We start from the raw sequence: 143167 nt of genomic DNA, 5'->3' as shown, positions 1-143167 counted from the left end.
AAACTTTCAGGTGCATCTCCATTAACTACCATAAGCTGGTTAACCACACAGTAATCATAAATCCCTCTCATTTGTTACTGGCCAGTGGTTACAGCGGCAGCTGGAGAGGTGGAGGCAAAGGGAGTGGAGAGACATTGATTCCCATCACAGGAAGATGGCAGATCATCAAACAGTCTGCTGGTTGTGTGTGCCTGGGCATGCAGGTCTTTGCACAGATAATGACTGGAGCAAATGTTGATTTGTTCAGACATAGGCTTGAGAGGCTCTTACAGGATGCTCTGCCTTGGGAAATCAATACTGGCACTTGCAGAGAGAAGGGAAAGAAGGGGAATGCCTCTATGTGTGAGAGCGTGGTATGAGTGTTTGTGGTCAGTGGCCCAGGACATGGTGTTTGGAGTCAGTCAGGAGGAGGGCTGGCTCCTGCTGGAGCACAGCCAAGGTCCTAACACATGGTCTTCTAACTCACCTGTGTTTCTCTCTTCTCTAATCTGAGGCATCAAAAAAGATCTATCTGGCAGGGCCAGACATTTCTGCAAAAGGCAGAGATCTGGCTTTTCCAGGCAGGCGACACAGGACATAAGAGTATTGGTAGGCTAAGCGTATGTTCCAAGCTGGGGAGGCCAGCCCTCCCCTGGGCACTGGGTCGCTATCATACCAAGCCAGCAGGTATGCATAAGCACGTGGTGTATCCTCGGTGACACCGGAGTGGAGGCAAGCAATGACTGACACAGGCGGCCATAAGCAGCTACCTTACACTGGAGTTCTTGCTTCTGCAGGAACACAGCCCCTTTACAGCTAGATAAATAACTCCCTTTGGATCATTTTGCTACACCGACTTCATGACCCATGCAAACGTGCTCAAACACAAGAAAGGATCATCATGTTAATTGCAATCCTCTTGTTATGCAAAGTCATCAGCAGACTAATGTCCCATGTTATTACCAGGTACTGCAGACACCTCAATTCAAACAGAAGCCAGGAAGTGTGCACAGACAGACCTGAGACCTACGGCTGGCTGACAAGCTGGCTCCGCTCTGGGGGTACCTTGGGAAGGCAGACAACTCTCTCATGTTATTGCTGGAGTTAGTGACTGTGACAGCAAAGGGGAGCCAGAGTTTATGACTGAAGGAGCACAAAGCACTCTCCTGCAAAAGCCCCTCTGTTGCTCTGCCACACTGTTCCCCATGCCTCAGTTTCCTCCTCTTCCACTGATGGCTGCTAAGCCTGTAAACCACTCATGATCATCATTGCCCTGAGACATTGCCCAGACTGTGCAGTCTCCATCCTTGGAAGTTTTCAGGACCAAACTGGATCAAGTCCTGAGTGACCTGCTCTGATCTCGCAGGTAGCCCTGCTTTGAGCAGGAGGTTGGGCCAGAGAACCCCAGAGTCACTTCCCACCTGAAATCACAGGTACTAAGCTCTTGGCCGATGATCACTCATGGGCGCCGTACCATGGTTGCTAAGGCCTCTGCAGAATAAGAGTTGCAAAAATACACATTTTTGGGTCACTGGTTCTTTTCTGTTGTTTATTTCAAAAGAACTGGAGGATTTATTTGAGTAGAAACATGCTGGTGGGATGAATTACACTTGTCTGTGGTGTTTTCCTGCCCCAGAACTGGTTTCTAGTGGGGGTGGTATTCCCTGGAGGTTTATTTGACTCCTGTAAGCAGCTTTTGATGTACTGTAGCACAGTTCTGGGAGAAGGAAGCTGGAGCCAAAACAGACGCCTGTGATTGCAGGAAGCACACGCTCTGCGCTGTGCTGTTGATCTCATTCATTCTAAGTGAATGTAGTGCTTTTGAAGTGACACTGATATTAAGTAAGCAAAGTGTTCTGCTTAATCACAGACTCTGTGTACTCCTGACAGAAATGGAGCCATCTTCTCTCTCGCACCCAATATGAAACATCCGGAGCAAGACAAGTGTGCTCTGAGTCCCTCTTAGGGAACCTCAGTGCAGCAAATGTTTGTCCAGAGGAGGGACCCCGGAGACACTGAAGGATGCTGCCTGCTTAAATAGGACAAAAGAAACACAGCAAACAGAATGCCCCCTTGAGATGTCACTTAGTATCAGGAGCCTTGGAAAGACTCGGCCACCCATGAAAAAAAAAAAGCTATCTGTGTGCCCGGTGTGAGACAGCTTTACTCAGACTGCTCTGCCTGGTGGCAGGGCAGGGCTGAGCTGGGATCCACCCTCCACAGCAGCTTGTCTGAAGAGGATGAGGGGAGGGCTTTCTCTGAGCAGGCAGGAGAACCACCCTAAGAGACAGGTATTCTTGTTAAGAAAATCTCTTTTTAACACAAAATACCCTCTTCCCAGCCCTTCATCCCTAAGTGATTCAGCTGGGTGGCTGAGCCCTCTACGGTACCTGCTGTCATCTATCATGAGAAACTGCTGCTGGAAGAACACTCTGGGATGCAATAATTCAGATTATTTATATACAGAGATACCCCGCCCTTGCATATCAGACAGAATGATACTTAGAAGAGTCCTCTGAGTTTCAACCAGAAGCTCTGGATAAAATATTGCTTGTGGTATAGCGTTAAGTGTGTCACAGCAGAACTGCTGGAAAGTGGAAGGGTCTTAGCAAGGCCTATATTTCTCTCAGTGCTCTCTTTAGCTCACAGCTCTCCGAAACTGGTGGTCTCCCAGACAGTGGGAGACAGACAGTTACCTTTCTTTCTTGGTCTTCCTCTCCCTGGCCCCCTGCTCACACATGCTGCCACTTTCGCGTGTATTTCTTTGTCCCTTCTTTTCTCTGAACCTCCCTTATCTTTTCTCTGCTGTGGCATGAGTTGGGTTGTGGGAGCCTTCAATTTCCTATTCAATGCATCATGGAGCAGTAATTTTCTGCACTTCCATAATTAGGGGAATTTTAAGCAAACTACCCTGTGGATGATTACAGCCGGATTCAATTTCTGTTGCTTTGATCACCAAAGGATGAAGATGCTGCTTGAATATTTGGTTATGTGCTCTGCCTAAAGAAGAACCTCACACCAGCTGCTGCCTTCCTGTCTTCTCCCTTCACCTCGCTCCTTTCAGCCCCCATCATGCCTCCCTACCAATTCAGAAATTGTCTTTCTGCTGCTTCTTTAGCTCAAGTGGAAGTAAATACCCCTTTCCGAAAGATGAAGCTCTGTTAAAATCAGGATGTTTTCCCAGCTAAGAGGCAGCATGATCTGATTGTTAGAGCAGGGCATAAGGAAAGCATAGTCAGGGGATTTAATTTCCAGGTGTGTGCCTCAGTTTCCTTGTCTATAAATTGATGGGGCTGAGAGATAGGGCATTAATTTGCTGTTCTGCTTTGTACAGCTCCTATATGCAATGTTCCAAGGGCAAAATGAAAGTCTGATTTCTTGGGTCTGCAAGACGGTTTGGGAAACCCTAAGATATCAAGGTGTCTTTGAAGTGATAATTGGTTCTTCCCGGTTTTATCAGCTTTAACACCCAGGAATAAACATGAAACCATTTGCCATCAACTTTTCGCTTTAGCCACGCTTTAGCTATCTCCCTGATCATCTACTTTATGTTCCAGGGCTGGGAATTCATCCATGATACAAAGGTCCATTGCAGCATTTAAAGGTTTCTAGTTCTGGAGAGGGGGGAATGACAGAGCACGGCTGAAGTGGCTGAGGACACCCTGTGGGTTTCCTGAGACCCCACAGATGTCTAGTGAGGCCTGCAGTGAGTGGGAAGGATGTAGGACAGGAGACATAGGGAAATGCATTTCAGGATTTAAGAAGAGGACAGAACAGAGGCAAGGGGCTGGGACAATCAGTAGAAGAGTCAGACTGCAGCAACTTCACTCCAGCTCACATACACAGATTGTGGTGGGAGGTGCACCAGACCTGCCACAGTCCTTCCCAGCACAGGGGAAGGTCAGACCTTACCTTCCAGAGGTAGCTGTTCTCAATAGCAGATCACACGTAAGGAGGTTCTGCCTTCCTGTTCCCAAATGTGAGTGTGATGGGCTGTCAGCTCTGGTATATTAATAGACTATTAATGCTTCCAAGTTTCCTGAGCAGCATGTATGGGTTTTCCATAGGTTAATTAGGCCATATTTCAGGATAATTACAGCTGTATATTTCTACACTAATTAAGTGGCTTTAAAACATACCCACAATGTGTCTCAGTGAATCATAATTAAACTTCCTATGCCTCCTGCTATACGCTATGGAACTAATACCCATAAAAGACCCAAACGCTGCTCCTTGCCAGCAGCAAATTAGAGCTCACAAAAATAATCTTACGGAATGTATCTTTTTTATAGAATCATGTACAAATTAATTCAAAATGAATATTACATGAGTCATCAAAATGCTTCAGCATCCTTCTCTTTATTTATATTTATCCTCCCACGTGACCTGTCACCTGGTGGGGACGGTGGGGAACAAGGGTGAGGGGAGAGTGACTCATTCATGCAACGTTTGCCGACAGCAATGTGCTTTGCTTTTCCATCCCTTCGAGCCGGGGAAGGTTTAAAGTCCATGAGAAAACTGATGGTGAAATCTGTGCTTATTTCTTCCACTTCTGTGAAAGTCTGCATGCCAAAGCAAAGCGCAGGCTGTGGTTAGGTGCTGGTAGGGAAAGGAGACCAGTACTGGCTGCTGGCTGTTACTGCCCCCCTGCTAGACGTCAGTGATCTTGCAGCTCAGCGGGTGAAGCGGGTTGTGTGAAGTGGGGCAGCCAGAGCTTGCACGGCCAGTGTCGGCCTGATGCACACAAGGAGCAATCTGGCACGTCTGGGAAATGAGTGGCCAGGGACGCAGTCATCTCCAGTGGCACTGGCCTATGGCAGGAGCGACCACTTTGGTCTTCTCCATGGGCCGTGACCTTCTCCAGCGTGGAGACAATCTTCAGTTTGGTTATTGTTTGACCTCACGAATACCAGTGGGTTTGGTTCCGCTGATGGCAAAGAACCTCCTTCTTCTTTCTGGCCTAACCGTAGCCACAAATGTTTTTCTCTCTTTGCGCTCTTTTGTTGCTGTATAGCTGGAAGACTGAAGTTCCCTCCTGTTTCCTCTGCTGTTTTTAGACACAGACATCAGATGCCCTTTCAGGCTCCACTTTTGTTAGACAAAAATGCCAGCCAGCCCCTTCTCTTCGAGGTTTGTCATTCCCCAAATGGTCCCGATAATCCCTTCTCTGTACTGGTTTCTTTTCTGCTTCTCAAGATGCGATCTGTCCCTTTCTTTGTGCCTTGTCTCAACGTATTATCACTGCCTCCTGCCTACTGGAAAGCTGCTGTTAAGCCATTCTAGTCTTTTCACTGGCTGCTTGTAGGCACAGTGTCCTGACACTTGGCTGGGGGCTCCCGGACTCTCCTGCAATACAAATAATAATTGTACTCTTCTTCCTTACATCATATTTTGCCATTTCCAGTGGAACTTTGTCACCCCTGAGCAAATTTAAACTATCATTTATTTTTACCCCCCTTATCCCCTGCCATTTTCTGTATTTGTGATTGTTGTTCAATAGTTTAAAAGGGCCTGGAAAACTGGGATTAGATATAGGGAAATGCCTTGGCCAGCAGATTTCCGGCAATATCTGTTTGCATTTTTCAACTGATTTACTCTGGTTGTATGTACATGCCTTTGATGTGAGCTTGCAGCAAACATTCTAGTGGACGAATTTATAATTAGATGGTGCAGTGATGGGTGCTCTAGAAATGAAATTATACAGATAGACAGATAGATAGATCATTCTGACTGAGAGAAGTGTATGTTAAGCAACGTTACAGCACATTAATGGAAATCAAATGTGATATTCTTATTCACCCTGGAAACTCGTTCCAGGTTTGAGTTCAGCTGCTCAGGAGACAGACACAACGCCACGTGAGCAGCATAGCCAATCCGAAACAGCTCTCATTTCGAGTTCTGAATTTTTGCAACTAATTTCTGCTGCAAAGCAAAGCAAATTCAAAACTTCCACTAGGACCAGGGTTTCACACCCAGACTCCCTCTGCCATTTTTATGTATAACCTCACCTAATGAATAGATTCTGGGAGAGACATCTTCATGCAGAGAGCTCACAGACAGGAATGGAAGCCAAATTTGTAGCATTATTGATGAATTATTCAGCCATCTCTGCCTGTAACACTGACATGTGAGTCAGGAGCTTAATGCCCTGAGGCACCACATTCATTGTGGGAGTACGAATCTTGGAGTGCTGGTCTATAATCAACATATTGTATAGATGCCTCTTACTTGTGCAAATCAATTTTCTCTAGGTCTCAGGCCTCAATCTCAAGTTCCTCCTGCTTGGGAACAACAAAGTTAAGTTTTGTGTGGGGCTCATTCCCTATGGCTTATGTCAAAAGTTCATATTCAGCAACGGGGCAGGAAAATTGCTTGGTTCATTACTTATTTATTTGTAATGAATGGGAGAGGAAAAAATGCAACAAGACAATTCAGGTGAGGTATAAGGAAAAGCTTTCTAATTATGAGAGGAGAGAGGCATGGGAACAAGTTATCCAGGAGAGTCGTTGAATCTCCTCCTTCAGAGGCTTATAAAGGTGGGCTTAGGCAGCATCTGGCAAGGATGTTTTGGGTATCTATGATTCTGCTTCAGTGAAAGAGGGAGGGATGCAATGTTCTCCTGAGGTCCCTCCCAGCTGTATGTCTAAGACAGAAAGGAAAAAAATTAAATTACGCGTCAGCTGAGACAGTCCTCAGTTGTGATGAAGATGTTTCAGAAACATCATTGAGTGTGGGACACATTAGCCTTGGCAATATGCAGATTCCCCAGGATAGATGAAAGCTGCCTTAATTCAAGCCACAGACACCTTGTCCTGAAACAATAATCAGTGCTGAATGCGGCCTTCTTTTCAAAAGGCCTGTAAGCAGCAAGGAGGGAAGAGGAGGGAGTTCAGAAGATCTTGGAAGGCTTCTACCTCTCTTCTGCCCTGTCTGCTGGAGCCCAAGTTGCAGGTCCAGCAATAGTGTAAGGGGCTACTTCTCCCCTCAGGCAAATGTAAATCTGCCCCATGCCTTGTCCCAAAGCCTCCGGGAATTACAACAGTGGTGTCTTAAAAAAACTCACTGAAATAGGGTCATTTTTAGACATGCAAGTGAGGATTTTTAAAGCTGTTTGAAAGATTTGGGTGCCCTGTTCCAGTTCAGAGGGAAGGGAGTCAACCTTCCCCTCTGCCTGCCCACCCAGGTTCCTGGACAACACGTGCCATGTGCCATTAACCCAGCTTTCATGTTGCCCTCCCCAGGGGCCTATTCTTCTGTCTCTGGAGGAAACAAGGGGCTTTATTTTGATGCAACCTGCTAAGTGCCCTGCAACACTTAGACTGGAAGGCACTGTATAAAATGTCAACCATTATCATTAATCGCTCCTCTGTGTTGCTGCTGACTTTTATGTGGCAGGCACTGCAGTCTATAACAAGCTACTCTCACTGTAAAAATATTCCTGTGCATTTGTGTCTGAGCTGGAGGGCGTATCAGGAGAAGGGGAATAAGCATTTGCAGCTGCTGAGAGGGGTGCAGGGGGCTGATGCTTTGCAGGGGCTGGCGGCAGTATGGGGAAAAGGCATGGCTGGATGCAGCTTCCTAGGGCTGGGGCTGCACCAGGCAGTGCTTCCAGCAGGAGTTACGGTTTGCTGCAATAACTCCATCCCTGAGTGCAAACAGAGGAGGGTTGGCTCTCTGAATACAAATGGACTTTGTTGCTGTGTGGACAGCCTGAGAAAAATCAGCCACATCTTTTCCTGCAGTTGTACAGCAATAGTATACCTGTGGCGACTTCCAGCAAAATTATGAATTAGGGAGTGTAACCAGATGCTGGGCGCTTGATTTTGAGGACTGAAGGAATGCTGCTACATGGAAGGAGAGAGCAAGGTCGAGGAGGACTCCCATTCTAGGGGACTCGCAGGACAGGAGAGGCCTGTTGGAGCAGAGCAGAGGTGCTGCAGGTGCATTGAGACTGGACTGAAAGAGCTAGAGAAAAGGAGAGTGCAATGGGGGTACTACGCCACTGAAACCCAGCTGCATTCCCGTCTCCTCCCGCTTCTCCTCCTCCTGAAAGGGGGCATGATCCCCCAAATGAGCCACAGCCACTTGCCTTGGTCTTGCCAATAGAGTGGGTAACAGATTAAAGGAGAGAGCAGGGGATTTGTTCTAGAAGAAACGCTATCACCTCAGGCAGTTTTAATAAACCGATAATCAAATAAAGAACAGACTACAATAAATTAACATCTTTTACCAGGAGCCAGGCAAGACTGTCCTTTTAAAGCCATTGTCAGTGTCGTAACCAGTGAAAAGAAGGAGGGAGGGGAGAAGAAGGAGTAGTCGAGGGGAAAAGCAGGGGGGGAAAAAAAGGCATTTAACCCCGCTTGTTAGACATGCGAATCCCGCGTCTAATTTCCGACGGCCTTACACCATGTGTGAGCACTGATAAGGCCCTGTGTGAAATTGACAGCTTGGGCTGAGGCTTCTATCTGCCATAAACCATTTCTTTATTGCACAGATAAAGGAGCAAGGCTGGCTGAGCATGACTCTGCGATTAAACTTTCCATCTGAGGAAGGAGAGGTGAAGAAAGAAACATATTCCTATTAAGGCCGCTATTAGTTAATGAGCAGCATGCGTGTGTGCGATGATAGAGTATTTGCACGCGCACAGACACACCTGGTCCCAGGCTGTGTGTGAGAGCGGAGCAGAAGGGAGCTGGAAAGGCAGGACGGGCAGTGGAGGGAGTAGGGGTGGTGCGAGCATCGTGCAATACAGGTGGGCTTGGAGATGTGTGCAAGAAACTCAGTATGAGAAGCAGGTAAACAGGGAGCCGTCCAGGTGCAAACTGTGTTTTGGCACAGCTGTGTTTGTGAGTACGGGCGTGCGGCGATGCCAGGGGAGTGGACTGTGCAGCAGCTGGGTAACAGCAGCGCTGCTGCTGCCTGACAGAGCGACTGTCTGAGCTCAGCTGTGAGGGTCCTGTGCTTTGGGTACTGAAACTTTGATGGCTTTGCTGGGGGGTGTTACACTGCCTGTCGTGTTTCCTGAGGGTGTTATCCCTGTGCTTTTAATGCTGCTTTACATGCATCTCTATCTCTGCGGCACTCCCCAGCTAAGATCCCTGGTGATCAGTAGGGCGAGTAGAAAGGGGAGAGATGTACAGCCCTCGGGCTCTTCCAGCTATGGATTTCTCCTCTCCTTTCCCCAGTCAGGGAAGGTCCCATCTCAGTGCCTGCAGAGTGGCCTAATGTGGCACTATGTGGCAGAAAGTGGTGTGCCCCCCGCCCTGTCCTCATCACTGGTGGAAGCCAGTGTACTGTGGAGGAGGGAACGAGTGGCCCAGAGGGTGTCAAAACTCTTGGACTGGAGCAAGCCTGTTAAATCAGAGCAGATGGACACATTAGCCCTGCAAAAGAGCAGCAGCTCTCCCTGTTCATCACTGGCCCCCCATCCAGTCTCAGCCTTCCAATTTTCTCTGCAAGCCTTTGACAGCTGCTCCCGGGGAAATTGCACTTGTGTGGTGAGCTGGGGTTAGAGAAACGTAGCCCTCACCTCCTTTTCATTACCAACAAGCACGCAGTCCCTTTGTCTTCTAAAGCAATTTCATAGCCGGTGCACAAACACGGAGCCATCAAAGGAGCCTTTCACTGGGCTGGCACGAGAGACAATGGGAAGCAGATACACCTTCATCAACAAAGAGGCGCATTTCCATTTTGATAACAAATGTCTCCGGCTCCCCGTTGAACACACGCATCTTGTTTTCCCTCTGTTTTCTCTCTCCTTCCCCGAGCCAGAGAGAGGAGTCCGCCAAGCAGAATGGTGCGTACAATAGCATTTCCCCCTTCCCTCCCATTGCCAGTTGTCGTGCTGACAGATCTGATAGGCCTATATGCCACAGTTTGCGTTTCATTCTAAACAGAAGAGAGAGAGAAAAGCAGGCCTTATTTTCCTCCCTTCAGTGTTATCTTCCTCTTTCATGTTCTCATTACAATGCCACCATGGTGATAGAAAAGGAGAGATTCAAGAGCTGCCAAAAGAGCCACCAGGCCTTTTTCTGCCTATGCCCTTTCCCCGGGTGTGTGTATGCTGGACAAAATGCAGCTCCCACGGAACTGGAGCATTCCCGGGCTTGCACCATGTCTGAGTGTGGCTCCTTGGGCTTGTTATTTTAACTGGCTGCCTGGGTGCAAGCAGGGGAAGCACAATAGGGCTGCACACAGGGCTCCCAGCCAACTGACACATGGCAAACCCTGCACAGGCATGTACAGGGCTGCCATCCCATTAGGACTGGTGAACATGGCCCTAACCAAAGACAAGCAGACAGCTGTCATAATTAGAGGACTCCACCCATTTCTAAATTATTTTACTTCCTCTTAAATTGTTTTACTTCCTCCATAAGCTAATTATCTCGAGCAATTGCACAGCAGATCTCAGTCCATGTCGCAGAAGATGAACAACATTGATTCCTCTTGCTTTTGCCAGACTGAAAAAGCAAGGCACTGAGTTTCTGTCCATCTCCTCATCTTGGCCTGATGCTGTCCCATAGTTATGGTGGAGTCCATGCTGCCTGAGCACAACCAGCATCTTGTGACTTGTCTGCATCGGACACAAGAGCCTGGTGTTATTAGGCATTGTGTTACAGGGGGAAATTAGCATAGACAGCCCTCCTGGTTCAGCTGCTGTCTCCCGGGCCTTGCAATATGCATGTCCCCACGGTCAGAGGAAATGTGAGCACGTTCCCCTGTGAGCAGCTCCCAGCTGGAGTCTCCTAACAGAGGAATACATCAGAGAGTGAGTCAAAGCCAATGGGGACAGGGGGAGGCGAACTGAGAGAAATTCAGCTCTGAGCATTCAGACTCCAAAACTGCCTTGATGTCGTCATGGCTGTCAAACATCACAGTTGATCTCAGCCACTGGGGATCCTAGGAAAGGCAGGAGAGAAAATGAAGAGCTCCAGCTCTTTGTCCTTAGGGGTACTCTGTGACCAAGCACTAGCTGAGCACAGCAAAGCTGAGTTTGCTCCCTCCAGACTGCTGGGAGAGGATACTGAAATGTGGTGGGAAAGATGTCATGCACTGTACAGGTTCCTCCCTTTAAGCTATCAAGTGGCGATCCAGAGAAGGGCTCCAGAGCAGGAGCTGGCCAGAATGCTGCTTAGTCTGTCTCCTTTGTCTCAAGTCTCCAGTAACAAAATGCAAACTAACAGTAGCAACTTCCTCTTGTGATGGTGAAGACCACATGCATGCGGTTGCTGCTGGTCCTCAGCAGATGGATAGCTGTACTCCCCAGAGCTTGCTTTTATGCCATTATCTCATCTACCAACACTTCTTGCTCAGGCCAAATTTCCAGCCTCGGCAAAAGAGCAGTTTCCTTATCAGACTCATCCTGAGAGGATGAACAGATGCCTTCTTTCATTGCAGTACCTCTTGGTGACATGACATGTGCAGGGATTGAGAGAGAAGCAGGGCTGGAAGGGGAAGCTGATCTGGAAGAAGGAAAGAGAGAGAAAGAATGGATGAAAGGCAACCTAAGGAGAGGGAGAGTGGAGTGTGAAGAGGGTAAGGAAACACACAGGAGACCTTTGTAAGGGTAGGAGGGAAGGAAAGAGTGGGGAAGTGGTGAAAACAGCAAGTGAAAGAAACATTGCATATGATGGATTGTTCACCAGGAATCCAAGATCAAAACGCCAACTAAATTAGGGTGTTATAGGTCACTGAACAGAAATTGCACAATGTCTGAATCTCTAACAAAGGTTAAAACACGGAACAAAGACAAACAATGACACAATCCAGAGTCAGTGACCATAAACTCCACACAAAAAGGAGGGTGTCGCGGAGATGATGGGAAAGCAGAAGAAATCGTTGCTTTCAATCAGTGTTCAGTGGGTCAGACTGAAAATAAAATGTGCTTTTCAGAGCTAGAATCCTAGATGCAAACAGAGATGCAGGTTTGACAATATCTTTCAATAAAATTAATACACTTAAAACAGTCTATAGGAATGAGAAGCCAACATCAGCTTAGGGACAGACAGAAACATGCTTAAAATGTACAGTATTGTATATGAATGTTAGAATGAAGGAAGTCAACCCTGGTTTCTCCAAGCTGCTGAGTACAGCTTTCTGGGAATTTTTCAGTGAAATCTTTGGTTGGAAAATAGCAATTTAGCTAAATTGAAGCCCTTTGCATCAAAAAGGGCAGTTTTGCTAAACTTCTAGTTTAGTTTTGAAAATATTTACAGAAAAGAATTGAAATGGTTGAAGCATACCAGTTTTAGCCTGGTTTTCTAAGGAAAGGGAGTTTATGAGATCACACCACATATGGTATGCGTGAGAAAAGGCAATTGCTTTTCTGTCCCCTCCTACAGCTCTTGAACCCTTTGACAGGCTTCAACCAAATTTGACAAAGGGGTAGTGGGCCTCGGTTTTATTAAACTCTACACAGGTTTGTGCAAGAGGGGTCTCACACCCACCAGCCTGGGCCCAGAGTCCCAGAAACCCTGAATCCCCCTAATCTTATACATAAACTATCTCTGCTCTCCCAGACAGGCTGTCCTCCAGCTGACTTTTGGGGTTGCTATGGCAGCAAAATTGATAACTCCCATCTAAAAAGGCAATTCAGTGTTGCACAGGAAGATCAACAACATCCATCATGCTTATACCCCATAGGTGCTGGGGTATATGACCACCATATCTCCTTCAGCTGTATTTTTCAGAAGTTGTTGTAGCTGTCTGCTGTTAGTTGGGCCATCCTGTGTAGAGGAAGCTGTAGCCCAGCATGTGGAAAGTGAGTGAAAGACATACAACATTCTTGCTTTGCCACAGATGTTTTACTTCACCTTAGATAAGTCTCAGTAGAGGGTGGCTATGACCATGGCTGCTGCTTGTCAGATGCTCAGCAGTGCACTGCTCTTCGGGGAGATGCTTTGAGTCCAGCAAGCGGTGATAAATGCTCCTTCAGCTTCTTATCTTGTTCTGCTGTGAGTCTAAGATAGCAAAGACTTGCTGGATTTCTTTAGGGTGCTTTCTTTTTAATACCTCAGATCTGCCCGGCAGCCAATGAGGTTTTATAAATAGAAGGAATCTAGGGATGCAAAAGATGGAAAGGCAGGCCATGTGGTCTGTGACATAAACCCAGTCTGTTTATCTCTCTCTCCAGTCCGAGGGCAGATCTGGGAGTCATTCATCCTGCAACCAGTCTTACAGCAGCTGGCTTCAGATCTGAACCTGACAAATCTCCCTGCAGATGCAGGGCCAGAGAGTTTGTCTCCAAGGCGGTTCATTTTCCTTGGCCCTTCGCACAGACACTGGATTTAGCACGGTGCATTCAGGAGGCAAATGTATGACCTCCTTGGTCCCCAGACAGACTAAGAGAGGGGACAGACCCTGTGCACTGGCTCCATGGAGGGCAGCTGCAGCTCACAGTAGCTCAATGGTGCACACAGCACCTATACTGACTGGCAAGAAAACAAAGGGAGTGAGGAGCACAGCTGAAAGCACAGCCTGGGTCTAAAACCTCCTGGCTGCAAGCAAGTCAGGTGACAACAACATATGAAAGATGCCTTCACTTGTCTAGACATTTCTAGGGTCACTGTATCTCACCCTTTTTTGACACAATCGTGTCTCTGCGAAATAATATTAAAAGCAAACACCGGTCCTCTGACCTCCAAAATCCCAGACAAAACGACAATGATGAGATCCAGCTGTTTGTACTACAGCACTTAATAGATGTTGACATTTTTACAGAGAGAACTATCTAAGTATTTTATTGCTGTTAATATGATCTACACGGGATTAACAGGATCACAAAAATTGTTCTCTCACCATGCAAGTAAAGGCATATTTGCTTTTGCCTCTTATTTTGGACCTGATTATAACTCTCCTTCCCTTTGATGCTGAGACGATGGTCCTTTCCATCTGAGAGGATTAGTCCTCTCCAGCTCCCCAGACCTGGGGAGCCACTTTACATCTCCTAGCCCCCTCCCTGGCAGCAGGGGCATGCTGCCCTGCTCTGTTGCCGAAGCAGTCGTTGTGCTGCTCAGCTCTGCTCTCCCTCATTTTCCCTTTTGACCTACCTTATTTTTAGCTGCTTCTTACAGCTCTCCGAGCTGCATATTTCTTCAGCGTTGATTGTAGTGGCTGAGGTAGCAATAGCAAGTGCAATTTTCAAGCTACGTTTCATGGACAGTTTAGAATGAAAAACTCTGCATTAGCCTGAGCAGGCTCCGTAGCATTCATAAAGCAACTGCTTATCACGCACACATACTGCTTTCTGCCCTCTACTTTCTTCCCCTGCTTATAGGACTGACACCATTAGCTGGACTGGTCCAGAGCTACTGTTTGCCACCCACATAGCCTGCAAACAAACCGTTTCCTCACTGGCCCTCCAGACTAAGAAAACAATTCCTTTGTACTTCAGCAACCCTCACCCGTGATGGACATGAAGGCTCCTCTCCTGTCCCAACCAGTAGGTCATCCTCCATCCCACATGGGTACCACACACCAAGACCCTGTCTGCCAGATCCTGTGCTAGCTGCTAGGCTATCCTTCTCCACAGTCAGGGTAGCGTCTGTGACAAGCGTCCAGTCATTCTTGTGGAAGCCTGCAAGAAGGCAGCTGTTGGCTAAATCCAGCTCAGCTCTGCGACCGAGCAGGCTTCCGGGTAGAGTACCTCCAGACGAGGGCATGAGCTCTAAATCGTCCCTTATACCTCTGAGTATTTTCCAGCCTGCACCTCAGCCCTCCCTCCTGCCTCTCTCCATGGTGGAAGAACAAATAATCAATCACGACAAGCTGCAGGATGTTAAAGGCAGGCTCTCATTCCCTCCCAGGACTCATCCATGCAGATGCAGTCACCTTCCTCTCCATTAATCCCATGGAAGCTCTGCAAACTGCTTCTCTACAGCCCCAGCACTGGTAAATCTCTCTTGCTCACAGCTGTTTATTCCCTGTTTGGAGCAGCTGGGATTTGCACTCTATAAAACTCTCTGAGCACCACTGGGGCCCTTAGGCACCCTCATGAATAACACTACTCAGTATGGAAATGATCTGTCTCTGGAGGAGACCAGGCAGAGCCCCTGGGCTGCCATTGTTGTGTCTTGGCTGAGGGGAACTCATCTGTCTGATGTCCCAGCCTAAAGCCTGTCACCTTTATGATGGTTTTGTATGTAAGTTTCACCCGGCACACAGGGATGAAGGAGATTTTCCCCACAGCTGCCTGGCTTCTGTGCGAGCCCTGTCCTTCCCAACTCACTGTGTGTGAAGTCCCCAGCACCATGTACCCAGGCATAAGGGGGTAAATCCATTCCCATAACTTATAGGAAATGTCAACTCGACCTTAGTGCTTTAGGGTCTCCTTGCCAACTGAGGCAATGCTGGGGAGAAGTCTGTAAAGTCTGTATGTGAGACTCAGGAAGCACTGTCAACACCCCTATTTATGACGTGCTCAGGCACAGGGAGCTCATGTAAGCATGCAGATGGAGGAAATAATACAGACCACAGTCCTTCCCCTGACTACCTACCTACAGTCATGTATAATCTTGCTATCTTCTGTTGCCATCCACTGCTAGCCCTGTCTTTCTATCCTGCTGTTCAGTGCACCTCCAGTACAACTCGTGTCATGCTGTTCTTAGTGACTCAGTAAGCAGATACCTAGTAAATACACAAAAAGCTCGTCTCCCCACATTACCCACAGCCTGGGGAAAAGCTCTGGGAGAGCAGGTTCCAGCCCACTTGTTCTGATGCCTCCTCGCCTGGCCAGCCAACGTGCTGGCCACTGCACCGAGCTGAGTTCAGCAACCACATATTCTCAAGTGGGTGAGCAGGGAAGGCTTTAGCCAAGACCCTATCAAAGCTGGAGTCAGAGAAACAGCGAGGTCTGCACCTCATTAAGTGGAGTTAGGAAGTGTGACGATGAGCTACAGGCTGCTGGACATTCATGTTCTGCAGAAGGAAAAGTCTTGAAAATTTTGAAAGCAGAGGGAGGGGGGAAGAGAAGGACGTTGTATTGAGGAGTGGAAACAAAACACAGATAAATGGCAAGGCCAGCTCTATCCAGGGCCTCTAAAGAATCTCTGTGCAATTCACACAACTGGGAGACTTGCAGGCTTTGGTCTTTCTACTCAGGATGGCACCAGCACAAACCTGCTGAAGGTCCTCAGCCACCCGTATGTTTGTACAGCTTGGTCCCAAAGCAGTGTAGCTGTCCCAGAAGACTTAGTAGTGCTGCTGTGTTGATGCATCCTTACTGCTTCTGGTCCCAGTGTCAGAATGGTTTCAGCTTGCTTAGGAACCTCTGCCCCCCTCAGGGACTTGCCTCAGGGTCAAGCTGATGAACCTGCAGAGCAGCTGGCCCCAGGGCAACACCTTTGCCACCTTGGCACCTGAAGCAACAGCTTCTGCCTCAGACACATTGTTCTGCGCAGCTACAGTCCCTGTGACACCAGGGCATGCGTCTTGGCACAGAGCTTGCTGTGTGTGCAAAAGGGAACCTACCAGCTGGCAAGGGTTTTGGGCCAGATGGTGGGCAGGATTAGAGACATTTGATTTTTCAGAATGCATCAGAAACCTAGATGATCTAATATCGCTCCAGATGTGAAATGCCTTAATCCACAGGGAGGAGATCTTTTTGGGGGGGAAGGGACAGTTCCTGCCAACTCCCTTCCTGGAAAGGAATTCTCTTGCCTTGCTGGGGGATAGTGGTCTGGGACTGTGTTAAAGAAATTACAGCATATAGCTGCCTCACCACTCTTCACTGGCAAACCACACAGAGAGCCTTCCCGCACAGCAGCTCCCATACCCCTCCAGACAGTCATTCGGGCTATGAGATTTTAAAAATGCCTTTATTACAGGGATTATTATCATAAGTAGGTTAAACCATCACTGACAATGCCAGCTACCCTGAGGAGAAAAAAATAGTGACTTGGAGACTGGTGATTTCAAGCAGCTGCCCACCTCCCCTCCAAACCCCATTCTGACTAATTCAGACCTCAGGCAGACGCCTCTTGGCTATGATCTGCAATGCACAAAAAAAGCCTTATAAAGAACCACTATTGTTCCAAGATTGCCATCTCTGCCTCTTGCTCCTTTGCCCTCTCCCTAAGGCAGATTCTGAGGCCTCCATTTGTGCTAAAGAGAAGCAGAGGAGGGCTGCTCAAATCTTCCCTTGCTGCTTTACACTCCATTTGCTTTTCTCCTGGTACGCATGCCTTTGCTGCAGCAGAGACACAAAGCTGTGCTCCCCCTGCTTCCGAAGTGCACCTTGTGCAGAAGGCGAGTGGGAGCTCGGTTTTCTGTATCCTCAGCTGCTTCACTCCCGCATAAGAACAGCTACCTGCTCTAATTTATGCATATTGTTTTCACATCTGAGCATCCCTAAGTGAAGAAGTATTTTACCGTTTAGGGAAGCATGTGCCCAAGCAGGGTTCGTAAATAAGGACTGAGAGCCTCAGCTGTGAGGCACTTTGGATGAAGGTTGGAGCAGCTCAGCCCAACTGAACTCCCAGCACCCAGAGGTTTTGCATGAGCCCCCATGGACTGCCTGCATGTGCCCCTGCAGCCCTCAGGAGCTTTGTATCCCCTTGCTAGGCTGTGCAGTGCCTTTGCAGGACAAAGGGTACCTCTGTGTGTGTGTGTGTGTGTGTGTGCAGCGCGAGAACTTGAAACACCAAATCCAGAAGCTGGATATTGAGAGACTAAATGAAAAAACTTGTACCTGAGCAGGGTGACAGCCAAAAGTGTTAGGTAGCAATGTAACGCCATCCAAAGCATGCCCTGAAATCCTTGCTGTCATCAGTCCTGCTCAGGCTGCTGGCGGGCAGTGGCTGCGACTCCAGGGAGCCAGCCATGGGCAGGTTGCAGACTCCTGCTCAAAGCAGCTTGCCTTCTTCTCTGAGGGGAGACCCTGGTTCAGGTGCTGCTTTGAAGACAGCTGAATTGAGACTCAGCTCAGCGTGTATTCATCCATAACGCCCCCTCCCAGATTATTCGACTATGAGAGATTAGGCTGAAGAAACATCCCTGGTTACAGATGGTTCCCTCTCTTAGATAATACACCCAGTCAGCCCCCCTTCCAAATTAACTTCATCCCTTCCGGCCTGAGGGGCTTAACACAGATGGAGAACCCAATTTTCTGCTTCCCCTTGCACCACAGTGGAGAAGGGGGAGGCGTGGAGCGCACAGGCACCCACCGTGTGAAAACAGGCTGGTTTCTCTGTGTACGAGCATGGCACCGGGAGGGCAAAGACATTTCTCCCAGCCTGCTTTCTCTGATGGGGAAACTGCAGAGCCAGGGGGTATTTTCCAAGAAGGATTTCTAGCGAAGGGAAGCAGAGCATTCCCTGGAGCTGGTTTATGGTAGTTTTCACACTTACCAGCTGTTTGCACATGAAATTGTTTCATGTGATTAGGCAGGTAACAGCACCTTTAAGCCCTGTGTCAAATATTATTACGCAATAAAATAAAACCCTGAAGGAAATCGTCTTGACACACACCCTGATTTACACCCTGCACCGTGAAGATAATTACATTTCAGTTTGATATATAAAAGGCAGCATAGGAAGCTTGTGAAGAAGGTGCAGCTTTCTGCAGTACCTGCTAAGTCAGAAGTGTCTTGTTAATCATTGTTTTACAGGAATCAAACAAACATTAGTACAAGGAGGGACTAACAGGCCTGATCTCCAGGGTGGCTGGGAGGAGGGCTGGGAACAAGGCTGACTGGGGAAGACAGCTCTTCCTGAACTGGTAATAGGGAGGGTGAGCAGTATGACCTTTTCCTGCTTCTCCATTTCCTAAATAAGTGTATAAGACTCATTAGCCCCCTGTGCAAAAGTCTCAGTCCCCACCTTCTTTCCCAGTAGAGAAGTTGTGCCCTCAAAGTTCAGCTCTGTGGTCTCTAAGCAGAGCAAGAGTCAAAAGAGGAGTAGTATGTTATGTGGACCATCACTGACTGAAGTGAGCTCTGCAGGATATGGAGCACTTCATTTCTCAGTGGTTCATAACCCTTCAGCCTTGGCAGCCCCTGCAATTTATCACTTAACACAAAGGAATACGTATTAGAAATGACAGGCAGATTACACTCTGGGTAGAGCCAAACCTTCTTCATTTGGGTCTGGAATTGGTTTTAGGCTGCGGGGGACCTTGACAGTGATAAATAGTTAGTGTGGCAGCCACTGCTGCCTGCACTCGCAACTCATTGAGTGGAGTGGGTATTTCATTAACATTATTTTATTAACTTCCCAGTGACGAGAGGCATCAGCCATCATGTTGCATTTTGACTAGAGAGAGCACAAGACAAGCCAGAGACACAGCTGAAGGTTCACAAGGTGGCTCCTCTGGGCTGCATTCGCTGGCACACACCCAGGACATCAAGAGTGGGACTTGACAGAGGCAGTTTGGAGGGGACATCGGTGCTGGGGGAATGAGTGGGGAAGATTAAAGCAAGAGAGTATTTGTTGGGAGGAGAAGCAGAGCAGAAGCTGGACCTGCAGTGGGATTGTCCCGGAGGCTGGGGTTGCACTAGCAGGTCTGAGGACTTTGCAAGTAAAGCCTGGGATGGGGGGCAGATTCAGGATGAGGACAGTGGGACTGAGAGAGCTGCTGAGAGTGGCTGAGGAGAGCTGAGGAGAGCAGACTGAAAGCTCAGATTTACTGGATGTTGCGGCATTGAATTGAGTTCTGTCCCACTCTCACATCTTTGCCTTTTTGCTTATAAGAGCATAGGCGAAATAAGCACTGTGATTAGGAAAAGAAGAGAAGAGAAGAGAAGAGAAAGAAATTAATTACTCATAAAAAACTTTTAAGATCATGGGTTAGACACTGCCTTCTTAAAAGTCTCCAAATCCCCATGAAAAGCCAGGTCCATGCAATGCACTTTACATACTAACAGAGTCTAATTCCCTGTCTGATAAAAGCAGAAGGAAAGATAAAAAAGCCTGAAGGCAAATAGGATTAATTGTGTGTCAGAGGTGCCTAATTAGAAAGAATGATGGACTGGAAGGCAACACACTGGAGGCACGAGCCAGCCCAAGCTGCTCTTAACAGCCTCTTCTGTGTATCCAGGAACATCAGTGATATGAAACATAAATGCTCCAGCATCAACAAGCCCCCTTTTCCTGGTCTGTCCCTTCACTCGGGGAGCTGGGAAGCTCTTCTCTAGTACTCTCATGTGTCAGTGTGGCCCTGGGAAGATTTCATCTGTCCACATGCTTATTTACTCCATCTACCTTTCCCTTGAAAAAATGACGTGTTAAAGAACTCTTGTTCCTTCTTTCCTTTCCCTTTTCATTTCAGTGTCTGTCCTTCCTAGTCTTTTCTCCTGTGAGTATTTTGAGCATCTGGAATTTCTGAGGCCAATTTTTCTGCTCACTCTCCACCGCAGGGGACCCCTGAGTCCCTGGCCTCCTACAAGGACACAGAGTTGGCTTTGTTAGACGTGCCCCATGCTGGTAGGAAAGCCGAGCCACTCAAGGGAACTCATAGTACGTGAGCAGGCAATAGAGATGGGGAAAAGAGCTTTTCACCCCTGGGATTCTTTTAGTGTGGATCAGACCAGTGCTGCTGAAGGCCCTTTTCCTCTTGCTGGCTCCAGGGCCCTACCCATACCAGTCCTGCTAGCCTGAACCAAAGAAGGGAGTCCAGCTGACACAGTCAGCAGAGATATCAATAGCTGGCTGGACCAGAGATACATCCTGGCTGTGTCCCATGGCCCATTAGGAGAGATGCTGCCCAGAGAGGGAGTATGGGTTGCCATAGTAAATGGAAATAAATGGCCAGCAGTGTTGCACTGGAATTTTCCATGAAGGAGAGCAGCTGGAAGGGATCTGGTTATTACATGTGATGGGCAGGTTCCAGTCTCTTCTCTTGCTTGAGGGCTCAGAGAGCGTGAGTGGGACTAATTTCATTTCACCTAAAGCATTCAGTGAATCCTTTTCACCATGTAAAATCCATTGCAGTTTTCTCATTAATCCTCCAAAGTACAGACACTTACTCCAGGCCTAATCCCACTCTGCTATTGTGTTTCTCTACTGCAGCCTTCCCTCATCAGCTTAACAAATTCCCTCTATTTCAATCGAATATCCAAAGCTGAACATGCTGGGCATTAAACTGAAACCATCTCCCAAGGGCTGCTACACCTTCTCCATCGGCAGCCTCATTTCCTGGCCTGGGCAGGGAAGAATCCTTAAAGCAGACAGGAGAGGCGAAGGTCATGAGCTGTGACATTAAAAAATTGCTTCTCTAAGCCTGTGTCAGGTGAGACAAAAAATGTATCATGTCCCAGGAAAATTAGAATTGATCTCAGCTTGGTTTGGGGTTGAGATATTTTTTTTTTCCCTTTGTCTCTCCTCTGGGTCTGATTCTAACTCAGGTGGGGAAATACTTCGAAAGTCCATGCTGATGATAAGGCACTGAATCTAATTAAAGACTTTGTCAAAGGGCTTTGTTTCAGAGGCTCAGCTCTGGCTGCCAACAGACCCTCCATCCATCAATTTTAAGCAGGCCCTTTCTATGCATAGATACTGCAGCCCAAAGTGAGCAATGTGCTGAGGACCTCTTAAACCCCCGTCAACTGGCCCTCAGTCCCCCTGCTCTTGTTAGACTAGCAACAACCTCAGGACAGAGCTGTTCTTGGGAAAGTTCCTCCAAGGACTTTTGTTTCTTCTAACTTGGGTGCCTGGCTTCTTTCTGCTGTGTTCATTTTACTCTCCTTTCCTCTTGCAATGCAGAGGAAAGACTCCAGGTTCCTCCTTTACCGTGGCCATTGATTCAGGGTCAAGCTATTTCTTTCCCTCTGTGCATTAGTTTGTGACCTCTAAAATGGAGAATGCCTACCCTTCCATTTGCTCGGAGATCCTGAAGGAAGGGCTGAAAGACGGCTATGTTAATGTTTTCATCTCCAACTGCTTACGCTTTGTTCACCCATGTAATTTGAACAGCTGTTTCCTTAATTTACACCATGAAATCATGTTTTCTCCTAGTCCAGACCGTAGCTCTCCCTCTCCAGTGTGGCACCTGTGAGTCACAGCAGAGAAGTGTTGCTGTAGCTCTTAGGCAATTCCCCAATTGGGGTGGTTATCACACAAAGGATTTCAAGCGAGGAAGCTAAAAATCTCCCTCACCCAACATCTGTCAAGTTCTAGGCCACGAAGAGCCTTCTCATGACTATTCACCTAAAGATCAACTAAACAAATAACTACGAATACTGATTTGGTTGCAAGCTGCCACTTCCCAACTATTCAGTTACTTACCGACGGCCCATTCACAATTCACTGGGGACCTGCAGTGACCTACACAGCTCAGTTTTCCTATTCTACCTGACCCAGCTTTAGCTCTCAGGAGGCACCTAACACCTAAATAAATTTCAGAGATGTATCTGCCCTCAGACCACTTGTAAATAATAATGGCTAATACCATTTGCTATGTTTCCATTTATAAGGCATGATTCCCATGTAAATGTTTCATTTGCTTCTGAAATTACTTTGATCTCTTCTGAATTTTTTATCTCTTTTTATTACATTCTGGGATCATATGTCCTGGTATCTTTTGGATAGGCCAAATGCTTGCATGCATTTGTTTTTCAGTCTGGCATTTTCACCATGCAATTGCTGCATGAGCACACTTCTGAGGGAAAGATTCACAGTGGAAATTAAGCACAAAAGACTAAATGCTCCTGTTGAGCTATGAGCTGTTGTGTTGTTTTGTTAAAATTTTAAGAGTATTTGGATGGAAACAGTCCCTTTTTTGGTGTAGTTTTTACAAATCTCCTCTGAGGAACCACAGCAGCCTCCTGGAATATGCAGGAAAGACTTGTCTTTTTTAATAAAAGTGAGAAGGAGGAAACAAAATAAACCCAGAAACAGCTATATCCCTGAAAGTAGCAGCGTCACAGGCATCCTAGTAGAATTAACTTGGGAATTACAGTGTGACATGCACAGAAATGGGGGAGAGGCTTTTTATCTCATCAGACATGCTTCAAGGACAATGCTGGGTAGAAAGGTAGTGGTCTTACTCTAGTCAAACACAGCCCCTGGTGTGATCTCTTTTTTAGAGTACAGCTCTATCAACACAGTGCTGAAGTGCTGGATTCATGCAGTGGGGGCAAATGGGCATCATTGGTGTGAGGCTATATCCAAGACAAGACATACAAGGAGCAAAAGGGCTGGAAAGGAAGTGTGGGTGAAAACTAGGCTTGGAGGAGATGAATGGTTTGGTGGCGGACTTGGTAGTTTTAGGTTAATGTCTGGACTCGATGATCTTAAGGGTCTGTGCCAACCTAAATGATTCTATGATTCTATGAGCACAGTGCAGAAGGGAGAGTGCGTATTTGGCATATTGCGCATGGCTGTGCTGTGAGAGAACAAGATCTTGTTTTCCATCTTTACCACGCTCTGATTTGTAAAGCGAGCTCACCCAGCCACGACGATTGCGGTACCGCTGGCTTCTGAAAAAAAGAAAAAACCAAGACCTGTCCATAAAGGACCAACCTGAAATTCCCAACATTAACTTGATAGTGCCTCATGTTTCCATGCAGGATCTCCTGTGTTTTATTTTCTTACGTGAGTGAGCCACTTCTCCTCCCTTAGATTTAGGAGGGGATTTAACCTGCGCATGCATGATTACTTGGTGAAAGGCCAGCTGAGGTGTCTAGTCTGCCCATTACATATGCATATGATCTTGCTGCCTGCCGTGAATGGGTGCTGAATTTATACAGTCAGCCTCTGATCAGAGAGCCCTGAGGCATTACTAAAACATAAAGCACGGGACAGGCCTAGGGAATCCTAAAAGCACAGGCTTGGCATGATCAAACCCAAACCAGTCTGCCCCTGTTACACTTCAATCGTGTATTCCTGCGGATCTTTCAAAACAAAGTACAGCCAACAAGACAATCATGTCCTTAGACAGACAAAGCAGCTGCTGGTGCTATCTGCGAACAAAGCATTTGATGCTGATTGCAACATTTAAAAAGAAATCACTCTTCCCCAGCCCTAGCTCCAGTCCACCAGCTCTCACCACTGGCAGAGGAGGTTCGATGACAGCCCCCTCTTTTCCCTTTACCTCCCTCCCTTTCATTGCAGCAAGTGGAATGTTTCCACTGCGTATTTGTCTGACTTACAGAGTTATGGTTGTTATTAAGTTTGGATATTTTTATAGACTTCTCCACTTACAATATAAAAGTGTGCATACACACACGACCCTTTTGCTTTAATTTAGTTTTCTCCTTCCCTGCACCCCATCAAGTGACTTCTAATAAATGACCAAATAAATGCATTCAGATAGTGCTGTAATGGAGAAAAATTCAGTGTCTAATGAAGAGATTGTTCGTACCCCGAGACTGTAAAGATGAATGATGGTGACTAGAGTTTGAAAACTCCTTTTAGTTTAAAATATTGCTCCTTGGTAAGGAAAAAAGAAAGCACAGAGAGAAAAATCCCAATCCTGTATAGTTTTTACCAGGAAGGAGCTGCATGCACACAGAACAGAACTGTCGCAGCCAAAATTGTTTCATATATCATAGACCAACACACCAGGCAGATAATGGCAAACAAGTTCTGATCAGGGAGTGATTATTGCTCCGTGCTCCAAGCACTGATGTGCACAGAACTGACTTCAGCTTGATTTTCTTTAACTGAGCTGAGCTTTTGAGGTTGAAATTAAGAATGTGATCACACTGGCCGGTAAGATGAGGTGCCAACCTGAAGGAAAATTAATAAAAGAATCCGGTCCTTCCTCTCTCACTCTTACGTTTTCTGTTTGAAATAGGATTGTATCTTTCCACATTGTAGCTATATGTTCTTCTGCTTAAAGGGGAAAAAAAAAGACTCTTGTCTTCCCGACCTCTTACTGACAGATATCAAATTATCTCAAAATCATCTTGCACCTGATGGAAATCTGTGGTCAGATGAGTTATCAGATTTCAGACCCTGGCAGAAATAGGAAGCAGAGCGGAGGGAATTATGATGAGATCATTTAGTTTAGTATCAGTCTGCTTTCCCCCAGCTAATCTGATGTGATACTCAAGCACCCGTCATCTCCCCATCTCCCATGCAGTTGAAGTTTGTGTGTGCTTGTTTTGCCAATGCAGGAGAAGAGTTATTCACACAGAACAAAAGGCAGGCTGCTATGAGTGATTTGGGAGCAGAGGGGCACGCCAGGGGATGCATTTGCAGGCAAAGCACAAGGCCTGTTAGCACTATGTCCACTGGCCATGAACGTGTAAGGAGAGCTCGTCCTTCTGGCCAGTCTTGCTCTGCCGCGTAGGTCCTTCAGAGAGCATATAAACCTCAGCAGATACCAATGGACATCTGCTCAATGCCATCTGCTCTGTTATACCTCTCTGGTCATTAGCTCCATTTCCCTGGGCACCGCTTCGTGCTCTTTGCTTTGTTTTGCCCTGGCTGTACTGCTGGTGCTTATGAACACATTCAGGCTTTTCAGACTCACAAAAGACACTGTGATCAAATGCTCCGGCACTGGAGGTTTAGGCTGGAACAGGGGAGATGCAAAGGCAGGTCCTGTTCCATACCAATACGATGTGACCACATGGGATCATCAATCTGCCCATTTCGTCAGGCTCAAAGCTCTTCCAACATTTTGTCTAGTTAGGCCATATGAGTTTCAGAACAGGGACACATCCTACCTGGTACAGCACCCATCTGGACAGGAACTGCAGAGACTGTCACAGTACAAACAGTGACCAAATGCAACAAATTAATTCAACAGAGCTGTGGGCACACCTCTCCTCTACCACTTGAGCCCAAGGCAATGGGTCGATCTATTCAGTGTCAGGCTAGATTTGCAGTTAATATGAGGCTTTCACTGCAACTTTGTACCTTAAGGCCAACTATTTTATTTTTTTTGGCATGACAGAGCCATAGTCTCAGAAAGCATAGTAAGTTGGATGATCCCCAGACTTGATCAAATTTGGCAATTCCTATGCTCCTATTATTAACATTTCACTACTGGAGAACAAGCTCCCAGCTGGGAAAGGCATCCAGTGGTTAAAGGAGCATTGTGGGGGCACAGCTCATCAGAATGAGACGCGAGCACATTACAAGTACCAGGAGGTCTCCAGAGCAGGGGTAGTCAGTGAAGAGGGAATCTCAGATTTCATCCTTGTCTAGAAGTTTGCGCACTATGTGATATGTCATGTGCGTCAGCCTGCATCTTGGGGAGAAAGCTAAGCTTGACTGCATCTTCCTTCGGTGTAAATGTAAATTTCGAGTCATTCCCCAGAAGCCAATGAGCAAGAGCAAAGAGAGAGTTAGACCCAGGGTATTCGGTGCCAACAGCTTTGAAATGGAGTGCTGGGCTCAGCTTGACTGTGTGCTCCGGTTTGGTACTTCTGCAGTGTCTCAGCCTGTGTAATGGGGAGGTCAAACTGTGCAGCTTTCCCGCCTGGCAGAGGGGAAGGTTTCTGTGAGCAGTAGGACAGGCTGAGCTTTGAGCTGTGGAAGGAGGGAAGCTGCCCGAATCTGCCCTTTCCTCCCCATCCTGATACCAATAGCTTCAGCCTCAGGTGTTAGTCTGCCAGTCAATACTCAAAGGGAAGAAATCAAGTTGACCAGGATTTTTCAAAGGTTCAGGGGTCTATGGCATGTCACTGCACTGGGCTGAACAGTTATTGAGGCCTGAGAGGGGAGTTCAAAGTAGCAAGCAAATAATACAGCGAGAAAAGTCATGCATAGATGCATCCCCTGGCACTAAGACAACAAGAAGTCAAACTTTCACCTTTCATGACTAAGACAGCATATTAAAATTAATTGAATGAGCCACAGTTTTCATGAAATGGATGTTCTATGGCTGTTCATCTGAATCCTTGCTTCCCTCAAAGATGCTTTTGTGTCATTAATCCAAACTTGCACTGCATATACTCTTTCTTGTAAAGCACAATGAGACACACAAGACCCAGGATCTGCCACAGTTTGTTATTGAGCTTGTAATATGCAATTGTGGGAATGATTATAATATCACCAACTGGATTTCATCTGTCCCTGCACATTCAAACATGCAAGCTGAAATGAACAGTGACAGGGAAATGTTCTTGTTTGCACACAAATACTTTAATAACCAGCAATTTCAGAAAGAGAAAATAAAAAAAAAAAAAGTTGAAGGACAAAGAATTTATATACTAAATTCTACAGTGAAGTTAACTCCTAAAAACAAGATCGTTAAGGCTTTCAATGTGTCCTGAAGAGTGGTAAAAGTAACCAAAAGGGTTAATTCTCCCCCTAAATCTCTAATCCAGCGACCACTACTTTGCATGCCTTTTAAGGCAGCCAGGAAATTACATTAATTTCTGTAATGTGCGCAATGCCATAAGTTCTTTTTTTAATTATGATGATCAAAATATTGCTTAAAATTAAAGGCAGCTGCATTTGTTTCTGACGGATATCATAATTGCAATTGTAAATTGGGAAATGTAATGTTTCCTGGTGCTGCTGTGAGTAATGGTTCTGAAATCATTATAGATAGGTAGATATAAATAAACCAGAAGATCTGTGAAAATAGAGCAAAAGCAAGCTAAAAGGGTAATTAGCAGAGCAAATAGGAACAGAAGAATCCAATGCTCAAAAAAAAATCTAAAACTTCTGTGGAGTTCTGTGACTGTGTTTGTAGCATTTTGTAAAAAAATAAAAAGAAAACCACTCTGCAAAAAGTGAGGGGAAAAAAAAAACCCAAACAGAAAAAGGATTAATTTGGACTCTGGATTTACCATGAAGTTTCTTTGCTGTCTTATACACCCTGCAGAGAAATAAATTCCTCCCCACGAGATACTCCAATGCAAATGCCACAGATAGACAGAGTCCTGTTCCTTTTGGTTTGTCCTGCCCTTGGGCTTAACTCGGAGCAATGCTTAGACGTTATGCCGACTGCCCTGCTTTTCCCTGGGGATCAGCAAGTGAAAAGTGAGTGGTCCTGGGGCTCTGTCATTGCTGGCAATGAAAAGACGAGACAGGTCTTTCAAACTCACACAGGGGAGGATCAGCTGCTTCTCTTCACCTACTGCTCCTGAAGAGGGAATGTGAAGCAGGGTCTGGGCCCCTTGCCCTGGGGCTATGCCTAATCGGGGCGGGGGGGGGCGGGGGGGTGGTGTCACCCTCCAAGGGAGGGATGGAGTGCCTTTACACCCAGGAAGCGTTTCTGTTCCATACAGCTATGGAGGAGCTGAAAGTATTCAGAAAAGCCCCGAAACACCCAGCAAGATGCATCTGAGCTCTTTTTGAGTAACTGAATGCCCTCCCAGAACATAATGACCCAATTCAAAATGGGTGTAAATCCAGTGGAATGCAGTATACATCAGTTTAAGCCACAGGGCAGAAAACAAACAGAACAACAGAAACAAATGTAAAAAGCGTGGCTAGTATTTGCCCTAGCCGACACCCATCTATTTAGACTTTAGACTGTAGACTGTAGAGGAAAGAGAGGAAAAGCTAAAACTAATCTTAATTTTAAAGTCTCAGGCTTTTTTTTTTTTTTTTTTTTTTTTTTTAAGGAAAGGGTAAATAAAGGTTTTCTGGTACTGAGGCCCTGACTGGAAAATGGCCAGCTTAACAGCAACATTTATCAGTAAACCCTGAGATATAACAAGCAATCACACTCCAGCTGGTTTATCATCAATAAGCAGGGATGGAATATTAGTAACAATTTCCTAGGTTTTAGAAGGTGAACACTGAAAAAAGAGCAGCTGCAAATTGGAGACCTCAGCCTGGATTTCCTGGTCTGCTAAAGTCACTTGTTCAACAGCTCCAGGTGGTGTTGCCATGTAACTACATGGTGAGAGCTGTACTGGAAACTGCGGACTGAACTGATGACTCATTGAGTACCTAAACAGATGGAAATGGGAAAATAGTCAACAGCTGTACAAGACCCTGGAACATCTCCAGATGGAAAGAAGCTATCACTGGACCAGCTGACCAAAGGGCTGGAATTGTTCATAGCACAGGCAAAATGTGCAGGACGAAGAGATCAAACACTGTTTTGAAGACACTTGCTAGAAATAAAATTAGAGGCATAGGAAACTGCAAAAGCTATGGAGCTCTGGTGCTCTGGGACAGACCAAACTTGGCTTTTATTGTTATACCCACAAAATTTGCAAGCACAAGTAGAGCTGAAATCATTTAACATCTGCTGAAGAAATACATGTTCTTGCATGTGTAAGAAGACACTTTGACCTTAACTGGAGCAAAACCAAGCACCAGAATTTGACTAGCCAGGCAAAATTCCAAGAAAAGCCAGTCTATCCCATAAAGTTGATTACCAAAAAACACTTTCCCTCTACTGGGGGCAGGGGGAGAAGCCTAGAGACTTCTCAGGGTTCATTAGAGAAATGGGCATCATTATTTTCCCTATTCATCTCACAGAATCACCTCCTGAAAGGATCTTTTGGCAGCCAGAAATGAACTTAACAAGGACACTGACCGATTGAAGAGCCTTTGTGGATTCTATAAACAGTATTGATTTTTGCATTCACAAAGAAATGAATTAGACACCAGTTGTATATGAACTGAGCCGTTGTCTCTTGTACACAGTGTGTCTCGCTACCTGTGTGAATAGAAGTAGATCTGCAAAACACTGGGTGCCCTCAAGGGAAAAAACAGTTGAGGAGGGAGGGAGTACAGCTGTGGGATTAAAAAGGTTGTCTTCAGTCTAGTCCTCTGCTATTGTCAGTAAGCGCCTTAGGGAAGGCCATTTCTCAGCTAATCAGTCTGCTGTATAAAACCATAGGGAAACAGATTTAAACTCCATGATCACCATGGTGTTGACTACATGGTTACAGAGTAACCCCCTAGCTAAAGGAGACCAGAAGAGAGAGAAAGTGGTGGAAACCAAGTGAATTATGTGAAACTGGACTCCCCTCTCCTCCTCAGGACTTTTCACTTGCTTGACAAAAGACAAAATGGACATGTAGGCATTGAGCATCACTGTCATCTCTGTGCCAGTCACAATGATCTTTCCTTTCCAGAGATTCAAAACTACTGTTCAGGACAGTCGTCCACCTCTGGGAGATGGAGGGATGCAGAGGTCCCTGGAAATGGATGGGATCCCAGTGCTGTGTCCCCTCCTGTGCTGGCCACATTTGGCAAGGGCAGACCCGAGAGCCACGACAAATGACATGACCCCATGTTGTAAAGCTCTATCTCCTACTCTAATCTTCATCATCACCATCACCAAGAAAAGCTCAGACACTGAAGCTGGGGCTGGTTTAATCTTCTGCAGGTCTGTAATGACTGAACCCTCTGTCTAGCATCGCTCGGCGTGACTGCTTAATTACAGTAATTAAGGAGTGTGGTAGAAACCTGAGCAGTGTGAAGGAGGCACTGCACTCAGGAAATGGATTCTCTGTCACTCGGGTCCATTAGGAGGTCAGCCTGCCTGTCACTTCCATCTCCCATGGCTCCTATGCTCAAGGCTGGGAGCTTGGGAGGCCTGTCTGAAACACACTGGGCTGGATGCGGTGTTCGAGGCAGGGGACGTGCAGCTTCTCATCTTTCTTCCTTCCCTCCCATTGCCAGGACTGCTTTTACTCTCCAAGATCAGGCGCAGTGAAAGACTACTCCTGGCTACTCTTTAGAAGAAGACAAGGACGGTGCTTGTTAGTTAGAGAGATGTCCCTGGGAGAGATGGTGACAGGGAGGGCTTGTCTCTTACCATCACCCTCCATGGAAGTGCTCATCATAGCTTTACCACTGAGTCACAGGGAGTCCATGTAGAGATTATGTGGGACTTTACAGCTGGCTTAGCCCTTCACTCTGAGAAAAGGCATATGGCAAACTGACATGGAGGAGAGACTGCCAGGCTACCATTAGTCTCACCCCAAATGCACAAGCCAGGATGGCTTTTCCAGTCCATGGCATGTTAAAGGTGATTCAAGCTTGCCTTCAAAGCAGGTGTGATGTCTTTCTGGAGAATCGTCTCACTCCTGACAATGTCCAGCCACCTAACCAGCTTGCTTTAGGTCAGGCAGCATAAATCCTCTCTGTCCTGTGCTATGAGTGGCTTCCGCAGGTCCATGGCAACTCTGCCCTGGACTTGAAGCCAGATTTCCCCAGCACTAGTACAAACCTTTCCCCACACCACCAAACAAGTTCTTTTCAGTCCTGATCCACCCTGGCATGTAGCCCACCTGCAAGTATTCCCTTGGCTGCTCTCACTCTGCTAGGCACACCTGATCTTCGCTGAACTGTAACAAAATGCATTTCACACTGGGCCTGCACCAGAGATGTTGACCTTCCCAGTCCTCCCGTGGTTCAGAAACACCTTCCCTGCCTGGTGTGATACCCCTGTATGAGCACACATGACTTTGTTCACACTTCAATAGGTGATGCTGAGTATGGCCAAGGGACATGGATTAGAGCCTGCCCCCAGCCAGGACAGAAATAATCCTGGCCCCACACCACTGCATCGAGGAAGAGCTCTGGCTCTGAGTTAATGAACCATAAATTCCAGCTTAATGAGTTTTATACTGAGGAGAATAATTAATGTAATTAGTACTGATATGAAAATGATGGTACTCGAGCCTGGATTACAAGGGGGAGGGGAGGATCTGGGGGTGGGAGGATGCTTGGAGAAAGCTCATTCCGTCTATGGTACTGTTCACCCAGAGGAACAGGGCTGGATGCATTCCTGGCAGGCTTTAAAACCTCACCTCCCATCCGCCGTAAAGGGAAAGAAAATAGAGCATGACAGTAGAGCAAAAAAGAGATCAGCCATCCCTGTTTGCAGCAGAGACGTGGAATCTTTAATGCAGCTCTTTCCTGTGCTGTCCTTTAATTTGCAGCTCCCCCACTCCACTCCATACTTGCGGTACATTGTCTGCCCTCCACAGTGCCTATTTTTTCCTGATATATTAAAAGTTCTTTATAAAGGTGACTAGCTTCAAGGATAAAACAACAGCTCTTTAGCTATATAAGGATTTTGATAAGTTTTATATATTTAGGGTAATCTAAGAGGCAGTAATACCGATATTTTAGTTTTATACATATAGATTGATACATAAATTTCTATATACACACAAAGTGACCCAGCAGGAGGTACTCTGTTCTGTGAGGCACTGATTATAGTACATTCAGCACTGGAGAAAGAGGCCTCAAAACTCTTCTTAAGTGCTGACCCTGCTTGCACATCTGATAGCTGTGTGGCAATAATAAAAAGCAGGAATGGATGTGTTTCATAGCACCTATGTTTGAGCAGGCATCTCTGCTTCTCTGTGCAATGTCTCTCTGATACTAGCCTTTTCAACTCACATGAGCAAAGCTCTAGCAGTGCATTGGTGGGAGCCTCCGTGCAAATGGCACCACTGTTATAAATTGCCATGCAGGAGTGAATACAGATTCTTTTCCCCTTTCCAGAAGGTAAATACAGTCCTGGGGGCAGAGGCCATGTTCCAGAAATACAGGATAAACTTGTCTGTCTTTGTGCAAAACGAGGATAGCATTGCCAGCAGTCTGCTTTCACCATCCTGTGCTAGTGCTTGGATCTGCACGCTATCCTGGGACACATTGTCCCTGAGGATAAGTTGTGGCTCTCCTTGAACCATTCTGAGAAACCACCAAGAGAAACTCCGGAGTTCTCAGCAATATGTGTCATTGCTTATCTCATGCAATCTAATAAATGCCTACCTGGTAATGACCAGCTTTGGCTGCTGCTAACTGAGGCTGTATTCAACCCACTGACTGCAAGACAGAGATCCTTTTACACTCCCTTCATGATCCCTCCATCCACCCCTCTGCCATTTGCTAGCCTGGATCTGTGGCTAACTTGTTCAAAAAGGTCTTTATCCAGATGCAGAGGCTGTGTATCCTTGTGCAGTGGAGCTTTTTTATTAAAAAATGTCCTGGGGATTTTTCATTCTCAGAGTTAGTGGCTTGTGCTAAAAATTCTCTAATGGTGTATTGATCAAATCTGTCTGATAGGCCACCTCCTAAGTAAGCGCAAGCTTCGTGTTCAGCTGGGCTGGACTGATGCCCTGTTCCCCCGTGAGTGCATGTGTGCTCGCACATGCCATTGTGTCTGTCTGTCTGTATATAGCTCCTCTGTCCCCCGCAGGATGGTGGCACCAGGGCAGGCAGGCATGATCGCAGGGGTCTACCAGTTCAGCCACAGGAGAAGTATTGCCAGGCTGGCATGTAACACCCTGCACAGCCTGCGCGGCCTCCTCATAAACCGAGCAGTGCTGGGAAGGGGGAAAGGCAGGACTCTGGACGGGAAGCCCTGATCCTGCTGCCTCCTGGGCTGCTGGGGCTGTGGAGGTGTGCGTCCAGGCTGGGGCTGTACCGCCAGCACCAGGGTCTCCTGTCCCTGGAGTGCTGCCTGCAGTCATGGGGCTGTGGAGGGAATGCCCCCAGACAGGAGTGCCTTCCCCTCCTTGTCCCCCACCCTCTCACTAGACCGCTTGCTTCTCTCTTTTTTAACCAGAGGACCCCCTTTAAAGACAGGTTTTTATTCTATTGCCTGTTTCTCGTGTGAATTCAGCTATTGCTAATCCCAGATTAACCAGGGAGCGCTTCCCACCAGCTGGTGCAGGGCCTGGTCCTGCCCCTGACCGAGGTACATTTGATGGCCATGTGCTGCTGGTGAGGAAACATCTGGGACACCACGCTTGCCCACTCACTGCACCATGATTCATGGGTGCTAGTGGAGCGTGTAATTAAGCAGGAGCAGAGATGGAGTAGTCTCCTTCCCCTTGCATTATGGATGGGGCAGAGGAGGGGACTCTGTGCTCCCCTGTCCTCTCTGACAGCTCCCAAGCAACGCACCAGAGTGCAGCAGGGGCTGCCTACCAGTCCCTTGCAGCAAAGGCAGCTGCAACGCATTTGTTGTCTTAAAACAACGTTCAGTGTCTACCTGCATATGGAACCAGAAGCACTGCTTGCCTGCAGAAGGAAATGGGGGCACTTGCAAGAGAAGCGTGCTAGAGAGGAGAGGGCCCCGGGGATGACTTCACCTATACCTTCCCTAAATAGCTGCTGGCCCAGAGGACCAGCTGTTGTGACCGAATCTATTCCACCCACTTGCATGGGGAGGCTGGGGGGAGGCTTCCCAAAAAGGTAACAAGTAAAATGAATGAAAGGAATGAGCCATCGCTCGTAGGGCACTAGGGTGTCATAATTATGTTTGTATTGCTCCGAGGGTAGAGCCATAGCAGTAATGTGCACCAGGCATTGCCTTGCAGGTCACCTGAACACTGCTTCTCTGTTTAGCTTTGAGTCCCATGTCCCCGCCAGTGCAGCAGAGAGGGAAGGGTGCAATATGAAAGGCGGGTTAATCTAGTCCTGAGGACAGCCTTCGCGAAGAGGCAGAACTCAGCCAGTAACCCCTGGGGCCCAGTGCGAAGGCAGGATTGCCTGTGCACGTGTGTACGCTTTGGGGTGTGAACGTGCAAGGGGTGATGGATGTAGTGAACAACTCGGGAAAAAGTCAGCACTGGGAGAAAGGAAGAGATCAATCACCTCACACAAGTTTCACAGCTGTGAGAGAAGTTGTTATAACTCTTCACTTTTATTTAAGTTCTGTGATCAGTCTTTTTTCATCTGCCAGAGCTCCTGTGTCAGTGCCACCAACATATGGAACAGAAGTTATGACATTTCACCCCAGTAACAGGAAGAATGTCTCCATGTCTCACACCAGTAAGACACAGAAATAAACTCCCATATACTGCTAGCCCACTGGATGCATGATCACACCACCAGTTTCCTGTTCAACTTGTTCAGCCATCTGCGCCCAACAATGTTACTGGATGGCTCTGTCCCCGGAGAAGGGATCTTTTAAAATCGATTTGCACCATGGCAGGAGGGAAACACCTCTCCTTAGCATTGCTGCAGCAGGTTTTCTGCACCTGTGAGGTCACCACAGACATGGGTAGCCTTATCATGGAGCAAAGCCAGCGTTAAGCCCGTGGCAACAGGTGCAGCAAAGTTTGGAAATAGCCATTAGGCAAACGTTGTGCAACTGTAGGGAAAGGGAGAAAGAGGGCCCTGAATCAGAACCATTTCTAAATGCAGCTTTATAAAACCGAACCAACGGACTTGAATCTCATTATCTCTTTCTTCAGGGTTTTTTTTCAGGGGTTTTCTCTCTTCTCCTAGGGGAGAAAGGAATTTGGTGTGTGGAGACTCTCTTTTGCCATTTTTTTGAGACCAACCCAGTTCTTAAGGAGAAGAGAGAACGTTAAGAGGCATAAAGAACCATGACATTCCTTAGCTTAATATACGTGCTGGCATAAGTCAAACTACTGCTTTGAATTTAGGCTTTTCTTGCTTTTTCCCCTTCTAAGGAGGATTGAAATGCTTTCGCTTTGCTGAAAAGCACAGTAAAACCCTTTGTGGCAGTCTTCTGTGGGCAGCTCAAATTCAAAGCTGCACAAGGAACCAGAGTTTCTCTGTAATGCTGCAGTATCTATCTCTGCCTTCCCCTTCCTCATCAAAGCATCATTCCTCCAGCCAAAGGCAGCAGAGAAAACCACCTGCAACATGTTCTCTGCCTCCTCTGGCAGGCAACCATTTTGTCTAATTTGTTTCCTTATGTATCTGAAGGCCTCACCATATTCCACTTCTCATTTAAACTCTTAGATCTGTCTGAAACTGCATCAGGTGAAGGCTCCCAATCAAATATATTTTAATTGTTGCTGTGCAGGCAGCATCCTGCTATTACAGGCATGCAAATAGGGAAGCGCGTAATGGACTTCTGCTTGCTTTTTCTCTATGGTCAGTGTTGCTGGGTTGATTCCAGGATGTCAGAGACCCCTGGGTTTTCCAGCACCTCATCACCTTTCCAGAGGGACCAAAGGCAGATTTCACAGACTCCAAAGCATGGTTCCCTTGCTGGGATGAATGTGTTGGCTGTGGCTTCAGTTCAGAGCACACCCAATTTCCAGCTCGGTGCTAACCAGAAAGTATCCCAAGGTATGTTGAGAAGAAAACAAGAGAGAGAAAAACATTATCTGAATCAAGACATGTAGCACTGGAGTCCATTGGTGTAAGGAAATGACTGGCTGAATTCTCTGGAGGCTGGCAGAAATGTGAATCCAAATGACTCCACATCCAAAAAGGGTTCCATCAGTCAAGACCAAAAAGATGGTAGTGGAAAAGTTGTGCTTAATGCTCTAAGGCTATGTCTGTGTAGTCCCCTCATCCTTCGGGAATGAGAGCACTCCATGAACTAGCACATATGAAAGCTGCTATGCCCGTTAGAGGTACTGGCCATTTTAGCTTGGCCAAGTAATGCATCAGTGCCCTTTCATCCACACTTCACTCAGCCAAGCGGAGCCAGGTCACCTAGCTGATACAACAACCTGTCAATCCAGTGGGAAACCACCTCCCCATATTGTGCAGTGATTTCCCACGACAGAGACGAAATCTTGTCCTTGTGACAAGCTACCTTGCTGTCTCCACAAAGCACAAAGTGGCAACGTGCACCAGGGAAGCAGGGGAAGAGGGATGGGAAGAGTCGGTTCTCCAAGGGTGTGTTGTTTGCTGTGCAAGGGCCCAGGGGGATACATGCGTGTGGTGTCATCCTCTCACAGTGCTATACTGCCTAACTAACTGAAGTATAAACTTCTCTCTTATATAGAGATCTATTTATTAGCCTGCAGGGAATTCATGAGGTAGTGTGAACACAGATGTGCTTCTCTGTGGAGGAAGAGGGACAGGCAGGATGAGTCTTGAGGCTACTCTAGGTGATGGGAACACAGAAAGTGCATAGAACAACTATAGATGTTTAGATTCAGATATACAAAAATAAAACTGCAGGAGCTGGGCTGGTAGCGTCCAACACAGTATTCACGCCTCCTCTTACGGGGAGGCTTTCATCTTGATGGTAGTTTCACTTCTTATTTGTACAAGTAGCACTGAAACGTTTGGTGTCTGAGCAGCAGGATAATGGTGTGGTCCCCATCTCTCCCTCCCACATGCACTTTGCTCAAACATCCTCATTGTTTCCAGAGTGATGTTAAGTGTGCAATGTCTGAAGAATACCAAATACCCAACCTGAGACAAAGGAAAGTAAATGCCCATTCGCCAAGAAGGCATATCCCCTTGTTCAGAACTGTCCCAGCCATCATCTCTTCTATGCCATACCTGGGTGAAACAGATGAAAGTTATCCTTGAAACCAAGCTCTTAGACAGGATGTTCATTCCTTTTTCTCCTCTTCTTTGCTTTTATATACAATTAAGTGTATATCTATATTTATTTTTTCTCTAATACAAGTGAACACAAATGTGATGTGGAGATAAATTCCCTTCCCTAAAACACTTTGTGGTCACAGGAATGTACACATTTGGATTTACACACCCACACACATTCCAATATCAAAAAATTTGTAGTCCGAAAACTAAGATGCTTTTAAAAAAGTTAAAAGGCCAGATTCCTCTGTTGGCTTTTATCCTTCATTAAGAGCAAGAAGATTACCTGAAGTCATGATTTAGTCTTTATATTCTGCCTGAGTTAATTTTAAAATTCCAATCAACAGATGCAAAGAAGAGAGGGAGGGAAGTTAGTGGGGGGTCACGTTAGGCTTTGAAAAGGAAAATTAGAGAGAATGTTTTCCTTTCTAATTTTTTTTTTCCCTTTGGGTTTCAGGTTGTAAGACGGTTGATTAAAGGATGCTTTCTCCAAATATATTGGCGTCAAAATATGTCCTCATGCTGTCTGGATTTAAAAGAGTCAATCCAAGAGATTGGGAGTGGGAGCAGGAGGGAAAAAGGACAGAAACAAAACCCCTAAACCAAGCCCTTTTCTCCATTCTTGGGTTGGTTTTGAGCATCTTTTCATTATAAGCATCTTATTATTTGGTTCAGCAATCTTGTCTGTTTAGCTCTTCACAACAGGGGGTTCCTATCCCCACTGTCAAAGGGGAAACGAATTTCTCCAAAGGAGGGGAAAAAAATGCTACAGCCTCAGATTTGAGCACTGGCTGTGCTATAAAACTTTACACAAGCTGGAACAAGGGCTGTGAAGAATCCACACCCAGCTACTCTGGTGCAAACAGTGTAGAGATTGACACAAGGGAACCTACGGACATTTAATCACGTTGGGCACACCCCATCCAACACAGGGCAGCTGTCACCCACATACACGTGCACACACATAGCCAGCTTGATACAGGAGGGCCAGGACGAGAAAAGAAAGATGCAAGTACTGAATGAGACGTGGGCAAAGGCAGAGTGTTCCCTTGAGCATTAGCAAGCCAGGCAGATACTTAGCCTAATCATGTCAATTACAATTGCACCAAAATTTAAAAATCAATAAATAAAATAAGCAATGGCAAATGGGGGATCTAAAAGGCCTTGGTTGTTGAGCAACAGGGTCAAGAGAAGTGAAAAACATTAGCTTCTTCATTTTGCTGTGTTGACACTTTAAACATACTGTTCCTTAGGACAGATGTAAGGAGCCCGGGAACCGGGAGGTGGGCAGCAGAAGGAGATGTCAGAATGATGAGGATAAAGATCTTGTGGGAGATCTGACAATGGGGTATAGACATGAGGGATCTTCTCCAGATATCGATCTTCATGTGAGTAACAGCGGGTCAGGTAATCACTCGCATTCGATATCTCTGAGTGACACTTTCCAAAGTTCTGTAAGTAGAGACAAAAGTCAATGGGTGAAAACTCTGGGATCATTGGCCATAAAACATACAACTCTTCAGATCCTTACTGAGACACACATATAACAAGTAGGATGGAAAATCAAATAGTTCTGCTTACTGCTTCAGAAAAATAGAAACCCAGGGGATAAATCCTCACATTTCAAAAGTTTTGTCTCAGTTCCCAAAATATCAATATTGCTGATGAATAGGTTTAGATTTTGCATGATTTGCCCCTTGTCTGTAAATGCTCTGCCTCTCTGGATAAAATAAAGTTGTCCAAGAAAGGACAGTTTATTTTCAATCATCCTAACTCTTCCACACCTGAGTTTTGAAAAAGCAGTGTTTGTATGCGTCATTAATCTAATCCCAGCTCATGCTCTTTTATTTAAAGGGCATGTGTGTCTGACCAGGGACTTTGGAGGCAAAACAGGATATAGTGTCTAGTGTTTACCCAGTAGATAGGAGTGCATGTGCTAAGCTTTACCTGTGTGAGCAGTTCCACTGAAAGCCTTGGGGACAGTTTTCTAAGTCAAATCAACTACAGAGATTATAAAGCACTCGCAAGATCGAGACCGTTCTCTGGTCCCACGATCTTCCCTCTGATGGAACGTATTCTTATGGATGCTTTGCAAAATCTGATTCTTCCTCTTTAAGTGCCAAATGAAATGAAAACCCCTCGGAGTCCAAAGTGTTTTGATTTCTATTGAGATAACTTTGCAGAGGTGTGGCAAGCACTACTGAAGAAACACTGCTTGTTCGAGTGCAAAAATCGCAGAAACCCTTTTTCTCCCAGAAAACTCCATGCAAACAGCAGCAACAGGAAGACAGAGGCCCCCCTGCACTCCTGGTGTGCCCGGGGGACGCCTGTATAAGCTCCCGGGAGCTCAGAGCTTTCCCACAGCCCAGGAATCTGGCTCCCCAGAGGGTGGCAGCAGATGGGAAGCATTCCTCCCTGCTCACAGACCCATTCCTCCGGTTTGAAGCCCTGCAAGATGACCCAAGCAGGAGGGACATCTAGCGAGGACAATGCTTTTAGTCTTTAAAATCAACGCACATTCATGGGCTCTCACCAAGGGCTAATCTCTTCTCTAAGAGAGAGCAAATGCACTGGCAACCACCTTTTATGCCTGTGGTTTGAACTGGGGCTGGTTGAAGCAAGTAACTTGCCCTTGAGTCTTTCCTTGTTCTCTTTCAAAACACCAGATACAGTCAGTTTAGTGGAAAGGACAAGGATTTGACCCTTGGGAGAAAACACCTGAAGAAACAGAACAATCTACTCTGCTCATCTGCTGCCAGTTCCAGGATACTTATTTCACCAGGACGCTTAAAAGATTATATAGAAAACAAAGTGTTGATGATAATTTATTAATGGTTCAGACTGCTAGAAAAGGCAACAAGCAAGTTGAAGGGCTGCACAGTCTTATGGCAATTTCAGAAACCGCCTCACTAAGAGCAATAAAGGCCACTAGAGGACGGAAAGTTTGAGCACCAGGAAAGCAGCAGCAATGCCAAGGTCAATCTGATTTTCACTTCCCTTTTCTTGGCAAAACTGTATACCCTACCACTTAAGCTTTTAAAAGTCTGTGATCTTGACCTGGCCAGGTAGCTCCAGGCCCCTTCTACTTAGAATTGTTGCGTTGGTACCTGAAATTCGGGTGGGCCATTCCCACAGCTACCTCATGAGGTTTTTGTCCACTTCTGGTTTTTAATTGCAAAATGAAAGAGTGGAGACATGCTGTGCAGCATTAGAGCATTTATCTGGAGGAACTCAAGCCAGGGAACATGAGGAAGTTTCAGTAACTCTATCTTAACCCCTACAGTCTCTTCCTACCTGCTTTAGGCAGCCCTGACTTACAGCTCTCCCATTCCCAGATGGGAGCTATATTTACACAGAAAGTTTATGCCTCTACAGAATTCAAGGCTCAGATTTACACTGTACCACACACAACCCTGTGGCTGGAAAACTGGGCAGGCTGTAGCAACACACACTTCAAGTCTGGAGACAGTTATCTTCATACAGATTCTATAGCGTAAACAGAGATCCATACCATAAGGGAGGCGGGGAACAAAGAACAGCTGTTTGCTATTCTTCTGATTGCACCAGCTGATAAAAAGGGATAAAGAGGGGCTAACAGCTAGGGAGAGTTAGTCAGCACAGAATGTTCAAAGGTCTTCTTGCTGTGTAATCTACTCTCAAGAAATCTCAAACACAACAGAACTCCTTTCCGTACCTGCAAAGGGTAAAAAAGTATTAGCCATGCTTGCCTACTGCTTTTTAGAGGTAAGTCATTAACTGATAGCTCAATTTTCTGGATAAAGCTAACCTGAAAGGGAAGTTGGCTCAATGATTGAAATTTAGTAGCAAGCAAGAGGGCCTCTTAGCAAGGCTAGCGATTTATTATCAATTAAATTGGAGTGTAGGTGTTTATGCTTTTTGAGCATGCAACAGAAAAGCATAGGACTTCATACTAATATGTGCACTAGAAAGGCCTAATAGGAAGGAGATTCTCAGTTAACATAAGTAGACATCTTGTGTAAATTGAACTGGTTGTTAGCATCCAATACTGAAAGAAGCAGAAGGGGTCATGAGATACTATTTTATGGGCTGCCTCTTGACAGTATACTGGGTCAGCAAAGTATATTTCTTTCTGTTGATCTATAACTTAATCTGGGCATGAAACAAGCATCCATGAAGTGGGGCTTGAGAAACTAAGTGCAATGTTGTCAGCACTTCCATTTGGCTAGGTGTGTATGAACAAGCTCTTTTCTTTCTGGCTAGTGTTTTGTGCTCACTCTTCGCAGGTGGGAGTGGGGCCAGAGCAGGGCAGCTGGAGAATGGCAGCATCAGGCACAAAGGAAGAGACTTTCCTGTCTCCTTTCACCTTTGTGAAGCCAGGAGTCACATTGCTCTGGCTTTGTTCCCTGATCTTATTTCTAACTAGTGAAAGGGAAGAGAACAAAATCAGCCTGATGTTTTTTAACATATTAAGCAGCCAGTGCCCTTTGACTTCCTTCCCCAGTCCCACTGTGACTTTTCCCAAGTCTAATTTATCTTTAACAAAGTTTGAAATTAAATTAGGGATAATGAACTAATTAAATTGAACTGGCACACAATTCTGCCACCTTCCCCCACCTGACTTCTCCCACTTGCCTGTGTTTCCAGCATGACTCCATACAATTCTTCATTATCTGGGTTACATCCTCCCCTCTCAGTTTTATTTTCAAGAGTTTGATTAAAGGGGATGTCAGCAATCTATCCATTTCAGACAGTCTAGAAGATTACCTTTAAACAGTCTTTACTTGATTGTGTTAGAGAGTTTTCATTTCTGCCATGCCTTACTCTCAACTCTTCTCCATCCCCTATACACCTGTCTCCAGCTTCTCTTCTATTTGCAGATCATCTCTTTGGTAAAACTGGGTGTGCTGCAGACAGCTTTCCCTCTGATCTGACCATGTTCTGCACTTGTAATCATCTTGAAATAATGAGTTCTTACTGGTCTAAAAGTGAAAAACTCCTTTTCAGGGTCCTGAGGATTTCTCTGCTATATTTTCCTCTGGAAAATATGAAGACTCTCTTACATGTGAGAATTGGACTGATACCGCTATAGAGGACTGTGGTTTCTGCTATTGCTCAAAAGCGCAAGAGCCAGTTAATAACCTCTCATGCAGTTTAAACTTGTCTTTAGTCTTGCAGCATGGCTCACAAACAGAAGTAGGCTGGCTTTCTCTGCTTCGCCGAACTCAAGGAAAACACAGTGCACATACATGCATTTATCAGATGTGTTAGCCTGTTGCCTGGCTGGGAAAAGTCCCTGCTGTTCAAAACTGTTCATACTTTGGGCTGCCACTACTCTGACCCTCTCCATCAGTTGGTTTTGAATTTTGGAATGCAGTACAAGCAGATGGACGGAAAGAAGCAGTTTTGTTGAGTGACAGCAACAGAGGACTGTTGTCATCCTGGGGACCAGTCAGTGGAGAGGATGTAGGTGTTGGAAGATAGAAAATATATTGGGAACCAAAAATAAGAATATTTTGTTGTAGTGTTGGGAGCTTCACATTGTCTACTCCCTATTTCTAAACTCCCTGCTCAGCACTTTTGAGCTTCCTAGTATGGGCGCAACTTTAGGTATCTCCTGGCATGCTCCTGCTTCTCTGTTTGACACCTTATCTATGAGGGAGTTCCTGGAATAATCACTGTCCTGAGTAAAGAAGAAACATTAGTGTATCAGGGATGGGTGGGAACCAGTGGTTGTGAGCTTGCTCTTAGGAGTGGTGGATTCTTGTGAGGACAAAACTGAGGGCAGGTGGGACAGAGGGGCTCACCCCTGGGTTCAGAAAAAGAAAAGGTTGAGTGTAAGGAAGGCTGAAATTCCCAAAATACAGTGCAAGGACCTGTGATGAGGGATGCACCCACAGCCACATGCAAGTATTACTTATGCAGAAAACTTGCTTATAAAGTTGCATTCCTTCTTAGAGCATGCTTTTAACTTTTTGTCTTGCTGTCTATAGTACATACCTGTTCTGCGTTCCTATAGCATCTTAGACTATCAATAATCTTAAACATTTCTCTCCTTGCTGTCCTCATTTACAAATGGGAAACTAATAAGGAGCCACCTTAGTTCTTTGCTTTATTTCTCCTGAAAATTGGAAATGGAGCTATTGACCTGGGGGGATATTCAGGCAACCTTGGCGTTGATAGAAGGGAAATGTGGCAACTGGGAACTGAGTCAAGGCTGCTACGTTTGATGGTTCTCCAATATCCCCAGCTCAGTCTGCACCAAATCTGTAACTGGTACAGGTTTAATACTTTTACAGGGACATTCAGAAAGCAGAGCTAGGAATCTGAACCCTGGACACTAGTTTGCTGGGATCTTGGTGCAAGTTTCATGGTTTTGAGCTATTCTTGCTGTAACAGGGAAAAGAAATTCCCAAACAAAACTGAGCAGGAGTGTGGGGAGGTGCAGGGGGAGGAAATAATTAAAAAAGCATAAAAAAACCCCCAAATGCCCTGATCTGTGGTGTGTCTTAGCAGGACGATTTTGTGGCAGTGAGATTACACCTTCAAAGCACCATATGACTGGCTTTATTTTTACTTCAGAGGAACTGGGAGAATTTCCAAACTTGGATTTGGAGGATTACTGTCCTTTGCTGACAATAAAATCCCCCACTCCAGGGAGGACAAGACAAGACCTCCCAAGATGGATTAGGGAGCACTTGCCTTGTTTGTAACAGTGGGAGTGGTCCTCCAGTCCAGCCCAAGAAACTGTTGGGAATTGGAGGTGAAGGCATAAGGGAGCGTGGCTGTTTTCAACCTCATCTTCCTCTGGGATGGCATTTTTATTCCCCCTCTGTGTGTGCAAGAGGCTGGCAGTGCTGCTGCCTTGTTGGTGACGGGCATGCAGGTGCCTGGGAGCTGATCAGCACCTTTCTCCAGTGACAAACAGACCCCACCACCAAATGGAGAAAAGAAAAACCAAACCAATCCAAAACTTACTGTCCACTCTCGCTCGTTACATCTACGAAGACCTTGATCCTCATTCTGGGAGCAGGGGTGGGTGAGACACCGCAAAAGAGAGAGGTTACCGTTCTGGTCCAGGCCAGGTCTGCTGCAGACACTTACCTAGGATGGCTTTTGCTACAGCAAGGGAACTACAGGGCTGCTTCCAACACAGGAACACCAGGGACCACAGGGATAAAGGCAAAGAGAACTAACCCATAGCACACATTGCACCCAGGTGTTTCTGCTCCACCTTCACCCACCTGTTAGCACAGATGTTCCTAGTCTACAAGGAGGCACTAATCAACAGGACTGTCCAGACAGACTTTAAAAATACTGCTTTTTTTCCTGCTTATCCTTCTGCACAGAGCTATTTCCCTCTTTCGCAAGGATCCAACCCCCTTGTCCTTTATCTTCTCCAAAGCACCCCTCTCCATCCTCAATCTACTTTTTCTCTGTGTGCCTCCTGTGATCTACCCTGGGTGACCTGGGAGGGATTCAGTGAGCTGCAAAGCACCTCATCTCTCCCTTCACTTTCTTGTCTCTCCACTCTCCTCTACACCTCTTCACTGAGTATCCCTGTGGGGCTGTAGCCCCATTAAGCCCACAGCCCCTTCCTCCCATTTAAAAGGCAGCAAAATAAAGGGGAAGGAGCAAGGCAGAAGCTGCAGTCACCACAGCTTGGGGAATACGTAAGAGCGAGGGAGAGCCATAGCTGAGGAGGGGGCTGCCAATGGCACTTCCTTGGCCAACAGCTCTTTGCATCACCCTGAAAATCTCCCATGGAGTGGGGAAGGGGAGTTGCCTCCCTTTCAGATAGGAACCTGGTGACTTTAATACCTGATAAAAGGGTTTGATTATAGGGCAAGAGAATGTAAGAAGAGCTGAAGACACCTTTTTCCACTGCAAACACCATTCTGTTTCAAAGGTAGTTAGAGATGGTCCAGAACAACCATTTGTAGGTTTAAATGCAAGCTGAGTCCTAATCCGTCTGCCACAGGACCTGAGCTTGAAGGAGCTTGGTGACACTTAAACTAAGTGGTCAGCTAAACATGAGAACAGGGAAACAGTCAGGTCTCTTCTCTGATTTTGAGAAGGAGAGAACCAAAGAAAATAATCTTTCTCCCTCTCAAACATCCGAACATGCTGTCTGCACCAGTCTCACGCAACACAAGCTCTTTTATTTTTGCATATGCAGTCCCTCTCTGTCTGTCTCTTATTCACTGACTCTTTCAGATGCAGGAACCTTTATGCGTGTTCCCATATTCTCTCACGTACTCTCCCACCTTGTTCTTTCACACATGCACATATGCTCCATTTTATCTATAGTTGCTTCCATGTGTACAAACTCCCTTCCTCCCGCCCCTTTCAGTCAGTCCCCTCTTCTTTCCCTCCCCATCTTGTACCAACTAGCTTGGAAAGGCCCCCTTAACATCTCCACAAGGTTTTTGGCTACAGTTTCCGCACATCCTAATGTTGCGGCTGAGCCTTACAAACCAAATCCCCCACCAAAAGCTGTACCCTTCAAACCCACCTCATTTCTGCCTGTGTCTCCAGCCACACTGACTGCAGGGGGGGCAGACCCCAGCTCCAAAACAAAGCCATTAACCTTCTCCCCCTCCCACATGCCTCGTCTCGCTGTAGAAAGCAAAGGAAAACACTGCAAAGAGCATGCACAGAAGGCAAGACAAGGCAAAGGCATTCCTGTCAGCACCCCCAGAAATAAGGGTAGCAAAGAGAGCAGCCATCGTGGGCAGCATGCAGGAGGTGGAGGGAGTGGGGAGGAGGACAGACTGGATGCATGGGGGCCACTCCATAGGAAAGGGGGGAGATGCAGGGGGGGAGCACTGACTTTGGAGGGGTGCAGTGAGGAAGGCAGAGTGCGATTGTGTACCTTGAGGCCAGAATCTGAGGGGAAAGGGCCTAGAGTGACATGCGCTAGCGTAAGTTGGGCTGGATGGTTGCATACTCGACTAGGTCTCCGCCAGCATGGATGGAGGTCCGAGGACTGGGTGACGAGGCCAGAGCGGAAGTGTCCAGCTCTGCATAGTGGACATCACAGTCCTTGTTGCCAGAGTTCTGGAGAGAAGAGAGCAGCAAGGCGGTGGGGACACAGGAGGAGAGGAATTGGGGTTGAAGTGGGGAGGCGGGGGAGTGAGAACACAGGAACCGTGCAGAAAGTGGGGAGTGAGTGAATGAGACAGGAGAGGGAGTGTGTGAAGGGCGGAGGGAGAAAGAAGAAAAGGGTGAGGGGGGAGGAAGAAAAAACAGTTAAAAAGAGGGAGGTAGGGAGGTAATGAACCATCAGTCAGGTAAAAAAACCCAAATCAAAGCAAAGATCCCCACGGCACTCCTTCCCAAATCTGCCACTGAGCTGAGCAACCCAGCCCAGGTTGGCAGCACTCCCAGCAACTGCCCCATCTGCCCCTTTTACTGGGGCTGCTCCCAGCAGCATCTCGCTGCTCTGATCTTCCCATCTACCCTTCTGGGATCAGCGTTTTCCTTAGTTGGGGGTAGTTCAGTGAATTCAAACCTGATCGGATACCTGAACTGTCAGTTTTGACCCAGGAATTTGAGGTTCATCGCAGCACACTGGAGGCAAATGCAGTGTTGGAGGCATGAGTGAAAATCATGGAGAAGGCTTGAATTTTGGGTGTTGGGAAGGAGGTACTTGGAAGGAGCGGCTTCATAGCCATAGCTCCAAGGGAGGTTTGCAGCAGGGGCATTGCCATAGGGAAATGACACTGCTTAGTCAATACTGTTGTTTTGCCCTAGCATGGGGGCTGGAGAGTTCTGCGTTTTAACACGAGGCTTTACTGCACAGTATGCTATTGCAGATTAACTATGCAGCATGATTTTGTCATTGTAATAATGCCTAATAGATGCTAAAAGCATTTTTCTTTGGCATGAAAACATTTGTAGATATTCCCTTACTAAGCGGGCTTATCAGCAAGAACTGCATGAATGGAATATTATCCAATTTGTCTGATCATTCCTACCCAGACATCTTTCATGCTTTGCAAATAATAATGGTCAGAGAACCCTGGAATGCAGGATGGCCTGGAAACCGCATTGCTCAGTGGGGAAAATGAGTCACCAGGAGGAGCTCTGGTGTCAGTAGCCGAGGTGTGAGGGGGTACCCTGGCTACTTGCCCTGTGGAGTTTCTTTAATACTCGCTTTTGGTCCTGGTTTCTGTGCCAGCATTAGCCAAGCATCTGCTAAGCCTCTCTGAGAGGAGACAGTTGTCTCTTCCAAAAGAAATAGCTTTCCAATTTCTCTATCCCCTTTCCAAAATGGCTGCATCACATGGCAATTATGCAAAAGGTGTTTAATTTGAAAATTCTTCTCTTTGTTTGGAAGTGTCCTCAGCCACGTACCAGCTGTGGCAGAGCCGTTTTCAGAAGTTTATAGCTCTGAAATGAGCTGGTTTAGTGCCTGTTGCTGGAAGGGGTTATTCAGTGAGTGATTATCTCTGACTGCTGTGCTGATCTGTGTCAGGGTTTGGCTCCATGCTGGTGTCCCCCCACCACAGGGATGAGGGGAAAGGGGAACACAGCTGCAGCAGCATTTCCAGTGTCTGGTTCCCTTGTGGTGTTCAGGAAAGCTGGATGCTGGAGGACCAGGATGCTTGAGGTAGCCCTCTGGTCACCTCCCCAAGGGCAGGACAGATGGTAGCGGCAAGCTCTTGGCGTGAAAGCTGTGTATCCTATGGCCTCTCTGCTTTGTGTCTGGACCCAGACTGATGTCTATAAACATTTAAGAAAATTAGTAATGCCAAATGCAGTCTGAACCCAAAACCTATGCCCTGCAGAACTCTTTCCCCCTGAACTTTGTATCTCAGTACCTCCTCTAGTTCTAGAGAAAGGGGGACAAAGTCTTTACCTCCTCATTCCTGTCCTGTCTACTTTGCCTCACTCCTCTAAAATAGTGCTACCTTCCCACTGGAGGTGTTTTCTCCATGGAGTTCCCCTGCTTTCTGCCACTCTTGGGCTTGCTCCTGCTCCCTGCTGCTTGTTTGGAGCAAAATTTATTACAATATCAATAATGTGACTTGTATACAAGGTTGAGCACCACCACATGCAAGCGCTCTGTGTAAATCAACAGCATCAGCACCCTGGTAATTGCCCTATAAACTGAAAGGAGTTATTTTGCCATCTGCAGCAATGAAACTTTCCCCTCTACCTGTGCAAATGGGTATTGCTGACACATACACTAATCATACTTCTGCTCCTACATGCGCTCATACCTCCACCTCTCTTGCTTATATTCCCTCTCACGCAGAAACACACAGCGTCTATGTGACATGTAGGCACTGCCTTGTGCACACAGAGCACACCTCTGCTTTTACCCACACACCTTACTCTGCACACTGACACGCATGGGTACCAGCACTCAGACATCCATAGCCTTTGTAGCTGTTATCTGAAACACACACTCACCTTTCCATCCCATTCACTCCTGCTTAGATAGCCTCACATAAACCAAAGCTTTTGCCTCACAAGAGCTCAGAGACAAATGCTGCAGGCAACCCCATCACGCCCATGCCCACTTTTGTACCCTAAATTGTCCACTGCACTGTCCTCGCGTATTTCCGTGCTGTCAGCTTCATGTTATCTTTCCCACAGTTTGCAACACGTAAACATACATATTAATTTGTAGCCTGACACAGGGCCCACCCCTGCTCTCTTCGGCAGGTATCCTGTTCCTGCAGACCTGTCCCAGCCTCTCCCCTTCACCTGGTCCCCTGCCAGCACACATCCGCACACACATACCTGCACTCCCTCTTTGTGGATTCCTCCTCCACCTGCCTCTTCTATTTTCTCCTGGCACCTCTCCTATTTCCCCCTCCCTTGCTCTTTGCCATCACTAATCATTTTCTGACTCCCATTCTAGTGCTGTGAAATTGTCAACCCCAGGCAGTGGCTTTCATGCTGCCTGGTGATTAATCTAGTTTATCACAAATTATGAGGTTTTGCACAATTCATTTAAAGCTGAATGCACCTGCTCCATTTTCCTGTAGTATCCACTCCCTTCAACTCTCATCATCTTCACTACCCTCCCAAGTCAAATCTGGTGAAGTGCAAGCAGAACAAGAATATCCTGCCTTTCTCTGGTGCCTTCCCCTCTAAAGGATCCCAGAGCCACATCTAGAGCAGAGCAGCTGCCTACTGTGTCTGACCACAGCGGGAGAGGAGCCGTATCACAGTGAGGTTGGCAGAGAGTGAAGCTGAAGGAAATGCGCTTCCCTCTTCGTCCTCCAACTGAGCCATCTCTCAGGTGAAGGACTGTGGAGGTCTAGCTTGCCTTGGTCAGTCCCTTAGCGTGCTGCTGGAGTGTGGTTACTGGGCCTGAGCTGAGCATGCTGGTTTTGGTAACAACTGCTATCCCTGCTGCTGTTCCCTGGAGGTCTCCATGGGAGTGCTATCCCAGTCAGACACTCCTCAGCATCTCCATCTCAGGGAAGTGTTGTGTGCGACATGAACAGGAGGCCCCTGCAATGCTTTAGGGGTGAAAAAAGTAAGTGACACCTCTGTGTGGCCCTGCAGGGAGGAGGGCAAGAGCTGGCTCCTTTGCAAAGCATGGCTGGGCAACGTGATGCACACCTGGTCCTGGCTGTGGCAGCACATACTGCCTGTGTTATCTGGAAAGAATCCAGCAAAACCAGCACTCCTTGGCAGCAAAGTGACACCTTCCTTCCACTTGCCAGTCACAAACTTGAATAGCCTGCTGCATGCCCAAAGGATACAGCGATTTAGCAAGAAATGGGAGCAAGCCTCATCTGGTTCCCGGGGCAAAGAGCCAAAGCATGGTGCGTGTGCGTGATGGGAGAGCCTGATACCATTTACAGGGACTGCCAGCCAAGCTGACCAGAGGACAGGTCCAATTCCCAGCTGTGCTAGACTTGTGCCAAGAGCGGGCAGAGCTGTGGCAGCAGTGGTTGAGTCACCCAGACACCGCATCCCTACTGCAAAGGGAGTTTCTTCATGGGCCAAATGAGGGCTCCACAGTCCATCACCTCTTGGCTAAAACCGCAGGTAAGGAGCAGCAAGTGCCAAGCGTGGGACATAGAAATGCATCTTCTCAGACCAGGATTGAGAGCAGCAAACTCGGTTCCCATGGTTACAGAGCAGCTACCCATCAGGCCTCATCTCACATCACTAACTCTGCCACTTAATTAACTGACTGCTCGTTATTTCCCGAAATGAGCTCCTCCATCCTCCTGCTGCCTGAAATTCGGCTCTCAGATGCTTTCCACAGAGCAGCCCGTCTGGCTCTAGCGTCCTGTGCTTCATTTAAAACTCAGCTACCTCTCAGCAAGGATTTATAAGTGCTGGAGACAAGCCCCAGGACTGAGGGAGGGATCCAAAGGGAAGTTTTTCTTTAGGGACATCAGCCACGTTTAGCTAGGATGAAATAAATAGAATCACATCAACACAGCTCAGCACAAAACTATGTCTTTTTATTTCCAATGCCCTTGGCATCTGTCTCACTGCAAACTTCTGCTAGCTAAAGGTCACTGGGCCCTGTCCTTCTATTATCTGCACAGGGATACACATTAAAGGGTCACACCAGGATGAACTGTAGGGAGGGTTATAATTAGTTATGTTCATAAAATATTAGTCTAGTATGGGCTGATATTTATACTGCTTTCTCAAACAAATGGGTTCACATTGCTGAGATCTAGAAGCACCAGGCTTGGTGTGTAGTGCTCTGCACCACTCCTCGTGGAGGAAGAGTTTAAGAGAGACCTGCGGCATTTACATGGGGATCCTGTGTCTCCCGTGGAAGACTGGGGGGTAGCAGCCCCATGCCATGGGGTGAGGGAGGGAAAGGATATTGTCCAAAGCCTGGGAGGAGGACGGTTTTCTGTTTTCTTGTTAAGAGAGGACTCTAATCCTATCTGTTTTCTTTTTCCTATGCCTTTACCCTTTAAATCTAACATTTCCTTCTTCAGCCTCAGTCCTTGAAAACCAGCCTTTCCCGCATGGCTGCTAACATCTCTCCCTGAGCCTTAATCTCTCTGCTGCTGCTGCCTTGCATTAGCATCTCCCTATCTGAGGCTGAACAAATCCACACAAAAAAAGGGGGTTTAAAGAACTTGTTGTCAATTGAGAGTCAAACACTGGCGTGCTCTGCCCTGCAGATAATTGCTTTGTGAAGCTCTCACTGCGGTGCACGTTGCTTTTCAAGAGCTGCTTCGTCCAGCTGCAAGCTCTAACAGGGGCTCAACTGCAGGAGGTGAAGAGTGACCAGGGTGGGATAGCTGGCTTTTAGGCTTAGCTGCCATATGTAGGTAAAGATGAGACTACCACAGGTTGTGATAGTCCTCTGATGAAGATTTGGAATAATCAGGGCGTGTTACTGAGGAATGACCCATAAAGGCACAGCTCTAGGACCTATGGAAGCCAAGGGCAAAGGAGGCAAGTGCTGAATTAGGGCCAGTGCTATTTGAGAGCTGAGCTGAGATCAGAGTGTGGAGGTTGCCTTCCTCCAGGAGAGGATGCTCCTGGACTGTGAAGGCTGCTTGTTCACCCCTGTGCGTGGTGGTGTCTTTGTTTTTTAGGGTGATAGATCCTGTGTGAAAGGCAGTGAGGCTGGGGGTGAGGATGAGGGCAGGCAGCACTATTAGCCTCCTGATCTCCTTACCAGTTTGTCAGTGTAGGGAGAGGGCTCAGTGGCTGCCATGTCATAGTATGGAGTCTGCAAAGGGAATTTCTGGATTTCCTCCTCATGTTTCATGTTGTCTAAGTGAACAACCTGTAATAGAGGAGAGAGAAGAGGGATGAGGAGAGCAAGTACTATCCTTCTGTTACAGCTTAGGGCAACATTTGCTTCGGGTCACACCACCACAAGGCATCACCATGAAGGGCAGTGCATCTTATCTTCTCCCTTGTTCCTACCATGTTATTTGTCTCCTGTACTCTTTCTTTCATTCTCACACCCCTCGCTACCACTCATGACATTCAAAATGGTGGGGGATGCTCAAAAGTCCTCACACCTAAGAGCCCATTTAAACACCATTTCATCTAGCATTCAATCCCCACTAAAGGGAGTAAGCAGAATCCAAATTACAGTTTTCAATTAGTGCCAATATTTAGGAATTCTTGGCAGACAAGTCCTTACTTGCTGTCTCAAACTTAGGCCATGCACTAGTTCGTTCTTGCAAACCTGGTTTTCCAAAATTTAGGCACTGCAGACGGTGCTTGGAATCAGTTTTCCTTGCCAGAGGAAGGAACTTGCATCTGGGCTGGGCAGGCTTACCTGGATGTCTTCTGCAGTCAGGTGGCTTTTCATCTCCTGTTTCCTCTTTGGTGGAGGGTCAGGTTTGTGGGATGGAGGCAAGTCAATTCTGCAGACAAAGAAGTGGTTGCTGATTAGAGAGCAAGCGAATGGTGTCTGCTTGCTTTGTTGTGCCATAACTAGCCGGATCCTGCATGCATCAAAGATTTGATTGTGTTTGTCACCGAACTGCCAATATAATCATATAGATTATTCTTAGCAAACCCCCCCCCATGCCCTCTTTCTCACCCCAATTAGAATCGTTAATAGAAATAAACTCTCCTCCTAGCATTCTGTTCCTAATTCCAAGAAAATCCCCATGTCAGATTGCAGATCCTGAGGGTGCAGCTGGGATACCTGTCTTGCAGCATTATTTTTGGAATGACTCCAGATCATCCCATGGGAGGTGGCTCATTTTATGGCTGTAGGGTGCCAGAAAGTGTCTGGCAGTGGTCACTGCAAGTCAACAAGGTAATGTCACCCCTAGTTCAGGAGCCTATCTGGAACTGTAGCCCCTGCCACAGCCTTCCCAGTAGGAGTTTGAATCTTCCTCATAGACATGCTGTGCCATGCAGGGACACTTATCCCTGACCCCAGTCAGGGGATCAGCTTTTGCCCTAGAGCATAAGGATTGGCAGCCATAATAATCCCAGCCTAGAGACTGTCTCTGCACATTCTGTTCATATGCACAGATGTGTCTAATCCTTTTACAAAACTTATTAAAACTCTGATCCACTAATTAGCTGGCTCCCCCTCCCTTCTCTCTGTACAAACTTCACCAGGTCTTCTGATAGAGATGGGTGACTTTCCTTGGCAGTCCAATGGATTCCAGCGTGGGACCAGAGTGTACGGGAGAGGTGGAGGGTAAAATGGGTCCCCAGTCCTCTGCAAAGCATTGGCTTTATGGCTCTAAATAAAAGAAATGCTATTTACTTTTGGAGGCTTTGGAGGGTACTCCAAAATAGAGGCAGCACCTCTGCAGACTAGGGTACCATTGTGTTTCTATTCTCAGCTAAAGTGGCTCTTCCCTGTGCCTTCTGGAGGACCATTGTGGGAAGTGGATTGTCTGAATGCATCTCTATCACAGGGCCAGTGGTGTTGATGCAATTTTGCCTTGTGGTGCTATTTTTTTGTTTGTGTGTCTGCCTTTCTGTCTCTCCTCCTGCTTTCCCGGTTCTCTTCCCTCCCTCTCCCGTTATCCTCCAATGCCCTCTCTCAAATGGGATTAAATGGAGCACAAAATGTGGCCAAGATGTAAGACAATTGAGGTGGGGCGTTGTGGAACATAAAAGCAACTTCTAGCCTTTGGGCTTTCCATGCCTCCCCAATGAGGTCGGAAGGAAGGCGGGGGTGCTCTTGAGCAAAGACAGTGACGAGATAGAGCTTTTCAGGAGGAGGCCAGGGTAAATGTTTCTGAAGAGAGCTCTCTTCATGCTGCATACGCTGAGCTCCACACCACCCAGCTCCCTGCCTGGGATCTGTGCTGCACAGTGTAGGGCAGAGCAAAGCAAGTACCTGTCCAAGAGGAGCCTCTGGGGCATCCTTACTCTCATATTGCCAGAGTTTATGTCTTCAGGCTGGCACCATATGTACAAAACTGGAATGCCGAGTGGATGTGAATCCTTTCTGGACTCTTTGGGATACATTCAGAGGTGTTTGGGGTCTATCAAGAGACCGCTCCCTGATGACAGAATGGGATACAGTTTAATTCAGGAGCCTGAAACCATTTCTCTGAAAAAGGAAGAATAAGATCCTCTCCTACCACTGGAGGTGAGAGTGGCACTGAGCAGCTGCACTGTGTCCAAGGATATACTACAGCAAAAGCATCATCTGGGTGAACATCGTTGTGCTTCAGTTTCCACTTAAGGCTTGCGATAAGAGTTCAAAAATAGGAGAGAGCAGGAGAGAAAGCACTAGGGGCCCCCAAGGAAGGGAAGAGAGTCAGAGGAGTGAGCCAGAGGGTGGCAGGCAGGAAGAAATGGCAGGAAAAACAGTTTGCCACCAGGCTTTTCTTGTGTGCAGGTAGTGGAAGGGCCAGTGGTGCTGTCTGTCTGCTGCCCCATCCAATAGCACCTGTACCATCAGTGTGCTGCGCTTCTGTGAGCATGGGGCTACTTACAGGTCATTGTCCGTTTCAGTGCGGTTCTTTTGTTGCCGCCTGTAGACAATAATTACAGTGACAGCCACACCGATGATAAGAGCTGCTGCGATGACTCCTCCCACGATCCCAATAATGCCTCCTGGGGCACCCTGAGGTAGCGGTTTATCTGCAACACACAGGGAAGCACAGGAGAGAGGGTTAGAGCATCAGAGAATGCTGTGCCAGCAGCTTCACAGGGGGAGACAGGTCATACTGAAACATAGTAGTCAGAGCTCAAAAGGAACAGAAATCTTTGGCTAAAATTGCAGCCCACTGTGTCTCCAAGAGCTAACCACTTCCTTACTCTATTCTGCAATTTCAACTTAAATCAGGCAGTTATTCCTGGATCCAATTTTGTGTCATTGTTCTGTCCTCAAAGGAAGAAGGGTTTAGGGAATAAAGGTGAATCCAAGCAGCCATCCCATGTGGTGCAGGTGGACTTATGTACCTTCTACTTGATATTATTTAACGATCCTGAAAGCCTTCTGCAGGCTTTGTCAGTGTCTTCACCAAATTCTTGGCGCTCTTGAAATGAAGGAGAGCTTTGCTATTAATGTAGACCTTAGAAGAGGAACAATGCTCAATTTATTGAGGTGAAGCAGAGGTACGTGCACCCCTAAACCTTACAAAAAGATGTCCTGAATGTAGGGTTTAGGGGCGAGGGGGAAATATATTGTATCTTGCATTACATCTCCTGTTTGCCTCATGGCTGGAGAGCTCTGTGACTTGGGCCAGCTCCTTGGTGACTAACGTGGACCTCATTCAAAGGAAACCTATCCCATGGGCCTGATGGGAAAGCGCTTTGAAATGTACGATAAAAGGATTTAATTTGCTCTACCTTCCAACCTAATTAAACTTGAAAACTAGCTAATTGGTACTTTGTACTTACAGCTCTGGCAGTGATGAAAGAAGGAGATAATTGGAATGGAGGAAGAAGGAGGAGGAAGAGAAGGAAAAGAAATTCAGGGGAGGGGAGCGAGACAGGGATGAGGGAACAAGGTGCGTTGTTGAACTTGTCTGTCACACCTGATTTTTGTACTTTTCTTAATGCACTGGCTGCTCTTAGAGACTAGATTGGACTTTAGACTTAGAGACTAGACTAGACTTGACTATTTGGACCTTACTGTGCAACAGTTATGGCTTTGGGTATCATAGTGCTGGCCAGCATCTCCACTAAACTACCCATTCCCAAGACCTCAAAATTATACCCACTTTACACGTGTGCATGGCTGTAAAATGTACGCATGCATTCCCAAACCGCATACAGCAACTTATACAGGACTTTTAAGGGTGAAAATCTGCCACTTACTCCCACCTCACATCCATGGATTCAGCATTTACTTAGCTTGAAGGCTGGGCTCCCTGAAATCCCACATACCAGGTACAATTGCAAAGCTGACTGCCCTGAATCACTGCCAACAGCCTATTCCCAGATCTCACCTCACAGCCAGCCTTCTTCACCTTTCAGATTTGCTGCTGTCATCTAGGAGTGAACTGAGGTGTGTAAACATTTCCCAGGGAAATCCCCTCTCTGGTCAATACCAACAAATTGCACAGCAGAGAACTGGCATGTTTACTGTATCAGTACAAAACACTTGAACTCTCAGCACCATGCTAAGACATTGCTACCAATGAAGAATTTGCCCTGGGAATTGTCTTGACGCTGATCCCCCATCCTTTTCCTGAAGAATTCCGTGCAAACCATCTTTTCTCTTGCCTCACAAGGACACCCCAGAGCCTCCATCGGTCAACATCCCACACCCCGCCTTCCCCTGTTCCTTAATTAAGAGCTCAGAGCTGCGTGGCTTCGAGTGGCAGAATTCTGCAGTCATCAGAACGTGAGGCTCCGTTCTCCACTGTCGTTGGCAGTGGCAGTTACTTTTCTTTCTCTTCCCTTCTCCATAAGCCATGTTATCTTGTAAATAATATTTCTGCCTTGAGACAGTTCACTTACAGCCATGCTCAGGCAGACAGCTGACATGTTGCAATCCAAACCCCCAGCCAGCATTCGAGATTGTGGCAGGGACAGCGACTCTAAAGAATCTTCCAGTCACTTTGGCTGGGGCATTTCTGTGATGAATTGGCCCCTGACGGCTCTCTGGATCGCAGGTAGCAAGCAGAGAACATCAGCCTCCTGCTACTGCTGTAAATCAGTAGGTGTGTATACATCTGTGTGGGAAGGGGGTGGAAAGAGAAAGAGCGAAAGGGAAATAAACAAATAAAGCAAGCTAAAGTGAATCTCCAGGATCGTGACCAGGGCTATGTAATAGTGGAAAGGGTCCAGGAAAATTTAAAGAGGGGAAAATGTAACCATCAGTTTGCAGAAGAGGAGGGGTACATATAGGGCACTGGGTAAAGATAGTAAGGGGATGAGGAGAGGGAAAGAATGGAGGAGCACAAGGAGAAATGTTTTGCGGTGTCTATCAGAGTACTTCCTTCTTGCCAAGCTCTCAAGACTATGGTATGAACATCCCAGTGTTGGTACCCATCCCAGCTGCCTAAGCCAGGGCTGTGTGGCAATGCAGTGTTTCCACAGAATGGCAAGTACCAAACAATGACAAAATCCTACGGCAAGAAGCCCCGTCCCTCCATGTGCAGGTCTCTTTCTTGAGGACGTGCTGAGCCATCCTGCAAAAGCATTGGTCACATCTTTGCAGGAGTTCAGCTAGGAAGCTGTGAAAGGCAACAGGGGTAATTGCTGACAATAAGAGGAAACACCATGAGACAAGGAAGATAAATGAGAGAGGAAGGTTCTGAGAGAGCAAGAAAGTGCAGAGGAGAGGAGAAGAAAATGGGAAGAGGTAGAGAGAGACCTTCCTTTCTGCTGACTCTTCACTCTTCTCCCCCCCCCTTTTTTTTTTCCTCCTTTTTTTAAACCTTCTTTTGTCTGAGCCCTCAGCTGTTTATTTCCTCAATCTTCCCTTCCTGGGGAAGAGCTATGGCTAGTACTGTTTGCAGGGCTCACCTGCTACCCAACATATTTCCTTCCCTCCTCTGTGTGCATTGCCTCTTTAACAGGTAAAGTCCAAGGCACCAACAGGGCTTTTCTGGAGGGCAGGATGGCTGCAAGAGGAGGTGTTGTAAGTCAAACAGGAGGGCACCGGGAAAGCCTCAGGAGATAAGAACTGGCAGATGAGGATTCAGTTACATTGACAGGGCTTCTGGGCTGCCCTGAGAAGATGTTTGCAAGGCTTGTGAACCAGGATCAGAATAAATTGGCAGGACAGCTCAGGGGCTTCCAGACTGGAGTGGGAAAAGGCTTTGCCAATTAAGAATGCAAAACCCCTTGCTCTGTGTCACGCTTGAATAATTTAAAACTCTCCAAAAAGTTTGTGTGAAGCAGTTGGCAGTGAGGCAGGTACCAGAGAACCCAAAGGGGCTGAACGAACAGCTCGGCCTTATCTGGATGTCTAAGGGCTGCTGGGAACTCTTCATTCCTGCTGGAAATGGAATTAATTCACAGTATTACAATTAAGGAGAAAAGAAGGACACACCACCCCCAGTCTCTTTCAGAGCAGTTTTTTTCATTACATTGTTCTCCCATGGCTCTTCTAGAGATGGAAGCAGACAGAGTCAGAAAAGTGGTTATCTAGCCATAAAGCACCCTTCCCAGTCACCTACTGGCGTGTGTCTCCGGGTTTCCAAAAGTAACCGGTAAGAGATGAAGATCTTTATACCAACTATATCAATTAAAACATTTTGTGAGGTGCTGATACTAGTGCATTCACCAGTCCCAATGCTCAGTTAAATCACATCCAGCAGTCCAATGCTGTCAGTTGTTCGCATCTCCCAAACAAGCGAAGAATGTCCATCCTGGAGAGGTGCATCAGCCACAATCACAGTGCACAACTGATGCATATTTTCGCACCACCGGCTATGAAAAAAACCCTTGTCCAAACAGGCACAGGGCTGATGGCTCCATCTGTAGGGACAGAGCAGTGGTCAGATGTGCTGCAGCCAGCCGTGGGAGCATTTCAAAGTGGAGAGACCAATGGACAGAGCTGTCTGCACGTGCTGTGCCCATGGGCTGAAACAGTGCAGCTGCAGAGTGCAATAGGAAATAATAATAGAGGAACAATGAAGGCTTTGGAGAACCAGCTTGCAGGAGAGCAAGAGAGACGTTCCCAAAGGGATCTTGAAGTGAGGCAAAGATGGATAAACTGGAAAGCCTCCAGAGAAGGGTATGCCAGAGCAGAGGAAATGACTCACTTGCTCTTGGTATGGGAGGAGTGATGTGAAGGACTGAGAAAGGAAAGAAGAGACAGTGTCTGTCACACTTTTGGAATTAGGGTCTCTTCCCTTAAAGCTACTTGTGTGGCTGGGACATTTGCATTATGAAGCAGCCTGGTTATTCTTGTGATCAAGACTTGAGAGCAGGATAAGTTGCATCCCCACCAAGGGTATGTGACTTCCTGGGGTTGACTTTTTATGTAAAACTGTGATCAGCCAGACAATTCTGCCCTTGCTGCAGTATATGCCCAGTGACATCCAGCCTGAGCAGGTGGGGAGCAGCAGGTCTGTGGAATGGGGTCCTGCACAAGTTGCAGAGACGGCTGTGGGGTGGGACAGAGGTGCTGGCAGGCAGGAAGTCTTCATTTGGATGAGAGGGCTGGGTCTCATACCAGTACTGTCTTCTTTTTATCCTGACTGTCTGCCATGTATTCAGCTGCCCTGGGGAGAGCCTGAGCCCCATCTAATTGCTGATGCATCCCCCAGGTAAATCTGGAAGCCGAGTCAGTCTCTGGGCCCAGTTCACTGAAGCTCGGAGCGAAGCTAGTTTGCTCAAAGACAGTTGCACACTCTTCTTCTGTCTTTGCCTTCTAACTTGAACTTGATCCCTCAGTGCTTTGTAGAAAACCAGCATAACAACATACAACACCTCTGATAAGCCATTTGCTCAAAGATCTGCCTTCATCTGTAACCAGTTGGAAAGTAGGGTTCCCTTTCCATTTATCACTTCCCGACACAGAACAAATTCCTGTGTATTTCATGGCTGGCTAGCCAAGGCACTCATCAATGTGCTACCTTGCTGACACATTGCAAATCAATGGGAAGGAATCGTGATTCTTCTCCTTTCCTTACGCTAGGAGCTTTGAAGCTGTTCTAGCTGCCAGCCTTGCTAGAGTTAATGTTAGCTTGGTGCTCAGTTGCATCCCTGCTCACAGGCATATACAGCCTGCGTGTCTAAAGCAGCCTGTCCCGGTAGAGTGCCAGCTCAAAGTAAGCCTGTCTGTGACCTGGATTGCCAACCCTGATCCAGTGGTAGGAGTTAGCACTTGCTGGACTCTTTCTGCCTACTGAACCTTTGAGCAAGACAATGAGATCAGATGATGCATATTTATAATACACCCCACCTGACACATTCCATGGAGCCTGAAACACTGCAAGTTCACAGAGCTAAATTAAACTGAATTGAAAAGCTTGGCAGAACAAATACATCTCCAGTTTGGTTTTAAAGACAAAAGCAGGATTGGCTAATTTGAGATACCCTCCAATAGCATACATGCCTCCCGGCACAAGCTGGTTCAGAGCCTCATGAGGCCTTGTGTTTGCAAAGGGTTAATGAAATGCTGTTCCCAGGAGAGCCAGAGATGTGAGCTGGCAGAGCTGATGGGCCAAAGGGTAGGATAAACACCAGGGCTTGCAAGTCACTGGGGATTTTAAAGGGATCTTAAGTCTGAGGGAGCAGAGGTGGGGTAGGTTTCTCCCGGGGGGAGTTCACTCCACTGTGTATAGTAAGTGAATCCCTTGCAGGGACAGCCAAGCATCCAGAGGATAAAAGGGATTAAGAAGGGAAAGGCACTGCTTGGAAAGCTGGACCAGTGGTGCTGGACCATTAGAGTGTGAGTCTGAAGTGCCATTCTGCCCCCTCAGCTGCAGCATTTTATTCATCTATCAGAGCTAGGTCTGAAACCTTCATGCCCCTTCCTTTTGTCCTGGCCTGGAAAGGCAAGGAGGAGGGGAACACAACATCTCAGTCTCTTCCCACCTAAACCCCACTCAGACAGACCTTGCTCCAGCTCAGATCCTTGCCTGACTGCAGGTGGAGGTGACCAGGCTGCAAGAAACACTTATGAAAGCACTTCACAGTGAGGAGAATCTGTCCCTGTGTGAGCACAAATCAATGTTCAATGGTCAATTTGTGATTTGCAGCACCGCTTAACCTCTGCAGTATCCAGAACCAACTCTGTTATCAAGTGCTGTTCATCTGGTGACACATGGTGAGAGAAAGAGGGAGAGTTAGACTTCAGCATCGGGAAAAGGAGCAATTTGGTTAGCAAAGTGATTTCTGAGGAGAAGGAGTATCTGGGCTTCATTAGGTGACAAAAGCATAGCAAGAGCAGAGCTGATCCAGCAGCCCTCCCCATCCCTGCCTCCCAGAGGGCCCTCCAGCTACAGAAAGAGCCCAGGACCTCTCTTGCTTCTGGTTTTATGTCACCTCAGGAGCTGGAGATGCAGCCAGCCAAACAAAGGTTAAACACCAAAATGAAGGCAGAGCTGCTCTTCTGCCACGCCTCTATGCCCTGATATAAGTCAGAAGGAATTTTAAAAGCCGTCACAGCCTTTCCCACCAGGGCGTTTGTTGATGTAACTCTCATTTACACGATTAGCTGCCACACGTGTGAGTGCCAAGCTGTGGCTGCGAGCCTGACGCTGCCGCCGCGCAGGGCTTCAGCCTCATTCCCCTGGAAATCCTCCGCCGCCCAGGCTGGGTGCGCAGGGCCCCGGCGAGGCGGCGGGCTCGCCTCCCACTCGGGGCTGCTCCGCTTGCTGCTGCACCTCCCTGCGTCTGGTCCAAGCAAACAGGCGCTGGGAGCGTCTTGGTTGTATTTTATGTTTTGAGTGCGGCCAAAAGCCAGTGTCGCCAAGGGTGGTTAAACAAACAAATGCTCCTGACTGCTCTCTGCATTTTCCTTCCTCTCCCTCCCATCAAAGAGAAGCCCTCACGACTGCCAAGCCCCTCTATGAGTGACCTGATATATCCCCTCTCTGATTCCTCTCTGCTGAGGGCCAGATGACTGGGTATCCCCTGGGTCCTGAGTGCATTTGGAGCATGGGTATCCCACTGTCTAGGTGCTAATCATAACATCCCTTTAAGATCCTTGCCCACTTTGCTTTCCTCTGTAATTTTTACCAGCCCAGCTGGCACTTTGCAGACCACTTGCCTGTCTCTGATGAGGTTTTGGGAGAGCCTGGCAGTGTGGTGTGCAGGTCCAGCTGTCCCCGGGGTGCCTGCTTTGAAGAGGATGCCCAACTGCAAGTGGACACATGGATGTGCTTGATATTAGTGGAGATTTCACGCACGTTCCAGCAAAGGCAGTTGCTCTGCCATTCACCAAGGGTGGAGGCATCTCAGCTCTCTCCAGTAATGACCAGCTTTCTCCCTTTGCTCTCCTGCATGGGAAGCAGCAGAGAGTCATCCTTGGTTAAGCAGCATCTGGTTAAGTAGCTGCTGGCTGCAAAAGCATGTCTGGAATGCAGCTTTAACCCCTGGTGACCTTCCCTTGCAATGCTTTCTAGTGGCCACTAACAAGGATGAGGTTTGGATAACAGGAACAGTGTGTTAACCCCATGGGATCCAGCGGAGATGAGGACTGAGTTCTGCAGAGTAGCTGTTGTAGTAGGACCTTCCCTGCAGATACCTTTTGCTGGGCTGGTTTTTCTTCCGCTCCTGGAGTAAAGTGTAGCAGTTGTTACACAGCACCTGGAAACGTGGTTTGACAGCTTAGGAAGGAAGCCTTTTCTCTGTGTGAGGAGACAGAGCTTAGCAAAGTCATTACTGTGCAACAGAAAGAGCCAGTTGTTGAGAGGATACAGCAGCAAGCAGTTGTTTGCAGCAGTGTCCATCCATAGAAATGGTGTCCCTCTGTATGCGCACACACACTACATCCCTGCACTTTACACTCAGCCAAGAAAAGTCTGCGTTAACTCCAGATTCTGGGATGTCCCTGTCTCTCTGTGTCACTCAGTGGCTCTAGCAAAGAGGGGCCAGACATGACCTTGTTGTCTGTAACCCATCTATCCAAATTCAGCACAAACCTCACCCTGCCCTGTCTCCACACCACTTGGCCAACTCCACAGACGCCCCTGCCTTCCCAGAGGCAGGGGCTTCACAGTTCAATGCAGCTGTATGGAGAGTGCCGCAGCCTGTTTTGGGGAGAAGATGGGCCCTGGAGAAGACCGGAAATGTTATCTGATGTTTCCTCTGCCTCCCAGCCCTTAATTTTAGTTCTGCTTCATTTCCTTGCAGCTCAGCAGAGTAATGAACAATCAAATCTCTTTGGTAATTTATTTCTTCTGCTGTACGGTTTCGAGGAGGTGATGACACTTGAAATTGCCTCTCCTGGAGGGCTGAAGGGGCCAGATTCCGAGCCCCATTACACCAGAGTGTGTCTCTCTTGATCTTAGCAGCCTGCTCTAGCTGCCCAGAGCACAGTGTGGTCCCAAATCCATGTTTAGCTAGAGATACAGCCTTGCTCCCTTGATGAGTCCATTAAGGTCATGCTATTACAGGCAGCCACCAGATGAGTTCTGTCAGATAGAAGGTACAGGGAGTGCAGCTCAGACTCTTATCATTTGTGTTAATAGAGTTAATTTGCTCAACAATCTTCGGCAGCACTCGTAGGAATGTCTCGCTCTGCTTGGCCATGTGCCCTGGGCTGTATTTGTCTCCTGTTGCCTCCGGGGTGCTTACAGCACAGGGCAGCTATATCTTGGATGTGCCCAAAGGATGAGATCAGCTCTCTGTTTACATCTATGCAGAGAGACTCCTGCGACTTAGGTGCAGACACAGGGTATGTATGTCAGGGTGAGGAGGAACTGCTCTGTTTCTCTGTCGTCTGGCCAAAAGTGCATGAACGGTTATGCAAATGGAAAGGTGAACAGGGCTATGGTTCTCTTATCTCCCCTGGTAACCTGCACACTGACCTACTCGGGGGCACGCGGCCAGCAGACAGCTGCAGCAGCAAGGAGGGCTCGAGGCTGCTCTGCCTTTTCACATCTCCCCTTCCCTTCTCTCCTCTCCTACAGCTTCCCAAATACCCTGGGGACCCGCTGCAGACCAGACAAAAGAATGACTCTTCAGCCTCCTGGAACACAGAGGGAGCTGCCAGCTGTTATGGAGTGATGTGCGAGAATGAAGCTGTTGGATGCTCATGTGGCTCTGACCTGGACTCTAGTACCGCTGCCTCCTCTCCTGCTTGTCCCACGCATCTTCCTGACAGACAGCACTGAGGGCGAGATCCGCTTCTCCCAAGCCAGGGGGTCACTGTGCCTGCACTGACTTAGTGAAAGCAGCTGCAGCACATCCCCAGCTGCCCCTATTCAGTCCTGCTCTGGGAGAGGGACAATGATGCAGAAGGCAAGACTTTATGCTCCTGACCCTTTTCCTGATTTCTCACAATGAAAGACTCCTAACACACCTTGCCTCCTAACTTCTCTAACATCTTGCAAGCTCTGCAAGACAATCTCTGCCTTAGCATGTAACCAGCAATATTTAACCTGTAACCTTACTCAGCTGGGTGTTTGTTAGCTTGCACACGGGGAGCTTCCCCCATCTCCAATATAGATCAAACGGAAAAGCTGGAAAGAGAAAGATCAGTCAGTATGAAAGAGAAGCTGTGAAGGACAGGTGATTGATACAAAAGCTAGGGTTACCCTGGGGAATACAACAGGAATAAACAAAAGCTCTGCAGTGCTCTATAAGCACTTTAGCAGATGGATATGGTCAAGAGTGCAGTAATGATTCAGAAAAGGCACAAGATTTGAATAACTATTCATGATCTGTCTCTGGAGACCAACAGGCATTTGTTTGTGGCTTCTGAGATGACAAAATGATTTACGTGTGTTTGAGGTTTACAAGACCGAGGAGCTTGCTGGACACCATCTCCTTGGATGCTCCACTTATTATAAGCAAACAGATAGGTTGAAGGACTTAGCTGAGGAGATCCTTAACTCACTGCTGTTAGTTTTTTACTATTTGTTGAAATAGTTAACAGAAAGTTATATTCTAGCAGACTGGAAGAGGACACAGAGAATGACTTGAATACTGTAGGGTGATTTGCTAGCACCAAAGAAAAAGCTAACACAGGTTCCAGTTAATGAAGAATTAAAAGGCAGGAATATAATTGATGCCAGTCTACGTGGTTCGTGGGAAATGGGTCTTGTCAGTCAAACACAGTGTCATTTTTTGCCTACTAAACCAGTCATCTCATCAAAGTAAGTGTAGAGATGGAATAGAAAATAGATTAAGAATGGCTAACAGGTCTCAGAAGGAGTTGTCAAGAGGGAATCACTGTCAGCGGGCACATTTCTACAGAGTCCACAAGGACGGGCGGTGGGCCTGGGTGGGCCTGACGCTACTCAGTGCTTTCATAAGACATGTGGAAGCAATGACCACCTCAGCACCTTAGCAACCCCTGGATGACCCAGAGGTCAGTGGCTTTGTAAAGCAGCCCATTAAGAGACTTAGGCCATTGTAATTCAGCCATTGAAATGCTCTCTATCCCTGCTGAAGCACCTGTATTTTTGAAAGGAAGAGGACCCAGAAGGCAAGAATGCAGAAGATGCCCGAGTATAGCTTTTCGGTAAGTCTATTGAAGCTGGATTTTAAAGGATGTTCCTTAACACCTCCCTGGCAAGAAAGAAATTGGTGCCAACCTGCAGCAGAGGAACAGGGGAACAAGCAAGGGCTGGGAGTTGAACAGAGTCCCAGAGGCTGCCAGAGCTGATCGGTCACGAGGTCATTCTGCAACCCACGGACAAGCCTTCCCCATCTGTACATCTCTTTCTCCCCACCCTAATCCCCTGCCGTCTGTCAGCCTTTTTGGCTCAGCACTCAGCTGAATGCTGAGAGAGAGGAGGTGACCCCCTCTCTGACACAATTAAGGTTGTGGGCATTAAGGAAAGAGCATGCTAGGGAGGGGAAAGGGGTGTCAGAGCCTGTCTGGAGGGTGCAGAGCTGCCTGTGCACATTACTCCATGCGGGGATGGGCTCCACACATCCTCCTCTTCAGCTCCCCATATTCTGTTACTCAGGTAACACTTTCAAGGCAGGTCCTCCAAGCAAATTTTTAGGTCAGTTATAATTGGGAAACCTTGCATGAAGCTATAAAACATCAGTTAATATGCTGGAACTATCTAGTTAAATGCCAATTACGAAACCCCATAAGCTCCTCAACTCAAATATATTAATAACATAATTAAACATTTATAGCTTATGGAAATTAAAAGTTAAGTTAATCGGACATCAATGAAACCCCAGGAAGTGACCATTTAAGTAACTAATTATGATTCCTTCCTATTATAAAGCCCCCATGCCATTATTTCTGGACTGCTCTGCAGTGTTTACTGGAGCCATTCAGACTTGGCATTCCCACTCCGATATCTATTCATAATCCCAGACAGCTGCAGCATTCATCTCAGCAGCCATGGGCCTTGCACAGCTGGCAGCAGCTGGACTGGGTGCCCCTCCTACTTGTTGCTCCTTCTCTTGCCTCTTCCTTGGCTAAGCTACTAGGAAGGACACAGCCAGAATTAAGTCTCCTCCAGCTTCTGCAGGTTCAGGGTGGGCACAGGAAGGGGTGTGCGCCAGACCCACGGAAAGGCACTTGCTGGGGATGGTGACAGCAAGTGTGTTTGTATATATCCCATAGGCATAAATGTGCTCCGATAAGCAAGATAAGGATTTAGCTCTCACAAGTCCACCCCTGAGCCTCCTCCCTGGTTTCCTGCACACCTATGCTGAAGTCATTTCACTTCTCTGCATCACCCCCCCGGTTAAGGGCACTCTTTTGCACAGTGGGGAAACGATGGACCTCGGGGAATGAGTGTTTCACGATGGGATCAGCTCCTTGGGTGAACAAAACTGTGTGCCAGCGGGAAGCTACAGTTCATTATTATTGTAAAGCGGTAATTGAAAGGGCTGGAAGCTGCAGCAGGACAATGAGATGAGTCCAGGAGATGGGAAATGAAGCATTTTTCTCCTTGAGGGATGGAGACATTTTCCCTGGCGAGCAGAGCCTGTGCAGCCAGGGCCATACAGATGGGCTCCCTCCCTCCAAGCGACAGGCAATCAGTTAAACCTGACAGGTGTGAAGATGGCAATTTTCTTTTCAAAACTGTGAGATAAACAGGCTGGCAGGAGTTTGAGAGGAACAGAGCGATAAGGGAGAAATGGAAACATTCAGGTACCCTCTCTCCATGGGGGTAGCGGTGGCTCACCAGCAGATGGATGGAGGAAAGAGTTTGCTTTGCAAAGCCCCAGATATACCAGGAACTCAGGTGCTAGGCTAGAAAAAGGCTTGACAACCAGACACTAATGAGAAAGAGAAACCCCTTCCCCTCACGGCTCCTCAAAGGGTGCTCCCTTTGATCTCTTAAGATCTGATCCATATTCACCTCCTGGGATTTAGCCAGCACTGAACTGTTCCTCCTGAGATCACCAGTGAATTACAGGACAGTGTTTTCTGGAAAGGGGCAGAAAAACCATGTAGTATCTCTTTGCACGCAAACCGTTTTCTTCCCCAAATTCCACACAGTTCAGACAAAACCCTCTGCCTGTTTCCTGTGAGGGTCTGGGTTTGGTTCAGCAGTTGTGAAATGTGCAGGTGAGGGAGTGTCCCTAACTCACCTTGTGCTGGGCTTGGTTAGATGAGGCCACAGCATTCACCTCAACTGCTGAGGCTAAGGGAGGAACTCCAATGGCTGCTATCCATAAATTATTACCTTCCGATAACTGAGCCCCTGGAGGGTGATACAGCATTTGTAACCTACATTTTAATCACATACACATTTATCTTGCTGTGCCCCTGCTTTGTCAGCACAGCCATGCCTGACTTCCCGATTTCTGCTAGCTAGTATGTAAAATTCTAGGAGTGCAACACACATCCGGGGTTTATTTTTTACAGGCTGATCCTTGTTCTGCAAATACTGTATAAGAGAGAGCCTGCATCTAAAGATGTCTGGGAAGGCTGTGAAATGCCTTGTTTGGAGGAGGAGTGAACCAGCCCCCCTCGCCTTCTGGCAGGCACCACTGAGGGCATTTGAGGCTCAACAGCACTTCTCGGTGTCACAGGTCCCCCATCTGGAATACATTTGCATAAAGCAATTTCCTCTAACAAATATATTCATACAAATCAAGTTTGCAAATAATCTGAAACCATGAAAAAAATTAATCAAACATATTTGTTACTACAAGTAATTCACACAGCAGTGTTCTAAACTGGCAAGTTTCTCTCAGTTCAATTTTTCCAGCACTAGCTCTAGGAGACTTAGTGGTATGTGTGACCGTGAGTGCTCTGACTTGAACTTGAGCACAGATTACTTTTACCTTGCAATGAATTTTGGATTGAGAGTCACATATTTCTGCACTGATGCTCTGTGACCTGACCCGTCTCCAGTGTGCCTTGAGCTCCCACCCCTTCATAGTCAGCCTGCCCTGCCTTATTCCTCTGTCTGTTGGAGCCCTTTGGCTCTCGTGCTTCCAGTTTTGAGTCTGCCATGAATGTGGATCCCTGGGACATCCACCTGGTTTTGGGTGTTGTGCAAGGCATTAATCCCAGCATGGGAGGGACATCTCCTTCCCAGGTGCCTGTGCCCAGGGATATCAGGCAGGTTGCCTGGTAATTCCCTGACTACACTGGAGTATATCTCACTCTTGCTCACTGCAAATCCCATCCTTAGGCTGTGTTCATTTGTGGGGGTGGAAATAAGTGTAACTCCATTACAGTCGGAAAAGTTGCATGTGCTCGCACCAACTGGGAACCTGGCTCTGTGTCTTCATCATGGACATTTCAGCCCTGAACTCCACGTACATCTCCCAGTTCCAAGGAGGTAAATCTCATGGCGTTTGCTCTGGTCTAGGCTGGCTCTCTGCTGCTGGACCATGCTCAGCAGTGGGGTACAGCCTAAGAGCAACCATGAGCCTCTTGTTCATCTCCTCCTGCCCTGGTCCAGCTCCTCCTCTGGCTCTCTGCTGGCACCTCTGCTGATCATCAGGACTCTGAAGTTGCTTTTGGGGCCAGCAGCACTCGCCTGCAGAGACGTGGCTTTGAGAAGAGATCCAAGCCACGCTGCCATTTTTCCATGGGCTACATGCATTGCTGGCATTCTCGCCCTCAACGTGTTTCTGTTTTGTTCCAGAGAAACACAATACTTGAGGGCACTGCATGGGAGTCAGCTCCCGCTGTGTTCAGCTCTCTGCAACCTGAGCTGCTGAGAAGAGGCCCCATGTGATGGGTTTTATCCATCATCGCTTAACTGTAAGACATGGCCTGGGAAATCAGCGCAGCATTTCCCAGGGGCTCATCCCAGCAGGACATGGGCAAAGATGTCTTATCCTTCTTTACATCTTAGACCCCCATCCCAGCTCCCCGGTGCTCCCTTTCTTTCTCCCCTTTCTCTCCCCACCCCCAAACTTGGCTGATGTGACTGAGCCAGCTGCTGGGGATCCAGTTCTGTAGGATGCTGCCCCTCCACATCGCTGTCACGGTCTCTTCTAGGGCTACTGGCCTGAACGGCTGAAGCTGAAGCAAAGCTACGCTTCCAACATCTGTCATTACTAAGAGGAGCTGGCAGAAAGGGGAAAATGAGAAGAGTGAAATATATGGACATATAGATACAGCCTGGATAGTGGTCACAGCTCCCTTTGCCATGTTGAAGTCTTGATAACAAAACCGTTACCAGCTTTTCCTCCCTTTACATCTGAGAAAAGCCCCCCTCCAGGCTCTTTAACCCCTTCCAAAGTGAGATGCCCTGCACACTCCTTTTCTTGCAGAATGACTGAGAACTGGCTCCATTAGTGGCTTGTGGTTTGGAGGGAGCCTGTCTGCCAAGCAGCATACAATGCATTGATCATCAAGCCTGGTATCAAAGAGCCTCCCACTGCTCTGGTGCATGCTCCACGCCTGCTTTGCTGCTGACAGGGAATTAACAGTCTGCACCAAACCTCTCCTTTCCAGCCTAATCCTGAACACTTCCCCCTCCATCCAGCTCATGTCCTCACATTGGAGAACAGTTGAAGTTCAGATTTAGGTCAGGACCCCTCTCGCTCTCACTCTGTGATGAGGAGTGCTGGATTTTAGTTCAGATCTCCATCAGATCACCCACATGCTGAAGTTGGGTGCAAAAATCCCTTCCCAGAGAGTATTCCGGTCTCTAGCCCAGAGTCATGGCAAAGTGCCTGTTGATATCAGTGCAAGGAAGAGCATGCACATTTTCTCTGTTCTCTTTCTTGCCCTGTCTCTCCCTCCCTTGCAAAATCAGAGTTGTCTTGATCTTTGGGAACAAGACTTTCTTTGTAGCTGGAGGAAAGGCAAACTGTTCTTCCCAATGCAGAGATCAGTAATGGAGATGCAGGGATGCAGTTTCACTGATCTTGCCTCCCAATGGACCCTTAGCATCCCTACCGCATTTAGAAGTTTTTGATGCACAATCGTCACGGCAGCCAAGCGTTGCACTATAGGAGCATCCTACTGTGTCAAATCAAAGGTTGGCCCAGCCCAGGCTGGCCCTGACAACAGCTAATTACACATGTCTAGAGAAAATATAAGAAGAGAGCAAGCGTGCATTGACTTTTCCAATAGCCTGTCCTATCTGCTATGGCTAACAGCAACTTAAGAACTTCCTGAGCTAGAGACAGTGTCATAATTTTTAATAGCTTTTGATGGATTTTTCTTCCCTAGGTTTTTCTAGCCAGTTTTTTAGCTCAGGTTAACTTTTGGCATCAGCAGCATTCTTTGACAAGGAATTTCACTGTTTACATCGATAAGGAGAAACACTCCCACCTCCTTTTGTCTATCTTGAATCCGCTGTCCAAGAATTTCACACAATACCACCTATGTCAGTGGCAAAACCAGTCATTCCCTGTCCACCTTCTCCAGGCCACTTGCTGTTTTGCAGATCTCTTAACCCTTAGCCTTCAGCCTTCATCTGCAAGCAACTCCATTACAAAATACTGCATATCATGGGAACAGACCTAGGTCATTGGAAAGCACGTGCCATTTCTGCTACTGTGACTCCCCTTACAGCTACCAGTCACAGGCTGCAGAACGACGCAGTCACAGATGCACAAAAAGAGGGAGAATGTCTCTTTTTTTAAAACTCTTTATTTATAAAAAAGTACATTTTTTTTTCCACAGCTGAGCCACTATTGGTTTTTATACAAGTAAAAGGAGGGGTGATGCAACACCCCACCCACACAAATTATAACCATGAAAATGCCCCCCTGGACCCCAAACAAACAAATTACAAAGGATGGAAAACAAAAAACCAAAAAAATCATAAAAGTCCATTACATTATTATTATTTTTATTTTTTATTTTTTACAAAAGCACTTACAACACAGATTACAAAAAAAAAAAAGTGGGGTTGGGGTTGTTTGTCTGTCTGTAGTCTTTATTCCACAATGATTATTACAGCAAGAGGAAGAAGAAAAAGAGAGATAAAATCACTGGAGTTAAGGAATCACGTTTAAAAAAAAGAAAGGCAAAAGAAAAGAAAAACCAGATCCTCAGTGAGAGTACCTCCACCAATACCAATTTATGCCAGCAGAGGATCTGACTCCATATGCTTGGTATGTTTACCCCCAGGTAAATAACATATGGAAAATCACACCGGTCTGAAGTACAAACTCACCCCCTCTCTAAGGCTTGGGTTTGCTTCCTTTGCTGGTGGACTGAATCCTCCCCTTCACCCCGCTGCAGAAGGCAGCACCCCCTGCTCCTCACACCCTCCCCTGCCCCAAGGCTTCCCCTGCCTCCCTCAAGAAGTTGCTCAAATTGGCAGCAAATTGCATCAAGTACGAAGGGGAGGGGAAGAGGGGAGTGAAACTGCAGGCGAGAGGAGGGCAAAGTGCTATTGTAAGCCCCACAGAATAAAGAAGCGGCATCAGTGCACAGGATGCTGGCAGCATCTCTGCTCCCCACCAGGGACCACTGCCCACAGCCCAGCAGAGCTAACACAGACCCGAAAACTTCAGTGCTACGGCAGGAGTGGTTGTGAGCATGGGAACCTTACAGTGAATTTTAACCTGCTGGCAAAGGGCTCCAACCTGCCCCACTGCTATTCCTCTTAGACCAAAATGGGCCTGGGACCCCCAACCCCAATTTCCATGATACGAAAGCTCTGAGCTTTGTGCAGCCTGCAGGTGTGACACATGGCAATGGGGTCTTCCCCTTGCTCATTGAGCATAACGACTGGTGCCTGAAACTCAAAAATCTGTGTGTGTGTGTGTGTGCTTGTGTGTGGGAAAGAAAAACAGCAAAGGAGAGCAGCAGGCCCCATTCTAATTGCATTCCCTTCTCTAATTGCTTGAAGATCAATCTTTTGAATCTCTCTCTCTCTCTCTAACCCTCAGTGATTTCTGCTGAACAGTTGTGTTTCTTTTTTGACTCAACATCAGGAAAATGGCTCCCTTTGTCCCTTATGTCTTTGCAATCAATTTGGTGCTACCATTTCAGTTTGTTTGATTTTTTTTTTTTTACTAAGAAATCTTCAAGATTTTTTAAATTTTTTTCCCCCTGGCTGAATGAAAATGATTTAACAACAGGGGAAAAAAAACTCTGGTAATTAAATAAAGGAAAATAACATCACTAGGGTGAATTGCAATGAATAACCCTAGCGATAAGCCCCAGCAGGAAAACAGCTGGGGTGTCTTTGTACATAAACTACAGGCTCGTTTTGTGTTGTGACACAGATGTGTCTGCTTCAGTACCACTCCCTGAATACACACATGGAAGGAGTTGGGGGCTTGGCCCAAATTCACCTGCATTTTCTTTGCTGTGATGGTGGTGAGACCCAGTCTGATGTACCACAGGGCTCAGATTGACCTCCTTCTCATCTATCTGTTCAGCTTTCCCATCCATCCACCTTAATCTTGAGGTACAAGTTTTGCCTCAAGTTGCCATCCAGGATCAGGGTTTGGGAAGGGAAAAGCACCACGCTGATATGTCTCTTCGCTGGCAAGAACCCAGCAAAGGGATCTGGACAATGATCCCTTCAAATAGAGGTACGGCAACCAGCCATGCCTCTGAGGCACTTTGCTGGCACCCAGTCCCCAGGCAGTGTGATGGCGCTCCCCAGGCAGAAAGCCAACTCGGGCATAACTAACACGACACACCAGTTCAGGTCCAGCGTAAAACAGGGCATTTCCTGGAGAGCAGCAGCTCCCCAGCACCTGAGGGACCAATGCCATGCCCACAGCAGGGGCTGGGAACTGAGAGAGGATGGGGATGTGCTCCCCAATGACCAGAGGGCGACCTTCATTCCCCTGCAGCACCTCCCAGGAAGCCGGATGCACATGGTCTTCAATTTGGCATCTCTACTGAGCTCACCCTCGCATTCGGGTAGCGACAGGTATCACTTTCTTCCTGATGCCGGTGGAAAACCTGATCTAATTACCTTCAAGGGTCCCCTCAGAGCAATTGAACCCACAGAAGGGAATGATGCTATTACTGGATCAAAATGGCTCTCAGATGAAACATCAATCTGATTTACCCACCACCACCACCACCACTTCTCTTTTCTTCTACCTTGCTATGGATTAATGGCTAATCACTTGGCTAATTACCACCCCAAGAGTCTCTTGGCCAATTAGCTGACCTTGCAAGGGACAGCAAGAAGTGAATCACTGCACAGAGGTGTCATTTCTCTATGGCTGTGGGGATTATTGCATCAATGGAGTAACGCTGAAGGGGCCAAGAATGACAGGAATGCACTACTGAACCTTGAACTTGCAGGGTATCTCACTGCTGTGCCAGCCAATACCGTCTAAGGATCTTCCACTCCAGACTTGCCAAGGTTCTGGAGGAAAAATAACCATTTGACCCCTCTTCTGAACCACATTGATGAGCTAAGTGGCTGAGCTCTTTCCTAGACTTGAGCTAGTGCAGTACGGGGGAGCAGAAAGTGTGATGTAGCAGAAAGGGAAGGGTATATAGGCTCTGGCTTGGAAATATCACATTGTTCTGCTGCCTCCTTTTCTTTCTGAGTCCCACTGGTTTTTTTTGAGCCCTGATTCAGCCAACTACATGGACACAGTGTGAATGGGCAATGAATAAGCCAAGGTGGCTACATCTCAAAAAATGACACCTCTAAGCACAAGGCTAATAACTACCAAAGCACATTTCTTAGGTTTCCTTGTTCATATCTCCTGCAAGCCATACCTTAACTCAGGAACACTCGCACTGTCCCATTCTTCCCCAGGCCTATCTGCCCCATCTGCAAGGCTTTGTACCCTTGGTCTTTGGGACACAACTTCACTGTGGGCTAGGGCGACGCAGTGCTGTGGAATCAGTGCAATGTGAATTTGCCGCATCAGATCAGTGGCCTCTGCCTGTGACTGATGCAGAACATGAAAGAATCGCTGCTGGACCCTGCAGATTTTATAAAAGGTTATTTTCTTCCAAATCCATCTCCTCGCAGCATATATCTGTGCTGGGGGAAATTTGCAGAGGAGGGTCTGTGCCACCGATTTCCACTCTGCGCTTGATCGCGGACCACCCAGAGTTTGGTGTTGGAGACGTTGTCACAACCCTCTTTAGAGCCTAGTTGTGAAATTCAGATCTAAAGGGTTATTCACTTGAGAGATGGACTTTGCTGAACTTTATCTCTGAACCACAAACTATGCAGGATGTGCAGCATATCCCATGTTACATTAAAGCAAGCTGTGGCTAAGGTACAGTGCTCAGCAATGCTGCTGTGTCCTGATCCAGATTACAGGGTTCAGACTTTGGGGAATTAAAGCCCTGCCTATGCTGTTATCCCAAGGCACTGGAGGGAAGTCATTCCCTCTGCAGGTTTACAAAATCCTTAATAATCAGCACCTACTAGTAATCAGAGATACAAAGAGATGTTAGAGATTTCATTTTCTTTACTGGGGGGTTGCTTGGTAGCCGGGTGCTCCTGGTGGCAGCGGACGGACACAGGAAAGCTTAGCTGTGTTATTTTAAGGTTCAGGCCGAGAGATCCCGAGGGAATCGGTGTCTGCCCTGTTTCGAGTGGACATAAAGCAGCCTTCCTGTGGCATATGGCTGTTCTGCCAGAAGCCAGGAAGCAGGGAGGGCTGGCAGGAACAGCAGGAAGATTACAGCGTAACAATCACATTTCCCACTCCCCAACACCACTAATGCAGTAAGAGCAAGCTACAAACTGTGGATGGCTCAGGCTGAGCTTCACATTGCCTGGACCAAGCACCACACGCTAAACGAAAGCACTGGAGGCTGCCTGGATCAGAGATCTGACCTTGACTCATCTGCGTGGGTCTGACTCTCCACCTTCCCTTTTGTAGCAGGATAACTGCTGGATGCTATGGAACAAAACCCAGCGGGTAAGGCAGGAGGAGAATTAGTCCTGCTATTTTTAGATGTGCATGATAATACAGCTCAGAAAACTGGGGATTTCTTTTCAAACAAAAGATTTATTTATACATCAAATTAAAAAACAAAAACAAAACCAAAAAACAACCCACAAGAAGAAAAATAAGCCCCAACCCAGTAAATCTAATTTGGATATGGTCAGTGTCAGACAGAAGGCCCTGAAAGTCTGGAATCCCATTCATCCACAGAGCAGAGATAGCAGCAATCCAAGCCTCCCCACCACAACGCAGTGGCTCAAGGGAAGGAGGACGAGATCAATACCCCAGGCTCACTCACTCCTGCCCTGTCTACCAAACCTTTGCTTAGAAGAGGAATGTGAGATTGGAAAAGTGACAATCAATACAGACTAAGCAGTATAGCTAAGTGCTGGGGCTGTTGCTAGGATAGTTAGAAAGAAGTGCCCCCATGCTTTGACCCCCCCAAAAAAAGTGTAAACACGTGACAATTACGTTTTAGTGGTATAATAAAACTTAGGGGCCTAATCTTGTACTGCAGCCCTCAAAGACACTGGATGGGAGATCTGCCCTGCCAGGCTCTGCAGACCAGAGCTGAAGGCAGTGAGTTTGTGGGAGAAGCAAAGCAGTATTGGTTGGTCCCCTTCCCCAGGCAATGGCAGCAAGGTGTGTGCACGATACACTGCGCACAACCGTTGTGCCAGAGTTAACTGCTCTGTGGCTCGTACTAGCAACAACAACAGCTACAAGAACAAAAAGAGCCAGCATTTCTCAGCCATCACAAGGGAAAAAATGTCAGCAATAAATACTCCTTTTCTTTCTTTTAAAAGAACACTCAAACAAAGACAGAAAATGAAAAGCCAGGAAATAATAAATTGTAGGAGGAAAATGGCAGCTCTGTTTCCCTGCCCTGCTATCAGCCCATGCACCTGGGGTTTGTTCTAGGGCTTTTTGTCCCCCCTCTCTCCTCATTTTCCTTTTATTGAGTCATTAAAAACTGGGAGTGGATCTCCCTGGGCGTGCAGTGGGCAATGGGAACGCTATGCTGACCCCACTGAAAAGAAAGCGATTAGGAAAAAAAAATCAGTTCACCTGATAATGGCACCTATGTTTCCACTGCCATAAGCTTTCCTGGCCACCGTCCTAGGACAGCTCGCTTGACCCCCTCCCAAAGTTAAAAATAAAACAAAGAAGACAACATACAAACAAATTCCAGTGTTTCAGGGGTGCGGAAATGGGAGGAGGAACCTCGGGGGAGAAGGGCACTCTGAGACATGAAGACACTAAACAGAGTGTAATATACAGGCTGGGCAACAGTCGTTAAAGCAAATAGTAACACCTAAGCCACCGACCAATACAAACACCACAGAAGGGGACAAAAGTCATCCAGAGAAATTAAAAAGCAAAACCAAAACCAAGAAAATAATTACCCAACCTCCCACCTCCCGTACGCCCCAAAAATGATCTGTAAGCAAAGCTGCCCTCCCTCCCCGCTCGCCCCAGCCCGCCCTTCCTGCCAGTGCTGGAAGCGTCCAAAGTCTCTGCCGAGCGCCCAGGGCTGGCCAGGGGTGTGCGAGCGTGTGCGGGGGGGAGCGTGCGTGCAGTGTGTGTGCGAGCGGCCGCGGCACGCTCGGCTCCACTTGGCTCTGCTCGGCAGGGATGCAGGGGGAGTGGGAGGGCATCACTCGTGTGTTCGTGTTTGTGTGTGTGTGTGTGTGTAGCAATGGGGTGCCGAGCTACACGTACCACTCCTTTTTGGAAATAAAAGATCCGTCGTTCTGTGAGACCATGTTCTCCGCTATGTCGAGCTGCTCGGGGTCATACTGGAAGCCGAGTGTCCTTTCGTCGTAAGGTTCAGGATGCGCCTCCCCCTCGTCTACCGTGAAGTAAGGCCGCTTAGCATCCTCCTCGTATTTGTTGGGGCCACCCAGCTTGCGCTCGCCTCCTGCATCCTCATCCTCATCTTCGTAGGTGCTGCCGCCCAGCGGGCCTGGCTTCTTCTCGTCGTCCGAGTCGTCAGGATACTGGAGGTTCTGGGCCATGGGGGGGTGATGCTGTGGGATGCCGGCCTTGCTGTAGCCATTGCCGTACACGTGCTTCTTTGTGCTGTAGTCACCCTTGAAGGTGTGACGCCGGCGCCGGAGTACCACAAATAGCACCACGGCCACCACCAGGACCAGCGAGACTCCTCCCACTATGCCCCCAATCACCGGTGTGGGGATGTTCGGCTGCACCATGGATTTGCGATCATCAATTGGAGACGGGGTGTAGGGAAATTCTGGGTAGGAAAAGACAGATGGAAGGGGGAACAGTGTCAAACCATGCGGAAACGCGCCCTCCCTCCATGCTTTCATTGCCATTTTTGGGGGGTGGGGGGTGGGAAGATGAGGGTAAGGAACAGGGAAGGGAAAAACTAGGGAAAGGGGAAAAGGGTGCGTCCTCACAGGGGTCAGCGCACAGGAGCTCTGCCTTAGCAAGGGGAATGCAGCGTGCTGTGCCAAGCTCGCCAAGCCTCATGCAGGAGCCCAGCAGGCTGGAAGCAATGTTTCCCTCCCCACCCCACCTGGTTTCTCCAGATGTGCTCAGACCCTACAAGCCCAGTGCCTTGAATCCAGATGCTTTCTTTTACTGGGTGGCATTTCGGGTCCAGTTTACCAGAGCAGACTGACAGCCCCAGGGTGCTTCTGCCAGAGAGCAAGACCCAAACCCCTTCCAACGGTGGGCACCAAGCTGTCGTGACTGCTCCCGTAGATGCCACGCTGGACCCTCCAGCTTTGCATCCCCTCCTCGGCATCCCATCCCAACCAGTCTAGGTCAGGCCAGAAGGCAGTGGCACCTTGTGATGTCCCCTTCCACCCACCCCACAAGTGATCTGCGGCTTCACGGTGCTGCTCGGGATCACTGCTGGCTCCTGAGCCCACTTGCTGACCCGGCCGTGCTCTGCAGCACAGGGACACAGACCTCCCATTGCTTCTTTTTCTTCTGCTGTTACTGTGGCCAGCATAGTGCCACTACTCATGCTAATCTCGTTCCTACAGTTACCCTGATCTATTTAAAAAAATAGGTAACGCAAAAGAGAAAAAGAAAAGAGATGAGAAAGATGCTCTCTTCTCTTTCATGCAGTTCAACACCTACACTTCGGCACAGATAAAGTTTGATCCAGGACTTAAATCAACCTTCCTAACACTCCCAGGGCACAGTTACAGCTCTTGGCCAAACTCGGCTTTCACAAACTGCCTGTAGAGCATCCGTACCCATGAGGCACTAAGCACCACATGGCTGTCTCAGTCCTTCACCTGCCTCTGCATTTAGACAGCAGGCGCCTGGTTAATGCCGCCTGGCAGCCTTGCCCTCGCACACTGTGCTCAGACCCTTTGCACTGCTTTTTCCACCCCCAAGGCCTGTCTGCCAGCCCGGTCTGTAGTTGCAAGCCACGATTGCTGCTCTGAAGCCTCCTGGACCACTCTTTTTACCTTGGCAGACTGACTAGCAATCTCAGCATGGCCTCCCAGAAGAGCAGCCAGGACAGAGCAGTGGGGAAGGAGGGGCTCCCAGGCAGAAAAGGGATATGAGGCAGACTCTGATTCCTGTCCCCTCCTCATGCTGCTGGCAGCCACGTTTCTGGAAGGGGGAAGGAAGGCCTGACCAAGGAGGAGCTGGGCAGGGAGCGGGCTTCCCTGCAGCACAGCTTAGCCCAGCCACTAAGGAAGAAGGGAGAAAAGAGCTTCCCCCGAGCAGAGGCAGTTCCTGAGCAGCTGCAGATTTTGGACAAGGGTACTGAATTCAAGCAATTGCTGGCCTGATCCTCATGGCATAAGCATTTCGCTTGGGCCTAAGAACCGTTTCATTCCTGTTTTTCCTGAGACATCATCCTAACAACAGAATCGTGGTTTCTGCAGTGCTGACTTGCCTTGAGCAAAGCCTCATGAGCCTGAAACCACACACAGAGCAGCACAGTGGGCAGAACGGGCTGGGGGACAGGCAGATGGAGGGGCTCCCTGCTGCAACCAGAATGAGGAGCAAGACGCTGTGCAGGCAGGGGCCAGCATCTCTTTCCAAAGACAGCCTTCAGAGCAGGAGTGAGGGCATGTATTTCAGCATAGGGAGCTGGGGTTGGGTTCTAGAAAGCCAAAACCACATGTTGCATGAACAGAAGGCTTGTCATAGCCATCTGGTTAATGCAAAACCTCTCTGCAGAGACAGCAAGAAATGTCACGTCCATCCCATGGTAGTCCTGGCTGCTGAGGGCTCAGCTTCAACCACACAAGTGCCCACACAGCTCCTGCCACCCCTGCCCATGCCACCTCAGCCCTGCTCCTTGCCATCACAGTCTCTGCAACCATGTGGTGCCCAATTCCCAAAACTGTGCACAAAGCAGGGGTCCACCTGGAGATTAAGCGGGTACAGGGAAAGACCGGCAAGCTGGCTCAGACCCCGGGGGCTCTATCTTTGATTTTCCACCATCTTTGATTTTCCAGCTCTGATCTGAAGCCTCTTCCAACCTTGCTTTTCCCCACAGCAAGGCAGATTTTGTGCGTGGGGCCATGGGTCCCAATCCCACACCCCGAGAAGACCCAGATACAGTGTGCATGTTGGGCACAGGCTCCCTAAAGCCATGCTGATCCCCTCTGCCTCCCAGCTCTGGAAAACAGACAGATCTGAGGGAGGAAGTCTGCACAATTTCAGAAGGAGTTTGGCCCACTTTTCTGCTAAAAGCTTCATTAACAGACCAGGTTGGATATATGAAGTGAAAGGGGGAATGTTTTTCTACCTTTCTCATAGATATTTTTTTTTTTCCTGCCCTTTGTGCTGCCCGCCCCTGAGATAGCACTTGCCCACATGCCACCCCCCTGCCACTGCCAACGCCGTGGACACGAGAACTAACACGCCGCTGTGTTGGATTTCACACGTCGTTCGGGGAAGGAACTATTTTCTGCTCAGATCCCATCCCCATCCTCCTCGCAGCGGCCCAGTTCCCATGCCAGAGAAAACAAAACCAAACTGTGGGAAGAGAGGGAGAAGAAAGATGGGAAGATCGCAAGCCAGCAGCCGAAATCATCCCCTCCCTACCCACACAGCTTCCTCCCCTCCTCGTCCACCCACCGCACTCCCCCGGAGCCTGGAAAGGCGAGGGGCTCTGGGGACGCGGCGGGGGAAGGCGGCTGAGCCGCGGGGGGGCGGGATACGGGTACAAACCGAGGCGTGAGCGGCCCGCGGAGGAGGGGACGGGCTCCGGGAGGGCGCACGCCCGACACCGCCGCTGGAGGGCGGTGCAGACCGGCGGCCCCTCCCCGCGGCCGCGGGGCCGCAAGTCAGCCGCCAGCCCGGGCTCGGCCGGGAAGGGAGGGGGGTCCCCGGCCCGGACAAGGCCCTCCTTGGCAAGGCCAGGTGGTGAGCGGGGAGCTCGTCCCGCCTGCGCCCCAGCGGCCTGGCACGCCTGCAGCACCCTGCCAGCCTGCCTGGCGTCCGACGGCCAGGTTAATGAGTGACCCGCACAGGCCCGGCTCGCCGCGGCTCCGCACGCGCCCGCTGCTGCCAGCCCCACGCGCACAGCGGGGTTTGCCCCTCTGCCCACTGAGGGTCGTGGCCGGGGTGCAAAAGAGAGCAGAACTGCAGCCGGCAGGGAGAGGGGAAAGTGTGGGAAAAGGATCCCCTTTTTGTGTTCGAGGGGCGCGTGAAATTTCTGGAAACTGGTGCGATGCCCGAGCGTGCTGGGGGCCCCGTGTGAAAAATCCATTAGGAAGAGCCTGGAGAGAATTAAAGCCACTGTGAAAAGCGGACTGGAGAAACAGGAGACGGCAGAGTGGAGGGAGGGGGAACAAGCTAGGCTTTAATGCCAGCATAAAAAGCCTCCCCCCCTCCTGCTACCCCCCAGCCCTCATAAAAAGAGGGAGTGCTGTATGAATAGGAATTAAAGCAGCAACGCTATCTGCCCGCTGCCCAGCTCTGCCAGCTGTTGCATTCAGCCCAGCTTCCTGTCCCCGTGCCAGGAGCCAGACCTCTGGGGCAGCAGCTGGGAGCGCAGGGAGGCGGGGGGTCGCCCTGGGCTTCGCTCTGGCACCCGGCTGAGCCCACAGGTTCTCTTTGATCCCTCCATGCAAGACGGAGGGCTCCAAGCATCCCCCTGCTCCGGCTCCTGCCTTCTCCCTGCAGCAATAGCAGTGCTGCCACCGCAGAGACAAACCAGGCCTTCCCCACCACAAGAGTGGCTTCAAAAATACACGGTTTAAAAATCTTATCTTTCTTTTAATGGCCAGTTTCCAATAAAAATGAGATGTATGCAAATCATCCTGCCTGTCCATCAATCCCTTATCTAATGCTTTTTGAACCTGCTGGCCAATTTCAGTGGTATCTGACAGAAGAAGAATGAGTCAAAATTATCCCTATCATAAAGCTCTTGCAGAGATCTGGAGTGGGATCCCTGGCAGAGGTGGGAGCTAAACCTCATTAGACATCAGAGAACCCACAGGGACAAGAGGCTGCTCCCAAGGGCAGGAAGGGCCCAGATCAGAAAAAGCATATTTTTAGACACCAAGTAATTCTTCTGTGATATGCAGATCCACAGGAAACCAGCTTTCAAAAGCCCTTCTGCTCACCACACTGCTTAGATATTTTGAAAGACACTACTCGCTGTGGACACATTTTTTCTTGAAGTCACATTTCCATCCTTTTTCCTTCAATCATAACGGCCAAGGAAAAACCCAGCACCAGCCAAGATTCTCGCTGTAGCCATGGGCATTGAGGAGAATGTCAAACTCCATGAGAAATTACCTTTCGGACATGTGTCAGCCCACGCTGCTCCTTGCATGAAGCTCCTCAAGAGGAAGGCCCTGGATTTCCTTATGCCTTGCAAAATCAAACACCTGCTGCAATGGGAAGCAGGGCGGGGGCTTTGGCTGGTCCAGCCAGGGTGAGCAGCAGCTCCGGGGAGGAGCAGGAAACTTAATTCCAATAGGTTCATGGAGCTTCCCAGTTCCCAGATGGCCTTAGCAAATATAGTGATGATCATGTGGGTATTTTTTAGAAGACCAATTGATGATGGCAAACTTTCTGTGCCAGTACAGTCCATGGCAAATTATCCCAGGACTTTGACCCACTGTCTTAACAGACGTGTACATAAGTGAAGACAGGGAGATACCTCTGGACCTGCCTCAGCCCAGACAGAGCTGCGATTTGAGAAGCCTGAAGCACTCCTGTCCTTTTTCCTTCACAACAGCCCTTGCATTTATGCATGCCCATTTCCGTCTTCAAGGGATCCTGCCTCTCCTCTCCCCACCAGGGATCTCTGCTCTCCTCGAGCGGAGCAGGGCAGAGGTGAGAGGAGGCGGGGGGGGTGGAAAAACCACTGGCAACTAATCCAGAAGTTTAACAGCTGCCACTGGCATTTCAGAGTGTGACAGCTTTCTAGGCCAGATGCCAAATGTGTCTTAGGTTTTAATCTCTCTGTCAGGTCACCTATCGCTTGTCAATCAAGTGCTGCTCCCGCAGGGGCCGTTGGCACAGATGCCATCAGACAGGATGCAGCAGACACTCCTACCCGCCATCCGGAAGATTAGCATCAGACAGACCCCCCAGGCTTGCTCCTCTTCAGCCCCCAGCCCTACATCCTCCCACCTCGCGCAGCCACAAGCACTTGCTGGTGCAGCGGGGCACGGCCCTGGCCGGCAGCGGAGCTTTGGGTGCACCTGCTCCGGGCTTGGGATTTACCGCTTTCTGGAAAGGGCATTCTCTTGTGCTCTGAGCCCATAGTAAAGGCCTGCTGCCGCATGGCACAGGGCTCCAGTGAGCCCCGCGGGCTGTTTGCAGTGACCTTGCTGGGACGAGATCGCTGGTGCTGTGTAAACAACTCCCTGTCACAAGCCAAGCAAACAGGGGGGCCGTCAGCCTTTCCTCCCCCCCACAGCCTGTAGCACATCCAAGGCCAGGGCTGCAAAGCCGCCTGCCCATGGGCTGGCATGGCCCTGGGAACGGCACAGAGCCTCCCTGGAATGGCACGCAGCCTCCCGTCCTTGCAGGCCCTCCCCGGAGCACCTGCACATCATGTCCTGTCTCCTGGAAATCTGGGGGGTGCCAAGGTGGGACTACACCAAGCAAGCAACCAGGGAAGCCTGAGGTATCCTGGAGGAAAAGACCCTCTCCTGGCTTTGGGAAACAGGTGGGAGCCCTGCAGCAGAGAGGCTGGTAGCGGTCACTGCCTCAGCACAGGCTCTGCTCTCTCAGCTTTAGCACTGTGATTCTCCTTCGGGTTTCATGTTTGGCTGGTGCTTGATTGCCTGATGTTTGGTGTTTTAATGACATCTTTCTCCTTGTGCTTCCTCTGGCTGAAGCCAGTACCCAAGTGCATGAATTTCCCTCCACATACACACACAAATGTATATGTACACACATGCAGAAGAGACAGGGTACGCAGATGCACTGCTGCACACAGGCCCATGCAGCCAAGCACATGCTCATAAATACGTGCATATTCACGCATGCCAATGCAATGATGCTCTTGCGTCCTGCACACACACGTGGCTGTGCAGCAGGGCATCCCCATGCAGGCACACAGGTTTGGGAGGCCCATTTGCACGCCAGGATGCAGATCGGGGCCACGCATATGTGCGTATGTGACCAGCTCTCTGTGCAGGACCACCACACGTGTGTGCAGGCATGCAGGGACACGCGTGCAGTCTATAACCACAGCCTTTTATTATGTCACCCAACCGCCTGTAATAAATAGTTACATGTCACACTACATGGCTTGGCTGCGACTGACAAAGGTCCTGCAAGGCAGGAGAAGCTATTATAGGAACAGATTGCAGGAATAAAATATTAAATTTCCACTTATCAATCTCTTTAATGCGCTATAACTCTAATAGTAGCGTTCAGCCTTCTCTCCCTGAACAAATCGCCCCATGCGGGGGCTGAACTAGCCCCGCACGCCTCCTGTCTGGAGCTGGGTCTGGGAGGAAGGATGCTGGGTGGCAGGAGGGGGAAGGTCTGTACCCGGGGAGACAGGAGGGGGAAAAGCCGCTGCAGGGTTTTCTCTGCATCAGCCTTCCATTTTTTTTCTCCCAAGGTTGGCTGCTCACTAGATTGAGCTCCATTTATTACATGCAGCTCTTGAAAGAGGTTTCGTGGTCTACTGACAATCCCTAAATTGCCTGCAAGACCCAAACAAATGTACCTGTAATAGCTGAGCGAGGACGGCTGAGCCCCCACCAGCACTGGCCTAATCGGTCCTTAGGGAGAGCTGGATAAACATATTCAGATCCCATGAATTATTAAGAGCATTTTTTTTTATGTGGTGGAGGCCTGGCCTACCAGGTTGGCTGCTAATCCCTCCTAACGGGGCAGCTGCTGGTGTGTCCCTCCTTCCCTCTCATTTAACCTCAACCCCACAATTCGGACCTTTGGGAATAGATTGAGATTACAGGCAGCCAGGCAGACATCAACCCAAAGTCACTCCCCAGAAATCCTGCCGGTCCCCACTTCCCTTGCCAGCACTGTGCTGATTGAGCGTGAGAACGATGCTCTACCAGTCCCCTGAAAAGCCGCCAGGAAAGAAGACCTTTACCAAAGCCCGCGGGGGGAACCCACAGACCCGAGAGGAGCCCCGAGAGGAGCCCATGCCCGTGCAGGCCGGTTGGTGCAGCCTGCCCAGGCTGCAGTGCTATTGTGGCACCGAGACAGATAAAACGCTGGCAGGTGGCAGCAGGAAATATGAAGAGAGGGCTGGATCTGGTGGTTGGGAACACGCATCTTGACAGCACAAGAGATATGGGCTGGTGGGATAGACAGAATGACAGCAAGCAATGGACGTACAGGCTATACAAAAATGGAAAATGAGACATGGTGAAGAGAGCCTGTTCCTAAGTCTTCTGCAATACCTATCCCACCTCCTTCTCTGTGACTGGGGATTGAGCTGGGGGCTTTTTCCTCTGGTCAGTGTTTCAAATGGGACCCAAGGTGCTGGTTACTGCATGGGATGGTTTGCTATTGCCAACGGGAAGTGAGTCTGCTCAGTTTGTACCAGGCGGTTGCCTGCACCGTCCCAGAAACACGGTGCCTTTGGTGGCGAGTCCCATGAAATGGCCAGCGGCTGAATGGATTTCGGCCGTGACCTTCCCCTGGCTGCGGGTGGTTGGGCAGGGCTGGGCAGGGTGCTGTGCGGCTGTCCTGAACAAAGAGCTTTGTTATTCTGGTGCCTTTCACTGGCAAATGAAAAATCCCCCAGAGAAAAACATGTACCAGAACAACACAGCAGGCAAGGATCCAGGACAGGAGGTGTGAATTAAAGGCCTGCTACAGTGATAATGATCATAAATAAATACTTGGTAATTAGCATCTAATTAGCACATCCCATCCATTGACCTCCAAGCATTTGGATAGAGGAAGATTAGCTTGGTTTACCCATGTTGCAGAAGAGGGGAACTGAGGTGGTGAAGGTGCCAAATACAATGTTATTTCTAATTTGAGGAGGTCAGCTGCCCTGGCATCTTCATGCTCGCTCAGCACTTACCACCATAGACAGTGGGTGGAGGGGGCTGGAGCTCGGCCCCTCTCAGAAGCCCATTCCATCGCTCTCAGGTTAGACAACTCTTCAAGGATTGGGGTGGCTCAGAGAGGTGGCCTGCTATCAGAACAGCAGGCACTCTGCTTTGCTTTGGGCTAGACAGCAGGAAGGGCTAACAATCTCGGGAACCTGTCCTGCATTTCCCATGCCTCGGGGAGGCCCCAGCACCCCTCACTGCCCATCCAGCTCAGAGGCACTTGCGCTGTCTGTGGCACTTGCAGGACACAGGCTGCTCTCCAGCTCACCTGGCTGCAGTCACAGCCCTGCTCTGCAGAAACAATGCCCCTGGTCCCCAATGTGAGCCCAGCTGGAAAAGTGGCCGTGTGCCGCGGTTTGTGCTGCCTGCCCACCTGGCAATGGTCCCAGCTGGGGCGTAGGGAGAGCACGCGAAGGAGACCAGCGCTGAGCCCCAACAGAGCAGAGCCTCACCAAGTCATCCCAGCTGCCGGGCACATCTCCCAGGCCAGCAGTGCTGCTTCATCGGTTGGCCGCTCCCTCCCCTGTCCCCCCAGAACCCGGAGCTCATTGCAGTGTGGCAGTGTTCCAACGCTCTACTGCAAGAGATACTTCCAACTCTCTCTCCTGAGCCCCACAACTGCTGGTCACTGCCTGTCATTAACCCACGGAGAAAACGAATCATTCCTTTTATCCCTTCCCTGCTCTCAAAGCACCATCAGCCACTTTTCCCCTTTGGTGATACCTTGCAGTACCACTTTGTCTCTCTGAAATCAGGCTATTGCCATATGCTATTTCTTCTGTTTAACCTATTTCTTGACAAGGCTTTCTCTCCCTGACAGTACCTAAGCATATCCATGTCTTTTTCTCACTCCCATGGCTACACTGATTTGCAAGTCATCAAATTCCTTCTGTCCCATAAGACATCACATAGCATCATTTCCCATGGTCTGAATCCTGTGATGTTATTCCTTTCTGGAGCCCAGACAGAGCTACTCAAGTACTCACAGCCTCTCGGTAATCTGTGGCAGCCAGGCAAGCAAGTGCACAGACCAACATGGCATTGGAAGGAGCACAAATGACAAACTGTAAGAATTGCCTAACATCAGAAACACCAAACACCATCCTGAACAAATGACTCATCCATCTCATGCTTTACTGCCTCAGTGGCAGTCTGTATCTTCATCCTACTCCTTCTTCTGCCTTCTAACAAGTGTCTCCCTGACACATCTTCACTTTTAACATGTCCAATGATGTCTCTGAATCCAAAGCAGCAGACAACAAGGGGAAAACAAACTGAACGTTTCTTGGTGTAATAAAGGAAAAGACAAGAAGACAAAAGGAGAAAAAATCCAAGCCAAACGAGTGCAAACCAGTACAAAGCAATGAACTTCACTGCTCCCTTTGCATTGTGAAACTCCTCACCCCTAGAAGAAGACACTGGTGATTAAAGCATATATTAAGGAGATGTAACTGACTGGTAGCTGTCAGCTGCTCACACTCTCCTCTCCCCACCTCCTCTTCCTCCTCCTCCATCATTCACAGCACACCAAGTGTTTTCCTACCTGTGACATTGACTTCCACCAAGCCCGACCGTGTACCGATGGCGTTGGAGGCCTCACAGATGTAGGTGCCAGCCACACTGTAGGAGACAGGCCCTTTAAAGTAGATGGTGTTGTTCTGGATTTCCACGCTCCCTGGCAGAGTCCCGTTTGGCCTAGGGGAAACAAAGATCATGGCTGACCCCCAAGATGATAGTCAGTAGGGTCAAGCAGTATTGCAGAGGTGGCACTGACATGCTGGTTCTGCGCTTGCCCTTGGGCAAGTCCAGAACCCGGTGGTGCTGGCTGGAAAATACCCACTAAAGTAGTCAGCCTTGCAACCAAACCCTCAGAGAGCAGCATTACAGGAAAGAGTCAGTAGAGTGTCTCCAGGGGAAATCCATTGTACAATGAGAATCAGGGTTTTTTCCCTTCTCTGTAATTACAAGGGAGATTGGACATCTTTGGGTCACATACAATCCCTTGGATTCGGCTAATGAGATGTGGAGTACTTTTAGTCTATATTCTCCCCTATCCAGAAAACAGACTCAGAGCCTTCATTTTCCAGCATAATCCCTGAGTAGGTCCAGACTCAGGGTAAGACGGCCAGGCCACCCTTCTGTTTTGGGTGACTCATCTCTAGCAGGCTCATCTTCAGAGTGTTTCTCCACCCCTGACTTTCCATTTGATGGAAAATACAGGAATGGGACACTAACCTGACCCAGCTTTATTCCAGTTTCCTGCCCAGGTAACTCTCCCGGGCAGCCGATCAGCCAGTGCTAATTGCAACTCAAGCTCGAGGAAAGCAGTGTTGATTAGAGCCCTGCCATCTATGACCTGCCCATGTCAGAATAGTCAGATAAGTGTGAAACTGGAGTAATGCAAAACTGAGTCTACAGATACACAGAATAAATGAACGAGGCAGATAAAAAATAAAAAAATCCTGTGTGTTAGGAAATGACACACATGGCCTGGTTATTCTTAATTACTGAAGCAAAGTGAAGTAATTACTTCTCTTAGGCAATTAAAAATTGTTCAAGTAATTCTTTCCCCTCCTCCCAACAAAAATGTGCACATATTGTCAGCAATTTGTAAGAAACAAAAGGGAATAATGGGGGCATAATTAGGTTTGTAAAAAAGTGCCTAAATGCACACGCACATATTTTGCATGTCTACATATACATATAGCACATATGTACAGCAAACACTTGAGTCTTTCCCAGCTACATCAAGACAATGATCCCAAAGCTGATGGAAGAATAGAAGAGTGTAACATCGGTCTATGGGTGAATTAGGGCCCTGCATCTACAAAGACAAGGGCACATCTAACAACTGTCCTATGGGATGCTAAAGAAGGCTATTGCTTCCTCTAACAGCTCCCCTGACTGTTGCTCATCACCATCCAAATGAGAGGAGTGGAAAGCATGGCTGGTTTCTACATTCCAGGCAGGAGCAAAACAGCACCAGCAGAAATTGCTTCCTGACCCCAGGAAGAAGTAGCACATATGGATAAACCAAAGCTGCTGGTGGCTATTTCTCTGGCTGCCCAGCCAAAGAAATGAGGAATCATTTTGATATTACCAAAGCGCCACTGTGGAAAGGAAGGGGATGCCCATGGATCTTGCTTACATTCCTTACCTCCCTATACACACACACGTGCTGCATGCCTAGGTGGTTGGCTGCAGTACAATTATTTATCAGGTTTTCATCGCATCTGCTCGGTCTGTCTCTTCCTCGCAGGGCCCTGCGCACAGGCAGCCTGGGGCCAAGAATGGGAGAGCAGGAGTCTGGGCTGAAAGAGCCAGGGGCAACTCTGTGCCCCAACTTTTTCTTCCCCCTACCTTTCCACCTCTGTTTCCCCCAGTCTTACTTGCTCTTTCTCATTTTCTACTTTCCTCTTCTTCTGCCTCTATTCTCCTTACCTTCAGATGCATTCCATCTTTCCTTTCCATCCTCTCTCAGGTCAATAATCGTATACTCAGTCCTAACTGACCCACAAAGCGTGCAAAAAGGGAGAGGCTGAGGAATCAGACTGAAGCGCTAGCGGGCTTAGAAACCTGTATTCTTTAACTTTCTGCTTTCTCTCTCTCCATTTTTCTCCCCGCAGTTCCTTCTCAAAGTAAAGTATTGATGCTCCCAGCCTCTTAGCTGTAAGTCAAGAAACTCTTGCAGGCTAAAGACAGACAAATGGACGTACAAACAGCTCTCAGAGAATCCACAGGAAAACATCTCTTTCACGTGTTTAAAAAAAATAAAATCATCAACCACACAAGCACATGGGGACCAACTCAATGCCTGGCCCAAAGATGTGCTGTTCCCAGGAATCGTTTCTGCCAGAGCTGAATTTATTACCAGCGCAGTGTGTAAACCAGATATGCAAATGACACGTCACATTCAGACTCAGTCATGCAGTGCCATGCTCAGCCCTGACACCTGCATCCCCTGCCGTGTTTGAGCCTAGATGGTAACTAACCCTCTTTCCTGCCCTGGGCTAGAGAAACCTCACCTGGCTGAGAAGTTTGGCAGCTGGTTACCCCGTGCTTCAGCTCTCTCAGCCTGCCTTCAGCATCACTATCACAGAGGAGCAGACTGCCCCAACAGAGACCAGGGGTTGCTTGTGGTGCTGGCTGTGTCTGTACGCAGCGACAGAGCTCCTGCCACCGAGAGCCCGATGCCCAGGAGCTCAGCAAGCGCTCAGCCTCCAGCCCCGCACGTGAGCAATAGCAGAACAAAGGGATGAAATGACTTGCCCAAAAGCAGAGAGAAAACCTGCCTCCTGTCCCCAGCTCCATCTCACAAGGCTCTCTTCAGCTCAATTCGCCAGCCCTGCTACACACAGATAGTCTAAACTGGCATCTCTTCTGCCTTGGGTGCCACAAGGGGTGCCTTTGCCTGTAATGCTTTCCTGGCAATGTTATGAGGAATGCAGAGAGCCCCCTTGGAGTTTAAGTCGAACTGGCAGAACCAACAGAGGGAGAGAGCTGGGGATGAGAACTAGAAAAAAGGCAAGAAAAACAATCCTCTTCAGACTTTCACTGTGAACAGTTTGATCTGGGAAGCGAAATGAGACAGAATATGCCTAGCTCCTTGCAAAGCCATTTTGAGAGCCTCTTTCCTGATGACAAATGCCAGCTGAAAAGAAGAACGGATGCATTTGATCTTTCTTTTTTAAAGCTACAGGAGTACTTATAGAAATGAAAGAGAAGGAGAGAGAACCACCTCAGGTTGCACCAATTCCCATCTGACTCCCCAGACACCTCTCGCTTACTTTTCAGTCCCTTTAGTGTGTTCAGCCAAAAGCTGAAACCCTGGGGGACAAGGAATTCCTTCTGCTTAATGTCAGTCGTGTGGGGATGAGTGCTCCGAAGGGGAGCTCCTGCTTGCAGCTGGATCTGATTCCAGGGAAAGATTTTTTCACATACGGGTAAATTTTGTGCTGTTTGTGCCCCTTTAAGGAAGGGAAATCCTGGGTTCTTTTCCAACTCTCCTTCCAAAGCATTTAGTGGTGCTGGGCAAACTATCCACCTTGGCATATCTCAGCTGCTTCACATGTCACCAGGACAGAATATTATTCCCGTGCCAGGAAAATAGGAGGTTATCCTGGGTATTAAGGCTGCACTGCGCTGGTACACTGCACTGCCTGTCTCAGAGACAGAGCAGGACATATGTGCTGCTGGGAGCAGAAGCACTGTAGGCACTTACAGCTTCCATTCATAGGTGTGAGCTGGGGGGTTGGCATCAGATTTGCATATCAGCTTCACATCCTTCCGGTTGAGAAACCAGTTGCCATCAAAGCCCTCAATAGTGACTTCTGGCTCATCTGCAGGGGGACAAAAAAGACAGAAAAGCAGGATGAAAAAGGAAAGGCAAGAGTTATGGAAAAGAAGGGGGAGAAAATGAAATAGGAAGAGATGAAACAGGGGGCAGGGGTGGGAGGAGGAGAGAGATTGCAAGGCGGGAAAGGTGGTGGGACAAATTATGTGAGAGGGAGTGAAGGAAGGAGAGAGAGAAGGGGAGGAAAAAAGGGACATGCCAGAGGCAGAAAGAGAAAGAAGGTGTGAAAAAGAGAAAGCATATGATTATTCCAAGGGACCACTCTCCAGAAAAAGAGAGCAGCCCCCCACTTCAACCCCTCCACCAGACCAACACCTTCCCTTCAGAAAAATCTTCTTTTGCCAAACTTTATCACCCACCCCAGGGACTGACCATGGAGCATTGCCCTCCAGTCCTGCCCCTGCTCACTTACACTGCACGTTGAGGGTCATGCTGTCGGTGAAGCGGTCCAGCTGGTAATTGACCACGCACATGAGCTGCTGCCGGTGGGCCTCCCGGCTTGGCACCAGCCGGTACCGGCTGATCACTGTGATGGTTCCATTGCTATTCCGGATCTCCTGAAACTCCGCTTCCCCTTTGAGCTTGGTGTCCCAGGTGACAGTGCTGGGGGGCTTCCCATTAGAGGAGGTGCAGGTAGCTACCAAGATCTTTTCTGTCCTGCCAGACTTAGCAATAAGTGGCCGCTTGGTGCCCTCCATCCGATTTGTGGGCTTGGCTGCAAGGAATTGCAAAAAGGAGGAGAAGGAGAAAAAAAGGGGACAAAAGGATGGTTAGAAAAGCAATGCTACCCTCTCTACTACAACCCAAGAGACATCTAGCACCACTGAGCCTATGACAGACCTCATGGTGAATCCAGAGCTGCTGCGAACCCTGGGAAAGAATGGTGGAGGTGCCTTAGATAGATACCCGATGGAAAGTCCATCCTTTCCTGCCATAGGTTTTCAGCCCTACATTAGAATGAGAAACCAAAATTGGAGAGCAAATGAATCATGTGGACCTTGGGTGGGGTCTATTCACTCACAACCCTAAGCTCCATGGACAAGCTCTACTTGTGCTTAGGATCACTCTGTTGTCTTTTCTCTCCATTCACTTGACAGCTCATTAAACCTCACCACTCCCTTAGGGAGCAGGTCACTCTTACTGCACCTGCATTAAGAGGTAGGGGAACTGAGGCCTGGAAAGAGGAAGAGGTGTTCTTGAGATAGCTCCGTGAACCACCTACTCTGGGTTCCCTGCTCTTCACCTCTTTACAGTCAACTTGAAAGATCATTGTAGGTAAAATTTACACCCAAGATTGACCTTTGCTCTGAGTTCCCAGGACATGAGTCTCAGGTTCCTCCAGATCTGTTTAACTGGAGGCAATGGTTCACACTACAAAGCTTGTCCAGTATCTTACCCAGCACAGTGAGGTTCAGCTGACTTTCCCGGTTGCCAGTTGGGAAGGTAGCAAACTCACAGATGTAAACTCCCTCATCCTCCAGCTCTAGCCGAGAGAGCTGAATGGTGCCATCTTTGAAGGAAGGATTCCGGAAAGTCACACGCTCTTTGTAGGGAGAGAGGATGGAGACCCCCATGGCAGGGTTGTAGATGGCCACATTCTGCTTGGAACCGTTGGTGGCTTTCTGCCACGTGACCTGTGTGATCTTCACATTGGGGAGCGGATTGGTGAAGCTGCAGTGCAGGACCACGTCTGTCCCGATAAACCCCGAGACTGTGTCATTGACTAAGACAGTCTGAGCTTGCAGCCCTGCAATAAAATGGAAAAACATGAATATACAGGTACTTGTCAGGCAGACAAGAAGAGCACAGAAGCAGAAGAACAGTCTTGGACACTGGGACCATGAACTCCTTTATTTATTCCACTAGCTTCTTCTTGGCATGGCTGATACAAGAACAGTCTATGGTTACAGGCCCTCAGTACCTTCTGCAACTACCTGCATACACCTGCAGCTCGTGCAGCTTTATCCTGGTTCAAAAACACCCTCCCTCCCACAATTGGTGTTCACATTTCACCACGACGAGCCCCAGTGCTCTGCAGCCAACCTAGGGCTCATGATCACCAAAAGGCGCAAGACTGGATCAATAATACTTCCCTTCCTTTTGTCTTCAACTTTGGATGATACTAAATCAGTTATTGTAAATATATAGAGCATGCGTATCTGGAGGTATATGAAAGCACAGATATTTATCAGCGCAGCACATCCTAACATATGCTAACACACACTCAGACATCCATTTAATCCTATTGGAAATGCATCAGTAATTAAATGAGCTGCAAAGACAGCCCCGATTTCAGAGTAGCAATAGTTTCCATATAAGAACAGATTTACGGCAGTGCTCATACACCTTGCACGATCTGCCTGCATGAACTAGATCATTTCTGTGGCCTTCTTTTAACCCTAGAAGTGGCTGCATTTAGGAACCTTCCATCTTGATTCTGCAGAGTAAAGATGAAAGGTGCTTGGGAAAAGCAGTGGCTGGTGTTCATGACTGCTATTCTGTCTCCGTTGATTCCTCCCCTGACAGCTGGAGAAAAATGTCTCCCACCAGACTGACCCTGAAATTCATCTTTGGCTGCCACTGTGTCTTTCCCTAATCTGTATGTTTAGAGATAATGCTCTGGTAATTATACAGCCAGTATTTATATGATAAATACAATAGAGAAGCAAGGTGGTGAAAACAAGAAAAGCAGGTTCTGCTTACTGCTTCTGGCAGAATCTGAAATTGGATGTATTCTGGGAGACTGAGAGTAAAGGAAAGAAAGGGGTAATAAAAAAAAGAAAGATGTACAGCGACTGAGGAACATGAAAGGGTAATGAAAGAGAGAGAGGCTGGGGAAAGAAAAAAATGCATAGCAAGAGAAACAGGAGCATCTTTTAACTGAGGGGACAAAGCATTTTTGAAATGTCTCCCCTACCCTCTTCTTCCAGGGAACAAACGGGCTCCCTGTGCAAGGCCAAAATGAACTCCTCAGTCTTAGCTCCCCAGACCCCTGGCAGACGTGCCCTGTGACTTCTACACATGAACTTGAGCAAGAGTGCTTCCTTCCTCCTTCTTGCAGTTTCACACACACACACACACACACACACAAGTGCAGACATACAAAAGTCTTCTCACCCACAAATCCCACCTTTACCACCTTCTCAGCACATTCCCGTGTTGCCCCACACTCCATGCCTGCTGTACTCAGCCTAAGACTCTTCTTTCTCCCCTTCTTCCCTCCACACCAAGCCTGTGACCCTGAGGACAAGCCTCAACAATCCGGCCCAGCCATAAGACGCCATCAGCTGACCACAGTCATCAGCAATTAAGACCGAAACTCAGTCTCTAGAGCTTTGTGTGAACTTGCCCCCTTCCCTGAGTCAAACGCTGGTTTGCCCCACACCCTAGCATTGTGGCTGGGTGCTGAGGAATGTTTTTCAGCACTGTTTACGGCCACAGCAAAGCACTGGTGCCCTCATGTGCCTGCATGCATGAAGCCATCGAGTCCTTAGAGGCTGGATGTCTCTAAGAGTCCTTAGAGAAAGATGTCCAGGCAGTAAGACACAGTGAAACACTTTTCTGACACCAGTCTGGCCTGTGCCCTGTGGGACCCCACTGCCCACAACAGCCTTCCTGATGAAATGACAGCACCCAGTGCCAAGCAGGGCTGGGTCTAGATCATGCCATGCTGGGATTTGAGGAAAGAACGGGTGGATGGGGAGGGGGGAGATGTCTCCAGCATGCTTTGCAGCATACGCTGCTCCTTCTACCCCGGAGGTGAGAGCGCCTCTTGCAGAATCACCCACACCTGGGGAGGTGAGCAACAGCTTTGCCAAGCAGTCTGGCTCTGAAGTCTTTAGAGCCTCGCAAAGCATGTGGGAGCTTGCCGGAGAGCAAAAGCAATCACGTAGCAAAGGCCCTGGGAACAACCTGCCGCCCATCTCACGGCTGCCCGGCTGTAGGTGTGCTCAGCACTCCCTCTTTCTCCCAAGGCTGGAGGAGAGCGGATTCATCAGCACCGGTCCCCACCTCTTTCATGAAGGGCCCGTGCCCCCAGGCAGAGCCTGCCCGGGGCTGGGGCGATGGCACAGCTGGCTCCGCTCCCACACAAGCTCCCTGACCCCCCACAGGCCTCGGCGGTTCCCTTTGAACCAGGCTTTCCATATCCCAATAAAAGAGGTCCCATTTGCGACAGCAGGAAGTCGTGGCCCAGCACCTCCTCACAGTGCCAGAAAAGAGCGAGATGAGCCGAACCTCAGAAAGGAGAGGACAAAAAGCCGCGGACTCCTCCTCCGAGTCGCCCTTGCAGGGCAGTCGGGAGGACAACCCAGTCTCTCCCTCGCAGGGCATGCAGATGAACGTGGCACGCAGAAGGTACGCCAGACTGAAGGCGACCACTGCCCAAGGATGGGCACCTAAGACATGCCCCTTAAATAAAGATATTGTCAGCCAACCTGTCAGAGAATGTGGTATACATCCAAGAGAGAGATCAATCCAATCTCTCACTTCATCATTACTATGCCCTTTCTTTACACCGTGATTTCCCTGCAAATTAATGAATGACCCCTTTAAAAATCAAGTGCTTTTTCTTGACCTTGAGTGGTCGCAACAATTCCGAGTTCTACCCTGCCACTTCTACCCTACCCCTACCACAGGATCCATGCATCAGTGCAGACTGTACTTGGATACAAATTGGAGAAAAAGCAGACTTTGGTGCTGACGAACCTGACCCTGAACCAGACCCCAGAGTGGTTCTGCAGAACCCGCCTCTGCCCAGGTGTAAAGAGTCAGACTTTTGGCTAGGGAAAAAGCCGGTGCCAGTTGAGGATTGCTTGCCAACATCAAAACGCTGCCAACACTGGGATTCAGGCCCCTACATGTAGCAGCTTTAACAAAAACACATTCCAAACTTTCTAGAGGCTTCAGGGGAAAAGGGGAAAAAAAACCAGCAGAAGAAATAACAAAACAAAACAAACAAAAAATACCCCCAGAAACCCCAAACACTGTGCGGAAATCGTGTTTCCTTTCCAGGTGACTGAGTAACTCACGGCTCTTTTGCAAGACAGGGTAAAGTCTTTATTTCCACTCCTGCAAGCCTCTCATCAGGGAAATAATGCACCCATTGCTCTGCTCCGTACCACGGCAATAACACCCACACCTCAACAGCAATGATGAGGAAGGGGAACAGATGGAGTAAAGAGTTTTGCAAGTTGCTGGATCAGCCTCCCATGCTCCCTGTCCTAAATCAGAAGCCAGAGGGCAAACTAGCTGCTGTCATGCTCTGGGGAGTGTTTGTTTGCAAGGTGACTGAGCTGGGATGGTGGGTCTTCCCTCACCCCGTTACACACTCAATAATTCATCAGGGCAAATGCATAGATAATTGATGGCGATGAACGTGCACGGCTGGGAGAGGAGGAGAAAATAAAATCACTAATCAGCCTCTGGAGAGGCTTGAACATATTAAGCAGGATGTGTGTGTGTGCATGTGCAGTGCTGGGGTTCGCCTTGCTTTTTCTTTGCTGAATGATGTGTGTGGTCGGTACAGCAGAGAAAAAGCTTGGGATACATCCTGCTGTTTGCAGTTCCAATGCCAGATCTCCCAATGCCCACCAATCCGCTCTGACACCGCCCAGGGGGCAGCCAGCACACCGAGGCAAGATTAGCTGTATAGGTTGAAGCTTGCCGAGTTGCGTTTTACTCATTAGTTTTTTGGTGTTATTTTTTGTTGAGGACCAAAAGTAGTAAAAAAGGCCCATCTGAGTGCCAAAGACATGTTGGTGCCAAGACCTCATTAGTGGAGACCTCTGAGATCCTAATCCTCCACCTTGGCCTCTGAAGTGGTTTGTGTTGATGCCTTTCCCCACGATCCCAAACCCAGATATTTATTAGGTCATGCAAGGCCTTGGGGGCACTGTGCAGAACTCGTGGTGCCCTGCGGCACAGGCAGTGAGCTGGGAAGGAAGGTCTGGACTCCCTGGTGTGAGGGGCGCTTAACCAAGTGGCAGCTGGTGGCTCTCGAACCTGAAAACCTTCTCTCCTAAAAAGCCGGGAGGTGCTGTTACATTGAGGCTCCCACACTTGCAAATCTGGTTCTTGCTCCCCCATATAGAAAGCTCTGGAAATGATCTCCAGGCACTAGTGAGCTCTGTCACAACAGCAAGCCTCCAATCAATGCCTCTTTGTTAAGAACCATGTGAACTCCACACCGCTTTGCACAACCTTGCCTCTCCTTTCACTCCCTCCTGTTCCCTGATACTCATCTCACCCCAAGGGCATTGAAAGAGCCCTTGGCAGAAGCCTGATGAGCCACCCTTTGGTGTGGCAATATCGTGGCCGATGCAAATGTTAGAGGAATCAGTCCTACTAGTCTTTGCATCACTTAGAACTGAACTGAAGGGTCACAGTAGCCAGACCTTACAAAAGAACAGAACAATTCATCACGATTCAACCTACAAAAGACCCTACACAAAGCACCTGATTTTGAGACAGCCCCTTGCACTGCTCCTTGACTAAGGGCAATGATGTCCTGTACATGGTCCCGTATGCCTCAGAGACACCTCAAACAGATCTCCAAGAACTTTCCATGAGGGGAAAACCAGGATGGAACAGGAGCTCAAAACTTTTCAGCTGGTAGCACTTATGAATTTTTCTCCTGGTTTGTCTGAATTCATCTTTCAAGTCTTCCCTATTTTTAAGTGGAAATCAAGGTCTGAAATGCAACCGTTGTGGGGCAGAACACAACCAGCCTCCAACAGCCCAAAGGAACGCAACAGGTGTGTTAGGAAGGGTGGGAAATGGGAAGGAAGATCATAAATCCCAGCAGGGGAATTTCAGGTGGCAAGAAGCAAAGGTTTAAGCTGGCGCTTGGCCAAGATGTTGGGGTTAGTATCTTTCCTCTTGCCAGAGAGACTTTTTGTATTGATTGCCAGGCATTCAAATCAGTACTCTGCTGCTCTCCCAAAAGAGCACTGTGCCTGCCTAACCCCGCTTAGTGAATGGTTTGCAGCTGACTGCGATGAAGGAGTGGTCTCCAGTGACTCACCAACACCCAACATGCACTTCCTGCAGCAGCAGACTTTCACTGGAGGTCCCTCTGTCATGCACTGATTCAGTTTTGTCCCACTTAAGTGTGGAGCTTGAACACGAAAGGGATTACAAGACAAAGACTGAGTTTCCAACACAAGGGGAGGGGGCCTTAGAAAGAAGATGAGAGAGTAAGAGATGTGGCAGGATTATAGCTCCAGATGACACGGCTGCACATGGACGTGAAAGGCCTGAGATAACATGGTGATCAGGTGGGGGCACACCAAGAGAAACTGCAGGCCCCAAGCATCCCTTCCCCCACCTGAGAGCGGGGAGCTTTATGGGAGCTGACGGGAAATGGCAACGTGTACAATGGCCTATCTGGCTCTCATCCAAATCCCTCTCAAAAAAGAAGGAACGGGCTTGGCTTTGGCTTGCAAGTGGGAAACACCGGGCCTTTTACTCTAGGTCACTGGTTCATATCCAGAACCAGCACATAGTAGCAACAGCAGAGATGTTATTATCTGAGGACCAGTCAATGGCTATGACTGAGTGAGGTCTCTAGCCAGCTCTTCATTGGCTGTCTGCTGGGACAGGACAGTGGAGATGCCTTTGGGATAAAGCAGGGTTGCCTTCTGCTGCCTATGCTGTGTTTCCTCTTTGGATAAATAGTGGACAAAGCAGCCTCAGGATCCACTTGAATGAAAGATCTTTCCCAAAGGGATCCATTGGTGCTCTGCTTGTTCTCTGTTAAGGTTTGGGAAGTCTTTTCATTGAGCTACCACTAGGACTGACACAAAGGCCCTAAACAAGACCAAGCCATGTTTTTCCTAGGTGTTCTTCACAGAAATAGATGAAAGAAAAGCAGACGCCAGGGTGTGACTGGCCACACATCAAACGGACAGCAAAAAGCAGAGATGAACACCAGACTAGACCATTAGTTCTTGCTGTCCGTGCTTCAACCTTGCAAACAGCCTCAGTTGCGGCCAACCTTCTAGTTCTCTAGGAAAAAGGCTGCAAACCAGAGAACTCAGAAGGGAACAACCATGCCTGCCTTTGCTCACAGCTTTCACTCTCGCTGTACCTTTCCTGGCTTTCACACAGCTGCTTTGCTTCACCCCCCAAGTCAAGGGGAGGGGAACATGCCCCATGGCAAAAGCAGGAAGGCTGGCAGAGCAGGGCTCCTGCTGAAAGAGCTGACGCAGCACTGGGATCCTTCCTGCAATAAAGCAGTGAAACCCCATGCTCAGCAACAAAGCACAAAGGCACCTCAGTGACGGCGGAGGAGCCAGCTCCTGCTGCCCGCCCCGCCCCGCCAGCATGTCGGCTAATCCTTCGGCAAGGGACGCTAGTTCCCACACACCTGAGCAGTGAACCAGACTGCCCCTTGCCTTTCCCTGACGTGCACCAGCACTCAGCACTTGGCCCACTTTCCCACCCACGCAGCCTGTCCCTCCAGGTCTTTTGGACTGGACTTTGCACCAGCTCCTTCCTCAGCTCTTTTCCCACTGTGCACTCTTACTCACACCTGTCCAGCGCCGGGGTTCAGAAGACTCTCATCTCCTTTCCCCTGTGGCCTTGTGCAACTTATTACAGATAAGTCACATCTTGCTTCTGCCCCCGCGACCTGTCTCCATAAGCCAGGATTGCCTCTCAAGCTGTCTACAACACTTGTTTCTTTGACTTGCCCTCCCTCCGCTTTAGCTTTACAAATTTTCCCACCCTTCTTGTGTCTCTCCAACATCACCACATCCCAGGCCAGTCACTTGCCTCTTCTCATCCCTACCCACGAGTTCCTCTGGAGGGATACCAGTGAATATGTCCAGGATCATAATTCTGCACTAGGAAAAGCAGGCAGCTGGCCAGGCAAAGACAAGGGTGGACAAAGAACAAAAAATCAAACACCCTTCTCTCAAGAGTCATCCTGTCACCCGCCAGCAAGGAAAATGCCAGAGTCTTCTTGCTTACCAAACCTGACCTGCAAACATGAGGGAAGAGTGAGAAAGGGAACCACTTTCAGAGTCAAGGCTTATTTGGTGGTTGGGTGGGGAAGCGAGGGCAGAAAGAAAAGAGCAGTACAGCTGGAAAATCAAGTGTGGAGGAGGGGAAAGAAGCTGAAGCATTGAGCAGGGGGAAGCTAATTAAGCTGAGACTGTCCTGAGACCTTATCTTGATGGGCTGAGTCCCCAAATGTACATGAGTATTTTTTCTGCCCTGCCTCTCTCTTGGACTTCCGCGTTGCCTTGGACGTTGTTCAAGGAGCCCTGGTCCAGGGCTAAATGTTCTCACTATTGGAGCTCTCCAGGTGCTAAGGAGGAGGCGTTTAATGAAGAGCTGTGAAGAGGGGATCAAGATAGTAACCCATGAGAGTCTCATTTCCGAAATGAAGGAACTTGAGACTGAAGAGATTCAAAAAAAACCAAAATAAACTCGACGGCACAGAAAGAGAAAACATCAGATCCTTCCTTCCCTCCCCGGGCTCAGAGCGGGAGCAGGAAACTGGGGAGCTCTCAGGGCTTGGCCGGGTGATGACTCACTCGCCTCCACAATGGGAATGCGACAAAGCCGAAACTCTGCTGACTCAGGCATGACTTCAGCGCCAGGGTTAATAGTTGGCAGACCTAATTTGACTGCCCCCACCAGCCTCGCCACCACCCCCCCACCCCCCCCCCCACCCCCCCCCCCCGATTCTCTCTGGCCCCAGTCAAATCAAGCCTCTTTTGTCAGAGGGGTAGATGCCAGGTCACAGGAAATTACCAAAGGACACAAAATCTCTGGTCTTCTGTCCAAGTCATGGTGAAAAATGCACCCCTGCCAGACCATGCCAGTACTGGCCAAGCCTGCAGTTTTTGTGAAGATCAGAACTCCTACTTTGCTATAGTTTAAATGGATGCTAACCAGTCACAGCTTTCTGTCTGTGGTCTTACTTTCCTCTTGTCTTTCCTCCCATTATCCTTTTGGTATATAAAGCATTGCTGATGTTTTACCACCTCCTTAAGTTAAGAGAAATGTTTTCTACTGTTGCCAAGTGGGAATGCTATGCTCTGTTCTACTGTAATTTGTTCGAAACAACAAAATTTTTTGTGATGGATGTTCTGGAGGCACATGACCCATCAGAGCTGACAACTAGGAAAAATCTTTGCAAACAACATGAATGCAAACATGGCACCCAACAGATGCAATGGACAGACACCTTTCACCAGCCGACTGCCTGTGATTTCTCTCCTAATTTGTTTTATCCTACCCTAGAGATATTTCTGCAGGAAAGCGGAAGAGACTCAGACCTCCCAACTTTGTCTGGGTTGTTTAAGGATTCCTGCCCATGAAGAATAGGCCATAAAGAACAGTGTGTACGTATAAACCAAAACTCTGTGCCCTGCCTGATTTCCACCCTGCTGCTGCTCAGCTTTCTTATCATTAAGTCCCTGTGCAGGGAACTAATTTTAAAAATTTCACCTCTTCCCGGATTTACGATCTCCACAGTGCAGAGTGACAGACACCACGCTTCAGTCCTACCTGGGTCCCATCTGTAGGAATAAGTCTGCATATTTATGGAAAGCTTTGCATCTTCAAAAGGCTTTTCAAACACTAACTAATTAATCCTCCAACACCCTGAGAGGCAGGAAAGCATTATTACCGCCCCCCCACTCCGCTTTCAGGGATGGGGAAATCAGAGGTGCTGAATGACAAAGAGATGTGCCCAAGGCCACCCAGGCAATCATTGGCACTCTCACTTGAATGGGTTGGTTTAGATGTGGGTATCTGCACATTATAGTGACAATTCTCACCTAAGGAAGCAGGTATGGAGGCATCTGTGGTAAGGCCTCACAGCCCCTCCCACCACTCATGCAAATAGAAAAGGTCACCCTCATTTTTATGGCTGAGGAAACAGGGAGATGAAGTGGAAAACCTTGTCTATTGACAGAGCCTGGAAGCAAACCTAAACATTAGCCACGTCAACAGCTAGACTAAAGGTTCCCAAAATGCCGCTCCTGTTTTTCTGAACAATGAGCAAACTGGCTGCAACCAAATCTATCTAATCTTTTGTGTTAAGAACATGCCAGCAATTGTGAGAAACATTGAGGCCGATGGTGAGTGTCCCGTTCAACTTGTGAGCAAAGCCAGCTCCACAATTCCAGCCCCCACTGCCCTGAGGAGCTGACATGCATTCCAGGTTTGCCTCATCTCTCTCCCTTGCCAGATCAGTGGCTGCTGTGATCCTCCTAGCACGGGTTTAGATCTGGCATGACCCGCTACAGCTCAGTGGGAATGCCACCTCAGCAGGGAGAGCAATCTGAACAGGGCAGTTCTGGGGGCACGGGAGTCCCTTTGACTCCAGACCTCACAGCAGCCGGTGGGATTGAGCGGAAGGCAGCTGGCAGAGAGAATGACTCCATGCTGGATGGAGATGCAGCTCTCCTATCTATTAAGGTCACAGCCTCCATCCAGGCTGTCTCCGGAATGATTGCTGAGCTTCAGAACGGCTGCACAGGTGGGGGCTTAGAGGAGCCTGTTGAGCTTGTAAGAGTCAGGACTGTAAACAAGTGACAAGACCACCCATTAAAGGCAGCCTGTGCTGGCCCCATCATGAGCATCAGAGGCAGGGAGGAAGGCAATGAGTGAGGGCCAGAGCCCAGCGGGGAGGCCTCCCACAGGGGGTCACGCTCCCTGCCCTGTCTGGCGGTGCCTCTGCTTTTCTGGGGATGGTAAGGGAGACCAGCATGGTTACACCCACTCCCAGAAAGGCGAGGGCCGTCAGTGGGGGGTCCCTGCACTGTAAAGACAGATAGTGGTTAGCCCAGAGCAGGGGGCAAGTCAGGAGGAGCGGGAGTTCAAAGGGACTTCTGCAGAGAGGAATTTACAAAATAGGGACCGCATCGCATTTCCCTTTGGACACCCCTCAATGGGAGCAAGGCTTGCTCTTTTTGGTGGGGCAAACAGGGGTAACTGGGGACTTAGAGTTATGAGTTGCATATATACAGTGACTGTAGTGCAATGGGGGAGGCAAGCAAGCTTCCAGGAAGAGAAACTAAGGGCTTCTCCATGCCTTATTATGCTGTCCTCAAACAAGGTGGCTTTGTGCTTCCAGGTAGCCCCGGGGAGGAGCTGGGTTGTGACATAACACTCGGGGGAATTCAATGACAAATGTCGCTCAGGAGGTGGAAAGACACACTGTGCTGAGTGACTCATCGGGCTTCTTATGCCCAGGTGCAAAGATGTCCCTTCATACACATCCTGGGGGGCATTTCAGCTATGCATCACCCAGAGTCTGATGGATGCATCAGCAAGCATCTACACTGGGTTGCTGCTGTTTGGACTGGTTTGGGGGGCCTCTCAGCATGTTTCACTGTTTTCCCCCTCCTGAGCAGGAAGGCCGGGATATCAACAACTGTGACAGGAGCTGTGGGTAGCTACAAGGCCTGAATCCCTATGGCAGGCTTGAATCACATATTTGCTCTAAACCTAACTGTTCCCAAAGTCTAGATTCATAAGAGACAAGCCAGAATCAAAAAGCACTCAGTTTCCCATAAAGATCTATTAACAGTCGACAGGATAGAGTAAGCCCAGAGTCAACATCCCATTTCCAGCCTCATGCTGGAGAAACCAGGCCGAGACTGAGGGTTAAATAGCTCAGTTGGCCTTAATTGGCATATTTCATTGACTTCCATAGTTATTTCATTGACTTTTGTTGAAACTGCATCAGCACTAGGCTCCCTGTTTTCTTCTTATGGGGGAATAAGCCATGTTCAAAAGGCTGGCCACATGCACGGGAACAGGAGGCTGCTCAGCAGGGCAGACGTATTTTCCTCTGTGCCACTGGGGAAAGCTCCAGTGAGTCATCCTGGTCTTCAAAGAGCAGGAGGTCAACTGCTCTCTCGGGACTTCTGTGTGCTTCATCCTGGCTGAAACCAGGGACTGACGAAGTTGCCACAAAAATGGAAAGCATGTGAAAAAAAAAACCTAGAGCTACTGGAAAATTTTCCAACACAGCATGTTTTTCTGATGGAAAGTGCCATTTAGTCCAAGCCAAAACTATCCACTGGAACGTGCTGATTTTGACAAAATTCAATTAAAATAATAAAAAGCCCTTTGATAAGGTTGAAATGGTCTGTGCTAGCCTTGGAACAGAATGTTTCCTTTTTAGTGGTTTTAGTTTTTCCCATTTTAACAAAAGGGTTTTCTCATTTTAAGCCTTATTAAATTTATTGTAGAACAACAATGGACTCCTTTTGGACTCTCATTTCTTTTAAATGGTATATGGTAAAACACTGACCAGAACAAAATGCTTTGGTTGTGATGCAATGGGACATTTTGGATTAAGCCAGACCAAAGTTTTCTTTTGAAATTTCATTTCCATGGAAATTTTCAAATGCCAGTTTGTTTCAAAGCAGAAGGAGAACTCATTCTGAAACGCCCAACATCCTCACTTGCCATCTCATTCTGCGTTTCAGTCATCTCCACAGCTGACCTTTCTAACAGCTCTCACACCCAAAGAGAAAGCACCTCCCGCCTGCCTGCAAATCTCCCCACCTTCATTTTCCACAGCCCACTCTGAGCCCCAGTCCATCTGGATTCATTCTGCAAGAGTCTCATCCCACCCCGTGCCCAGGCTAGGAGTTCTCTGGGGCCTCGGGCCAAGCCGCACAGCTGTGTGATGCAGCCCGGGATGGGACTGCTCCAGCGCCTGTCCCTCTGGACTCCGTGTCTCTTCCTCCTTCCTGACAGACGGATTTGCTCCCACCCTCCACCTGCCTGGTGTGCCCACCTCCTCCTCCGTCTGCTGTTTGTGTCTTCCCATTTGCTAACAACTACATGGGAGGCTATTTAAGAGAGCTCATGTTCTTTTCAGATTGGGGGGAAAAAAAGGAGAGAGAACACAAACCAGACTATTACATGTTTTAGCAGACAGGGCAATATGGACACAGTTCCTGCAGAACATTGTACATTTTTAAAGACAAACTTTACCCAAAAAATGTCAGCCAGCTCCCCTGGTGGGAGGAAAAATGAAGAAAATAAAGGGTCCTTCAGGTGTCCAGCAGAACTTTTATATTTTCCCCTTGGAAAGCTGAAAACAACTGGGCAAGATCTCTCAGCACCTGGCTGCATAGTCAGGAGCCAGGTCCCAGAACAGCCAAGGACCATCGCACAAGTGATGGAGCGAGGGAAGGAGGGGCTGTGCAGAATGAATCCCTAGGAGACAGGAACACCTCCCCTGGGGTCCCGATGCTCCATAGAAGGACGGGAACAACCTGGCCAGGGCTCCCCTTGGTGCTTCACCACCTCTGGGCATGGCAGCTGGACCTGAATTGCTCACAAGTTGCACAGCAGCTCCAGTGTCACTTGTTTGCCACCCCTGCTCTAGAGCAGCCACTCCTTGAGCTAACAGCTGTTAAGAAACATCTTTACTTGTTGCTTAGGTACCAAGGTGACAGATAGAACACAGCTGGATGCTTGACTACCTAAGAAGATGGATGGAAGGATATAAATAGCTAACGGCAAGAGAAAAGAGGACAAAAAGTCCCATCTCCAATTTTGTAAAAAATGACCAGAATAGTAGTGGAGAAAGACTTCCAGAAATAACCACATGAGTATTAAATGAATGAAAAAAAAAAAAAAAGAAACCAGGGAAAAGAGATTAGAGAGTAGAGAGAGCTGCTTAATTTGTTTAAACAGTAATTCTCCCATCATGGAAAAAGAGTTAATGTCACCCGGATGCCAGAAACCATTATTGGCGGTGAGGTACCCAGATACTTCAGTATGGGGAGTCATGGAGTAGGCAGTAGAAAAAGAAAGATAAGTATGTAGATAAATGTCATTAACTCCTATTAGTGTGGGGGTTAGAGAGTTCAAAGGGTCAATCTTCAGTTAAGGGTAGAGGTCTCAGGAGCCATGTCTGGCAACAGAGGCTTGTCTGTAGAAACTCTGAGAGGAGGCAAAGGTGGGCAGAAAGAAACACCAGTTTTAAGGCATGTTGTCACCTTGGATGAACATAGAGCAGAGCAGGACACGTCTTCCTGGCACAGCACAGTGCCATGCAGAAATAGATTAACTTGCTCACTAAAAGTAAGCTCAGGCACTGGAAAATGGTATAGCCACTCTGGTAAAGAACTCTACTTGTGCTAAGCAGCCTGGCTGATCTAAGACTCAGACTGGTGCCTTGCCAGTATACCCACAAGCTGGATGAAACGGAAGAATCATTCATTAAATCAAAAGCTACGTTTCTTCCTAGTTCTGGAAAGGCATCAGACTTGAGAATTTCCTGTTTCTGATGCTGTCACAGCAACAAATCTACAGCAGACATAGGGATTAGGTCTTTGGACTTGGACTCTCAACAGCTCAATAGTGTGTTGAGTAGATCAATCCACGCTGGAATCACTCATGCAAGAATGCAAAGGTGATGGGTTCTGCATCTGAAGTCACCCCGTGCCTAGACCCAGCAAAACACACAGGCAGTAAGATGGAGGAAACAGAGCACCAGAAGATAAGAATGATGTGCCTCAAAGGGAAATGAAGAGACTTAATTTAGGGGAGAGACACACCTTCCTCAGGGGAGATCCCATCAGGAAGAAATAACACCCCTGAAATGGAAAATAACTGCCTCTTTGCAGGGCTGAAGGCAACCTGAAAGGACACCCCAATCTCATCCCCAAGGCTATTTTTAACCCTGTGGGCTATACAAGCTCAACCAGCACTAAGAAAAGGACTGGGATTTTTTTCTGTGGATCCTCTCAAGCAAAGGACTCAGACAGGGAGGCAACAGGAAGCCCAAGAGGAAGAGGAAGTTTACAGTTGTCCTCAGAAAAGTGAATGTGGCCTTTTGTCTCAGAGCATCCATATCCCTTAGGAAAGCGTAACAGCTTATATGCAAGTCTGCACAGGACCCTTTGGGAGTCTGAACCTCAGGCCTGACAACTCACTGGCATAGTGTGAATCTAAAGTAATTGCATTGTTTGCTCTGGGAACACTCCAGATACACTTGGCATAACTGAGAAATAGACTCCAAATTCTTCCATTGTAGGATCTACAAACCCTCTGCTCTTTCACATCCCTACAATCTGGTTTTTTTCCCTTCTCTTTGTTTCCATTGCCTTGATCCCAGAAAAAGGTATTTGAGTTTCTGCCTTCACTCTCTCACTGTGTAATGAAATCCTTGCATCCTCCAACATGCCTTGCAGTTAAGGGGTTCTCTGGAGCAGACAATGAGGTAAGGGTCCCTTGGGCACAAAGACAAGCTATCTGCAGGCAGCTGTTTGGGCTGCAGGGTTAAGCCATTTTAATTACCTGGAAGCAGAGCACCAGCCAAAGAATGGTCAATGCGTAAAGCAAGCCCTGCTGTCCCAGGGGGGCTGGGATGTCTCAGGAAGGCAGCCTGCTGATCTTCTGCTAGATTAAATTCTTCTGTGAGAGCTGGCCTACAGTTTTATGGCAATAGGGATAACTTCTTTCCTGCACCCCAGAGTCTGTTGTTTGGTTTGGGGCAATGCCTGTGATCCCAGAGCAGTGCAACTGCAAACCTCCCATCTGGATTACAACACGCCCTGCAAAATCCCAGAAACCGTGACTTCAGCAGGGTTTGAAGTTGTTGCTTTTCCATTCCTATCGTTGCAGAGAGGCAGATCCCACTTTGTCAGAGCCCTAGAGCTTCAGGAGATCGGTGTGTCTTCCAGGATGTGTCATGCCCAGAAACAGCCACTGCTGGGCCAGAGGCAGTGGACTGAGGGTTTAGCACAGTAATCCCACAAAACTGATGCGCAGCTTGGGGTTTTTTTTCTTTCCAAAGTAAGGACAAATTTATCAGAAAAAAAGAAAAAAAAAGAGCCACATCCTGAACTTTACAACTTGTTTTCTATTTGTTGTTTTCTTTAAGTTCACAGGATTCTGATCACCTCTATGCCTTCTGGCTGCCTCTGCAGTCTCAGTTCAGGTTGGCACCTGCTGTGGAAGTTTTTCCAGAACAGCTGTTCTCATACACACTGTCCTCAAGTAAACTGGTGCCAGGCCAAACACCCTCACCACGGCTCAGCCTAGGACTAAATGGGAACGTGGGACTGAGCTGTGCAAGGGGACTCGCTCTGTCATGATCCCGTCTCACCCACTCAGCAGGCTGCTTGCACCTCTGGGCTCCATCTGCCCATCTGAGTCCATCTGTCCCCATCCTACCTAGCTCCACCCAAGTCCCAATAGTTCCCCATGGCTTCTGGTCCCCTCATATCCCTGCCAGCTTCCTCACGTGCCCGCAGCATACCCATGTGAAAGAAAGTGGTGTTTGGGTGTGTTTATATGTAGGCAGAGGGAAGGAACAGATCTTTCCCAAGAGACTAAGATGGGAGCCAATGCAGGGATGGCCATTTGCCTGCTAGCTGGGTCGCCCTGGCCCTGTGTGAAGTCACCTGAGGCTATGCCAGTGTTCCCCATCGGGAGCTCAAATAGCCCATACGTGGCATATTGCATGGCAAGCTGTGCTGTGCCTCTACTGAAACTTGCACGTGCCAAACTCCCCTCTCTGCTCTTCCCCTGCCTCCTTCCCAAGCACACTGAAGGGCAGTTCAAGCCCTGCAGGTCCAGGGAATTCAGTGATGTTCTCCAGGGTAAACCTGTCCCCTCCCAGCTGACAATGGCTGTGCTGCACAGACCCCACGTGGAGCTGCTCTGCTGAGGGGAGCGTGCCTTCTTGGCTCCCTGCCTCCTTCCCTTCTCTCCCAGTTTGCAGGTACTAGGAAAGTCACAGCTTGGTCCCATGGGACTCGGGGGCTCCGGTATGCTCCTGCTTCCCTTGCCCTGCCATGTGGGAAGCCGCACCCTGACCCCTTCGAGCTCTGACTTGCTTTTCCAAATTTGACTGGTTATGGGTAGGACATGCTGGGGCCTGCTGCCTCCTCCCCGTCCCTTTGAACACAGACACGTAGGCAGCGAAGCACACTGAATGCAGCTGCACACCGCAGGATCCAGCCCTCAGACTTTCGTGTGGCAAATCCACAAATCCATGAGTCACCTGGATTCAGCAGAGACTGAGCCTGCAAATGTTCCTGTTCTCTTCCCTTTCACGGTGGGACAGACGTGCTTCCGAGACACCATGTCTCCCTCCTCCCGCCCCAATAACTGGCATAAGCTCCTGAGGGGGGACAAATTTCTGCCTGCTGGGCTGTGCTGGGCTTTGGGAGCAGGATCTCAGACCCAGACCTCGGGATGGGTGAAAGGGAAGCATGGTGTCTTGGTAACCTTGTAACCTGGCATCCCTGCTGTGAGAAAGGGGAAGGAGAGAAAGGACAGGGATGTCTGGTGCCACAGCAGATAACTAGAGCAGGCGGCTCCCTGCAGAGCACGCCACAAGTCACGGAGGCCTGATGTGCTTCAGGCTCGACTCTGCAGCAGAGGAGCCTGCCTCAGCTGGAGGATTCTCCATGCTCCGCACCGACCCCCTCCCTTTTCCCCTTTCTCAGAGGCCCCCTCTCCTTCTCATCTCCATTATCATCCCATTCCGGCGCTCTCCTCCTCCCACCAGCTCTGCCAGTGCCTCTCCAAGGATAAGGAGAGGAGGGTGAACTGGGTGTGGGAAGGTTCCTGCCCAGCACTGGAGGTGCCGTCTGACAAGCAGGGTACAGAACAGGGTGTGCTGCAGAAAGGACATTTCAGGGAAGAGGAAATACACGCTGTATTACACACACGCACGCTGCCTCTCGGGCCTTGGCACAAATGCTGCTCAAATCCTGCAGCCCAGCTAGAAATGCCCACAAAGGCCATTTTCTCTGCCAAAGAGACAATAGAGATCTAACATAAACAACCCAGTACGGTTAGCACACGGGTAACTAGCCTGCCCCCACTGCTGCTTCTCTTCCCCCTCACTGGAGCTGAGGCTAGCACGACACAATGTGTAATTAGGTTAATGAGCTAAGCATGGATTTTAATTGGGATTCCCTGATTTACTGGTCTATCTTCTCCTTTTGTTTTACTGTCGGCAAAGGTTCCTAAAAGCTGCCCTTGCTAAAGGCTCTGATATCAGAAAGGTCTTACGGATCTTTAATTGTATTTAATCATCAAGGTAATTAATGATCCTTGAGCAAAATGGAGATTGCATCTAGAGTAGTTCCAGTCTTGCCCTTCAGCATCTGTTGTGTCTGGGCAGAGGCATTCTGCAGACATGCAGGAAGGGGGCTGAAACAGAGAAAGACAAAAGGATAGTGGAGAGAGAAGAGGGAAGGAAAGAGAAAGGGTTGGGGAAAAAAAATTAAAATGAAGAAGCAGAATAGAAGAAAGGGAAGTGGAGAAAAGGAAACAATGCTACTCCTTCTCGTCATATGTGAGCACTGCCCTGTCTCATGGCTGATTCATGCGATGGAGGGAAACCAGGTGCCTCAGCCACATGTTCAAGGCTCCCTATGGTGCTCCTCTGCCTTTCTTGCAAGCTATCCATCAAATGTCCAGCTATTTGTGAAACAGCTCGAAGTTGCACAGAGCTCTCCGAGAGTACAGCAACAAGGGGCAGGGTGGCTTCCCCCACTGGAGCCTAGACCCCAAAGGCAGAGATCCAGCTCTGTGTCGGCCCTGGGAACTCAGAGGACCTTCCTGGATGCACATGGCCCTGCCTGAGCTACCAGAGTGGTATGCCACTGCGGTGGCATTCCCCAAGGGGACAGGAGATTACAAGCCATTTAATTCCAGAGCCTGGAATTAGCTCACGGGGGATGGCCGGTCTTCCCTACGCCTCCAAACTGCCCAGCCTCGACAGGCACTCAGTGCTCAGACTCCAGGAAGTTTACTTCCATAAGACAGAATCACCTGCTTCTGCTGTTCCCCTTTTTCCTTCTTTGCTTCCCTCTGGCACCATTTCACACCCCTGTTTGCAGGAAGACATTTCCAAAGTTCAAACACCCTGAGAAGGAACTGGGGAGAGGGGGAGCAATGGGCAGCAAGTTGCAACACGTCCCCTCTCTCCCAGGCCACAACCGTGCAACTCCCATCCCAGCTGAGGCCTGCAGCCAACCTCTCCATTTCTCCCAGAGCACAAACAAAGCCTGCCCAACCAGAAACTGGGCTGCCTGCTCCAACTTGCCCCAGAAATGCAGCTTTAGTTAGAAACGTCAGCGGGAAAGCAGAAGGGCCATGGAATCAGTCCCCATCGCTTGGGACCTATGCAACAAGGCATAAAGGCAGGGATGTGCAAAGCAGGGAGAGGTGCGCATGTCAGAAGGGGGGAAGTCTGTGCTGGTTTGTTGAGGAACGTACTCTGGCTCACAACCCTAATGACAAGGGATGGATGAGTGCGGAAAAACCACTGCCCACCCCTTCTCCAGCCTCAGCAAGGGTGGGCAAGGTAAATGCATCTGCTCTGGTGCAAGAATTGAGGACAGATACAAATACTGCATGTGACCCAGGGGGAAAGATCAGTAGAGCCTGGGGGTGGGATGATATTTTGGACTACATGAGTCCTCCGTAAAGGAAAAATCCAGCTGTCACAGCAGAAGCCACCAAAAAGGTTTCCCCTCTCATTTCTATTCTGTTGGGCTCTCCATGGTTGAGCACAAGTGAAAGGTCCTGGCGTGGTGTTAGAATGAGCCTGCTTTTATACTGTCATTGTAAATTAGCCCTAGCGTGGCTTCAGATGGGACCCAGATAAGCTCTGTGAATTGTGACTTGCAGAGAGAAGCTGTTGGGTTGGGCTTGCATTTCAAACTGAACATAAACTGGGTTCACAGGCTTCCTCAAGCTTGGGGCAGCCTGAAGTCAAGGTTAAGAGCTGGGGGCAGAGCTCCCCTCCAGATATTGAAAGCCCAGTTTTTCCTGGAAACCTGGGGCTCCATTACCATGAGAAAGGGACTGCACAGAGCCAGTCCTGACTGGGAATCTGCCCCTTCCCACTCTGGAACAAGCCTCCTCACCAGGCAGGTTTCAGCTTGCTTGGGCCGTCAGCTTGGCGGCTCTCATTTCTAGTGGTTTTTTCTCCTTTATTGCCTACCTATCTGCCCCAGGGCTTGAGAAAAGGCTGCCTCCTTCTTTGTAGCATTAGCAAACATGCCAATTTTCCCCACTTAGAATATTTCATGCACAGGCCCTTTTCTCCCACGCTCGCTCCCTATCCGCCTTCTCCATCCCACGTTCGGCTATGGCTACCACAGCAGCTTGTCAGGCGTGCGCCTTCAGGTGTTGGCAGGCGCGGGTGGGCAGGTAGTGTGCCTGTTCCCTCTGCTTTACCCCTCCAACCATAGCACAACGGAGCAAATAGGAACACTAGATGTGAGATACGGGGAGAGGCAGAGTGCCAGGAGCTGCATAGGAAGGGGTGTCACCCAGAAACACGGGACAAGGAACAAGCCGGCACAAATGCACAAAGAACAGGACGGAGGAAGTTACAGGCTGGCTTGTGTCTGTCCACAGCGATGGGCCTTGAAAAGCATGGCACTGCGGTGGGGAGAAAGGAGAGGGCTGGACGATGGGGAAAGCGATGTGGCTACACCGGCAGCTCAACACTGGGGTCGGTCGTGCTCACACAAAACTCCCCTCCCTACAGACAGAGCAGGGTCTCGGTTTCCCTACCAAGGCTGATCTCTACAGACCCCGATCCTGGGAACAGCTAAGCTGATTGCAGCAGCAAGGAAGATCTGGATCAATCCTCTCCTCCCTCCCAAGACATAAGATCAGGCTGCCTAATTGTGTCATTTATCCCCCTGTAAACAAAGCAGCCAAAAGAGAAACCCAGCCCATAAATGAGAAACCTTCCTAGAGACACAGCTCAGCACGGAGCAGCCGGGCAGAGCAGGAGGAGAGCAGGGCCGGTGCTTCCTGGCCTGACCTCATTCTCTCAGGAGCTGCCTTGGGCTGGAGCGCGGCGGGAGGCACAGCACCTTCCTCTGCACCAACTGCCCCGCTGGCAGAGCCCCCACCGTGCCTGCTGTGCCCGTCCTGCCCCACAGGACCCATGCTCTGGTGCAGACCACATGTAGAGAGGACCATCTCCACAGCAGGCACCCCTCAACCGAGCAAGGGGGTGATTTGGCAGATGCGGGGGGACCTGGCCAATGCTGTTACGATCACAGGCGTGTTACAGTGACAGGTAAGCTTCCCCTTTCGCTCTGGGCAGACACAAATAGCACATTGTCCCCGCTGGCACTGTCATCCCTGCACCCCCACAAACCACGAGCTGCCCTCCCCATGGGTGCTCCTCCGGCAGGTCCTGCTCCCGCAGCCTGCTCTGCCCTCCAGCTTCCCAGCCTGGAGAAGGGAAGAGTGAAGCTGGAAGTGACTTCTCCCATAACAACTGTGCCTCGGCCTCTTTCTAGGGTGCCCTCCCATGAGTGCCCTCCTTCTCCTCCTGTCCCTCAAAGGCAGGCCACCCGCAGGGCCCTTCGCCACAGCTCAGGAGGAGAACACAGACAGCATTTCAGCCATTGTGCTTCAAGGCAGGAGCTGATCATGGCTTCCCACGCCTGGGAAACCGCCCCTTCAAGGCATACTACTTACTGTCCATTCTTTTCTATTGCTAATGCCAAACACTTTCTCTTGGTTGAAAGGCAGGACCTAGGTGCAAAGCCAGCACCTGCAGAAGCGGGGATCAAATCCTGCTGCCTGCTGGCAACTAGGTTATTTTATATCCTGCGAAGGAGAAACTTCAAAAAGCTCCTACAGCTCACACCATCCTCTTGGGATGCTGACTGCTGTGCAGGGTGACTTGGTGAGGAACCCCCACTGACAACCATAACTGTGATCACACACGGGCATTTAAAATTGTCCCGTTGTCACCAGACCACTGCCTCCTGCCAACAGATGTCTGCAATGAAGGAGATGCTGGGTAATGTCAGCATCCACAGGGCCGGCAGATCCTGACACAAAAGCAGGAGATGCCGGGCTCCTCTGTTTGCCATCTTCAAGCTGTGCTGCAGCTTAGCTCTGATGGACCAAGAAGCGGAGCTCCAGCTCCCCTCCAGCTGTTTCTGGGAGCCAGGGCTGGCCTTCCAGCAGCAGGGTCCCGAGCTTCAGCGTGCGCTCAGCCAGGGCCGTACTGCACCAAGGAAAGCCCGGGGCTCTCTCTGGAGCCGCTCAGCATAGCTGTGGTGCCAGGCCCTGCTGGCAGCATCCCTGCCTTCTCCCGGGGGATGGTGTGTGGGGGAGGCAAGCTGTGCTGGAACTGCTTGCCTTGGGGTCCCTGCCAGCACGGTGATTTCCCACTCGCGTGTCAAGGGCAGCCAGCAAAGAGCTGGCTGCAAAGCTCCCCCTCTGTCTCTCAGCTCTGCTTTCCCAGGAGGATGGGGAAGCAGAGAGGCAGGCTCAGAAACATCCACAAATGCACCTGACTTACACTTTCTATCTCCTTCTTTTCCTTTTCTCCCACCCGCCACACTGTCTTTTGCTCTGCCCTTCTGGCACCTCTGCACACAACAGCACTGTCCTTCTCCCTGAAAAAGAGCAACCTGACATATTTAGAGCAGCAAACCTCAGCAACGGCATACAGGGAGCCAGGCGCACGGGAAGGGGAGAGCTGAGGAGGCTCACTTGACCCCATCTCACTGCAGAAACTTTTCCCTGCCGACCCCGCCTTGAAACATCTGCACTTAATAAACGTGAATGCAAAGACATCCAGCAACTGGAAGCACCATGACAGTAGTTTCTAGCCACAACTCAGCAAAAAGCCCACATTGTCCTTGTTTGCTACTGCCTGACGAGGAAGGATCAGGCACAAGGGTCCCTCCAGTACGTAGACAGCTTGTTTGAAAACTGACCTTCATCCACTGCCTTTGTTTTTTACAAAGACATAGAAATAGAGCAAAAGATCTTGGAGGATGCAGAGAAGTCACTGACTGAATACACAGCCTACGAAACCTCACCAAGGCATGAAACCTTTGAACCGCTGTTTAAATAGATCTTAAATCGAGTCCCAGGCCTTGATATGCTGAAGGTGATGAAGAATAAAATGAACCAAGAATTTTTCAGTGCACACAAAGAGGACAAATGGCTTTTTCATTGATAATGCCAGGGGCTGAAGCCAGGGGATTCATCAGCATGTTTTGGCATCCTGGGGACTGCAGGATTCTGCCCATACTAGTGTTAAATAACATGTTAACAGGAGCAGAAGTGCAAGGCCTCGCGGCAGCGGAAAGTACCACATAAGCTGTTGCCAGAGGCGCTCAGGACACTTCACCTTTCAGAGTCAACTCATCCTTTAGATGAATGGAGAGTAACTCCTGCAGTGCAGACACGTTTGCGGACAGGTTACTTGGCTTGGATTGTCCTCTGCAACAATACTGCTTCTGTCCCAGAGGAAGCACTGTACTGGGCATTACCTGCAGTGGGCACAAGCAGCTGAAAGGGAGGCACTGGCTTAGCTTCTGTCCAGTCATTCCTGCTCTGTCTTATCCTCAGCTTTCTGCACGCACCCGGCCGGAGTGCCAGGATGCCGCCATGCCGCCATGCCCTGCCTGCCCAGGATGTGTGTTTTGCTTTTCTTTCCCCTCAGGAGGCTCTTCTTAGCCTTGCTGTCACAGTAATGTGACTTTTGGGACCAAGCCACTGGTGTGTGGGAACCAAGCAAGGAGATGAATCTTAGAGAGACAGTAATTAGTTCTATCATATTAATAAATTAATAAATCTCTCATTTATTCTCCAGATTTAATTTCCCATCCATGTGTTTTCTTTTCCTGCCACACAAACACACTATTAAAAAATGTTGGAAGGCACAAGGAGTTATTGAGAGAAGCAGGGAAGGGGAAAAGGAGGCTCCAACAAAGGGGCCATCTTCCGCTCTGTAAAGCTGTTTAGCACCCCCAGAAATTGCCAAGCTACGAAATGGCTCCTAAAGTTGCAGTGGCAGAAAGGTGAGAGGAGCAGAAACTCCACCTGCACAACAAGCAACCCCCCTCATGGAAAAACACAGCTCATGCCGCACTGTGCAGACATCTTCATTTTAGCTGTCTGTCTGCACTAACTGCGGAGTCAATGAAGAGAAATTTCTACCGCATAATTTACCTAGTATGCATAAGAAATCTACCTTGGGCTGGATGAATCTTAGTCTGAAAGTGCCTATTTATTTCCTTGGACACGAAGGAGTCTGGATGATTAGCTCCATATTCCCGCTGGATGTTCAAAGCAGGGTCTTGCAGGAACCTATCCCCAGTGAAATCAAGCCTTTCTCACTGACCTGGACGAGAGAGAGGGCTCGGCTCATTCAGCGACTTACCCAACAACTGCTCAAAACAATTGTTCAGGAGATCTTGCTCTACGTTTTCTAAAGGGGCTGCCTAGTTGGAGACCCCATTTCATGAGGGTCTGTTCTTTTCAGAAATGACTTACGAAGCGCTGGCCTCCTTAAACTGGACAGCCCAAATCACACACCACGGGAACATCAGCTGAACCTACCTCCTCTTCCAGAGCCTCCTTGGCAGTACTAGTTCTTGCCCAAATTTCTCAGCAAAGCACTTGTCTTTTTTCTTCTCCCTTTGCAAACTACCCCTCTGTGAAAACTGACGCTGCCTGTGGATCACATTTCTGACTCATCACTTAAAGATGATGCATTTTGGCCCAATGCTCAATCCAGCCTTTGTAAAAGGATGCTTGGCCTCTTGTCTCTCCCAACCCAGGTCCTGCCCTCCTGGAACAGCCAGTCCATGAGAGAGGCAGTGGTAACCCAGATGTGTTTGTTGCAGGGGAGGAGGCACTGACAGTCTGATGCGGCAAGGACTTGTCAATGTTTCCCATCTCAGCAAAGACAGGAGCTCAAGGGGAGCATCCATTTAGCAGTAATAGGAAGGGGAGGAAACTTAAGATCCTACTATGGGCCATCAGGTCTTTTCCATTAGGAAGGCACACACCGCGTCCTACATCCCCTGAATGACCCTGTACTTCCCTACCTCGCTCGCAATTTCTTGCTGGCAAAAACACAGACAGAAAGATGCAAGGTTTCTTGCCAAAAAATACGTGGTCAGACCAGGAATAAGAGCAGGGACATTACAGGAGTCCTACCTATAATCAAACTCCCTTGCTCAGAGCATTCCTTTCCTGGGCACCCGAGACACCAGGATGTCCTCCTGCGCGGATGCTAAGCCAAAGTTTTATTTCCTCGTCACTTTGGGGAAGGAGAAAGCAAAAAACCCCAAGGATGGCCGCAACCGGTGGCCATATTCTGGCCACATAAGGCACAAAAGCAACAACAAAAGACAGCGGCCCTTCCCTGCCCCCTCCCCGCTCCCTGCAGATGTCTGCCGTCTAATCCGCCCGGTAGCCAGGCTGCAAAGCCGCCCCCCCCGCCCCGCTCCGCGGTGTCAGCCCGCGGGAGGCCAGGGCGATGCTCCCGCACCAAGGGCGCCGGGGAGCGATGGGAGCGGGGCGGAGGGGCGGCCCCCGGCCCGCCTGAGCCCCGGCCCCGGGCGGGCAGGGGGAGGCAGCGCCGGGCGGTCCTACCGCTGCTGCCGCCGCCAGCCGGAACAAAGCCACGGGGCCAGGAATTCCCAGCAGCCAACAGCATTTCTATGCTAACGAGGGCTCCGAGTTAGATCCTGCCGCCTGTGGCAAATTGGAGTGAAAATCCAGGCTTGAAAGGATGCAACTTTTATGTCCGATGAGCGTCGCTGGACTCCAACACCAATCCTTCTCCCTCGGTTTATTTTTAATTGACTCCTACTAAGCCAGAGTACGCGTTCATCCGTTCCAAATGGAACAGCTGTTGAAACTGAAAATCAGCATCATAAAGTGCGGACGTATATATTTTGTGGTGTTCGCTTCTTAGCACTCCATTTCCAAACCTCAGCAGCCTGCCCAGAACAAAGGATGCTTTGGCAGAGCATTAACCCCATCCTGCCACCCTTGCATCCCCTTGCGCTTGTGCAGAAAGGGCTGTGGGCTGGATCCTGCACTGAGCATCACCTGCATGCTGACGAATGCGGCAGTGCAAGGTGACAGAATGGAAAAGATCTGATCCACATGACCTTCATAACCTGTAAGAGATCTTACCGGCTCCTCCTTTTACATCTCTCTAGAACCTGAGACTCAGGATCCCAGCCATGGAAATATTAATAGGAAAGACCATAAAATCTGTCCTAAACTGTGCAGAATTCCCATGCTTTGTCCAGTTAAAAGGACACGACACCAACTTGCTGGGTCTATAAAGAGTGCTAAGTTTTCTCTTGGCTTCAAATGGACCATTGCATTTTATATGGCCTGAATAACAGGTTAAAGAGATTACAGGCCAATATATGGCACTGGGTGTCTGGCATGATCTGCTTGTCCCAGTCCACTTCTTTTCCAAAGACAGTAGGAAGCAGGTACTTAACACCCTTTGCCAACTGGGAAAACCCAACCTTACGCACCTCTGAACAACTGCCCTGTTCCTGGTAATTGCCCTGCTCCCCATTTTGCCAGCCATTCCCCAGGCACCTCACAAAGGCAGCTACATGTCAGTCAGCCCTGTGCCACAGCCCCAGCAGGGAGTGCTTTGATCAACAGCGTCAGAACCAAGGTCTCTCTATCCTTTGCATAACTGTCCACCGACAGGCCAGCACACAAAACACTGCACCCTCAAAAACAAGACCTGACAAGGCACTGGCCCCTGGAGGTGGACTGCTGGACTCCATGACCTAATACAATCGCTGTTTTTTAGCAGGCATGATGTTCTGATCATCAGGCAGCAGAGCTGACATGCTGGTGCTTGGTCCTTCTCACAAATAAACCATGCCCTCCTACACAATGAAAACACCAGCTGGCTAAGTCTTGGCCATCCCACTGCTTAGTCTCAAAGGATAATAATCCAGAGACCTGGCACTGCACAACACACTGGAGAACCCCATGGATTGCCAAATTCCTACAGCAATCCAAAGTCAACATGGAAATGTTGCAAATGGGAGCAACTGTGATCCAACCCAGAAGCTGCGCTCTGCAGGGTGACAGGATCAATTCAGAAGGGACTGAGTTAACACAGCGCTGTGGGGTCTGGCTGGCTCCGATTACAGGCAGGGTTCACTCGTATCTCCCTGGAAAGAGACCGTGGACGAGAGACTGTGGACGAGAGACCGAGAGACCCGTGGACTTTGATGTGAAGAGCGGGAACAGCAAATTTCAAAGGCTGGTGAGCCAGTGCCTTTCCCAAACAAAAGGACAAAAGGTGCAATAAAAACTCCACAGGGAGCACGAGAGGGAGGATGCTGCAGACCAGCCGGTGAGCATTATCCTGCCTCTGGTTCTCCAGTAGCTTCAGGGCTTGGGACAAGGAGCATTCCTGGATGCACCTTTCTAAATGTTACAGCTGCCACCTTCCAGTTAGCAATCGCCCCCTCAGAAGTCCATGCGCCTCTTCTGTTCTCTGACCTTGGCCTGAAGGAGTCAGAAGAAAAGTGGAGCAATGATCCAGATAGCCTGGCCATGGAGTCCAACTGTGGATACCTGCTGGAAATGTTTCTGTAGGCGGCAAGAACTGCTAACGGGGGAATCAAAGCTCAACCTTTCTCCCTTAGGAGTTTGCAGCAGGGTTTCTACACTAACAGTCGTAAAGGCCCTGGATCTCTAATACCAATAAAGCCAGAGGGAAGACTTCCTAAGAAATCTAAATCCTGCTGCAGGAAGGATATCCCTCTCACCTCCCACATGTATCCTGGGGAGCAGAATCCAACTGTGTGAACAGACCTGGAGGAAAACCCCAACAGGACAACAAGGGGGAGTGGATGCAGATAACACTTTGCTAGCATGTATCAGCACGACTTTTTCCATAAATAATATTTCATACCGGGGACATGCTGGGTGCCAGTCATTTGAGATGCTTTGGCATTTATTAGGGTGGTTTGCTGGGAGCTGAGGTGTTTAGAAAACCTGTCACTGACCAGTGTGCTATAATCTCAAAATAACTGATTAATTAAAAGCTGACCCTGAGCTTTTTTGAAAGTCTGGCCCTATCTGCCTAGCTCTAAAAACAGAAAAAGCAATTTTTATGTTTCGGCAAACAAACCAATCCAGCTTCAGACCTCTGATTAAATATTAACTACTTTGCACAGACCACAAGCAAGATCCACAGCTATTTATTGCTCCAAAGGCAGCTGCTGCAAGAAACAAAACAAAACAAACAAAACCAGCCAGGAATGAACGGTGTCATCCACATCAACAAGTTTCCCATGTGTGCTTGAGTCAGCTTGAAGCCAGGAGGCATTTAAGAGCACGTTTCGCTGGGCTCAGCGCTCAGGGACCCGGCGCTGTGGGTGCATTGCTCTCCCAGGCCCACATGCCTCCCAGCACCTACCGCTCCTCCCTGCACCGCATGAGTGAAGCCGGCCCCATCCATAGGCTAATGACGTCAATGATCTGCACTTTGCATCTCACTACAAAACCACTGCGATGCCTGCAGAGCTGATATCACTTTGGGAGGGTAAACCGTTGACCGCCTGACTAGTCCCCCTTTCGTCCCCTCTTCAAAGCCCAGTTTGGGACCAGCAGAGGCACGGCAATGACATTTAGAGACATGGAGGATGTGTGCGAGGGGCACAGAGCCCGTGGTGGGACTGCTGCTCTGAGCTGGTGACGGCCAGCACCGTCAGCCTGCAGCCGCAGAGGTCAATGAGGCTGCCGTTGCTGCCCTGTGTGGTGTCAGCCAGCGCACAAGTGTAGCACACCGTTGGGGACCAAGGGCACAACAACGTCCCCATGCCAAAACTGCCCATTTCTCGCAGCCGTATTAAACACCTGATCCCACTGTGACAGAGATTTGTCTGTCTTAAAAAAACGATCGCCCATTTCGCCCATTTCTCTGGACGGTACAGCCTTCACCTCTCCTCGTCCTCCTCCTCCTCCCCCTCCCCCCAGGCAGAAGGGCCGTCGTGTGGGCACAAGGGCTGTTTCCAAACTGTCCAGCATGACCCACCAGCAGTGTGATGGCAGGTCTGCTCACCGCAGCTGCCTCTCCTTAGGGCTCCTCGCGTGCCTGGAGTTAAGCAGGTGCGGAAGGAGCGGAGCTGCCCTCCTTGCTGTGCTCGGGCAGGTTATTCGCAGCCCTCCATGGCTTGAGGCCTCGCTGAAGCCAGGCGGAGGTGGGACAGCCTGCAGCGCTGGCTGGGCTTTGTCCCATTAAGTGGCTAGGTAGTGTTAACACCGTTTGCATGCCCCATGCAGGTCTTTGAAGGCTTTTCCCCAGGCTTCCTAGTAACATTTGATGCCCTGGAGCAACAGGACAAAAGGTGATTGTTCCCCATCTTATTTCTAATTATTATTGAAAATAAAAAAGCAGCTGTGCTCCTATTTGGGCCCCAAGCCAGCCCTGGTATCCCCCTCCCTCCGCCTGATTTCACAGACATATGCTCAGGTTTCTCTCGCACAGAGATCAAATAACCCATCACTCAGGGTAAGATATTATCCCCTATTACCAATTCAATGCAAACAGCTCTCTTCTTCCCCAGATTAAAATCCAATTAAAGAACTTTGCTTTTCAAGGGGAGAGGAAACTGAGAGGAGTTTTTTGTGGGGTTTCTGTTGGTCTCTGGCAAGGAGGCAATATCCCCCATAAGTGTTATTAATGAGTTCTTTTCAAATCACATTGATTTTGCTCAGAACCCTTTGGGACTCGTGTCTCCAGAGAAAAAGAAAAATACAGAGAGGACAACAACAAAATCCCAACAACCCACATCCTAAAAAGGAAAAAGAAAGAAATTTTACTTGCCGGCGGATAAATGGTGTTTGCTTAAGTCAGCAATTGGTGTTTTGGGTTTCAAACCTTTCTCAGGGCACGGGAGCCTTACTCTCAAGGTGAAGAGCAAGCTCATAAATCTGGGAGAAGCTTCAAGACCAAAATATGCTGATTCCCCACTGCAGGGAGGGCAGAGCCAACAGGAAAAGGGCATTTGCTCTGCAAACAAGAAGCAGGATGAGCGCTTGTAAATCGCTCGTCACAAGGGAACAGGTGACATTCAGTCCTGCTGCACTCAGATCTGGGATACAAGGGGAAGAGAGAGGTGACTTTAAGCCAGCTCTGCACTCACGAGGGCCACGCGAGCCCCTGGTTTCTCCTCTCAGCTCCCAGAATAGGTCAGTGAAGCTTCAGGTCTGATGCTTTCCGTCTCCCACAGCTCTCACTGGAAAACCAAGGCTTATCTTCAAGGCAGCAGGCTCAGCCCTGGCCCCAAACGCCTCCTATTTGCCTTACTGCCTTGGGAGCAGACATGTCCAGAGACCTGTCCGGTGCAGGGGTAAAGCCAGAGATCGGAACATCTCACAGCTAGGACTGCAGCCAGCACAGCGGGACTCCAGCACAACGGTATACAGTGATAACTCACTTCATCGATTGCCGTTTCCCTAGATTCGGTAGAAACAAACAAAAAGCCTCATCATCGAAAACCCCAGACTGCCTTTCCAGCAAGGATTGCACCCAAAAGGAGCTCTGTGTTTAGGCTTCCCCCCAGCAGTTTTGCTCGCCACCTGCTGACCCCCCGCTTCTCCCAGGGCCCCCGCTGCTCCTAGCCCATCGCCATCAGTTTGCAACCAGCCTGCAGGAGCTGCCCCGGCTCGGCCTCACAGCTCCCGTCTGCCATGGCCCTGCCGAGCCCTGCCACCGAGAGTGGCCTTCTAGTGTGTCTGCCGCAAGGCGAGGGGTATTGAGTTCTTGACAGAGGGTGTTTAGCACACCCGTCCGCTTCAGTAGGTAAGTAGATGACCTCCTGAGGTCCTTCGCAACCTGAATTATCTTCTGTTTCTATCAGGATGCTAAAATAGCACAAAAACATGCCTGTCTTTCTGTCAACCTGTCACTTTGCGTTCATTTCATTTTCATCTGTCACACATTAGCCCAGATCTTACTGTCTACAAGCAGACAGTTATTTACTGTTTCCTCTTTTGTTTTCTTTTTTAAAGCCATTTCCACCTGAAATACACCAGCACACAGGCATACATACACAAATAGCAGGGCACCATTTTCACCAGGCTTGCTCTCTATTCCAGGCTTATCCAGTGAGAAAGACTGGGAGTAACTTGGTCTGACAGGGGACTTGGCATGAAAACCGACAGCCAAACTGCCCCAGCCTCCTCCTGCCGGCACAGCTGGGCAGGGCGAGGGGATCTGAGCTCCCTCGCACCGCCTGGGCTCAGCCGCTGCAGAGGTGGAGCGGGAGGCCAGGCCGCGCATACGCTGCCAGCAGCAGATCTCAGCCTGTTTGCCAGTCCACACTTGCCCACCGGCCGACATGTTCCCATGCAACCACAAGTTTTGCATCGGGGCTGAGCGTGAGCACAAACCAAGCCACCCACCAGCAGACGTCCTGAGCGTCCTTGTGCTCAGCACCGCACGGGTGACTTCGGCCTGAGCTACTGCCGGACTGAGAGCCGCCAGCCCAGACAGAAAGTGGGGAAGTGGTGGGACCTGGACAGACAGCAGCTTGTGGGGGGACTACAACAGCATCTCCCCTGGGCCACTAAGTGTGCTGCAGCGGCACGGAGAACCAGAGAATCATCTAGGTTGGAAGGTGCTAGTGATGGGCGCTGGACGGGAACAGCACCAGAGCTGGGGGAGAGGCAGCATGGAAGGCACCGCGGCCCCTCCTTGCATCACCCCATGGACTCACCGCCTGCCGCCATGCCGGGGGAGGCAGGACACCTCCCAGCACACACCTGCACAGCTGCAACCCGTCCGGCTGCTGCTGCAGACATGCATGGGAGACCCAAACTGGAGGGAAAGGGAGAGACGGGAAGGGAAAGGGGGGCGAGCAGGAGGAGCCTGGGGACAGGACGGCCGTGCGCAGGGAGGAAGGAAGGGACACAGCCTCCGCCAGCAGGATCCCTCCCTCTTCCCTTCATTTCCGCCCAGGAAAAAAAAAAAAAGGAAGATTTACTCTCTGCCTGCATTTTTTTCCCAGCGTCCCTGGCCGCCGCTGGTGAAACCCCATCTCAAGCCGCCCCGTCACCATGGCAACGGGCCAGGAGGAACAGATGGCCCCAGCCAGCCAAATCCCAATGGGAGGGAAGCGGGATGCGGGACAGGGCCATGTGCCTGGGGGGACAGAGCAGTCACACCCCTCGCCCTTGTCCTCTGGCCATGGCGAGACATTTGTGGGCTTGGTGGCACCTCAGGGTGGCCTCGCAGGAGGGAGGGACGTGGATGCTCCCCTCCTGAGGGCACAAACCCTCTGAGACCCACCATCCCGTGACCTGGTCTTCTCCATCTGCCAGAAAAGCCACATTTTCTCAGACATCTGGAGCATCTGCCTGCCCACCTTCAGCAAATCTCACCCCCTAAGATGGGGATCACACAGCAGGTGGGCGCGGGGGCCAGACCTTTTCATCTGTGAAGTGAGTGGGCACAGGGCTCAGCTGTCACAGCCTTGCTGGGTCTCCCAGACAGATTCATCTGAGCAGACTGGGGATGAGGACCAGGGTGGGTGAAGATAAAACTCAGCCACTAATCTCCCTGTGGATTAGCTGTCAAGCCTGCCCACGTGGGGCCATGGTGTGGGGCTTTGGAGCAGACAAACAACATCTAAGCCCTTCTGGAGATACCCACGACTCCTCTGGAGTATTTGAGAGAAGCAGCCAGGCATGCCCCAGGCACCCAGAGAGAAGAGGCTGTTTCTCAGGGGCACAGACCTCTTCTCTCCTCGTCGGATTTGCAGAGCGAGCTGCAAGCCCCATACAGCTTGGTATGGTCAGCCCCATAACTGGTTGCATTTCTGCGGAAAGCAGCAAGTGTGAAACTACACTTCAAAGTCTCCAAAGCTGCCTGGGCCTGCAAAGGGGAAGGACTCTCTATGGGGAAACATAGGCTAAAGACGCCAAAGAACATTGTTGCCAGAAAGAAAACATAAAAGAAGTGGCTTTTCCTTTAGGAACCTGAGCTCCTAGCGCAGGCTGTCTCAATTGCTCAGGCCCATTTTCTCCTCAAAAACCCAAAGCAACACTTGCTCTCCAGAGCCAGTTTTGGAGCTGTTACCACCATTATCACAAGTTCCTTAGCTCCAGACAAGTTCAGTCTCTGTGGATCATGGCTGAGTTTTGCAGCCCTGTCCCCAGATCCACGGGGGCCAGCCAGCAGCTTCTCTTGCCCACGGAGTCCCGGGGAGCTTTCGTTCCCCCAGGGAAGCAGTGTTTTTCAGGGCTCAAGGGCCAGAAGAGGCTGGGGACGCAAAGCAGGTGGTCCCAGGGTGAGACGAGTGTGTCGGCAGGCTGCGTGGAGCACTGCAGGGAGGGGGGAGCTAAACCCCCTCCTGCCTAATTACAATCGCTTCTCCCTGCGCCAGCCATTCCTGTGCCAAGCTGCTCCCTTTCCCGTGGCCCTGGCACGCTCACGGAGGTACTGGCCTCGGGGGCCCAGCCCGGCCCAACCGGCTCCCAGCCCACACCCGTGAGAAGAGCCAGGGCCCGTCCTGCCTCTCAGGTGTGGCCCTTCGCCTCCGGGCTCCCGCCCGGCGAGAGCACTGCTGCCAGCTTGGATGCAGCCACTTTCGCCAGTGAGAGAAGGGGAGCAGGAGCTGCCGGGCAGCAACACCCTGCCAGGGAGGTCTGTGCCAGGGCAGCATCTCATGGGAGGATGCAAAGCCTGCTGGTGCGGACGGGGGTGTCCACAGCACCCCTCTTCTGTGCTTCCTCTCCTTCACAGGGGGTTCCCAGGTGTTTTTTCTGCTGGCGTCTGGGTGCAGCCCTTTCTTCCCCAGCCTGACAAGCCCTGGAAACCCACATCTTTTCTCTGCAGAACAGGTTGGGTGCAGGAGCAGCCGTGCCCGCTTCCCACGCGCCAGCACAGCCCAGCCTGGCCCACACCCTCCCCCTGCCCCAATAGCCCATCTTTTTTTTTTCCCCTCTGCTCTCTTTCCCGGATCAAAGCTGCCTCCCCTCCCTGTATTACAAACATTATTCAGCTGCTAGATAAGAAGCTCTCCAGCAGCTCTTTATTAATCCCACTGGAGGCAGAGAGAAGGCAGAGAGAAAGGACTCAGCGTGGCCAGGACAGAGACTAATGTTCCACGAAACACCTTTGGAAGAGAGGCATGTCTTTTTCCCAGAAAGTCTCATGGGAAGCTTCGGTAATAATTAACAATTATCGAACTTCAAACCCTCCATCTCTCTCTCTGTCCTGACCAGGATTTTGTAATAACTCATGCAGTCTGAAACACTGCCAGCCTGGTTTGCTGGGGCACACTGGGGCAGGAGGGTGCAGACAGACTCCGTGGCGGGCAAGAGGCAGGTGCTGAGCCTGCTGCGTCCTTGCTTTCACACTGAGCTGCAGTGTCCCAGCTCCAAGCTTCCCGGGAGCTTGGATATGGACCTCCTTTCCCTCCTTGCAGCTCCTTTGGTCACAAAAAGAAATGGCCTGTTGTGGTACACATCTTCCTAGGAAGGTTTCCCCCAGGCTTGGAATACCATAGACTCCTGCATATGGCTAAAATTGTAATCTACCCAGGAGATAGACTAGAAAGCTTTTATAGCATAAAGACACTTGTTTAAATCCATCTGCTGTCTCAGGCAACTATAATCAGTACCATGTGATGGCTCACATGTGAAACAAGTTGGATGGCTCAGAGGTCCTGGGTTTGCATTGCTACCTGCCCCCTCTCTTATGGAAGAACCACAGAGTTTTTGAAGCGCTTGTTCATGCAACCGGCAGGGGATTTCTGTTATCTGCATCCTTCAGTGGGGCAACTCAGCTGTTACGAAACCTGCTCACAGACACCTAGGAAATTAGTGGCAAAAGCAAAACATATTGCAGATACCTGAAGACTCGCATTACTGTCCCCAGCGTGAAGCCACCCTTCTCGCCTCAGCATTCACAGCAGATCCACCCAGGACAGGGCGCAAGATGAACCCCTGTCACCTGTGCTGCCCGGCACGTTGTCCAGCAAAGACCCAGGGTGTGGGCAGGAGCTGGGAGCTGCGCTGGGCTGGCAGGGCAAGCAGGGCTACGGGGGGCTGTCCAACCCACACCTCTCATCTACCTGCAACCCCCCAGACAGGGACTGGAAACCAGAAGTGACCCAAATGCAAAACTAATGGAGCGAGAAATCAAGAGACCTTTGAATTAAACCAGGCAGGGAACCAATGGACCATGTCGCCCACTTCCGTGATTTCAACCCACACATCACACACCCAGAGCAGTAAGAGACTGGGTCCGGTGTTTGCACTGACATAATATTTGTACATCAATCTATGCAGAACAATTTCTAGTCTTCCAAAATCGCTGGGCAAGGAGCTGTCGGCTCCTGGATGCTATGAAAAATGACAAAATAAAGGGGAGTCACCTTTCCTTGTGCTTTGCAAATGGTCTCCTGCTTGTATAGAGTAAAGGTCGGTGAGATCAGTTGAGCAAGGCACCCTGCAGACACAGGGCAATATGAGCAGAGAACTGAGGGACTGCTACCGGCAGCTTTTGACAAGGAAAGGCACACAGAGGTGAAGCGAGCTAGCCAAGGATATTCTAGGGAGCTTGTGGCAAAGCCAAGAAATAATGCCAGCCCTTCTGAGCTCAGCCTGCCTTTGCCATCACCTCCAGGCCATTCTTTCCCTTTAAGTAAAAGCTGATTCACGCCAGGTAGAAGTCAGTGTGAGGCAGCAGATATTCCCACTTCCAGTGAGGTACTGTAAGGTAGTCCACAGGCACGGCAGCAATTAAACGTCAAGAATACAAAAAAATATATATACCTAAAAAGAATGATTTTAGCCTTTTATTTCCAAAGTGAGTTTAGAGCCAGTGAAAGGTCTTAGATCAATACCAGTAAAACTGCAAATTGGAGTCCTCCCCTTAGCCACAGAAAGGGTACAGCTGAGGCAGCATCTGCACGAACAGCCTGCCCACAGTGTCTGCCAGTGTGCCTCAGCTCTGACCTTGAGGAGTTGCCTTGAAGTGCAAGAGGGAAACTCCCCCTTCCTCCTTCCTCCCCCCTTCCCATGCAGCCCTGGGCTTTTGTTCCCCAGCAGGGAGATCACTGCTGGTTTATTTCACTTGGGTACATTCTGTCTAGGGAAGAAACTGAGTCTTGACAAACTCATTCCGCATGCACACCAAGAAGACCTGCTTCATCATGTGGACAGAAAAAAATCCTAAGGGGTTCAAGGGGATTTTGCAGCACAGATTTTGAGGCAAATCCAGCCCTAGAGAGAGCTTAGCTACCAGGCTGGCTTTGGCATTTCAGATGGTGAGATGCAGTTGCCTGTTCACGTGCTCCATTATAAACAGGCCTTTCTTCTCCTCTCCTGCCCCACAGCTGTACATGTGCTAGGCCCCATGCCCCAGGGACCTTTGAAAACTGCATTATAGGTTCTCCCCATACAAAGTTTGGATCAATACAGCTGTCAGGCTTTGGCCACATTACCCCTGCTAATTGGAATTACAATAGTCAGGCTGCAGCTTTCACTCCATCTCTCTGTTGCTTGTCATAACGTAATCAAAATCTCTCTTGCTCTCTCTTTATCATGGAGCGTGATGGGAGCAGAGGCGCTGGCAACCATGCGGCCTCCAGAGACTCCAGATTCCTCTGGATTCCTGTGGATCAGGCTGGGGCTGGGAAGCTTTGGCACAGGGGTGGGAAAAGAGCTCCTCACTGCCAAAACTCTCCGGCCTGCCTTGGCCAGGCAGGTTAATGGGAGAGCCAGCCTCAGCCCCCCAGCTGGCCAGGGACCTGGTGTCGTGGTCTGGGCACAGCAGGGAGACAGAGGTGGGGACCGAGGGGTGCTAGCGGAACATGTGTTTCGGGAAGGAGGTGCAGAGTCTGGCTAAGACCAGAGGCAGCCACAGCTTGACTGTGGAGCCAGACACTGGCCGGCAGCAGAGCCCAAACCCTCACCTGGCTATGCCGAGGAAGGAGCCTCCCTCCTCAGCCAAGCGGTGCCTGCGCTGACCAAGCATGGGGGTACGGGGAGGGTGCCTCCTCCTCGCTGCCTCCTGCCAGCCCCCGCTCCTGCCTCCCCAGCAGTGCCCAGCCACGGCAGGGGGGTCCCACCAGCTGCCAGAGGCAGAAGTGATGATGGGACAAGCAAAGCAGCAGCTTGGTGTGGGCATGGCATGGGGCACTGACCAGGACTCGGGTGGCTGGATGGGAATGAACCAAAGCTTTGTGCTGGGATAGGAAGCTGCCTGCTTCCTGCTCAGCCCTAGCAGAAGCGAAGCTGAGATAGCATCTGAAGGCTTCAGCTAGGTCAGGATCCCTGCCACGCTGGGTGCTGTGCAAAAGTCCCTGCCCCAGCAAGCTCCCCGTGACGCTGACTCACCAGCCCCTGCCTGCAGCACACTCGCTGCTCCTCGCCTGTGTGCACCAGCCCTGCCTGCAAGAGGCCACGCATGTCTCGCTCACGCTGGCTCCGAAGGCTCGGCCAATTTACAGAGCCGGGGTGATACATCGCGGGCAATAGATACAGCAGCTGTGATTTGTTGATCATTATCAAACAGCAGTAATGCGGGGCTGAATTACCCAGACGGGGGAAGGATGGGCAGCCCGGACCTACTCAGCTCCCCAGAGACTGGCCATAAACAAAACTTAAATAATTAGAGTGCTTGGGCGGAGATGCAGCCTCTAAGTATTCTTAGGCTCACGGAAATAAAGGAAATAAATTCTTGGAAGGTGCCAGGCTGGATGGGGCAGAGGGAGGCTCATTTTCCACATCACTTGAGAGCAGCCGTCATAAATCTCACTGAAAGATGCACCTCCCCAGGCTAGCGATATTTTTAAACTCCGTGAGAGAGGGGAGAGAAAAAACACATTTTTAGTATTTACACCACAGGCGAAAAGGGTATTTAAAAATCAGGGTACATTTTTGAAAGTCTGTTCCTGCTATGCCAAGAAAGAAAGAAAGAATTTTCTTTCTATAGTGTGATAGCTGGAAATATTAGCTCCAGAGAATTCATTCCTACCAACATCCTTCTGTTGTAAGCTGAGAACTCAAAATCCCAGGACTGGGGGCTGGTGGGAGTCAGGGGATAAAGGTTCTTTCACTGGCAAATTGGTAGCTCAGTTCCCAACTGAATCAGTAGCAAATGCAAATCAGCTCCTCTGAATCCTGCGCGGTGACTTCTGCGCTGTCCCTGCTTACTTGGTGTCTGGGATAATGTCCCACAGGAGATGAGATGACATGGCTTTACACAGCGGCACCCTCGCGGGAACAGCAGCCTGGTTTGTTGGGCCAGGAGCCCGAGCTTGTAACCAGACGCAGCAGGGAAGGGACACCAGGGCACAGGGACCTGCTCGCAGATGTCAACTGAAGGACGTGGCCCCGGAGTTAGAGCCAGGGCAGAGCCCCACATGGTGCTTTGCCCGCTGGAGCAGCGTGTCCCAGCCATTCTGCGTGGCAAGGCCATCTGAGCTTTGGGGCAGGGAAATCCATGCATCGGCTTCTGCAGGGATCGCCAGGCTTGTTTTCCTTTCTGGTCTTTTATTGTCTTCCAGTTGGTTAGTGCTTCCTTCCCTGCGCAGGGTGGGGAGTTGGGTGGGCTCCTTTTTTGGCAGTCATCTAAGAAATCTTGTCAACAGCTGACTGATCACAGGTCGACTGATCACAGGTTGAATGACGCTGCATGGCAACAATACGTGTAATAACGTGAAAAGTTCTCAGCCTTGCTCTCAGGGCAGGTCCTAGAGGACCCAAAGATAAACTGCCAGAGCACTGCCTTCCTCCGCAACCACTGCAGCTTTCCTCCTGACAAATAATTCCTTCAGGGGTCCTCAGGCACCGAGAACATTCCCCCTTTTACAAGTTGCGCTCCGTGGAAGCCTCTCTCCCTCCTACCCCTCCCACCCTTTAGCAGGACTGCCACCATCCTCCCAAAAGGAATCTATTCAGCTTGTATCAAAGGGATACATGAGCACACCCATTAGGCATCAGAGCATCGCAAATCCCCAAACAAGCCGCCTCTAAAGATCACAGCACACTGTAATCACTCCTTCTGCAAGGAGATCCCAATAAGCCCTCCCCAACTTTCCCTGGGTTCTTGCTGAACCCAAGCACATGAGATAGGTTTGGCAAACTCAGCTCCATCACTAGTAAAAGTCTCTTCATAAAACTTGCACACACAGAGCTGCTGGCCTCTCCCTCCATTTGAGAGCACAGCAGATGTTCAGAGGCTGCCCCGGCGCTCCTGCCCTGCAGTAAGGAGGGCATTGCTGCTGCTGCTGCCCTCAAGGTCTGGGTCTCGCATCTCCGCCTGCAGCTGGAGGACACCACCTGGGCTGGGCAGCAAGAGGGGCTGCCGCAGATGTCACAAGCAATAGCAGCGGGTCCCCTCCTCTCCCCTCCCCTCCCCTCCCCTCCCTGCTTCCCCGCAGGACAGCACAAACCAGTGCAAGCACGGGGAGAGGGGAGCGCTGGCAGCAGGTGGACATGCCCGCACAGGGGCAAACACTGGGACAGAAGTGGCACTGGGTAGATGCGTGTCCATTCACGTGTTGGTGCACATGAATGTCTTTCATAACCATGGCCTCCAAGAGAAAAGCAAGAAGCCTTTTCTAAAGCCTTTCGTAAGACATGATGTGCTTTACCAATATGACACAACAAGCACAGCACTTGGCTTTGAAGTCAGGACGATAGATGTCCTGTAGATTTGGATCCTGGGCTGGTCTGAGACTGCCCTTTCTTCAGCACCTACCAGCTAGGTCTCAGCCCCTTAGTACACAAAAATGACATCCTTCCTGAGTAAAATATACAGAGCTCTAGTGTGTCCAGCTGTGGGGTGCAATGCACAGACTAGCAGCACAGCACCCAGCACCTCTGCCAAGAGGGGTCCTCCTGTATCCCATGGAAACTGTGGCAGCTGATATAAATTACAGCACGGCAAGGATGCTGCTATGCAACACATCCCTGATCCTTAATGACCATAAATGGGCGCAGCCTGGGCTCTCCCCACACCCAGAAGATATCCCTTCCCGCAGCCCGGTCCCTCGCCACCAGGACGGTGCAGCAGATGAGGGGAAGAGTGTGAACAGGCCCAGTAACGAACAGCTGGTACAGTTGTCTTGGCTGTACACCACCAAATCACTAGCCGCTGCCTTCTCTTCCAGCCCTTAAAACAACATCGCTTCTCAAATGACACAGGCCTTGGCTAAGTGAGCAAGGTGACATCGGCAAGAGCAGCAAGGAAACGCTGCGTGCTGAAACCTCTTTGGAACAGGGGTGATCTTTTTCTTGTGCGTACTTACAGCCCCTGAACCGACTTTGATTATCCGTCCTTAACATTTCCTCTAGTTTTGGCACCCCCAGGCTAGGAAGGCCATAGGCACAACTACTGCAATGGGAATGTGACTCTGGCCTTGCCTACAAGGTGTCTCAGTGCTGATTATCTAGCCCAGGAAAAGTCAAAGAGCAAAGCCCATTAGATGCCGTTCCCTAAAAAAAATGTAGCCCTAGCTTGGTGCAGCTTAATTCTCCAGTGAAACCAGTGTACTCCTGACTGCTGGCTTCGTACGGATGTTTCGTGTGCTGGCAGCAACGCGCACCCTTCTCCTGCCCACCCCAGCATTCACTGTGCTGGGCATATAGCACTCATCAGTCTCTGGAGCAGTGGCCATAGCTCCGGCAGTTAGGAAAGCTGGGGCTGTAGCACACTGAGACACAGGGACAGTCTCTTTATTTCTAGTCCCAGCCCATTGGGAGGGCGAGGAGGCTTTTCCAGGCAAGGGGAACCTCCGTCACGGCCACGGGTTTGGGTGAGGGGTGAGTTATGATTCCATAGTGTGCCGATAACTCATCTGGCCCCGAACTCTGAGCTTGGCTAGCTCACTTGTTTGGGCTGTTCAAGGATGGGGCAGGGTTCATTCCTCCCTTGCTGCTCTCCCCTGCCCTGAGTGCCACAGTGCCTTGCACAGGCCAGCACAGCCAGCGTGCATCAAGCTGCTCTACACAGAAACCTGGTGAAGACAGCGTCGGAAACCCTGACCTTTCTCCTGAACTACCCAGCTCTCTGTATGTGCCTCCAAGTAAACCCTGTTCATCATATTAAACTCTCCCCTAGGTCTATGATTTCTGCTCATCATGGATGGTTAGTAACCCCTGGCTTTGCTAGGACACTCAGCACAACAGCCTCTAATTATAGGCGTCTGCTTGAGCTCTTTTGAGTCCCACCAGCCTCTGCTACCCATTAGCATTAGACCCTGAGCCCATAGCCAGAACTCTGCCCTCGGGCTGTCTTTCCTAGGGACAGTGAAAATGGTCAGTGAAAAGCTTCCCAAGCAGTCTCCCTCTCAGTCCAGAGGGTATCTTGCCAGGGGACAAGAAATGAAACCTTATTTTGCCAAGAGTGGGATCCTCAGTGCAAAAAGCAGATACCTATAAGGCCAGCTGAAATCCATTCCCCCCTAGATCTGCACGATGTGGCTACAGACCCTGCAGCTCTGCGGCAGCCAGTTCTGATACCATGTCTTTAGCCTCACACAGAGAACAAGGCTGGTTTTGCTCTCAGGTGGCCGCACGGCACTCCACTCCAGCCCCCTCGTCTCCCCCACAGACGGGGCTTTGTGCTGGGAACCGCCCTCGCCTGTCACCAGAGCAGAAACGCTGGATGTTAGCCACTGGCTGTGAGCTGCATGGACCCTCTGTCACTCCTGGCCATGCCTCCGGATGCCTCACTCTAGCATGAGGGGGAGGAATGGATCTTCCATGGGAAAGGGAAAATAGACTCAAGATCAGTCTCATTACGGGGTTTTCCCAGGTAGAGAGAACTGCTGAGAAGAGAGATGGAGGCAGAGTCCTCTTGACTAACCAGGCTTGGGAGCACCCGCTGTCTCATAGCCAGGTGGTCCATCTGGTACCTGCCGCTGCTTCAAGGCAGCGATGTGACGTGCAGGTCCTTCTGTAGCATCCCTGCATGGTCGGGAGCAGATGGAGGCACTTTGCTATTTCCTGCCTTTAGAAAGGCAAATAGGCTGGGACGGGGAACAGAAAACCCCATTCCCATGTTTTCTCTCTTTCAGGGAGGAGAGCCACAGGGATCCTGCCTCTCCTTAAGCTCTTCCCCCCTGCCCACCTGTATGTCAAATGAAGAGGGAAAGCAGTGCTGTACGCGAGTCTGCAACTGGACTGGCTCAGAGCCAGGGAGGGCAGGCTGGAGCAGAGGAAGGGAGAGAGGCAGAGTTGGGTGGATAGTGCTTAGAAAGGCTTTCCTCCTGCATCACACCAAATGATGTCAAAGGAGGATTAAAAAACTCCTGCAGGGACGGCTTTATTTTGGGTGAATGGAGAAGAGATGGTTCACCAAGTTGGGTCAGTTCCTCCTATCCATCCGCAGCACCCCACAGAGACGCTGAAGGGACAAGAGACCGCTGGCCAGATTCCCCCTGGCCCCAGCCACCGCAGACCTGTGCTGTGCAGGGCAAAAGCACCCTCCCTACCCTGGGACGCCCTGTCCTCCTGGCTGGGGGACAGTCTGGGACTGAAGCTCTCTCTCCCCATCTCATGCCCAGTAGCTGCTGCTCATCTGCCTTGGGATTGCTGCAGAGCCGAGAGCTGCTGCAGCTTTTATGATGCCAGCCTGCGTGAACGGCTGCATCAGCCCCAGAGACAGGGAGAAATAGCGAACGGACAGCAAGGTGTTAAAACTCCCCACTCTTCCTTGAGTGCCCACGGAGGCAGGGACACGCAGAAATGACAGCAAGGGGCATATAAAATAACACAATGCTAGGAAAGGTATCCCTTGCGCCTGCAAATTTCACTTCCCATTTCTACGTGTGACAGAGACAAGACTGTAAATGCAGGACTTTAAACCTAGCATGCTGGCACAGTGGACGGACAGAGGGGTATGTGTCTGGCTGCCACGGGCTCTCCCTCGCAGACTGAGAGGAAACTGCCCTTCCTCCCGTGGATAATACTTCTGCATTTGAGCAGCTTGGGCAGGAGTTTCTCTTCTGCTACGGAGCCGAAGGATTCCCCTTGAAAACCCAGCCGGGAGGGTATGTGCATGTGTGCTGGGAAGGTACGTGCATCAGTCTAGCCTGGAATAAACCTTCACCAGGAGAAGTGAAATAAACTGTAAGGCCAGGAGAATATATGCGGCTCAACAGCAGCCAGGAGGAAAGCAAGCGGATGTATCATGAGAGGTTTCATTTCTTAGTTAAACAAATTTTCACCTGAAACAATCATGTGGGTTAGGGAGCCCTCACTGCAGAGCTCTGAATTCTCTGTGCTGGGATGGCTGTGCTCCGGTAATTAACACAATAGGTGTCTCAAATGCAAACTGGGTCCCAGCTCCAGTGGCTGGCGGCACCAACTCACCCTGCATCAGAGCTGCCCTGATTTAATCTGACGTATTTGAAAAAGCAAGAAGATCTCTAGGGGTTGCTCGGATTGGAGTACCTTTGTCCCTCTCTCATTTGTTTCTGCTTTTTGCACCAATATGCCTTGCTGGTCTGTGAAAAGGACGGAGGAAGAGCCATCATGGCCTCCAGCAATGATGTTGCAAGACGCAAACCTATTCTCAAAGGCCCCGAGGATTGCAGCCATCCACCTGAGGACTTACCAACTCATCCCTGCAGCATTCACAGCAGCCTGACTTCTGCTCTTCTGAAAAATCCTTTTCCCCTGGCGCTGCCCCACCGTCTCCCCCACACGCCTGTCTGCTGGCAGTGCTGCCTAACTCCCCCGGACACTGGCGGTGGGAGAGAGCCTTCCCCTGGCTACTGGTGGCCACTCGCTGCTCTCCCCTGCCTTATGACAGGCTGTCGCTGCTGTCCCCAGCCTTAGCGGCACTAGCAGAGGGCAAGGGGTGCCAGTGGAAACACGGGCCTGGGAAGCAGGTCACGACAACCGGCTCTTCTGGTTCCCTTCGTGATTCAGCTGAGGTGTGAGCGGTGCCCAAAGGATCCTGCTGGTGCCTCCCTGTAAACTTGCCTTTGTGGCTGGTACAGTTGCAGCCCAGAGGAGGGGCGACGCGAGGAGAGATGTGCCAGGCTCCGCCAGCATCGGCATCTCGTCAGCCACCAGTTAATTGTGAGCACTGGCCTTGCACTAGATGTGTTGCTGGCTGTGGTAATGCCCCTGCTTCTGTACGTCTCTCTGCAGATGGATCCATGTGCACTGGGCTGGGAGCTCTCGCTTGATTAACGCTGCCGGTTCAGAGAGCAAATAGCATTAACCACAGTCGTCCCCTGGCTCTGGCCATGGGGCAGACACCCCCCTGCTTGTGGGCTGAGCTGGCTCTCGGTACAGCCTGTCGCCTCACCCACACTGACACATACATGAGCTCATCAATTCATGCCAGGTTAGAACTCGATGGGTTGGTTCCACCGCAACAAGCGAGGTTTAATGAAAAAATATCAGCAAACGACACACTTTTGCTTCCTGAAATAGCCTGGTGGTGTTTCTGAGTTTTGGGAGAAAAAGGTGGGAGAAAGAAAAAATAACAACTAAGAACTCAAACCAAAGGCTGAACACAGCTCTGGCAACTTTTTGCCTTTCGGAAGCCGCTTTGGGATATTAAAGCAACTCTGCAGAGTACAAGATGGACCAGATCCTGCAGTGACACACTGACTATTCCCAGCGCTCCAGAGAGCTGTCGTACCTCTCCCAAAAGCAACCCTCCCTCCAGCTGCAGCCAAGTTTGACCTAAGGCCTCCAGGTCACTACAGCTCAGCCGATGCTGCTTTCAAGCGCCGTGATGGAAAAACCCTGTGTCTAAGCTTCAAACACCTCTCCAGCTCTCCCCTGCTGAGGATCTCAAAGCACTTTGCAATGAAAGACTCACAGGCCCCTCTCAGAGCCCACGAGGTAGCCCAGTGATAGCAGACAGGAATCTCTCCCCAGACAGAGGAGAGCATTTGGAAACAGAGGCCCAGATCTGCAGATGCAGGACCAAGCACAAGATGAATGCCTCTGCTCTGCGTGGTTGCATCTCAAGCTGTACCGAGTTTCATGGCGGGGATAAACAGACAGATTGTTAAGACTTGTAAAGCATAAATTTAACCGCAAGTGTTCCTAACCTCTGAAGATCAGCTGCCTAGGATCTCTCCTTGCCAGTACCCCACAGCTTTTCAATAAGCCCCGTTCATACCAGTATCCTGAATCCCTAACGCCGCAGCCTGAGTTGATACCTGGTTAATAGTTCCGAACGGACAGGCAGGCAGATTTGCACGGAAGGCTGCAGGAACCCTGAATTGAATCTGTTCTGGACGATTGAGCCGATCACATTAAAGACAATTTGTAAAGCAGATTTTTATAAGGGACTCCTTACAGCTTTTACAGCAGGGAACTTTTATTTCCTTATCAGAAAAAAAGCTAACATCGTCAGAAGGGGGAGGTAGTATACGTGGATGGGAACAAAAATGAAATGGCATTGATCAGATGAGCATGAAAGGTTTTCTAGAAAGCGTAGTGTCTCCTGCCTTCTTCCCATCATTCTTGGGTGCTAGGTACCAAACCACATTTTCCAACGAAGCCCACAGTTACTAATTCACTTACAATAGAGGATCCTAAGTTCCACTCTCCCATTCTCCTTGATAAGCAAGCCTGTTTGCATTCAAAGCTTACATATGGCTTGTCATACCCTCAGCTGAATTTGGCGAATGCATCCTGAACCTCAGGAACTACCTGCCTCAGTACAGCATTCAGACCTGTGGTTTAGTAAGGACTGTCAGTCTGCTGTGGCTCTGTGCAGCACCGAGCACAGTATTGTGCTGGTCCTTCCCTGCTCTGGGATGCGTCCACAGCACAAATAAGTGCACAAATGAATGAAACAAACAAACAAATAAATACGTAATACAGGATCAGTCATTCCCGCAAATGTGGTGCATCCACCACCAAACTGGTCCAGCCGAGAGTCTCGCCCACACGTAGGCTTCAGGGTATTCGCTGATCACGGACAGGGGTCGGGAAGGATTATCTTCTCAGAGCACTGCAGAGCTGGCTGTACCCTTTCCTTGGCAAGGCACCACTAGATGCACCACTGGCTTATCCTGGCAGAGCTGTCAGCGGGACAGTGCAAGACAAACTATCGGACTACTGCAGAGTGGCAGGAGACAAGATTGCTTGACTGCTGGCAGCAAAGCCTCAAGAACAGCCAAAAATAGAATAAGTGGGGAAAAAAAGTCTCTCTTGGCAGGACAAGGTGAGATGCCAGGCTGCCCCGGGGTCACTGTCTGTGTGTCTCCTTGGGGAAAGCAATTCCTAGAGGGACTGGGGGAGCATAAACCCCTTTTGGTTTACCCAGCATGGTCACCGCAGCATTACTCCACCTCCAGTGCCTTTCCCAGGGGTTGTGGGGAGGGTTTCCTGCATGGGGCTGCCAGGTGGAGGGGTAAGAAGGAGGGAAGACCAGGTGAAGAATGGCATGGAAAGTTCTGAAACTCCTTGTGAGGAGCCAGAGCTCTGCCAGGCACCTGCCTGGAAGCACAGAGGAGCACAGGGAGCCCCAGGCTGTCCCTTCCATCACCTCTTTTTGCAATGCACAGCAGATCCCTTTGTCCTGGGCATACAGAGTATACACAGACCTGGTTCCTCATCCCTCTGTTAACCTTTTCCCTCTCACAGTCTCCCTGGTTTCTTGACCACCACCCCCTCCCATTTAACCTTTGTCCTCTCTCATTTGAGCTGGACCATCCAGTCACTGTGCTCTGTTGATCTCCCATGCCCTGGATGTTACCATCGCTGTCTTTGTTAGCACTGGGGAGCCCTGGGCCCTGGCATTTGCTCGGATGGCCGGTCTTTTGGTCCAGAACCTTGCTAAGTGTGGCCACATCTGAGTCACAGCCCAGCCAGCCTGGCTGCTCTTCTAGGACGCTGCCCCAGCCCAATGAGAGGAGGAACGGGGGCAATTCCACCCTGCCTTAACTGCAACTTCTCCTCTCCAGCTGCAGACCCCCCTCCTGCAGGCACAGGCTGCCTCTTCTGCCCCTGCAGAAGGCTGGACGCTGGCCCAGGGGTGGCACATGCACCCACTGCCAGACACTCCAGACCCAGCTACCAGGAGCCTAGCCTCAAAAAGGCAAAAATCGGTTCTATTTGCATTTCCCAGTTCATTCACAAGCGCTGTAAACCCAGACTGCTGGTCCCCCTTCCATGTCTCTGACAGCCGACTCCGGAGAGCCCTCGAGGATGGCATTAACCCATTCTGCATTGGAGCAGAATAAAAGAGTCTCCCGCAGGGCACTTCACAAAGTGGGTCACTCTCCGGCTTCTAAGAGCTGTGCTAGAGCCCAGGGCAGGACCAAGCCCTGGGGTGGGGACACACGGGCTGTTCTGCGACCGCCAGGATAGGTTGGATGAGCTGGGAGAAGTCAATCCAAATCTTTGCCCATCTCCTCCTTTCCAGGGATGGATCAGAACCAAAGGGATGGCTCAGATGCCATCAGACACCCAAGTGCAAAAGCAGTGAAAGGAAGGTCTGAAAGCTGGGAGCGGTCCAGCCCCTCCGCAAAAGAGCCCACGGGAAGTGTGTGTGTGTGTTGAGGGGAGTGGGGATTTCGGGGATGCTGGACGGCTGAAACCTTCCACCTCTCCTTCCGAAACGTCTGTGCTCGTTACCCAGCCTTGTAGCTCCCTTTCCCGGGAAGCCTGGCTGCTATGCCTCGCTAGACGTTGCTCGATCCAAAAAGCAAACAAACCGCCTCAGCTCCCAGGACTCCGGAGCCCACTGCCTGCAGCTGCTTCCAAAACAAACGATCGTGTTGTTCCTCTCCCAGCCAGAGATGAAATCGGTCCCGACTCTCTCCCACCCTCAGGCAGATGCTTCCACACCTGCTCCAGACCCGGGCGCGCACCCCAAAACGCCGATCCCGTCCTTCCCCGCCGCTCCGCAGCACTTCCCGCACCCCCTTTCCCCCATCGGCACCCCGCAGCCCTCCCCCGGGGCTGCCCCGACCCCCGCCGCGCCCCGGCAGAGCCCACCGCCTCCTTGGGGGGACCGGCCGGCAGCGGCTCACCTGGTAGGAGCGCGGCCGCCAGGATGCAAACTCCGATAGTCCACCAAGATGCAGGGCAACTTGTCTGCAGCTGTGAAGCCATGAGAGTTCCTTAGCAGAAATGGGCAGGGGTCGGTCTGGCAGCGTCGCTCGGCCCCCCTCCCCACCCTCCCCGCCCCCGCTGATGCTCAGGTCTGCTTAAAAAAAAAAAAAAAAAAATTTAAAAAAATTTAAAGAAAAAACTGGAGGTGCAGGAGGACAAAGAGGCGGTGCGCCCAGCAGGCGAGTCGGCGGGAGGACGGGCGGCCGGAGGAGAGCTTCGCCCATCCGCAGGGGCCCTGAGGCTCGGCGGGGCGCGGGGCCCCCCTCCGCGGGCGCGGAGCGGTCCGGCCGGCTGCGGGAGCGAGCACGTCCGCAGAGCCGGGCGAGTGGGAAGGGGAGGGGAAAAATATAATTTTAAAAAAAAAAAAAAAAGAAAGAAAGAAAAAGAAAAGGCGGGGGGGGGAGGAAAAACAAATAAAGCGAAGCGAGGGAGAGCCCTCCGCGGGCTGCTGCCGCCGCTCGCAGCGCGGCGGTCCCGTGGCTCCGGCGGCGGGGCTCGGCAGCCCCCGCCCGCTGCCTGCCCTCCGCTTCCCGGGGCGCCGGCAGCCCGGCGGGGCTCAGGCGGCGGCGGCGGCGGCGGCGAGGGGCCGGCTGCGGCGCTCCATGGCCGGGCGGGGGGCGCGGGGCCGGGCCGGCCGCGGGGCGGGGGGCGCGGGGTGCCCGGGCGGGGAGGCAGGGCCGGCGGCTCGCAGGGACGGGCACAGGCGCGCACACACCGCACACACACACACACGCACACACACGGTCCCGGGCGGGGCGGCGGCGGCGGCGCTCGCCCTCTCCTGCGTGATGTCAGTGCACGGCGGAAGGAGGGCGCAGCGTTAACTCTTTGGTGCCCCGCAGCCCGCCACGCCGCCGCCGCCCCGACACCGCGGGGATCGGCGCTGCCCGCCGCCGGGCCGGCAGGGCGCCCCAGCCTCGCCTCCCCTCCGGCGGGCTGCGGGCGGCAGCTGGCTTTTGTTCGGCGGACTTGCCGCGGCTCATCTGGGAGCCCGGGGCGCCTGGCTGTAGGTCTCCTAAGGTGCCCTTCGGCTGCACCCAGGTTCGGTGGACTTGAGGCTTGTTTTCTCAGTTCCCCTGCGGACGGTGGACGGCCCGGGCCATGGCTGCAGCCCACCTATCTTTATATGATACAACATGTAAAAACACCTTACATAAACCGCCTGTGAAATAGACATAGCTGTCATATGGAATCTAGATTTACGCTCATGAATGCTTTTGCACGTTGATCCTGAGTAATATACAGCGTTTTCATGGGGCCTATGAAAGAAGGAGCTTGTTCTGGACGCATTCTGTGTGCCCTGATAAGCGAGGGGATTCAGAATCGGCACAAGGGCTGATGCACTGGAGGAGGGAGGCACTGGTTTGCTGCGCTTTGTAACAGCCCTTATTATGTGGACACAGACACAGCCTTTGTGGATCTTTTGCTAAGGAGGTATTTAGCCTGCTAATGCCAGCTCCTGAGCTGCCCTGGCCTCAACAAGGATGCCGAACCCCAAACAAAGATGTGAACAACAATGACAACAACCAACAACAAAGTCATGTTGATTTCAAGCTCCATTAGAACAACACAGGAACAAATCAATGCCTGGCAAGCAGAAAAGGACAGAATCAGTGGGGAAGGATACCACACATCGTGGAGAAAGGAAGGGGGGGGCAGCCAGCAGCTATAAAAAGATACCTCTAAGGACCCCTTCAGCAGTCTCCTCCTCCTTTTAATTCCTTTAGAAGTTAATTCCTGTTCGAGGGAAGGATGGGCAGCTCTGTAACAAAGCGGATTAGCCAGATACAAGGTTTGTTCCAAAATAACAAAAGTTATTACGTAGTAATGAGGTTTAGTTAATAGATTCATAGACTTTAAGACCACTGGGATTCTGATGGACAGCCTGCTTGTGGAGTGGAGGCTGCTGAACTTGCCCCCATGGTTTCTGTCTGTAAAGCTGCAGGCCGGAGTTTAGGAGCGCAACCCCCTGTCCTTGAGTACAGGCAAGCTATGGAGAGCCCCCGGCATCCTTGCACCAGTTCTCTCAGTGCTTGGTTTTCCTGTCCTTGGAGTGTTTATCTGGCTAGTTTCACCTTTAATCCATAAAATCTCATTATTTCTTTTCCCGTCTCCATTAAAGAGGTAACTACAATGAGACATTACTCCCCTGGGCAGGTCTCTCAAAGTTGCGATAGTCTCCCACATTACACAATGTTCCAACTTACATTTTTCCCAGTGTGATACTCTCCCGTCTCCCTTTTAATGTATTGCCACTGGCACCTGAGCTAGCCTCTGCTGAGGTGCGTGGGGCAAGCCAGACCTCAGCACTAGCGTTTTAAGCTTTCTGCAAACCCAAGCAAGGACATCTTGCGTCAGTTACCCTTGTTTCACACGTTCAGAGTTTCCTTCACAGGCCCGGCAACTCGAGGTTTTCCTGTGTGAAAGGAAAGGGAATAGCCAAAGCTGTGATTATGCAGTACAGCAGGCGGGTCTGTTCTCACCCTTGGCAGCCCTTTGGTGCGCTGCTTGGCCGCGGGTAGCAGTGACGGTTTGGCAAACACTGAAATTGCCCAAGCCATTCACTGAGAGGGCTAGGAAGGGGAACGCTGTTCCTGGGGGCTTGCAGGTGGCACAGAACAGACGTGGCAAATACATGAAGTTCCTCCCCCCAGTTTGTTGCAAACTCAAATCTGAAATCAATCACAGAAAGGAAAACTTGAGATTGATCATAACTTGATCTAAGCAGAGTGACATTTCAGTGCTACATCTGGGGCATGATTAAGATTTCCTTTCAAGAATATGGGGAGATTTGATAGAGCCTTAGGCATTGGCATCCCAAATCACAGCCCTCAAACATTTGAGACAAAAATGTAAATCCATTAGCAGCAGCAGCAGTAGGCCATTAGCCCTGGTGCATCAGGCCTAACTTATTGAGCCAGAATGTATTATTTTCATGATCCTGCACAAAGCAAAACCCATCACATTTGGCACAGTTCTGGCTGTTAACTTCTAAGATTTATTACACAGTGCCATGGGGCCCCTGCTCTGCAGCTTTTTGTGAGTCCAAAATTTCCATGAAGCCCAAGGGGACTTCTGCATGAGCAGGAAAGGCAGGAGTAGAATACTTTGGTTTGGCAGTTTTTGTTATTTCTAGGGGAGGAAGATCATAATATGTAACATATTTAATTGCGTTATACTTATTTTTTTGATTTGAGGAGGTCTCTGTGTGCATGTCCTCTGAGGGGCTGATAGGGCTGCTTTCTGCATTGCTCTACCAGCTGGTTTAGCCGATTGTTTCCTTGTTTCTAACCCTCGCAGCAGTAGGTTTCTCAAGCGCATCCCAGCCAGAGATGTGGGAGCAGGAGCCCAAACTATATACCACAGTGCCTGCAATAATAGGGCAGGGGTTTCAAAGGTTGCCCGTCCTTTCCACCCCTAGTACACGAACACATGGACCACGCCGAGGCTCAGAAATCCCTTTCATAAATCTATAAACATATTCCACTGGAATCAAAGACAGATAAAAACAAGCCACATGGTGTTTCAGGTAGTCCGAAGGACTGGGCTGTGAGGCATCCCCCCTTCCCCACGGAAAATCATTCCTAACACTGTACAGAAGTGGTATTTATCCCTTCCTGATTTTGAGGCATGGTAGAAGTCTCATTTTA

The 143167-nt window shown here is 49.5% G+C and overlaps 1 protein-coding gene across 2 annotated transcripts; it reads right to left on the bottom strand.

Moving 5' to 3' along the window:
- Window positions 1–45934: 45934 nt before the first annotated feature.
- Window positions 45935–140262, bottom strand: NECTIN1 (nectin cell adhesion molecule 1). 2 transcript variants are annotated; one of them, XM_074561062.1, is made up of 9 exons: window positions 139436–140262; window positions 92062–92412; window positions 91078–91380; window positions 90534–90651; window positions 86856–87007; window positions 54428–54575; window positions 52291–52378; window positions 51676–51786; window positions 45935–46106 (listed from the first exon to the last, which is right to left on the bottom strand). In XM_074561062.1, the coding sequence occupies exons 1-9, from the start codon at window positions 139515–139517 to the stop codon at window positions 45966–45968; spliced, it is 1494 nt and encodes a 497-aa protein (XP_074417163.1). In that variant the 5' UTR covers window positions 139518–140262; the 3' UTR covers window positions 45935–45965. The 2 variants fall into 2 exon arrangements, with proteins under 2 accessions (XP_074417163.1, XP_074417162.1); XM_074561061.1 differs by lacking the exons at window positions 45935–46106; window positions 51676–51786; window positions 52291–52378; window positions 54428–54575 and adding an exon at window positions 70537–77055 and having other exon boundaries at window positions 139436–140252.
- Window positions 140263–143167: the final 2905 nt, after the last annotated feature.

This window comes from Larus michahellis, chromosome 17, assembly GCF_964199755.1.
Source record: "Larus michahellis chromosome 17, bLarMic1.1, whole genome shotgun sequence".
Taxonomy (NCBI): Eukaryota; Metazoa; Chordata; class Aves; order Charadriiformes; family Laridae; genus Larus; species Larus michahellis.
Note: the sequence above shows the minus strand (reverse complement) of the source record. Positions and strands in the feature narration are given on the sequence as shown.

Excerpts from the sequence above, each read along its gene's own strand:
- NECTIN1 (XM_074561061.1), bottom strand. The coding sequence starts at position 139,517 with ATGGCTTCACAGCTGCAGACAAGTTGCCCTGCATCTTGGTGGACTATC. Across the intron at positions 92,413-139,435 it reads GGCGGCCGCGCTCCTACCAG|GGCTGCAAGCTCAGACTGTC; the intron begins GTGAGCCGCTGC and ends ATTTTATTGCAG. Across the intron at positions 91,381-92,061 it reads GCTGAACCTCACTGTGCTGG|CCAAGCCCACAAATCGGATG; the intron begins GTAAGATACTGG and ends AATTCCTTGCAG.